Source organism: Pteropus medius, unplaced genomic scaffold (genome assembly GCF_902729225.1).
Source record: "Pteropus medius unplaced genomic scaffold, Ma_sr-lr_union100, whole genome shotgun sequence".
NCBI lineage: Eukaryota > Metazoa > Chordata > Mammalia > Chiroptera > Pteropodidae > Pteropus > Pteropus medius.
In genome coordinates, this window is record NW_024342471.1 from 7789734 (window position 1) to 7906912 (window position 117179).

General features: G+C 42.7%; 3 protein-coding genes, 1 non-coding gene and 1 pseudogene across 8 annotated transcripts in view; 2 read left to right on the forward strand and 3 right to left on the reverse strand.

The window, feature by feature from the left end:
- The first annotated feature begins 20697 nt into the window (after positions 1-20697).
- Positions 20698-91206, forward strand: RALY (RALY heterogeneous nuclear ribonucleoprotein). 4 transcript variants are annotated; one of them, XM_039864111.1, is made up of 11 exons: positions 20698-20929; positions 21900-22142; positions 50153-50212; positions 83000-83264; positions 84425-84497; positions 84686-84733; positions 86955-87121; positions 87824-87937; positions 88146-88324; positions 89563-89611; positions 90845-91206. In XM_039864111.1, exons 4-10 carry the CDS (start codon positions 83009-83011, stop codon positions 89605-89607), a joined length of 882 nt encoding a protein of 293 aa, XP_039720045.1. In that variant the 5' UTR covers positions 20698-20929; positions 21900-22142; positions 50153-50212; positions 83000-83008; the 3' UTR covers positions 89608-89611; positions 90845-91206. The 4 variants fall into 4 exon arrangements, with proteins under 4 accessions (XP_039720045.1, XP_039720044.1, XP_039720047.1 ...); XM_039864110.1 differs by lacking the exon at positions 21900-22142; XM_039864113.1 differs by lacking the exons at positions 21900-22142; positions 84686-84733 and having other exon boundaries at positions 20700-20929.
- Positions 55027-55145, reverse strand: LOC120604069 (5S ribosomal RNA). Its single transcript, XR_005653253.1, has one exon. It is a non-coding gene; the product is annotated as a 5S ribosomal RNA (ribosomal RNA).
- LOC120604279 (uncharacterized) lies at positions 86269-86387 on the reverse strand (annotated as a pseudogene).
- Positions 91207-101019: 9813 nt separating the features above from the next.
- Positions 101020-116143, reverse strand: EIF2S2 (eukaryotic translation initiation factor 2 subunit beta). The gene is made up of 9 exons (XM_039864109.1): positions 115975-116143; positions 110835-111012; positions 109248-109351; positions 107575-107710; positions 106774-106874; positions 106002-106150; positions 103965-104021; positions 102097-102182; positions 101020-101496 (listed from the first exon to the last, which is right to left on the reverse strand). The coding sequence occupies exons 1-9, from the start codon at positions 115987-115989 to the stop codon at positions 101321-101323; spliced, it is 1002 nt and encodes a 333-aa protein (XP_039720043.1). The 5' UTR covers positions 115990-116143; the 3' UTR covers positions 101020-101320.
- Positions 116144-116307: 164 nt separating this feature from the next.
- The window catches only part of ASIP (agouti signaling protein), a 113563-nt gene continuing 112691 nt past the window's right edge, over positions 116308-117179 (forward strand). Inside the window, exon 1 of one of the 2 annotated variants that reach the window (XM_039864119.1) lies at positions 116308-117040. The gene's annotated coding sequence lies outside the window, so the exon portion shown is untranslated. The remainder of the gene's footprint in view (positions 117041-117179) is intronic. The other variant, XR_005653042.1, reaches the window with a different exon arrangement.

Genomic DNA, 117179 nt, shown 5'->3' on the forward strand with positions numbered 1-117179 from the left:
TACCCTTCTAAATTCCTGTCTCACAAGACCTGGGCTCTCACTGCACCAAGGAAAGAGAGCCACAGCTGAATGAGAACAGAAAACAAGTAAGTTAATTCCCAAAGATCCAGGTCCTGGTGATTAAAAGGTAATTTATGCAGAGTTTTCAAAGATAATTTTGATAATAAGTAATTTTCGCCTCACAGTGTTGAAGTTAGGACATAATCCCCACGTGAGATGGAAATCTACAGCTAAATAAGTGTTGATGGGCTTTCCTTAGAAGAAAGAATCAGGCTTTCTGTAGAGCAAGAGAATAAAAGTAAACATGAAATCTTTATACAATTATTTGAAAGAGAGAAGTCTGATTTTGGCAATGTGGTCTATATGGACCCTTGTTTCAGCTACAAGGATAGAGAAATGTTAGGTAAAAGTCTGAAAACATACCTTTCAAATATATAACTGAGTTTAGAAGAAGAAAAAAGAAATCCCCAAGTGCCTGAAAACCAGTGATCTTAAAGCAAGAACAGTAAACTCTCAGGTGATGTTGCAGCAGCCCTCAGGGTACGTCCACGGACTTCAGGGAGTAGGAACATAAGTTTTAATATCCATGCACATCAGGAGATATGGCCTTGGGATCCTGTGAAAGAATGATCTGGAACTAAGACCCGTTCAAATCAAAGCTGGAGCCTGGAAGGAACCATTCTGCCTGTGGAAAGGGGACAGGAAGTCCTCCAGCCCAGAGCCAGGCTCAACAGACTTGGGTACAGGGCAGGTGTCTAGGACAGGAATCCAAACACATGGGGCAGGGCATAACCTCATTTGTCAGTGTTTGAATTCAGATGAGGGCAAAATTGATGCTTTGTCTTAGAGTCCAGATTGAATAATAGTAATGAGAATGGTCACTTACTGTTCATCTACTATGTTCCGTACCCTGTGCCAAGCACCTCACATTAAATTCTCTCAACAACTTGAGGTATTACCTGATGTTACCCACAGGAATTCTGGTTTTGGACAATATTGGTGAGAGGCAGCTGCCTACTGGCTCCACTTTGGCAGGGGCGGGGGGCAGGGGTGGGGCTTTTGTGGGATAGTCAAGAAGGGCATCCTGGAGATAATTTCTCAACCCAGTGGTTTTTAAACTGTGCTTGGTGAAACTTCAGGGTCTGCATTAGGTAGCGAGGGGAAGGCTCATTCTGTGAGGTTTTATCTCATCCATCCTCCCTTCAACTAGTGCAGTTCCACTATCTCTTTTATACATCGTGCTTCTATTCTCCCTCGTGAAATTTATTTCACTGAAAGGGTTCTGTAGCAAAATATAATAATTAAAAAAAAACTAAAATAAAGTAAAGGAAAAAAGTAAAATAAGAATCCAAAAAAGTGACAATCAGATGAGGTGTCTAATTGCTATAACACAGCTGTCCCTTTCCCTCACAGCATCCTATGATGCTAATTATGCTGTTAGCCCTTGTCTTGTCGCTGCTGGACCATCCATAGGCTTGCAGGGAGTTCTCTGTGATTTCCCCAGCATCTGGCCCATAGGAGATCCACCAAAAATGTGGAAGGAGGTCTTATACCAAGATTTCCAGTCTCCTGCCCCTGCCTGATAGAGATTTGGAAGAGGGGCTCTGTCCTCAGGGTGTGGGCTGCTTCTCACCCCTGGTTACCTGCCACCCCCATAGCAAAAAAAAAAAAAAAAAGTGTTCCTGTTATTATATTTACCTAAAAGTAACAGGCTTCTACTCTGACCTGGTAGAAAGCTTTATAAAAGGAAGAGCTCCACATGCAGGGAAATTAGTGGTCTTCCAGGAGCAGCTGATTAAGGAAGCTGTGGTGAATTTCACAATGGATGTGCACTCCCTCTGGCTGGCCTGTGTGTGTGATCTGGAATGGATGTTGAGTTTTCTGCCCATGTAAATGGTTTGATCTCGGGGTTTACATTTTTAGTGACTACTCATTGCTCTTTGTAGATGAGAAATTATCATTTTACAAATTCTAAAATGGTAGAAGGAAAAAAAGGGATGGGGAACTGTCTTCGTTTTGAGATGCATTTGGCAAATCCTTTGCAAAGGTTAGAAGAGCTAATTCAGAGAATAAATTATTACTCAAATGCAGGCTGCCTCAGAGTGAAACCGCAGACCCTGCTGGTAGGTTCCAGAGCTTGGGGGCTTTGTTCCAAAACAAATGATGAAAGCAAGATCAAGGGCGACAAAGAACACACCAGGTCGTGATGATAATCGATATCTTGAACTTGTAGATACATACTGAAACACATACTGAGATGTCCACTGGTGATTTCACAAGGACAATGACCTGGTGAAGACTTAATTTGTGTGTTTTCTGTCCCAACAAGACAGTTACCAGCAAATCACCGTGCCTTTGGCAAGGGCATGCAGGCTAACCCCCGGCCATTGCCACCACTAGGGTGGGTATCAGATCTTTTGGGTGTCTAAAGTCTAGGTCAGCACTAGAACTAGAGAATATATTTTCAGAAATATGTAGAATGAATAGAAATATAATATGAGCCACAAATGCGAGCCACATATGTAATTTAAAATTTTCTAGTAGCCACATAAAAAAATACAAAGAAACAGGTGATATTAACTTCATAATATATTTTATTTAACCCAATATATCAAAAATATTTCAATATGTTATTAATAAATGTTATTAATGAGAAATGACTGCTAATGGGTATGGGGTTTCTTTTTGGCATGTTGTAAACATTCTAGAATTAGATAGTTGTGATGGTTGCAAAATTGTATGAATATACTAAAACCCACTAAATTGTACACTTTAAAATGGTAAATTTTATGGTATGTGGATTATAGCTCAATAAAAAAAATACAGTTATGGAAAGAAATCCATGAGACTCAGAATACAGTAAAATTAATAAAAACTTGTTAATTGTAAAATAACTTTGTAAAAAAATGTAAAAATGTGTTGTAAAAAATATAAAAATGATACTATAAATAAAAATTGGGGGTAAAAGAGTGCGAGTGTCATCGTTTTTCAAAGTGGGATGATAGAAAAACTGAAACATAATTTAAAATAAAAACATAACTTTAACGTTTTTGTAAACTCCTTTATAAATTTAGAGGGACATTTTAAGAAATTCTCTTTGAAGTAAGAAAGCTTCACTCTACTTCCAACAGTTCTTTTAGTTTCTCTTTCTTCTAGTAAATTAAAATAAGTGTATTTTTAATTAAAAATTGAACCTATAATATAATCCCGTTTTAATAAAATATTTCCATCTCATCCTCCTAATTTTACATTGGCATAGAAAGATGTTTCACATAATGTTCATCTCTTGTAATTCCTAGACCAGAATTTGGAGTGATATTTTTTTCTCTTTCGCTTTCACCCTTTTCCGCTTGTACAAATTCTTCAAATATGGTTATATTATTTTCTCAAAACAATAAAGTTAATTTTCTAAAAGAAAATATGCTAAGACAGATCATGGTGAAATATGAGTTATTGTTATTTTTTTCTTCACATTTTTCTATATCTTTAAGGCTCCTGCTTCCAGCCCCACCAGAGGGAATGGACTCAACCTTAAGGCTGGAAAGAGTTAAAAGATAATGATGGTTTTTATATGGGAAAGATGTCTAAATAGCTTTGGCACAAAGCTTCCTGGGCCTCTGTACTCTAGGGGAAAATGACTGCTTGGAGACAAGAGATACCACTTGGTACCTCCTGTAAAACATGGTCCCACAGCAGCGGAAAAACTTCCTTCCAAGCCACACAACAGTGCATACTAGGTGCTGAGACTAGAGAGATGTGACTGCTACCTGGACTGGTAGCTCTCAAAGACATAGCAGGGCCACGATACGATAGCGCTTTCTTCTGGAGGGAAGAGCAGCAGCAATAGTGATCCTGGACTCCCTGCCGATATTGTATGGGGGGTGGCACTCGTCACACTTGGATTTAATTTAAAGAAATGAAAGAGACTCTACAGCAGTTGCTCTCCAGAGTTGAGGAATCTTTTACAACTGTTTCAAATAAAGCCTTCCAGGTTGCAAGTCCACTGTTGCATCTATTATTCAATCTTGTAAAATAGTCCTGTAGTGAAGACAAGGATTACAATCTATATTTCATGGGTGAGAAAACTGAGATTCAGCAGAGTTCAATGACTTCTTCAAGATTACACAGCTAGTATGTTGGCTAGTAGCCAACTTTGTTTATGAAACTATTGTGCCCAGGACAGTAATCAAGGTGAGGCATTTAGAATTTTTAGAGAGAAAACTTAGCCAGTGGGACAGTTGGTGAGCATGAATTAGGCACCCTAAGTGGGCGTGAGTCAGGAGCCCAGTACAAGGGAGGTCAGTGAGCTCCCAGGAGCTCTCTTTTATGAGTCTTCTCTTCATTATTAACCACGGCTCCCCTGGTCAGTTCTGGTTTTTAGATCTGTATGTTTCATCATCCAATGGCCATAATTCAGTCATTTCCAGAAATTTTCCTTTAAAGGTGGGTGAGATTACACATAGAATCAGGGTAGCCATCTATATCTATCCTGATCATAGATACTGGAAAATTAGCAAAGCAAGTTTTTTCACTGCTCATTTAATTTATGAGACCAGCTTGCCATTGGTGTCAATGCCTGTAACAATTATACATGTAATCCAGATGTACCCTCGAGTCTCTCACCATGGGCGATCCCAGTAAGACTGACTCGGATTCCAGGTCCATGGTTAATAGGTCCACAGAGCTTTCTCCAAGAGTCTAGAGACTCCCAGGAGGCTCACATGCTCAGTAATATTCACCTCCAGGGGCCTGGTTCTGGCATGAATCTCTGTGACCCAGATGTGAAACTCAGCCACTCACACAGACAAATAACCACCCATCACAAAAAGCATTCATGGGTATAATTAGATTTTTTTCTCAGTTGGTAAAATTTTTAAATACAGAAAAGAACAGAGTGTAATCTAACAAACATCCATGCCTTCCAACTCTCAGAATTTAATCTTATCATTTTATAGTACTTAGTTCTGATTTTTTAAATCTAATGTTAAAAGCGAAATCTCCTATGTACACCTCCCTCCCCAAAGGAATCCATCAAGAATTTGGTGTTTGTCCTTTCAAATATTGTCTTTATACTTTCATTGCATATAATGTATCCATAAATGTTTATAATGCTGTTTTGCATGGTTTTAAAATGCACAAAAATGGTATTACATTTTATTTTCCACAACTCGCTTTTTTATGCAATAATGTGTTTTTGAGATCTATCTTTGATGAGATGTACATATATATATATATCTTTGATAGATATACAGCTAGGTCATTTATATTAACTGTTATATAGTGTTTCATCATATGAATATTTATAAATTAAGCTATCTAAAGCTCCACTATGTAGGCAATTAAGGTTTTTCCAAATGTCCTCTATTACAGACAATGCTGCAAAGAGCAAACATTCTTGTGTATGTTTCCTGGCGCATTTATGCAAGAGTTTCTGTAAAAACTTAGACATAGAGCTGTGGGGTCAAAGGGCATGCACATCTTGTACTTCACTAGGTAAATACTACCAAATTGCTCTCCAAAGTGATGTGCCAGTTTACACTTTCACCGGCAAAGTGGGAGGGTTCCTGTTTTGTAAGGAGATTTTAGAAGACTGAATGAACAACAGAGAGGTGGTTACATCAAAGAAACACAAAAAAGTTCAAAATAACTATTAGGCTCATCTGTACTTCAGTGTCCTTCTGCCACTCCATCTCCATGCATACAGATCCACACTCTTTGGGGGATTCCTCCTGCGACTTCAACCCACATTGTTCCCAGTCACATACCATCTTGCTGACAACTTTCTCCTTATTTACTTTTCACACCTCCACCATCAGAATCATCTCTCTCCTTCACAGGAGCAAAACATAAAGTCTTTCCATTTTCTCATGGAAAGCTGCTTAATCAATCATCCCTTGTGTTGTTTGGTGCCTGTTGCTCCAGCCTCCACAGTTTTACTTTCTGCTGATATGGTTCCCTCTCGTGTCATTTAGGAATTGCTATGTCACAAACCCATCCAAAACTTAACTGGCTTAACACAACACTATTTATTAGTTTGCGATTCTCTGGCTCAGCAATTTGGGCTGGCCTCAGCTAGATAGTACGTACGTCTGGTTTTGGCTAAATTAATTCGTTTATTGTGGTCAGCTAGGTGGCTCTGCTTTTGGGGGTTGGTTGGCTATCAGCTGGAGAACAGTGAGGACTTAGCCACATGTCTTTCATGCTCCAGCAGGCTAGTTCGAGCTTGTTCTCGTGATGGTAGTAGGGCTCCAGAGAGTGAAAGCAGAAGCATGCAAGAATTTTGGAGGCTTAAGCTCAGAACTGGTACAATATCTGCCTCATTCTATTAACCAAAGAAAGTCATAAAGTCCAGCCTAGATTCAAGGTGTGGAGAAAAAAATCTTTTGATTGGAGAAACTGCAAAGTCACATTCCAATGGGCATGGATATAGAAGGGATGGGTGGAGGATAGCAGGTTGGGTTCTTTGGAAAGTGGAGTCTAAGGTAGAGATTAGCATGCAGGAAGTTATTTAGGGAGTACTCTTGGGAATCAACGTCCGTGGAAGAGAGAGGAAGGACCAGGAGGGAGCAGAAGGAGAAGTCTGAACTACGATGTCAAAACAAATGCTTCTACTGACTCCGTGGGGAACTCTGAAGCTTGTCTTCAAAGTTTCTCCGAGTTGGAGCCAGAGGACAAGGCCTCTATGCTCCCAAGTTGATCAATCACTGTACACAGGCTGTCTCAAGAAGGCAGCAGTCAAAGAAATTCCCAAAGAAGGCTTACATCTAGGAGTCATCTGCCAACTGTACTCCCAGCAACTGGTGGAGTGAGTCTTTCATTCCTCAAGGGTGGTGGTGGTGGTGATGGTGGTGGTGGTATGTCTGTGTGAAATATGAGAGTTCACAAACTCTTACATCTCCCTAAAAATTGTGATCTGACTTTTTTGGTAACACGATTGTCACTTGTTACATATGTATACATTAATCATTTGTGATCACTTATTAAATGTATTGCCTAAACTATGCACAGATTTTATATGATCACAATGCTAGATGTCGCTTCTTTAAACTCGGTCTTCATAGTTTCGTTGCTCATTTATTTACATCATCTACTCAAAATTAAAGAATGAGGAGAAACTTAGCTTTTCCCATTAGAAATTTAGGCAAGAACAATTTCAAACCATGCTGGCAGTGGAGTCACCAATATGCAGTTAAGGTAGAGATGTGATGTTGTTCTTTGCAGTAGGAGAGAGAGGCTGAGATCTGGGTCATGGAGAGATGATCACTCAAAAGGGAACTGGGAAGCCAGGATGGAAATTTGGCTGGAGGATCAGGTTGTGAGAGGATGAAGAAATAGCCCCATCAAGGCAGCTCTCGAGATCTGGGCAGCCATTTTATGCCTCAAAAAGGCAAGTTACTGCTGGTATGGCAGACTTCCAGAGGAGGCACCAAATCAGAATTTGGGGAGCTGGATGGAGATTTGTTTCTACCTACAGCAAAGGAGAATCCCTGTGACTATACAGAAAAGACTGTTTTTTGGAAAACAAAAACTTTGACCTTTATGTAAAGGCTGACATAGGGATGAGCTTATGGGGCAGCCAGAAAGGAGGAGAAACAGCTGAAGTGGTCAGGAGGAAGGCCTGAGAGAATCATAAAATGTCAGGGCCCCTCAATTTAAAGTGGAGAAACCAGTTCAGAGTGATTAAGTCACAGAACTGAGATCACATCACGATTGTAAGCTATTCTGTTGATCTACTCTTCACCCTCCTCCACTTCGGGATGCTGTTTCCCAGAGGCTTACCAACCTTTACTCTCTGGTTCCAGTTGGGTTTGCCCAATGGGAGGCTTCTGCAAGAGACTGGAAGATAGAAGGAAAGAGAAATGAGGGTATTTATTCCCCCAGCTCCTTCCACTCTGTAGCCATAGACTGGAGCCATTCTAAAAGATCCTCTATTATAACTCCAGCTCTTTCCACATTCCCATAAGCACCTCTCCTCCTTGTCCCTTCAGGCCTGGGGTCATAATGTCCCTCCAACTGTTGCAATCTCTGGGGGTGCTTCCCTATCCCATACTGATTTCTCTTAACCTTTCTTGCACCTCTGCAAATTCTTTATTAAACTCTCCTTGATTACCTCATTCGAGTGGGCCATCCCTTTCCTAATATAACCCTGAATGATATATTACTTGAGCTAGCTAGCTTAAGAGTTTTCATGAATAGTTGCTCCTTTTGGCTACCTAGACTAAGAAACCCATACTTATGTCTGGAAAATTTCCCACCATGTGAGTCTTCATAGGAAGTAGAACTCATTTCCCAATGTAGAATGTTGACAGGCTAGCTACTTGCTTTCCCAGCCTCTCTTGCAGCTAGGATTTGGGCATGTGACCTATGCTCAATCTGTTAAAGGTACACGCTAGACTCTAAATGAGCATCCACTGACAGGAATACACAGGGACTATGGAGAGGCCCAATCTGAGAGCAGTGGCCATAAAAACAGCAATATCCTGTCTCTGGGGTGCTCCAGGCGGTCCTTAACATCCAGATATGGTGTGTTAGCAGAGTCAGAGAGGTGAACTGAAGAGTCTGGTACTCTGTGGTGGGGGCATCAAGGTCTTCACCAAGACAAGCCCTGTGCTTCTGCCACTGAGGCAGCCAGGTCTGGTTCTCCAGCCTTTCCAGCAATGCTGAAAACTCCCTAGTATCTTTTTCACTGATTCCTCTGCTACTTAAATCTACTAGAGTCAGTTTCTGTTGCTTGCATTTATGAATCCCAATTGGTAAAGGTTTCCTTGGAACCCAAGTGTGGAGTGCAGCCAGGCCTCACAAGGAAACAGAAAACAAGGACCAAGACAGCACTCCCTGCCTCCCATTCTGGTGCCTCAGTTTCTTTTACTCTCTCACTGTGCTTCTGCCATGTCCTTCTCCACCTGTGGCTTTGTCTGAATTCACAGGAAAGCAGTACAGCCTGTTAGTTAAAAAGCCCCCACTTAGACATCAGAATGCTTGGAATTGAATCCCAGAGGTAAAGCTTACAGAGTGTGAGGCTTTGGTCAGGTTACCACACCTCTTTCCTCACCTGTACGCTGATCACATAGTAGGGTCTTCTTGTTTTGAAGTATAATATAATGCATGTAAAGCCATCATTATGATACTTGGATCATCGTAACCATCAGTAATTATTGCTATTGTAATCTTCATCAGCAGCATTATTTTCATCATTACAATTCAAGGGCCTATGGAGACTAATATAGCAGATATCTTAAACTCAGATGTCTACAGGAGCCAAGCAGGCAACAGGAATAAGTGAAGTGGAGCCATGTGGAAGAATACATCGGGGCATGGTGGAGACTATAGAATATGGAAGAGTGTGTGCCTGTCGAGAGGGAGCAGCCACTTCTCAGCAGCAGCCATTTATTATGAGCCTGGTGATGCCAGACTTTCCACTACTTCAAGGAAAGCCAGAAATCCAGATTTTTATGGGAAGTCCGATTTTTTCTAATATCAATAACCTAAAAAACACCATACAGGACAAACAAAACCTTCCCAGGGCCATGTCAGGCTGCAGATGTCAGTTTGTGTGTTCTGAACACAAATCTCTAGGTCCAGTTGAAATCTCAGGGAGAGAATCTGGTTGAGTCAGGTATATTCCACTGACTCAGCTATGGCTGTGTCCCACTGCCCACTCAGCGGGGAATGTGGTGAAAACTCTCTGAGAAGCAGGTGTGAGCAAGAATGGGGTGATGGGCACAATTCAGAGAAGAAAGGCAAAGACCCTGGAGGTTTACCAAGAGTTGCTTCTCTGTGGATGCCAGCGGCACTGAAAGCAAATGTATCAGGATTGTGATAAGCCCCAATAACTACAAATTTAAGATGGGGACTTATTTTTCTTATATAACAACATGTCTGGAGGTAGGTAGAACAGAGATGGTACCAAAGCTCAGATATATCCACGTGATTCCAGATTCCTTCCATCTTTTCATCCTTCTATCTTAATATGCCAGTTTTTGTTTTTATGCTCATCACCTCATGGTTGCAGGATGGTTGCAGCTGTGATCACCATGACTATATTCTAGGCAGGGAGAAAAGGAATCGAGAAGTTAAGGGATGGTCCCAGAAATCCCCAGCATATTTCTTCTTCCATCTCATTGTCTGGAGCTGGTTCATATACTTATACCTAGCCACAAGGAAATTGGGAAGGTGAGTATTTTTAGCTTGGTTCATTGCAGCCCCAAACAATATCAGAGTTCTGTTCAATGGAAACAAGGAGAAAATAGACCTAGGGTAGGCAATCGGCAGCCTCTACCACTTCTGGTACTGTGCCAGATCCTGGCAAAGCACTAGGAACACCAGGCTGAAGACTACCGCTTGTACAGCAGAAAGATACAGAAGTGGTTGTGAAAACCCAGTGCAGCTGGGCCTGGTTCCAAAGTGAGAAAATCAGCTTCTGGTTCCTTACAGCTCCGCTAGGCCTCCCATTTTTTCCTGATCCAATGGCCCAAGAATGATGGGAAGAATGTGTAATTAACATCAGTAGCAGTTTCAGGAGGCACCAAAGAGATGTTCCAGAGAGTAATATGTAACTGGCACATCTGTTTTATAATGTATATTAATCCCTGACATGTAATTTGAGTAATATATGTAAAGCAAAAGTCCAAGTGCTGATTTAAGAGCCTTATTATTACCCTGTCAGCAGAATTCATGTTCTATTTGCACGATGTTCCGGGCCCAGCATCTCAACTAGGGAAGCAGGAAGGAGAAGGCTTTCTGATGGATGCCAGTAGATGGTGGAGGCCTACGTTGATGTGGATGGGGCATCCATCAAGTGCTTGGAACCCCTAGTAGGGTTGGCAGGAACTCATCTTGGCAAAGAAGACTGTGAAACTAGACCAAGTTCTAGTGGGGGCTGGGACAGATCCACCCTCACCCCTTTAAGGAAGAAAACTACAGGCTTTGGGATTCAAGACCGGCTCTGCCACTTTTTCACCATGTGACTTTGGACAAGTTGCTTCAGGTCTCTGAGCCTCAATTTCCCCATCTATAAATGGGAATCATAATAGCGCCTACCTAATAGAACTGATGTGAGATTTAAATAAAAACAAATAATAACAACTAACCAGGTACTGAGTGCTTACTGTGGGTCAGTAGTATTCTAAGTGTTTTACATGTATGATCTCATTGAATCTTCACTCAACCTCATGAGGTAGATATTATTATGACCCCTAATTTATAGTTGAAGAAAATGAGGCACAGAGAGGTGAAGTAACTCACACAGGTAGTAACTGGCAGAGCTGGGGTCTGAACCCAGTCTAGCCTCAGAGCACATCCTCTGAGATGCTTCAACAGACTGCTATATTTTACAGGAAGCCCTCAGTAAGGAGTATTTCTCTAGGTGGTCAATATCCAGTAGAAATTCCAATGATGATGGAAATGTTTTATAATTCTGTGCTGTCCAATACAGTAGACAACTAGCCAGAGTGGCTATTGAGCATTTGAAATGTGGATAGCTCGACTAAGGATCTGAATTTTAAATTAAATATATTTTAAATATAAATAGTCATGTGACTAGTGGCTACTGTAGTGGACACACAGTTCTAGGCCCTCTATGCTAGAAGGGTTTAACCCCTTTACATCTGTTGGACTAGACCCATGGGGACATTGGTGGCTTGCCAGATAGGGCTTCAGTAATAGGGTTGTATGAGCTGAACAGGAAGGTTCAACTCTTTCTGGTGCCAGTTAGAACATGTTCTAGCATTCAGGATGCTACTCCCTTAAGACGAATCAGGGCTCGCGATCCCAAGCCTTTGGCAGTGGGCTCTAGGATCCTAGACACTGTCTCAGGCAAGGTGATTATATGGCAGACATGATTCCTACCCTCCTGGAAGTCTAGTGGGGGAGAAGGATATTAAACAAATATCCTTCTACTCAATTAATTATTTAATAACAATTAATTAAAGTCACACTTGAGTGTATGTCAGTGTCACAAGTGATAAAATGGCTGTTAGAGAAAGTGCCTTGGGAGCCCTCAACAGAGAGCAATTCGTTGTGTATGGGGCTGTAGGAGATGAATTGGTCAGAAAAGCATCTATAAAGGAGGAGAACCTTGACTTGGTCTTAAGGAGTTGGAGACTGTAAGGGTAATGTGTGTAGGAAGGGCATTCCAGGCAGCAGGAGCAGCATAAGCAAAAGCACAGAGGAGTGAAAATACTTCAAGAGTTCACACAAAAGAGAGCACCATGATTCAGGGATTGATGAGAGCAGGATGAGCCTGGAAAGATCAGCTGGGGACCACACTGTGAAATGCCTTGCATGCCATGCTGAGCTGCTGACCTTTATCCTAAGGGTAAAACAGGGTTTGTTTTGTTTGTTTATTTGATGGCTTAGGAGCATTTTATTGGTTTTCTTGAAACAGATTTTTAAGCAGAGAGCAGTTAGATTTGTTTTAAAAAAGTAGATTAGGCTACATTGAAGAATGAATGCTGTTCTTTATCTGGGTGGTCTCCTTTTGGTTTCTCTGGTTCCACTCTTGGCCCATCCAATCGATTCTTCACACTGCAGCTAGAAGAATCTTTTTTTTTTTTTTTAAGTTTTTTGTATTGTTCAAAAGCCAAGCATTGTATATAACTCTCCTACCTGCCTCCTTCCCCAACCACCTCTTCCTGTCCTCAGGGAGTCACTTTAAGGAGTTTCCTGTATATCCTTTCAGATTTCTGTATGCACGCACATACTCAGAGTCTTCTGACCCCTTTTTCTTTTTCTTAACAGTGAGATCTTTCCACATCAGTGTAGAGAACATTCATTTCCCCTCTTTCTCTTTTACATAAAATTTATAGATTCATATGCAGTTACTATAAATAATAGAGATCCTGTGTACCATTTATCCAGCTTCCCCCAATGGCAACATCTTGCAAAAATATAGTACAATATCACATCCAGCATATTGACATTGATAGAGTCACATACAGAACAGTTTCTGTGTTGCCCTTTTATAGCCACATCCACCTCGCTCTCCACTGCTTCCTCCTCTTGATCTTCCCTTACCCCTGGCAACCACTAATCTGTTCTGTACTTCTAAAATTTTATACAAATGGAATGATACAGTATGTACCCTGTTGGGATTGACTTTTTAACTCAGCACAATTCCCTAGAGATTCATCCTGGTTGTTGCATGTGTCAACAGTCTGATCCTTTTTATTACTGACTAGTATGCCATGGTATGGACATACCACAGCTTGTTTAACCATTCACATCATTTGGCTAACCAGAACATATTTCTCTCCTGGTGATGGTTGAATCACAAGAGAGCATGCCCAACTGCACAAGCATATTTCAAGCCGATTGGCCAAAGCAAGTCTCATGGCCAAGCCAAAGTCAAAGGGTAAGGAAGTATGCTCCATCCACACAGGTGGAAGGGAAAGGAGGTGATATTCACTGATCTATCATCTGTCATCTATGGTTCCTCTTCTCAGCATTTTTTACTACCACAAGACCTCCCTCTTTTCAAAGTCTCCCCCATGTTCTCCCTTCAATCCCAAAGTATCAAAGTACAATTAACCTTCAAATGATGAATATTCACATGATGGGGTCCTCCTCCATTTCCTAGAACAGGCCTTTAGAAAAACTTATACTTGTTGTTCTCAATTAAACAACATTTATGCCAATAATAAAAAATAAATAAAACATTGATTCCAAGTTCATGCCTCTAAGCTTCTTCCTCTGCCCACCAGGCTGGGCCCTGCTCTTGGAGGAACTGACAAATAAACTCAGTGCTTTATGTTAAGCTTTTACATGCACATGAGGCCTTCTGTTTGAAAAGAGATGTACCGTGCAATTCCTCATAAAGAATAGATCTATTCTAGTTTATAAAAAGCTAATAAATTAATTTAGAAATGATTCAGAAAAGAGAGAGAGAATAAGAGTCAGAACAATAGCTAAAGTAAGTGTCTTTTTTTTTTTTTGCTGTCTTGTGTAGTGAGAGAGATCATACTTAGGGCCTGGGCTTTGCAAGGGGGTTAAATAATAAGTAATTGACTCAGTATTGTGTTATGGCAATACCTTTTCCTCAAAGCTTTTTTTTGCCTTTAACCCTGGAGAGGGAGAGATACAGAGAGAGAGAGAGAGAGAGGGGAAGAAGAAGGAGGGAGGGAGGAGGGAGGAAGGGGAGATAGAGAGAGGAAGTGAAGAGAGAGAGATAAGAGAGATAGAGAGAGAGAGAGAGAGAGAGAGAGAGAGAGAGAGATGAGAGAATAAAGAAAAGCAAGGGATATGTATATCCCTAGGAGTCCCAGAAGGTATTTTTTTATATGCTCGGGATCAGCTATGCTCATCCCTATGTGGCCCCTCCTCTTTTGTATCACCCCCTGCCTGAGAACATCTGTTGCCTGGAAGGCCACTTGAAGGCTTTTCATCTTTTCCATTGCTGGGGATATCTGTTTTAGTTAAGAATTCTTTTGTTGGAAGTGATAGAAACCCAATTCTCACTAGTTAGAAAGAAAAGGGGATTAATTGGCTCACCTAACCTAACCATAAACAGCACAAGGTAAAGCTGATCCCAGTGATGACTGGATTCACATATCCAAATGCCATCAGGCTCCTCTCCCCCATGCCCTCTCTCCCCCTCCCTCTCTCTCTCTCTCTCTCACTCTCTTGCTCTCTGCTGCTCTTTTCTTATTGGAACCATTCTTGCCTATCACAGATGGACTTTCTCCACAAGGAGGGGAATGAGGTCTCTGGCAACTCCAGAATCACAGCCTTCCAGCTTTAGTAGCTCCTGGAAGATAGAGAACATCTCTCCCTTAGCTCTGGTGTAAAAAATTCCAGGATATGTCTCTAATTGGCCTGGCTTGAATTACATGTTCATGTCTTAGACCAACCACTATGACTCCATTTCTGAAATAAAGGTAGGGAGTACTGGCATGGCTACTGGGGAAATCATTGGGAGCTACGAAACTACTTTAATTTATATGAACTACAGTGCTCTTTATGAGAACTCGAAGTTGGCACCAAGTCTTTATCTCAATGTGTGTCTTAGGAGGCCCATTTATACAATGGTAGGGGTGAGGGTGATCTGGAAAACCTTCCTAGATGAATGTCTTGTGACCCTGCCATAAAATAACACACTATTTCAAGAGGCAGCTTCTTCTCACATTCTCTTTGGGAGCCTTCTGGACTTGGTGGAACAGTGGAAGGGTCAGGTTTAACACCACCAAGGTAGCTGGCCTGGGATGTAAAACTGGACAGCTGTTGCTCACCTCTTTGGAGCACCGTTACTGAAAAACATGGTCACTCACTGTCCCTGGGCCACTGGACAGGCTGGTTACTAGCCATAATTGTGACCCTGTTTAATGTTTGGGCATTCCAACCTTGACATGAGAATTGGAACTCAGCCTTGTGTTCGAGAGCTGGTTCTGCCATGCCACTGATCAATTATTCCCTTCTGTGTCATACCCTTGCCTCTTCAAGCTTTCCCCAAGCATATCTCCACTCACCAAGAAGCCTTAGTGAGCAATGTGGAATTTTCTGAAGATTGGCCTCTGTCAAAAGATTAGTACCTTACTGTACATTTATTTAAACTAAAATGTTTAAGGTACATATGCATCATATATTGATTAATCCACATTCAAACTGATATTTTAGATGCATTGATCAAATATATGTCTTGATAAAATGAGATATAGGGCATCTTCCATATTTGTTTATTGTCTATCATCCCCCAAAAGAATATATAATGGATATAACATTTAAAGAATATTAAATGTATGGTGTCTTAGGGTTCCCTGAGATGCAGATCTTGGGATCTGATTTTAAAATCAAAGTTTATTTGGGGGGTGATCCCAGAAAACACCATTAATAGAGTGGAGAGTGAGGCAGGGAAGAAAAGGCTGTCAATAAATTGTGTGATCGGGTGACTTACCATGGTGGGCAAGTGGAACCTAATCTCATTGAGGAACTCTGGGAGTTCCAACTGCTAACCATCATCAACTGAGCCTGAGGCAATTAAGAACACCCCCAGAGTTATCCCATATGATGGGTGAGGACACTGGAGTCACCATCAACTCCCCATCAGTCACTCGTTGAAGGCTATTTCTGTGGGCATTACATTGACAGTACTTCTGCCTTGTCCAGTGCATAAGCCAAGTGTGCTCCTGTGGCAAGGTCTTTTGAGTCATAGTTGCAGTAATCAGCCTTCGGTTGAGCATGGGTTGAGTGCTGAGGAGTATTGATCTTAAACAGCCAGCCAGATATATCTCTAGTAAAATGGGTTTATTGCAGAACAACAAAGAATTGCAATTCAGGACATGCAAACTAATGGCGAACTATAAGGCGGTCCAGAGAAACAAAGAAAACCTCTTTTATAGACTTGGGAGGGGCTGTTGTAAATGAAGAGTCCATTGGTGGAAATTCAAAGTTCAGGGTATAGTGGCTTCTCATTGGCTTAGTCATAGTAGTCTCCCATTGGCTGAGTTGTTACTGGGCTAAGAGGAATGTAAAGTACTATTTATCACTTCTTGTTGGAGATGGCTGGTACAGTCCCTTTCCGTTGTGGTCAGTAGTGTGTGTTGAGTGACAAATGCATTAGAATTCTTTCTTCTAGCCTCCAGATTCCATTTTAAATGAGGTTCTTGTTTATTAATTTTCATAAGAAGTATGGGTAGGGCTCTGATAGTTGGATACAGATGGGCTTTCCTTCTTCTAAATCATCTCTTGAGGTTTCCCCACCCTGCTATCAACTCAGTGGGGTAGGGAGCATGATCCACATATGGGTACACATGCTGCCCCAGCCTTGTAGGTAACAGTCACAGAGGACAGCGCAAGGATTCGTGTATGGACTGGCTGACACCCAAACACCATTTCGAGTAAAGGGAGGGTTGGGGCACAGAAAGATGAACCTATTACTTAGAAGATAGTGCAGGCATACCTCTGAGATACTGATTTGGTTCCAGACCACCGCAATATAGCTAATATTGCAATAAAGTAAGTCACATGGATTTTTTGGTTTCCAGTGCATATAAAAGTTATTTTTACACTATACTGTAGTTTACCAACTGTGCAATAGCATGTGTAAAAAAAAAAATCACATATCTTAATTTAAAAATACTTTATTGCTAAAAAGTGCTAACCGTCATCAACTGAGCCTTCAGTGAGTTGTAATCTTTTTGCTGCTAAAAGATCTTGCCTCAATGTTGATGAAAACAGTATCTGTGAAGTGCAATAAAATGAGGTATGCCTATACTTACCTAAGTGAGACTGTTATAAACTGGAAGAGACTAAGTCACTGTTAATAATTAGGTTTATATTTTTCTCTCTCAATAATGGATAAGTACAAAAAGGAAAATTAAGTCACATAGAAAATAAAGGACCTATACTTTTTTGTGTGCCTATGAGTTGTAGAGGGTAGATTTTGATTCTATCACAAATCTACTCTCCTTGAGGACAGTTTTACCTGCTTTGATCATTGCTATATTTGTAGCTGACAGCACTGTGCTGGGCACAGAAAAAGATGCTGAATAAATATTTGTTGAATGAATGTATGCTCTGTATTTTCCTTCCAGTGGTCCCTTCTCTTCTGAGCTACAAACCATTTAATTTCGATTAGTTTATTGCAGCTTCACCTAAAGCTAGGCTGGAGTGCTATTATTTTCTCAGACAATGAAGTGCTTTAGTAGAGAGCCAGGGTGTGCGGGGCTGCTCTCTCTGCTCCATGCAAGCCTGGCTAGATTCGTAGAGAATGGTAAGGCTGTCAGAACACTGGCTGGTAACTGAAGGGCTGCATGTGTCCCTTCAATTTAATGCCCTCTTAATTAGTATAAATAATGGCTGGGTTGTCCTTCACTGCCACTTGACTCGTTGCTGTCTCCAAGGCTCATTATGATCAGGGATGAACAGCGCTCCTCTGACCTCTTATGTCTCCACAGCCACGGAGTAGAGCTGGATCCCAGGTCCGGGACTGCCCCTTTCTAGTTGGGCGACCTTGGGTGAGTTGTGTTCCCTCTCTGAGCCTCAGATTCTTCATCTGGATGGCAGAGAAGGCTTGAAGATGGCTCTGGGTTTTTCTCTCTGCATAGCCTCCTCATGGTACAAACACATGTGATTCTTCAACATTGCAGGCCAAACATTTCTTCACCCACAGGGATTCCCTTAATGATGTGGGTCTGAAGTCAGCGAGACCTGGGTCCCAATTCTGGGTTCAGATTCACTAACAATTCCTGGTTGTGAGGCTTTAGATAACAATTACGAGCTGCACTTTTTTTTCTAATTAAAAAGAAGATATACACACACATCCCCGGATGCCAGGCACTATCCTAAGACTGCTGAGTTTGAATCCTGGATCTGTCGCTTGCTAGCTGTATGACCTTGGGCAAGTCACTTAACTTCTGTAACTCTCAGTTTCCTCACCTGTTAAATGGGCGTAATAGCGTTTTCTTCCAGGGTTGCTGTAAGGAGTAAGTAAATTAATATACGTGAAACACTTAGAACGGTGCTAGGAACACCACAAGTGCCAATAATGTTTGCTGTTATTACGGCTACCATCTCATTGAAACTTTACAACCTATTCTGGGAAGAAGTATGACTCTCCCCACTTTTAAACTTAGGGTAATAATCTCAACAGCATTATGAGGTGATTATGACAAGTAACAGGTAAACTAATATTAGCTAATATTTATTGAGTACTACCATGAACCAGATATTATGCTGTATAAGTCAGAAATGTGCTCGACAGCAAGAATCAAAAATCAAAAGTAACAAGATATATGAGGCATTATTTATCCCACATAAGAAATCCAGAGGAATCCAGGCTCTTTCTTTTTTTATGCTTTACCATTCTTATCAAGTCAGTCTTTGTTCTCAAGATTTCAAGATGGCTGCTGTGCCTCCATGCATCACATCTCTGTTCCAGACAGAACACAGGGGAAGGACAAAAGGCTGAAGAATGCCAGTTGAGTCTGTCTCTTTAAAAAACTTTTTCTGGTAAGTAACTAAGGAACTATTTGCATAGCATTGGCCAGAACTCTGTCACCTAGGTTGTATGGGTAACCCTACCTGCTAGGGAGCCTGGGACATCAAGCCAGACTTCATGGCAAGGAGAGCTGTACACAATTTGAGGGTAGCCAAGCAAGACACATAAACTAGTAAGTGACAAGACTAAGAAATACCACAAAGGAAATGAACGAGAGGCCAAACTAGAGAAGATCTTTAGATGGGTTGTTCAGGGAAAGCCTCTTAGAGGAGGTGATATTTAGGCAGAGACCTGAAGCATAAGGAGGAACCAGAAAGTTAGAAGAGGTGGGGGAAGAATGTTCCTCGCTTTGGTCAGTGTCACCATTTCTGTAATTTGGTTTCTCTTCGTTTTGAAGTGAGACACAGAGGTCATAAACAACACAAGTGGAGCTATAACTGCTGGTCTGGTCACTTCAAATTCTGTTCCGCTCTCGGGAATCCAGTCTCTTAGACAGGTACTGGGGGAAGCGGTGTGAAAAATACAATCACGAAATCACACGTTGGCCGATGCATGGAGAATTTGTTTTGGACAGTTCCCAGTCTTTAGGGAAATCTATAGCTGAAGACTTAAGGGCAGTGGTCCTCGTGTGCTTTCGGAAGACCTCTCCGGCTGTGCCACGGAGGCTGGAACACTGATTTAGGTGAGGGTTTCTGACAGAGCTATTCAGGAGAGGGGACCAACACCCAGATCAATTTATAAAACGTTTCCTGCACCCCAGAAAGGTAAAGGTACTTGAATCTAACCTTTGGGGGGGGGGTTGTGGGAGTGGCTCTTCTTCCCCAGACTCACCCTCACGGCTGCCCGTCAGCCCATTCCCAGCCGAGGCAGCGAAGAGCAAACCTCGCTCAGACCACGCACCTGGGTCCTTTAAAGTGAAAAGACCTGGGGCTTCTTCCTACTTGGTCTCTTCCGCATCCCTTGGGCACCGCCCCCCACGGATTTGTTTGGGCCCCATCTCTAGGCCCCGCCCACCTCCAGCACCACCCCGCGGTCTTCTTTTGGGTCACGCCTCCTTCCGGCTCCTCCCCAGAGTGGCCACCTTTGGGCCCCTCCAGCCTTCTTGGTTTCCGGGCCCTCCTCCTCCTGTCTCTTTTCAATCTTTCCTCCCTTTTGGCCTTTTCTTCAGCCCCGCCTCCCCCAGCCTCGCCCAAGCCTCGCTCCATCCTCGACTCCTCCTCTGGGCAGACCTCCCTTTAGCCTCAAACACAGCCCCTCCTTTCAAGCACTGACCTGCTTCCCGGCTCTGCGAGGCCTGTACTGTCTTCAGTACCTTTCTCTCACTCTTCTCTGGCAACATCACCCTCTCGGTTGCCACCTACCTTAGGCTCCATACTGGTGTAAGCGAGTCTCTATTCTCGCCCTTAGCCCCGCCTTTCCAGGGGTCCCATCTCAGTCCCTCCTTCCAGTCAGGCCCCGCCCCGGCCCCTCCTATCTCCTCTCCCCGCCCAAACTCTGGACCTTTCCAAGCTGGGGGCGGGGGGAGCCTGCGTTCCTGGGAAACCGGTCTGTGTCAGGGCGGGGTTGGAGACGACTCTGCGCTGGTGTTACCGTGTCCTTCTTCGGAGACGGAGGCGGGGTAGAGGGAGGGCCTGGGGTCAGGGCCGGAGTGGCGGGCGGGGCCGAGCTGAGGGAAGCTCCGGGCGCTATCACCTCCGCCTGCCTCAGTGGTACCGGCCGAGGGAAGGACTCCCGGCTGCGGAGCTCGCGCCGCTGTCAGTGCGGCTGGGCGCGCGAGCGGCGCGGGTGTAGGGCGGGTAGAGCTGAGAAGCTGAGGGGGCGGTAGCGGCGGCGGGGGCGACTCCGGCGCGTGTGCTCAGCTCCTCACGCCGCGGCCGGTTCCGCCTTCTTCCTTTCTTCCTTTCTTCCTCCGTTCCTCCCTCCCTCTCTCCCACCCCCGAGTGCGGCGGCACCGCCTTCTTCTGCGCCGCGCGGCTTCCTCCAGACCTCTTGGCGTGGGTGAGTGGGGGCCGCGGGCGTCTCCTTAGGGTTGTATGTGTAGGGTGTTCCTTGTTCCTTTTTGGTCGCCCACTTCTTCGCGCGGGCTACTGCCTATTTTTAGCAACTCTTTTTTTCGGCCATTCTGGGAGTCCCGGGAGCCCGAATAAGTCCCAGCTCCCTCCCCCCGAACCTCATCCCACCCACCGCCCTGGGTCGCCGGCCCGGCCCATCGGCGCCAGCTCCCGGCCACCTTGGCGTTTCCTGCCCGCTTCCTTCCCGCGGACCCGGCCTGGGCCAGGAGTTGGCGGGGTGGGCCCGCGCCCGCTCGGAAGTTGGAGTCTTTTGTGCTCGCGCCCCGCCCCGCCCGGCGAGGGGAGGAGGGTGGGGAGCGGAGGCCGCGCGGGAGAGGCCTGGAGCAGGCGGGCCTCCGGCTCTGGCCGGGTCTCGGAGTTTCTTCCGGCTTTCTCTCCCTTGCTGGGTCTGCGGGCACCGGAGGCGCGCAAAACTGGTCTTGCTTCGCACCTCATGGGCCTGAACGCCTCCTTGGCCCCCGCTTCTGCGGGTCCTGAGCTCTTTGCACACCTTGGGCTTGGAGAGGATCACCAACAGGCCCTGGAGCTGGGGCGGTGGTTTGCTCTTCAGGCAGCCCCTTTTGCCGCCGAGCCTCAGTTTTCCTCTCTGTGAAACGGGGGAACGTCGCCTTGAAGGGTGTTTGTGGATTCAGGGAGGGAAACTAATATGTGAGAGAGTATTTAATACCAGAAGGTAACATTTAATGGATTTGACTCAGGAACTTTATAATTATAAGTCTTAATTTCATTTAGTGCCCACGGCGACCTTCTGGACTTATCCTAATTTATAAAAGCAGAAATCAAGGCGCAGAGAGGTTAAATAATTAGCTTCAAATCACAGTAGCCACAGAAGTGTAAAGCCGTGGTTGCTAGCACGTGTTATTTACTTAGTGTGAGCTTGTATAATCCCTGTGCAGAGGGAATTTGACTTAACTTTGGGTCACGCCGTTGGAGACATAACTACGTTCTTCCTGATTCCTGGGCTACTGTCCATTGTATTATGGATGAAATCCTGTTCTAAGGCTACTGGGGGTCCAAGGGAAAGGAATTTCTTGCAAGCATTGCCCATTATAAGTTGATGGGTGGAGAAGACTCCAGACCTCAAGCACAACTCAAGTTCCTTTGACTCAAGGAAAGCTTTAATCATTATAAACAGTCAGGTCCGTCCTTTATTTTGTTTATGGCATGTTCCTCCCCCGACAAACCTGACATATTCTCTATAGTGTTTAGATTTATAGCTCCTAGTTGGCAGAGGGGGAGCAGCAAATGGCTCAAGTCAACTGCTTCAGCTCTCTACCTTCAAATAGGATTTTATTTCTCCTATTTTCAGATAAGGCCCAGGGGGGTAAAAGTGAACTAAAATTAACTTTGGCAAGTGTTCTACTTTTCCATTGTGTTTGATCTCCGGTGTGGGGAGTGTCTGAAAATCAGGCAGGGGAGTTCTTAGGCCAGGTGTTGGGGTGTCTCCTGATGTTTGCATTAGTTTTTTGGAGTCTGGAGGTCTGCTGTGTTTTCCCTTTTCCAAGATTCTGGGTTTAGGAGTTGTATATAGGAGCTGGAAGGAGTCTTACAGATCATCTGGCCTAACTTTTTTATCTGCTAACCTTGGAAAGGGGAAGTAAGTTGTGTGAATTCACTGACTGCATTAGTGGCAGAATCAAAACTAGGATTCCCAGTCTTCTGCCTTCGGCCCAGTAATATTTTTCTTTCTATCTTACCTTGCCACCTTTTGAAAGAGTACTAAACTGCTTATGCAGGCCTTAAGACCAGGAATCCTGAGTAAATTGAAATCACAAGGAAGTTTTGTAATCCCAGCCACTCTCCGTGCTTCACATGTAGCATTAAAAGGTGGCCAAGCTTTGCTCTAAGTCACCACTTTTATTGTATAATACTTTATTAATGGCTTGTAGTACTCTTCTGCAACGATTTTCTGATTGCATTTCTAACCCAGTCCTGTGAGGGAGTTCGAGAGCTTGGTTTATATCTCCTTTTTGTAGCTATAATTGACAAATTGAGACACAGCAAGGATAGGGTACTTGCCTTATTAAGATCACCAAATTAATAAGTGCTGAGGAGAAGACACCTCATGCGCAGAGAATTTGATGTGATATCATGAACTAAGCCCTTCATTGTGGATCTCTGAACTTCAGTTTCCTTATCTGTAAACTCTCACACAGTTGTGTGGGGACTATGAGAAATGTGAAAGTTTATTACAGTAGCTGTGAATAGGAACAGTAGCTAACATTAAGTAATTACCATGTACCAGTCACTGGACTAAGGACTTTATGTGGAGCATCTCATTTAATTTTCAGAGTAACTGTATAAATGAGAGAGGTTACATGACTTGCTCAGGGTCATGTAATTGACTCCTGCAGACAATATAACTTTACAGCTAGTGTGCTTTATTTTATAAAAATATACATAATATAAAAGTTACCATTTTAACCATTTTTAATTGTACCGTGTTATTAAGTACATTCACATTGTGGTACAATCATTGCCACCATTTATGTCTAACGTTTTTTCGTCTTTCTCCATTGAGACTCTACCCATTAAACACTAACTCCCTGTTCCCCTCACTTCCCAGCCTTTGGCAGCCACTGTTCTGTTTTCTGTGTTTATGAATTTGACTACTCTAGGTACCTTATAATCATATATTTCTTCTTTCGTAATTGGCAGTGCTGGCACTCTTAGTGCCTCCCTTAACCTCTATGTACTCTATAAATGCAAAATGATTATTAGTCCGAATCTGCAGTAGGGTGCGGCATGCAGCCCTAGAGCAAGAACCCAGGCTAGTTATACCTCTGGTTAAGCTTTCTCCTCCTTTCCCCCAACTCTATGGAAGTTCCTCATCACTGAAGCCTTTTTAGAAATCTCTACTTCTCTGTATCTTCCAAAGAGACTTCCTACCCTTGAAATAGAACCCAGAGGACTCTCCATCCTTGTCTTGTTTGTACCTACCTTTCTGACTATCCAGGGTTTGGGCATATGGGGCAGCAGTGATCAAGAATAGCAGTGCTGTGACAGCAGCTCAGATCAGAACTACTCAGAGGACGATTAAATGGATTACCTTTATGAAATGCTCCCTCTTTGTGCCCTCCTCTTTCCATAAAGACACACAAGAGAGATTAGCTTTTGTGTTCCTAGAGGGTGTTTATGGCTGCTCATTGCTTCCAGGTGGTTAAGATGGAGTTTAATGCTGTATTTAGCTTCTCAAATTTCCCTTTGTTTTGACTTTTGTGTCCGTATATTTGAGAGGTGTGGAGTGATGGTATGTATGATGTTTATGTCTGGGAAAGGTAGTTAGAATTTTGTCCTGATACCAACAGGAGGGTGAGATGGGGGTGGGTTCTGGAGATGGGTAATAAGAGAACAAACATCTGAATGTGTTGTGCTTTCCTTAAAAAATCCAATGGTCTATATTAAAGTCCAAATCCCTGAGTGATAATGAGGTCAGAGTGTGTTGAATTATTTATTGGATAGACTCTTTTAGTTGAGGGGTATTAAAGTCATATTGACCAGCCAACCACCTGGCTAACATTTGAAATGCTACCTGTTGAGATTCTGTTTCATTGGGCACCTCATTATTGGCAAATTTCCATTCACTGAATAATTATTAAGCATGCCAGGAACGGTATTAAACTTGAGGACTTGGGTTTATACAGCCTAGTGGAGAAGACGTGCAAGGCAACAGGTAGTGTGAGAAGTATTGTGACAGGGACAAGAACCATGAGAGCACAGAGGAATGGTAAGTAACTCAGCCTTGGAGGTGACGTCAGGGAAAACTTCTTCAGAGGAGTTGGCTAAGCCTAGACCTCAAGGAAGAAAATAGACATAAGCCAGGAAAAGAAGAGTTATGGGGAGTCAAAGAGGAGACTGATAAGACCGTTCTAAATAGAAGAAATAGCAAGTCTAGAGATGGTGGGAGTGATAACTGAAACTTTTGGCCCTTTTTACTCTATCTACCAGGTACTATCCTAAGCATTTAACCTGTGTTAGCTCATTTCTTCCCATAACCTCCTTGAGAGGTACCTGCTGTTCTCATTCTGCAGGTGAGGAAATAGGGCCAGGGGTTTAAATGAGTATCTCAAGATTTCTTGAGTATAAAGCATGAAATGAGTGGGTGTAGCAAAAGATGAGACTGCCAAGATAGGCAGAGCAGAGGCCAAGTCATGAAGGGGGCCTTGTTGCCCAGGTTGAGGATTTTGGACTTCATCAAGGTGAGGGGACCATGATCCCGTGTGCATTTTAGAAAGCTATCTTTGGCTACCTGCTTAGGGAATGTATTTGAGGGCTAGAACACCAAAGGCAAAGCGACCAGTCAGGAGGCTTTGCAGTAATGCCGGCAAGAGATGATGGTGTTTTAAATGAAGTGTGTGTGTGTGTGTGTGTGTGTGTGTAGAAGATGGAATTGAACGATACGACAAAAAGATTGTTGGAATGGAGAGTAAGGAAGAAATCAAGGATGACTTCTAGATTTCTACTTGGCGTAGTCATAATATAGATGGGGATGCCATGTTTATTGAGGTGAGGACACAGGAGAAAGAGGACATAAGAGAGCGGGGAGGATTTCTCATGCAGGGTCTTACATTTGCTTTCATTTATCTTCTAGTTATTCCCGTTCTTCGTGGGGAAGGCCAGGGTAGGAGGGAGCAGTAGTGAGGGAGAATATGGCACAGAAATGTAGCTATGCCTGGCTAAACTGGATGATGTAAACACCAGTTTTGGAAAAGAGAATCTATTAGCTCCTAGACATCCAGGCCTTGCACAGCTCTGAATACTGCTTATGTTAAGCTAAGGAAACCTTACTTTTTCTCTAAATAGTGTCCTTTCGCACTGCTCTCTCCATGTGCTAGTGTGTTCCTAAGTCACCTCTGCTTACTCTCTGCTAGATGCTGGGAAAACAAAGATGAGTAAAACAGCTTGAGTAGCTCACATCGAGAACAGCAGCAAATCTCAGTAACTTAGATACAGTGGTGGAGGGAGAGAGTGGGAGCAGGTCAGGGTGGGACAGGATGGAGAAAGAGACAAGAAGGGATTTTTATTACGGACAGGAGTCAGGAGACCCTGCTCTGTGCTTCAGTCTTTTTGTCAGGTGGCAAAGGTCCAGGCTTATTCATCTGAATAACGATGGAAAGTAACGTAATGACTCCCAGGGTCCCTTCCAGCAATAACATTTTATGATCTAGATGATGATTTAGATAAAATATCTCTTGGAGAGGTATTTTCTTTCTCTCTGCCTCTTCCTTCTTTCCCTTCCTCCCTTCTCCCCCTTTTCCTTTAGGCAGTGGTAGAGGGGTAGGAGTGGCAATAGCGTTTTCACATGAGTTCTATAAAAAAAACCCCTAGTTTTATTCAATTTTAGATTCATGTGTAAAATTTACAACTAGAAGGGAGAAGATGACAGCAGTAATGTTAGCCTGCTGTCCTACAGCTGCCCCCCGGGTACTGTAAGGAAGTTTCAGATCCATGATGGTGAGTAGACTCTCAGGACTAGAGAGAGAGGGGGCAGTGGGATAAATTGTGAACCTAGTATGGGCCTGAGGATCATTTGTTCTGGTCCCTGTTACTAACTCAGTATGTGGGCTTAGCCACATACTCTGGCTTGTTTCCTTATAAAATAATGTGGGAAGTTGCTGGAATTCTGCAAAGGTCCAAAGGTGGGGGCTGAGGACAGTAAGGAATTAGAGGTTCCTCTGGTCACCTTCCCCTCCCCTCTTAAGTGAATAACTATAGAGTCAGGCAGCAGCCAAGTGTCATTATTACCTTCTCTGTTTTCTACAGCCTTTCCTTTTTCCTCAGAGTTTTAGTGTCTTTCTGTCACTTCACAGTGGCCTTCATGTGTGTAAATGTGTTGTCCCTGCTGAGAGAAGGAGAGGAAGGATGAGTTATTATCCCTAGGTTCTAGCCTTCACCGCCAAGGAGCCATGTAGGCTGTCCACTGCCCCCTGCCCTCTGCTGGTATAGGAGCGGAGGATTTGTGGTTGAATATTCAGGTTTTCTGAGGCTGAGACACGTTTTTGGAGTGCTTCACTGAGTAAAGTGCAAATCTGGCCATCCTCCCAACATACCCAGTGCACTTCTACTGGGGGAAATAGCATTCAGTGGGCTTTTGATGCTTGCCAAACTCACATTAATTATAATTACCTAATACTCTCTGGGATCTCAGTCTTCCTGTCTGTAAAGCAAGGGTATTGGACTAGATAATCTTGAATAGTATTTTTACCTCTCAACGATCTGAATTTCTGGTTTTATGGAAGTGGCTTAAGAATTCCTCTCTGGAAGGAGAAGAGGCTTTGCTGGAGCATCGAGAGTATCTCCGAGGGTTAAATTCAGGGTTCATAGATACTTTCCAGTATAGAAACAGATGGATATTACTTTTTAGAGTGGACATATTGCTGAAAAATTGCTTGTGAGATGAATTTATCATATTGTTTGCTGAGTTCCATTATAAATTTGGAGCTGTTGTCCCATGGGACGAACTTGGAATCCAAGACTATAAAAAATTGTATTTACATATGTAGCAAACTGTTTAAAACCATATAAAGGGAAAATAAAAACTATAAGATTCCCAAACAGTATTAGGACTGGAAAAACACTAGGCCAGAAATTTGCATTTCCTTAGTGATTTAGCTTTATGAGATAGTAGAGGACCTGTACTGAGGTTACCTGACCCTTGAAATGCCATCCATAGGGACTGAATACTAGTTTCGTTTGTCAAGGTAAGAATCATTGCTTTATTCTAAGTAAGTATTCTCTTTTAGAAGGCCAGGTTTTCTTCATTCCAGAGGCATTTGTCTGGTATTTAGCTGTCTCTTGTTTGTTTTATTAAGGATTTAACTAAGCCTAGTTAAAGGTACTATTTGCATGGTGTCTGTTGATCTGTTTGTCTACTTTCCTTTGTAATTCGTTGCTAGTGAAAGCAAGCTTAGCAGTAAATTTAAAAGAAGAATTTTCATAACTCCTTATTTCTCTAGGTCTGAGTCTCCTTTCTGGAATGTAGAATCATGCTGCACTGAGAAGTCCAATGTTGTTCCTTGCTTACATAGACCATTTTAAAACTCTGGGACTTTGGGCAGATAGCTGTAAGCTTGCACTGAGAAATGCAGCTGCTGTCAATATATTAATGATAGCTGTGCCTGAATCAGTTGAACACAAGCATAACTTTTGTTTAGACCTTACCCTAAATTGATTTTCACATCAATTAAAATCAGGTCTTACTAAAATTAAGGTTTTAGGTAGAGTTACCATACTAAGTAGGTTACCTAGTTGTAACATGATTATGCTTGGAAGTCCACTACCTTCCATCCCTAAGCTCAACCATTCATGCTAGGATTTTGGAGTACCTACTATCTATGGAGAACATTAAAACCAAGCAAGACATCATTCATGCCCTCAAATTATTTTCAGTCTTAGAGGGAGATAGAAAAGTATGACAAATTTTCGCTGCTTCTTAACCTTGCTGACCTGGCCCAAATATTGAGTTGAGGGTTTAGACTAGATAGCAGAATTGATGGATGTATCACTAGGCAAGGAGGCCCTTTTGAATATCTGACTTCCAGTGTTTAGATTTATTTTTGGCTTTCCCTTCCTCTCTCCCTTTATTCTGTGTGTTATCCAGATGTTTATCCTCTATTGCTGAGGCGGCCAGCACCCAGTGTGTAAATTCAAGAACGTTAGGGTAGGAGACAGCATTGTCCTTCAAGTTTGGATGTCCAGATATCTGCCTAGTGCTTTCACTATTCTCCTCACATCAGTTCTCTGGCTGACTTCCAGAAAGATTTGATATTGTCTGGCTTCTTATTTAGGAATGAAGAAAATTAAGTTTCATATCGAATCATTTTAAGTTTTATTATGCTCAGTTTTGAAATAAAATAGCTCTCAGTTTGCTTATAAGTGATATTATTTGAGGTGTGGTTTCTGGCATTTGATCAATTTGTGACTTATTAATTATAATTAAATTGTGGTTCTTGAAGCCCATTGCCACTATCTCTGCCAGCCTTCTTTGAACACTTTGTAGGATGGAACTTTAGGAAATTGAGGGAACCTTGAGCTTACTCTGATCTTGAAAGGCTCTTCCTTTTCCCTCGCCCCTACCATCAAAAAAGAAATGTTATTTGGGGTGCTGTGTTGTGTTCATGATTTCTTCCAACAATTTAGCATTGCCCGTGAGATCTAGAAGAAGAGGACATATGCTTGTGTTTGGCTCAGAGGTTAGGAACAATATTGAAATCAATTGGCCAAACTATGTAGGCCACTGAGTGCCTTCCTTGGTGCTGTGAGGGGTGTAAAATGTCTCTTGCCTTCAGGGAACCTGGTATGGTCTTCTTTGGGGAGATAAGATAATCACGAAGATGTGGCTGATAATAAGGCAGTTCGGTGTAGAGAGCTTGGTTCAGAAGACTACTGTCTGCTCTTGCATAAATTTGGCCAGATAAATTGGAATAAGTCCCTGCATAAATTTGGCCAGATAAATTGGAATAAGTCATTTTTCCTCTCTGAACCTCTATTTTCTCACCTATAAAGTGGGGTTAATATCCTATATTTTGCCTTCTTTACAATGTTATTGTGAGGAACAAGTTAGATAATGTTACCAAAAGTACATTATAAAACCAGAAGACATAATTTATGTGTGAAGAATCCACGATTCATTTGTCAGAGGTAATAGATAAATGGCAGAGTTTTCTATAGAAGAGGAGGTGTCTCTGGGCTGGAGTGATCAGGAAAAGTGGTCTGAACTAGCCTGTAGGGCTGGGAGAAAAAATGATGGAAGTATTTAGACAGGACAATGATGGAGCACAAGACTATAGGCAAAACTGTTTAGAGGCAACAGTGAGTGAGTGTTCTCCAACCTCATAGTCAAGTCATAGGATAGGTGCGTATGTTTAGCTTTGGTATTTATTGCCAGACAATTTTCAGAAGTGGACCAGATCACAGTCTCATCATTGGTGTATAAGAGAATTCTTGTTGCTCCATATCTTTGTCAACAGTTAGCATTGTCTATCATTTTCATTTTAAGCCATTTTGATTGATGTGTAGTTATAGAAGTGATATTAAGAACTGTAATATGAACTCTCAAGTAGTAATACCACAAAGGGGTACAGCTATTGGAAAGTTCAAAGGAGGGAGAGATTGCTTCATTAGTGGGGGTGTGGTGCCCAGGGGACATTTATGGAGGAGTGAATATTTGAGCTGAGCCTTGTAGAATAAAGATAGCATATATTACCTAGCACCGTCCCAATTTCTAATATTCTGCCTGGGCTTGTGCTTATAAATTATGAAGTACCAATATTTCTGTGCCTAGACCGTATGTTTCAGACTACCCAGAGGCAACACCCAGATATCTTCTCTCAGTTGCTGTCCTTCTCTCCCTTTTTCTGGAAAGTATGTTCACAGGAGATTTAGACTGCAGAGATGGAGAGAAGAGGACATTCTGTGCAATGGGAACAACTTGAGCAGAAACACAGATGAGTGACTAGGTGGAGTGCATCCATATTCCTGCTAATGAGCAGAGGGAGAGGACGTGTCCCATACTTTGAGGGTGGATGATACCTTCTCAGAGTCTCCTGGAGCAGATGGAAAAGGTCATACTATTCCTAAACCAATTTGTATTTAAACTGGATAGAAGGATGAGAATGACTTTGCCTATAATTACATCATTTCAGCAGTCACTTGAAGTATGTTGAGAGTTTGTCTTCTCTTAAAATGGAAGGGGAGGGAGGCAAATGCCAAAACCTAAAGAGCTTAGTCTTTCAGAGCTCATCTATTACTTGTATATTTGCTCAGGGAAAAATTGCCATTTTTTTTGTCAGCTTTTATCCTGCCAGGTGGACCCTAGCTGGCGTTTATTTTCTGTAGTTTTACCAAAATCGCTTTGAAAGGCTGGCATGAACATTGATCATGTCGTGGAGCCTTGCTTCTTTGTTCTGTCAGCAAATATTAGAAAATGTACCTTAAATTACCTGGTTGGGGAAAATAAGGTGGCCCTGCCTGCTTCCAGAGAGCAGCACTTTGATGTTAAACATCAGTCAGCTTTTGATCCTGTGTCAGACCTGGGGTATTTGTCAGGAGAGACTGGGGGGTGTTAGAGCTGCCACTGGGGACAGTCACCAGAGGGTATCTAGGCCTTCTGTCGAGGAGACTAGTTGAGTACTTCATTAAAAACCTGGTCTAGGTTTTACACCTAATTCCATTTTTCATATTAATAATAGCTACCATCAATTGGGTGTCCACTGTGTTGAGATACCATATTTGGTACCTTACCTTCATACTAATAGAACTGATATTTCCTGAAGGTTAATATATACTAAGCCCTTTGTGTGTGTATAGAAATCTGTATAATACATATTTATATAAATCTTATAAATATATTGTATGAAACATATGAATGTATTATGTATAAATCTATATATATATTTAAAAATCAGGTTTATTCTTACCTCAACCCTAAATAGTAGATTCTCTTGATCCTCACCATAAAGATAGGAAACTGAGACATAGAAGGTTAAGAAATATGCCCATAGTCACATCGTTAGTAAATGGAGTACTAGGATTTTAACCTAACCAATTCTTCTTTATTTTTCATAGGGAAAATTTCAAATATATACAAAGTGGCAGAATAGGTTAATGAAGCATGGTACATTCAGCTTCAACAGTTATCAATTCGCGGTCAGTCTTATTTCATTTTTACGCCTACCTACTTCTCATCCTGTGCTTTGAAGAAAATCTCAGCTGTCGTATTTTGTCCTTAAATATTTCATAGTGTATTTCTAAAAGATGACTAAAAAACCCACAAAGCCGTGATCACACCTTATAAAATTTAACAATTCCTTAATACCATCAAAATCCAGATTATATTCAAATTTCCAATTGTTTCATAAATGTCACAATTTTATTTTTATAGTTTGTTTGATTTAGGATTCATAAAGGTTCACACATTGTAATTGGTTATATCTTTTAAGTCTCTTCATTTATAAGTTCATTTCTAGTTTTTGCTTTATTTGTTGAAGAAACTGGTTGTTTTTCCTGTAGAGTTTTCCATGTTCTGAATTTTGCTCATCGTTATATCTGTGGTGTGTTTAATGTTTCTCTATCTTTTGTATTTCCTGTAAATTGGTGGTTGTATCTAGAGGGCAATATCTCTTAATCCCCATGGCAACCCTGCAAAAATAGTTATTATTTTGCAGATGAGAAAACAGACTAAGAAAGGTTGGGCGACTTGCTCAAGGCCTCACAGCAACCTTGGATTTCACACAGACCTTGCCTTCAAAGCCTTTTGTTCTTTTCACTACTCATTCATTTGTGAGTTTGGGCAAAGCATTTAGTTTTCTGGCCTTTAGTTTCTTTGATGTATAAACTGAGAGCTCTTACAGGAGTAGTATTCGATGTGTCCCTGGGTGGGGGACTGCTCTAGATCAGCGGTCCCCAACCTTTTTGGCACCAGGGACCAGTGCTCCTATGAGAATCTAATGCCTGATGATCTGAGGTGGAGTTGAGGCGATGATGCTAGTGCTGGGGAGGGCCTGCAAATACAGATGAAGCTTCACTCGCTCACCTCCTGCTGTGTGGCCCAGTTCCTAACAGGCCACGGACCAGTACTGGTCCATGGCCTAGGGGTTGGGAACCCCTGCTGTAGATGGAATGCTCTAATATTGAAGGGACTTTACCCCTTTACCCAGTTATAGTGCTCTTAGTCCTCTGGGACTAGATGAATTATCTTAATTTTACTATGACATTTTGGTGCCCCATTGGCTGGTATGTCTGTCTCCTGGCTTGTTTTAGGACTTCCCAAGGACAGCAGACTAAGTCAAGGATCAGTGAACCTTGTCCTTGTAAAATTGCCTTTTTTTTGTGTGTCAGTCTCTAACACTCACAAGCTGGAGGAAGTGGGTCTGATGCCTCATGAAACCATGACATCTAATAGAAATTAAAACTGTTTTACTTCTGAGTTACTACCTGGTCTTTTTAACACTCTAGTTGTAATGAACAGCAGCTCCTATGTGTTGAAAGTAGGTGACTTTATGAGTAAGTGACTCTTCTTGCTGCCTGTTTTCTTTGGCTTTTTGTAATTACTGTAATATCATCATCCAGTATGTGGAGCACCATAGTAATTTCCATGACAACTGATCATGATTTCCCATATAAAAGGAGGAAGCTAATACGTGTTAGGAACTCTAAAACGATATTGGGCTAAGTTTTTGTGATGCTAGAAGAATTTTGAGCTGGGAAGGACTTTTCAGAAGCAACTGCCTAATTGAAACTTTTCCTTTTGCGGACAAGGAAACAGAGGTCCAGAGAGGTTAACAAGTTGCTGAAGGGGGTCACTAGTTGTGGAGTACACTCTAGATCCTTAGCTTAGTGTTTGTGCCTCCTATTCTGTGTGGCTTCTTTCCATTATATCCCACTGGACCATAAGCTCCACAAAGGCAGGAACCATGTTTGTCTTGTTAATGTTTTCCCAGTGCCTACCCTAGGATCTAAGTGTTTTTTGAGTGAATGGATAAACTGTGCTGGAGTTTCTAAAGCTGGGATACATGGCTGCATATTAGATGATACATGAAATCACAGGATAAAACATAAAAGTGTCTACTACTCGTATTTTGAAGTTGGATTGGTTTGAATATTGTAACTGGTAATTTAAAAGTTTACTCTTACATTTTCATGTTATGGAATAAATGATCAGTTAGCATGAATTTTTTAGATAAAATGAGAAAGCATCAAATAAATTACAGGACTGTAGTAGGCCTTTTGACCTTTTTACTCCAGAGAGTCTAGTGTTGCCAGATCTCTGATATTTTTAAGAGAAGCTAGAAATCTAAGTTTTAAAAAAATGAGATCTGATTTTTAAAGTTGGCAGTTAATTTAGAGGTTTTTAAATAACTTGTGTGGGTCAGACAAGACACGTCTTTGGGCCTGAGCATCTGTTTGTAACCTGTGAGATAAACAGGTCTGGGCAGGAGCTAGTCTTTGGATAGGGCCAAGTAGATGATGGTGTCAGGGATGACTGGCATTCTGGGTCTGGCTACTTCTTGGCTTCAGACTGGCCATAGCTCAGAATGAAAAGAATGAAGTTAAGACTTGACAGATTAGGAAAATCCCCACATTAAACATCACCCTGTTTAATGGCAGCTTCTGTAAACTCGCCGATGTCTCAGCACTTAGCATCATGTTTTGCAGATGAAACTATGGTCCAGAGAAGCAGAGCTTTCCTCTAGGGGACCCTAAGCAGCAGCCATAGGTCCTAGGCAGGCCCTGTTTTAAGTCCCAGAACTTCGTTTGATACCTCTGCTTCACACATTCTTAGTGTATTGAGCAGGCGTCTTCTTTGGCATACTTTGGGATGGTTAGTAGAGCCAGGTGAACTCCACCTGTTGGTACAGCCATATTATCCTGAGCAAAGGGAGGGTTGAGGTGGCAGTTATAACGTGCTCAGCCTCCTTTTGGTGCAAAGGATCTTTTTCTGTCACTAGCTTCAGACTGACCTTATTTTTTCTATCTAGAAGATGTAGAGGACAGCTCAGCAACAAGGAGTTTTAGTGCCAAGCGAAATCCTTCCCTCCTTCTGCCTTTTTGATTCTTCTCTTCCTCTTTAGTTTCCTCCCCTCCAGCTCGTTCCTCCTTGAGCACTCCTACCCTCCCTTCTGCATCACAATCCACTCCCCCAACCTTTTATACCTTGTTTTTCTCTCACTGTTGCCATCTTCTCTGCCACTGCTATAGGCACAGCCTGGAGTTGGACCTGTTTTCCTGGGTTTTTGAGAGGATTTGCTTTAAAGTAGGGCAACTCAATAAGGCGATTAGACATTTTTAAACTGTCCCCTCTTCTTTACTCCCACCCCAGGTTGGAAAGGATAAAAATCTCAGCTTGTCTTGGCTACAAGGCTCATACAGTCTGGTGCTACCTCACTGCTGTCTTGGGTTGGGCAGCAGCATGGTGCTTAATACCCACTGTTTCTCTGTGCTCCTACTCAGTAGAATAACTTTGTTTTGACCATTCCATTTAAGTAGAAGTCTCTCTCAGCTTCCTTGCCCCTTTACCTGACAAACTCCTACTCATCTTTTCATACCAGTTCAAATGCCACCTCTTCAATAAAGCTTTCCCTGATCACTCCATAAGCAGAATTAATTTTGATCTCTATATTTTGCTTCTACTTCTATAGCTGTACTTTGGTCCTGTATCACACCTGAATCTGCTCTCCTTTATGGAGTAGAGAGACCTTATGGGCCAGGGGATTTTGTGCTACTTATCCCTGTTTTCCTGTTCTCTGTAATAGACCTGGCACAAAAAGTACTTTTAGAATGAATGACAGAAATGTATGTGTACCAATAACCATGATATAAATTTGAATGTTAATTGCTACAAGTGAAATATGAGAGAATGATCTGGTAGTTTATGGGAGTTTTTGATAGATAATTTCTAATTAGAAGAAACGTTGGAAGCTTCTAGAAGCTGGGAGCATTTGAATATGCCCTTGAGGATTCAGAATTTTATTTTGGTAAAGATGATAGGAAGGTTGGTGTAAAAGCAATAAGGAAGTACAAAGATCAGGCCCCACCTACTAATTCATCCACCCCTTCAGCCAGATTTCTGCTAGAATGTGTGCTAAATTTTTCTGGCTAAAGGAGATTCTCTTTCTTCTGTCTTTCCTACCTTTTTTCCTTCTGTTCTTTCCTTCTCTCTCTTTTATGACCCACTTCCCTTTTATTTTTGGTTTCTTCTCAGCCCTTGCCTTTCTTTCATCTTCTCCAGTCCTTTTTAAAAATTTTATTGTTTACTTTCTCTATCTACTTTCTTCTTTCTTCCCTTCTTCCCTAATACAGGAAATCTAGGCCTTTGGGTTAAGATATGAATCAGTTGTATAATATTTAACTTCAAATAACACCTCCCCTTGTGAAATTGAGAAAGTAATCATGGTGTAATTGTTTCTTGTCTGTCTCCTGTTTTATTGGCATTGACTTTTTTAACCACTCCAACCCTAGGGGTGTCATTATTGTTATTATTTTTTTAAATAGTTGTCAAAGTGTCAATTTTAATGAGAAATTTCTGCAGACAGGCCTGCCCTTTAGTGGTATGAGCCTTCAGGCAAAGCCAGGGCTGGATGAGTCAGAAGTGCTCATGGATCTGTTTTCTCATGCATATAGGTGTCTAGGCCACTGAGATACACACTCCCTTCTACAGGTCGGTATGCTTTGCATCACATACACAGTTGAGTCACAAAGGTACACACATCTCTTTCATAATCCATACTATCTCCCTTACACCTTCAAGTTATCTACCCCCTTCTGCCATGTACCCACACATCTTCCTATACCCCTGTCCCACTGTTTTCTACCCAGAGACCTAGAATTGTGTGTGCTGCAAAAGAATCTGTGAGCCTGTCTCCCCACCCTGTTAACTCCCTTACATATCCACACAGGTCGTCCTCTACACAGACATGTCTCACCCAGATCCCTCACACTTAATACCACACTATCTCCCATTATTCCTTACACCTCTTCCTTAAGTATTTCTAATCATGAGAGACATTTTAGTGTCAGACTAGTTTTGAAAGGAAATGTCTTTGCTGACAGCCAAGCTGCTGAACCATTCGGAAGTCTGAACCATTTATGACAGGTCCTTTGACTAAGGCCCCTAGAATAACCCTGTTATGGTGGGGGTAGGGGAGGGCTGGATCAGACAATAGTGGGTTTCTTCTAAATGGCACTTTTATGACCCAAGATGGATTTGATCCTAGGTCCAAACTTAATCCTATGATTTCAGGGTCATTTCTATTAGAAAATGATCATATACTTAGCATAAGAGCCAGAGCATATGTTCCAAATCAGACTCTCTGGGGGTGGGGCCTAGAAAACTGTATTTTTAACAAGTTCCCTGAATCCTCCTATTGTGTAGCCAGGTTGAAAACATTTAATTGAAAGAGCTAGAAGTAAAAAGATAGGCATTATTTTCCTGTACCACCTTGGACAAGTTATCTTTTCTGGACCTCAGCTTTTTCAATTATAAGAAAACTCAGGCTCATAAAGGACCTTTTCAGCTCTAAAATTTCAGGCTGCTTTATGATGAGATCAAGCTAGGATCACTTTCTACCACAAAAGAGTTTGTTCTCTGGGTCTGCCCTGAGTAGGGCATTTCAGTCTGGCCAGAGGCCAGCAGAGGCAGCCTAGGCCCTGACCTTCTGTCAGAAGCACTGACACAGCTCCTAATTAGAATGGATCGATATGGGCCTGCATCCAGGCCTGGGGAGCCTGGGAGGAGGTCCGAGGAGTGCTCCTAGCTGGGGAAGATATGATTACCATGAAATGGATCTAGTTACACTTGTCAACACAACAATTCTGCTGGGATAGCCTTCCTCCAGTGGGACCAGCAGGCAAGGTTGCCTTGAGCAAATGGGGAATGGTTAACTTGTATCACCCTTTGATATATTTTTCTCACCTTTATAAACTCCTATACAATATGTTGCTAGGTACATAGTACAGCAACCCCCACCCTACCTCACCCCTCGCCCCAAGATGGAAAAATCACTCACTGAATATCTACTAAGTGTTAAATATTGAGTTAAGCCCCTTTGTGTGCCTATTTCTCCTAACAATTTACTGGGATACCTTGGAAAAGGAAACAAGCTCAGTGAAGTGACTTGGCTGCTCTGTGTCACATATTATGTTCTGTGTTGTAATATACTACAACATTTCTGAGTATTTGCAGCACTGATTCCAAGCTGATGAACTATTTTCTACCATGGCCATCCCTTATCCTTCTACAGAATGAACTGGAGTTCAGGCCCTCTCCCTGGAGCCCTCGACTGGAGGAAATTCTTTAAAACTAGTGGTGAGGAGGATGGGAGGAGATGTTCTGCTTGCTTTTGCTTTCTCATCTTCTTTCCAAGGTCCCTAAGGAATGAGCAGGCTCTAATGGGAGAGATCAATCATCATTTGGGATCAATGGGAAGGTTTCCTCCTGCATGGAGTGCAGAATCAGGTTTCTGAACTGGCCCTGTGCAAGGAGGGGGAAGGGACTCATGGCTGGATATTTCTAGGCATTGTAAAACCTGCAGGCTTAACATGCTCAGCTATCAATGTGGTCAGACCAAATTCGCTATACGGTTATGTCATTCAGCAGATATTTGTTAATTATCTCCTATGTGTCAAGGCTTGTGCTAGTGCTAAAGATTCCCAGATGAAGATTCAGTCCCTGCCCTGAAAGACCTCACAATCTAGCATCAGAATCAAACAAGGAAACAAACCACAGTATTGTGTATGCCTTTATAGAGGCACATGCAAGGGACTTTGGGATTACAGAGGCATGAAGGTGAGATTTCCTGGAGGAGATACTTGATCTGTGCTTTGTAGGAAGAGTAAGAGTTGAAGCAGGCAAGGAAGGAGGGCACTACAGACCAGAGAGCTGTAGCATATCAGATTAACAGCCATTAGCCCTTGCCCCTTGTCAGACTTAGGGCAATTATAACCATTGAATAGCAGTGACACAAGAGCAGTAGGTGGGGAGAAGGAGGTGAGTTTATTAGCAGGTGCTGACTGAAACTTAGTTTCAGGGAGGAAACGAAGGAAAGCTGATGAGCAGCAGGCCTCTGTTCCTCTGGGCCAGTCCTGCAGAGGTGCTGGGGGTTCTTGGTAGTGGTTTGAATGCTTGTGTAGCCCAGGCACTCAGCTTTGCTTCTCTGCTTCACTCAGCCTGCCCCTCCTTTCTGTGTTCTTTTTAAAAAAGAAATTAATGGAATCTGTTCAGAATACCCCTGAAATGAAATTACATTTTTAACTCTAATTACCCTAATTAAAACTTGACAGCCGTAATCCTGGAATGGCAGATATGCTAAGTACCCCATGCCTGTGACAAGCTCACTTACCCAGAAGGAATGTTTTTCTGTTCTGGGCTTAGGAGAAAAATTCTTTTGTGTGTTCGTTTTGTTTTTCCCTATCAGCATTTTAGTCTTTGGCTTCCCCAAGCTAGGATAACCATACTTGTGGGCTACAGACTTGCCCAGGACCCCTAATTTCAATAGAGGTTCCTATGTATCCAGAGGTGATGCTCCCGATGATTCTTACCACATACCTTTGAGTTCTCTCTTCAGCTGTGTGCCGTGAGCCTTTCTCTGCCTTTGGAGACCAAGGGTTTGCACTTACCAGATGGCTGTCTGCTGATCTGGGCTAAATCTGGATCTGGGTTCAGTTTATGGATGATAGTAAAGGATACAGTTTGAGGTCAGGGATAAGGCATTCTGAAAAGGGGATCCTTCTTTAAACATCTCAGCACAGGCTAGAACCACCATAGTGAAATTCCTGGTCTTGGCTCTTACCTTAACTAGTTACCTGGCCAGACCCAAGGAACATGAGGAGGAGGGAGAGGTGCCAGCTCTTGAAGCAGACCAAAGGGTCCGTTGATTCTGTGAGTCATGCTTCTGTTAAAACCATATATCCCTAGGTTCTAGTGACCTCTGCTCAGCCTAGAAGTCTGAACTGTCAGACACTGGGTGCTATGTTAGGTACTGTAAGAGTTGAGTAAGACATAGTCCCTGTTCTTGAGAATCTTAGAATTGTGGAGAGGCAGTGATGGGTGAGGGACAGCTATAGATATATATATATATATATATAAATGTGTATATATATATATAACTATATATATATATATATAACTATATAGTCAAAGCTATATATATGTAGTTATATAGTTATATAAGGCACAACAAGCAAAGGCTTCTCACAGATGTTGACATTTGAGTTTGTCACTGAATAGGCAGTATTATCAGAGGAATGGAGAAGGGCATTGCATGTGTTAGGGAACAGCATGGGGAAAGGTAAGAAGTTGATAGGTGACACCCTGCTGTAATTGGAGTACAGTGTGCAGGGAAGGATATGGTAGAGGATAAGGATGGAGTTTAAACTTTATCCTGTAGCAGAGGTGATCCATTGAGGGTACAGGGCTATGGTATGAGTGTGTATGAGAGATTGGGAGATAGGGAGATTGGAGACAGTAGATTAGAACAGGTGTCAGCAAACTGAGCTCTTGGCTCAGTCCAGTCCGCTACCTCTTTCCATAAAGTTGTGCTGGAATACATCCACACTCATTTGTTTTCATCTTTGACTGCTTTCATACTACAGTGGTAGAGTTGAATACTACAGAGACTGCTATAGCCCACAAAGCCTGAAGTACTTATATGTCCCTGTGCAGAAAATTTTGCTGACCTCTGAATTAGAAGAGAACTGTGAAAGTTCTGTAAGAGAAGATAAATGTCAAGACTAGGCCTAAAATGGATTGGAGGTGTCAAATGAGACTTTTCAGAAGAAGGGACAGCATGATTTACCAGAGAACACTTACTCTACCTCTCAAAACTTTGTAAAGGTCAAATATACCAGAAGTCACCATTGTCATAAAAGGACACAGGTATCCTTAGAGCTTTGACCCCTCTGTTTATTTGTCTGTCTCTTCTACCACTCTCCCCTACTTGGGAACAGGGAATATTTAGTTGTTTCCCTGCATCCTCAATGAGTCAGTCACTGTCTATTGAATGATCCTCTAAAACTAAGTTCCCACATCTGTGAAAAGGTCTGGATTTGCCCTTATTAGCTATGTGACCTTGGGCAAATCACTTCCTGGGAGTTCATAAGAATGTGAATAGAACAAAAAAGAATCAGATTCTTTTCATGGTGCAGGGCTCTTAGTCTGCCACTTCTCTATGCTTCACCCCCAGTTTGTAAATCTGAGGGCCCTTTAATGGGAAAGGCAGATATCCTAGAAAAGCTTTCTGCACTCAAACATAGTTTGAGTTGAGACGTTGGGGATGGATGAGCAGAGGGATTTGAACACTCAGAGCAGTTGGTGTTGTGGGAGAGGGGCTGATGGTACTTCGAGAACACCCTGTACCCTTCCCTTTCCCTAACTGCTGGCACTTGTTCTGGCCAAATTGAATTTATTTCTACTCTTCAACTCTGGAGTATATTAGGTCCCTGCAAAACTAAAGGCTGGATTTATTTCTCAGTCTTCTCTCCCAGCCAGAAACTGTTTACGTACCCCTTGATATCTCTTGATGCCTCTTCCTGCCACTGCACTGTATCCCCCATGCCTTCCTTTTCTCTAGAACATTGTGTACCTGTCTGTCCTGTAGGACAGAAAAAAACACTTGATGAGGATACCAGTGATGGGGATACCAGTGATGGGTTCCAAACTCATTTCTCCCTTTAGCTTACTGTGCGACCTTAGCCAATTTGTTTCATGTCTCTGGCCCCTCTGTAGGATCCAGTACAAATGACTTTAGCCACTCCTTAGAATTTGGGATGTTTTCTTTAAGACTCCAACTTCAGAGCACAGCGTTTCTCCTTTTTTCTTTTTACCCATGTTGTCCCCTCTCCTTTCGATCTAGAATATTTAATATAAGCCCATACCTCATTTGCTTGGAATTCACTACCTTTAACTGTGAGGAGAGTAGTCATATCTCTAGCTGTTTTTACTGGTGGCTTCCAGAAACTGGTGCTTAGTCTAATTACTAGAGTGAAACAGACCCTGGGGGTCAGGTCCAGCTGACCCTAGAGATGTTCAACAAGGTACACAGTCTTTAAGATGGGCAGTTTAGTTCAATACAAACATTTGGCTCTGGGCATTCCTAATACAGTAGAGGAAAAAGGGCATGGCAATTTACATACTTTTTTTTTCTTCATTTATCTCAAAACTCTGAGATAGGTGATACCCCTATTTCACAGATGTGGGAACTTAGTTTTAGAGGATCATTCAGTAGACAGTGACTGACTCATTGAGGATGCAGGGAAACAACTAAATCCCTGTTCCCAAGTAAGGGAGAGTAGTAGAAGAAACAGACAAGTAAACAGAGTGGTCAAAGCTCTGAGAGGATACCCAAGAGCAGTTAAGTAACAGTTCCTAAGGATATCCAGAACCAAGGCTCAAACTTACATTTGTCTGCATGATATTTCTACTATACCATGCTGCCTTCCCTGCAAAAGGGTAAGATGAGTTGGCAAACTCAAGTTCAAGTCCACGCAGTCTCTAGAGTATGGCCACTGGTGGGGAGGCCTAGCCTTGGGATTCAGAGCTGGACTTTAGTCCTAGGAGGGCCTGAGGTGTTGAGTGACTAAGGCAAGGCCTCTCACATGGACCTGGGTCCATTTAGAGAATAGAGCACATGATTTTGTGCCCTCTAAAAGGTAAAACCTGATGGTCAGCACTGATAATATCCTGAAATACCACAAGGAGCCCCACAGTCAACTCTGGGGTATAGGAGAACAGGGAAGAATGGTTAATATCCAGGGTCTCTGAGTAGGGGATGGGAATTAGGGCTAAAACGATATTAAATATTTTCTACCTGGAGTCAGAATTAGTTTGAGGACTGGATTTGAGTTACTGAATCCTACCCAAAGTGATAGTGATAGAAAATGAGAGGGAAGGGAAGAGATTTTAGAGGCTGAAAGGAACCAGTCTTCAGGTTAAAAATGTAAGCCTATTAGATTCTACAGATTATTCCACCTTACAAACTTGAACCATTTTCTTCTGAACACAGTCTGCAAATGCTGGCTCCTTGTCTTAGAGACCCTGTCTTTCTTTTTGTCTGACTGTGGCTAGGCATGCAGTCCATGGCTAGCACTGGGTCATAGCATCCTTCAGTCCTGCTGTTTCACCTCGAATCCTCTCCTGTGAAGCCCCTGATGGTGTTAGATTCAGTTTCTTCATCTGTGGTATACAAGGATTGGGCTGCAAACTGAGGTCCTAGTGTTCTGTACTCAGGAGCTCCTTTACCCACCAGATCTGAAGTTCATTCTTAAAGCTAACTCCAGCCCCGACCCTTGGTATCTATAGTTTTCACATAACAGCTGAATCCCTACTAAGATTCACAGATTTTTTTATTTGTCCATCTACTTGTGATTTTAATTTTGGGGTAAAATAGTCACTATTCCTCAAATCCTGGCCTTCTAACTGGAACTGAGGTTCTTGGCCTGAGTCTACAAATGCAGAGCATTGTCATTGCTTTTTAAATACCTATTCAGAAACTGATATGTGAACTTGAAACTTGGAGTTCTAGGCTCCTCATTGAAGATAACCTCTAATGTCATTCTCTACTGTAGGAAGTCTGGGTGATGGGGGAAATGCCCTGACTGGGAGTAAGCAGACTGATTCTGGCCCTGCCACTGACTTCCTCCTGTGACTCTAGACAGATCCTCTCCCTACTCTAGTCATACTGCCCCTTCTGTAAAATGGTGGGGCCTCTTCCAGCTTTGGTCTCATCAGGGAAAGAAAGCCATCTTCTACACAGTTAGTTGTAGAGCACTGTCTGGCCTAAGCTTTGCTGTGTTGGTTACAGACTATAAAGCCCTAGATTCTTGCTTCCAACTCTGGAGGGGGAAGGGGAACCATCCAACTGTCTCATTAGCATGGAGAAAAGAAAACAGTAATTACTTGTGCCTCCCTTGATGATTCCTGTGGGTTGGTTCTTCTAGGGAAGGAGGAGGGGGAAAACGAGACAGCTTCAGTTGAGGAGGGAGAAATGCTCTTAGCTGCCCAGAAAATGCAGAGGCAAGAATGATTGTCTTGCACATCTGTTATATTCTCTGGACATTCCTCCAGGCAGCCTGCAGACTGCCTGGATTGAGTTTCATCTATTTATGGCATGCTTAGTGTTCTCATATGTGGACATGGGTTGGGTTCAAGAGCCCTAATGTTACTTGTCATTAAGAAATCAGCTGCCCTCCAGGGCCTCCTTTTGTGATGTGCTGGGCATCCTGACACCTGTCTTTGTTGGGAAGTAGAGGAGAGTTTTACTGAGCCATTTTGTGACCTGGCTACATTTTTATTGTGAAGGTCATCTTTTTAACTCCCAGGCAACACAACCACTTGGTTTATTATGCCAGGACAGAGGCAACCACACAATAAGGCCACTCACAAGAGTCAAGGTCAGATAGCCTTGCGAATGGGAGGAGACCAGTAGAAATGCAGGACCATGGGGTATAGTTAAGGCTGGGAAAAGCATGCCTCCAGAGGGTTGAGGGAGAATTTTGAGGTTGCGGGGTGGATAGCTGGAACAGAACTAACAAATAGATTGGCAAGCGTGGCTTCTGAGATGAGTATTTTACTTTGTGGCCAGTCTTGTACTCCTTGAGGGGTGTGGGCAGTTGTGCACCCTCAAGTGCTGATTGTAACAAAAGTGTATCTGAGGCCACCTGCAGGTGAGCCCCGCTTGATTGAGACTGGTGCTGTTATGCTATGATTATCTCCTGCAGCTAGCTCTTCACTCCTGCCGTGGTTGCCACTCTAGAGGCTTAGAGAACACAGCTTCTACCTTCCTTCCCCTCTCCTGAGGAAGATACACTTCAGCAACACTTCTTTCAATCAGTCTTTCTGCAGACCCTGGAGATTGCTCTACTCTAAACAGCATTGGTTCTAGAGGCACATGCTATTTTTTAAAAATGTGTTTTACAAATATAGGAGATAATTTCTTCTGTCAAAATCTCTCCTTAACCACCTGAAGCACTCTGTTTCTCTTGTCTCAGGCCTTTTGCTACCAAAAGTCTTTGATGTCCAGGCCGCAGTTCTTCCTAAAATTTTCTCAATTCACTTCCTAACTCTTTTCTTCTAGTCATCAGTTGTGGATTCCTGGTTTCCATAAACTCCTGTAGAACATGCTCCCTATTTATTCATTTTTTTTTTTTTTTGAATTATCTCCATCTCACAGAAGGAAACTGGGTCTCAGAGAGATAAAGTAACTTGTCTAAAATCGCAAAGCTAAGAACTAGAACTTACTGGAAACCAGGTCTGACTCCAGAGAGTTTTCTACTATATACATTGCACTTTCCTGTGCTCAAAAACAAGGGGCCTCCAGAATGATGCAACATAATAGCCTGGCCCAAGGGAAGGAAAGCTGCTTTTCAGAGTAATTTATAGTCATCTGGGCCATAGTAAAGTGCTTCCTAGAAATAGGGATTATATACATACTCAAGGACACAGTGCATGCTGATTCTTGCAAAGGTGTTCATAGCGTCATATTCCCTCCCAGCATAAGGGGCTTTTGATCGGGTATTTGTGTTTAGCCCAAGCACTTATGGTTTCTTGCCTATTTGTTACAGCCTTAGAACATTTTGTCGTTTAGGACGTGATATCCAGTTTGGCAAAAGCCAGCTCCTGTCTCAGCAGCTCCCCTATTGCAGCGGTAGGCAGAGAGCCCCTTGGGAGGGCCTGGTTAGTGAAGTCTTGCAAGTGTGGAACTTGATGGTGCGCTTACATTCCACCCTAGTCCATTTTTTCCCCAGGCATGCAAAACCAACAGTTGCTTCATCGAGTACAAAATGGGGGAATTTGGTTCATTTCCTAAAACTTTATTATTGGTGCCTACTTTGATATGCCGGAGGCCCCTTGTTTTTGAGCACAGGAAAGTGCAATGTGTATAGTAGAAAACTCTTTGGAGTCAGACCTGGTTTCCAGTAAGTTCTAGTTCTTAGCTGTGCGATTTTAGACAAGTTACTTTACCTCTCTGAGACCCAGTTTCCTTCTGTGAGATGGAGATAATTCAACTGACTTCAAAGGGTTATTAGGAACAAATGAGTATAATTAAGGCTTTGTGCATAGGGCATGATACATAAAAGGTAATAGCAAATGTGCATTTCTTTCCTTTCTCTTGGACTTTTTTTTTTTTTTTTTCTTATTTATCCTTTTGTGGTACTTAAAGGAATAATAATACCTATTATTGAGTCACATATGCCAGGCAGGCCCTGAGCCAAGGGCTTTCCTATGCTATGTCATTTATTTCTCCCAGTAACACATTTGTGAAGCAGGAACCATTTTAAACAAGTAAAGGAAACTGAGGCATTGAAGGTAAGTGCCTAAGGTCACAAAGCTGGTAAGAGACAGAGCTGAGATTCAAACCCAGGTATCTGATTCTAGAGCCTGAGCTCTTCATCACTAAATTGGACATTACTCTGTTTCTGTTAACTTTCCCTGAGCAATATGTGACTTCTGGTGGTTTTTATTTTCTCTCTAGTTGGACATGTTGGAATTCATGCGCATGTAGTTCTTTAGCTTTTTTAGTCACGATTAGTGCCTGGCTGTCTTGATGGTGGTATAAACAGTGATATTGTGTCTGCCATAGCTCTTCGTAAGTCTTCCACTCAGAGCAGATCCCCTCAGCTGAAATGTGGTATATCTCCCCTCTTTTAAAGAGACCATCCCCTCATTCCTTCTTTACTGTTCATATCAAACCGAATAGATTTTTTTAAAATTATACCATTCTTATCAATCTTATTCTGTCTTTCAGCAGATACTTCAGAAGAGTAGACACTATCACGCTCATTTTACAGATTTGGAAACTAAAGGCCAGGAAGGTGAAATGACTTGTTCAAAGTCACACGATGTATTAGAGGTAAAGCTGCAACTAGCCTTTAGGTTTCCTGACTCTCAGCCCTGTGCTCTCTCTCTTAACTTAGTAAAAAGCGGGGTACAGGCATGTAATATGCAAATCAGACCTAAAGAGGTTTGAGCTGTGTTAGGACACAGGATCTAGAGAATTCTGAAGGGAAGATGCCTGCTTCACCCACATCTTCACTCCAGTTCATTCACACACATGCGGAATTCGTCAGAAAGGGAGAAACTTTCCCCTTAGGGTTCAACACAGCTTTCATGACAGGAAACCATGGAGAAGGGTCCAGAGGATGTCAGTATCCCCTTATCCAAAAGAAAAATTAGCCGTACCTTGCCCCCGCCCCCTGCCACCAGGGCTTATTAGCCTGGAGTGACATTTGTAGAAAGAGCAGAGGAATAGTGAAAGAATCTTCTGACCTCTGCAAGCTTCAGCCTAAACCAGGTGAGGGTTGAGCTATGGCAGGGCAGAGGTGAGAACTGAGGATTGGAACTCTGAGGAACTTCAGTTTACCTTCTGCCAACAGATTTAGTTTGGGGTTTAGACAAACAAGTTCCCTTTATTTAAAATTTATAAAGAGGAATTCCTACTGCTGCTCTTGAAAAACAAAACAAATCAATCCTTTGTTCTTGGAACCAGAAGGAAAAAGAAACCTTCCCCAAATACTAGACCTCAGGCATTTCAGTCCTGCCCAGGCATCCTTGTCCTTTTTATCTCTTTCCTTACCTCTCTCCTTTCACCCTTTTCTTCTCCCTCTTTTCTCTATTAACTGCCCATCTTCCCTTCTTATCCTTCTCCTTCTCTTTCCCATAACTCTTAAAACAAGAATGAGAAAAGGGAACCTTTAACCAATAGATTAGTAGATAGTTGATATTACAAATACTGGGCTGAGAGTCAGAATATGGAGCTTAAGATTTTGGACCTTCTAGACCTCAGAGCACAGGTTGGCAGGCAGTTGTTTATTCATTCCATTTATTTACTTACATGTTTCCCAAATACTTATGTCTCATACCTGTCAGGCTCTGTGCCATATACTTGGACTATCCCAGCTAATAAGACCCTAAACTTGCCATAAGATCACAGTCTTATGGAGAAGGCATATCAGCAGTAAACGTCATTCCCCCTCCCATCCCCTATTCAAATTACTAGATTTTAAGGTACAAAGAACCTTAGAGTTTATCTGGTTCTCCTAGCATGTTGCTACATAATGAAGCAAGGCAGATCATGAAGTAAGCAAACGCATAAGACTTTCCAGTAAAGTAAAGCAGACCTAGGTTCAAATCCTAGCTCTGCTACTTACTAGCTATTTTACCTTGAATGGAAGAGCTGTTAAAGACCTGGCTGGGAGTCTCCCATCCTAACTCTTCCCCTTTCCTCTCCTGTTATCACATCGATTCTCACAAAATCCCTCTATTATAGGCAGGATGGGAATCGTATTCTCATTTTGTAGCCAAGGAATCTGAGGCTCAGATTAGAACCCAGGTCTCTTTTTAGGAGATAGATACAGTCAAGTGTAAGGTAAGAGTAGCAGGCATGAGAGCAAAAATCCTAACTGACCAGGTCTCCATTCTCTGGAAGCCGTATGAATCTTTATAAAAAAGAAGGAACAGCGGGACTGTAGTTTTGAGGCCTTAGCTAATGGTGAGGCCAGAGCTGGATGTAGTCACAGCCAGAGATGTCTCAAGAACATGACAGAGTAGTAAGAAAGGGTTCAGGATAACTTCATTGATTTGCTAGGCTTTGAAGAAGGATTTAATATGTACAAAGTACGTAGTACATATATAGAGTAGATAAAAAATGCCTGAAGGGAATCGTTACAGGTGAGACAATAGCATGGACAAGAGTATGGGCGTCCATGGTAGATATAAGGCAAATTATGACCAGATTGTGGCATACCCAGAGAGTGAGGCTGAGGCGATTGGGAGCTATGACTTGTTTTGTTTTGTTTTTTTGGTAGGGGATTGGCATTAGGAACATTAGTGTGCCAATGTGGGCCCAATGTATTAGAGCAGGAGGGGTGGGGGATACTAGTGAAAGAAAGACCAAGGAAGAGGCTACTATAGCAGTCTGTCCTTGTAATGTTAGTAAATTTTCAGAAATATTCTAGCAGTGCAGGCAAGAGATAAATGAGATCCTGAACCAAGAGGAAGTTGACACAGTAGGGAATAATGAACAGTTTGGATGTAGAGCTCTTACATCAAAAAAACCCACGAGGACTTGTCAATTGTGGGAATGGGGAATGAGGGAAGGAGGGGTTGGAGAGCATGAACATTTGGAGTCTAAATACTTAGGAGAATAGTTATACCATTTGCTGAACTGTGGAGGCTGGGAGATAGGAGATGAGTTCAGTTTATTGACATGTCGAATAGTGCTGATAGTCCATTCTTTTTACCACCTACCCGCTAGTGACTCTGCCTTTGTTTTTTGACCCAGGCTTACAGAGAACCCTCAGTTCCATGTTGTTTGCTGATTTGTCCCAGGCCTGGAGCCCCCCACAGATCCTTCCACCCATGTCTTATAACAACTCTCATTCCCTCTCTGAAATAAGGTAGTGCATGTAAGGTGCTTAGCCTTGTACCTAGTCTGTTTCAAAGTGTGCATTAAATGTTAGTGGCTATGAAATGGCTGTTATTGTGGTTATAGCTTTGTGATTATAGTAGCTAGAGAATTAGAGAAGCCTCTGGAACCACCTGGCTGAAGGACTCAGGAATCATTCAACTAGTATTCACTAAAAATTCTGGACTGCAAGTAAATGGAGAGGATCTCAGGCTTGGGTGTAAATGGGAGCTCTGAGCCATGTCAGCTAGGACTGGAGAACATGTTTCCTGACTTTTTTCTTCTGTTTTTGGGAGTTGGCATACTATGTGGTTAGAAGGACAAGCCCTGGAAGTTGGACTTCCTGGGTTCGTGTCCCAGCTCTGCCATCAATTAACTGTGTGACTTGGGCACATTCACCTTTCCATGTCTCAGTTTCTCCATTAGTAAAATGGGGACTATAATAACACACCAAAATTGTCAAGATTAAATGAGTTAATACAAATAAAGAGTTTACAACAATCTCTGGCATGTGCTACTGTTCTCCTTACCCCAAAATCACCTCTACCCCACATTCCAGGTAATATATAGGGGTTTCTCTATTCTTCAGCCATCCTCATCCAACAAAGGGAATGAAGAAAGAAACCTGAAACCAATCTCAGTGCTTAAAAGATTGTCTCAGCTGGGTTGCAGATTATCTAAGCCTGGAGGAACCTGGTCCAGGATTGAGATAGAGTTGTCCTGAAGGCCTCAGTTCCATTCCCAGTTTTGCCTTTGACTTACTTTGATCTTGGGCATGTCACCTAACCTCTGAGCTTCAGTTTTCCATATGTAAAATAGGGAGAATGTATTTTTAGTATCTCATTCTTCTCAATGCTACATACTAGCTATATTGACTTTCTTGCTCCTTAAGCATAATAAGTATATTTTTGCTTTTTACCTCAGGGCCTTTGCACTTGTTCCTCCTTTCTAAAACACTCTTTCCGCAGATCTTACCCCTGATCTTCACTGAGGTCTCTATCCAGTCATTACCCCTTAGAGAAGCCTTCTGTGACCACTTTATCTAAAGTAGACCTCATTCTTACTCCTTGCCATTCTTTCTTCCCTTACTCTGCTTCATTTTCCTTTATAGCACTTAGCACAACCTGAAATTATATATTTAATTATTAACCTATTTTTTACTAGGACACAAGACATGTGAAGACAGGAACTTTGAATGCCTGCACCTACCTAAGTTCTGAGCAAGACCCTGACTGACTTCTTCTCTTTTATAGGTGAGCCCTTTTCCCAGAGGAAATCGCTGAAGAGGAAATCACTGACTGAGCTCAACCTTGGTGAGTGAGGGTGCCTGGGCAAACTCTGGGCAAGCTTGGGCCAAGATACAGAGTAACTGGTTTGGGACTTATTTTTACCCTTAGTACAGATAACTTACAGGTGATTAGTCTCCTATTCCATGTCTAAGAGATTGGCATAGGTAGCCTCCTGTACGGAGAGAACTGAACTTGGTTTATTAGGGCTGCCACAAGACAGTCTGGGATCATTCTCTATGAATAAGGCAAACAGGCTCAATTCTTTCTGGCTTCTGCCAGCTGCTTTTTGCTGGGCTGGGAGATGGTGATATCCTGAACCTGGCAGCTAAAATCATCCCTTCCACAAGCTCTCAATATGACCTCATAGCCCTTAGAGACTTCCCTGATTTCAGTCTTGACTGTAACCCACCAAGCCCATAGGTCAGCTTCAGAAAATTCTGTAGTTTTATCACTCCTGAAAAATACGATCATGAGCAGTGTGGTGAGGGTGGAGTGATAGAGTGGGACCATGTGGAGGGGAAGTCAGGGGAAGCTTTAGAGGGAAAACTGCAGACAGTGAGATGGGAAGGGGAAAAGGAAATCAGTACATTAAGGACCAATTATGTTATGGCTCTTATTTACTTGAGACAAAACACCATTCTATAAATGAAGGAATTGAGACTCAAGAGGCTTAATAATTTGCCTAGGGTTCACACCCAGGAATCTATAAAGCTGCTGTTAGAACCCAGGTCAGTCTAACTGTAAATACCACTGTTCTCCCTGACTTGGCAGGCTTTCCTTGGACTGCTAATCTTCCTAGAATTCTGATTTTTCTTGTTAAGTTCAAGAAGACAGATTTCCTTAGGGATTCGGGAAAGAGGTCTAGTTATTTGAGGGGCCTAGCAGGTCAGGCAGGAGTTGGGGTTCTCTAATGAGCAATGGAGTTTCTAGTGAGGGAGCCAAGAGGCTCAAAGATAGGAAGAATCTTCAAGCAGGCAGAGGCCCAGGCTAAACACCTATAACATATGAGATCCTTTAAACACTTGGGCCAGCACAGACGGACCTGGAGAGCTGGATTGGATTTGGGAAATAGGGGTTTTTATTTTCTCTTTCAACATTTGCCCTTGGACAATGTCCATTTTCCTCTTTATAAAATCGGAGTGCCTCCTTGCACCCCCACATGTCTTATTGTGTGTATGCCAACCAAGCAGGATGTTGTAGAGAATCAAATGAGAGATGCAAGTCAGAAAGCTTTGTAAATTGTAATGCAGCATGTCCAAAATGAGAGAAAGTGAGAAGAAAGCATTCCAAGTATCCCTGATATCTCAGTCCCTGACCTATTTGCCACTCCAATCCCCAAAGGTAAAAGAGAAGTTTTTCTTTGGAAATTTGTGCTGCAAATCTTCTCCCATGCCCTTCTCCTCTCCTTCTTCTGCAGGCTCTACCCAAAGCTCAATCTTTCCACAAGGGTAAGGATTCCAGGGCACAGAGACAAAGCCAAGCAGCACCAGCAGCCATGATTTGCAGCATGTGAGCTGCACAGTGCAGGTTTAAATGCACTCACGTAGCCTGGCTCCAAGGCCACTGCCAGCACAGATATTAAAGCAGTTTTCAAGAGCCCATCTCAGCATGTGTCTGCACTCACTGACTAGTTCCGCTGAGATGTTGCCTTGTTCCCTGCCGTCATCTTAGAAGAGGAAGGCTATTCCTATTCTCCCTAGGTTCCCTGCCCACCCCAACCTCCCACCCTCCAACTGCTAGTGAAAAAGGCACTTATTCTGTAGCCTTATATCCTATCAGAGGCCATGTTTTTCCACTATCTCTCTCTTGTCCTTGGCCAGTGATATAGGCCACTCTTTTCACACTCTAATAATGGACGTTCTGTTCTTCCCTGTCTTCTTGAAGATGTACAGAGGAGTCTGTCTCCTTCCTGGTGCTCTTGGTTCACCAACCTTCTCTCCTACTCTGAATCTCCAGACTCTTGCTGCTACCTCTTTTTGTCTGGTTAATCAAAAATTTTATAGCTTCTGGATTTTCCATGTCCTGGGTGCCAAGTTTGGACCTTCTTATTCATGTAACAATTGCCATGTGAAGAAGTTCCACTATTGACTATATTTTAAAATATGAATGATTCTGTGTAAAAAAAAAAGTATGTAATATACTGATATCTATATATAGTATCTTATTTACCTAACATCCTAAATTTTCTAGAGCCTAACTAAAAAACAAGAAAGAAGCAAGTCATTTTTATCCTTAAGCCTTTGCACAGCACTAATTTATCCTTACTTTTACATGTTGTTGTAACAGGCTTAGCAATCTAGATTCTAAACCCCCCATAAGATTAAAAGCAACATATAAAAAAGTGGGGAGGAGCTGCTATATCAACAGCAGATAGAGGTGAGAGCTGAGAGCTAACAGTAGGGAGGGGTGAAAGGAATGATAAGAAGTTAAAATGAGTATGGAGGCCATTTAAGTTAGGAGTAACAGCCCTACAGACATGTCTGTGCTTTAGAAAGGTGGGGCTAGGTCATTTTTAAGGTAGTTCCAGGATTCTATTAAAGGCCAAAGGTATCAGAAAATGTTAAATTAATTATAGTGTCTACTATTTATGTGCTACTGAATGCTTTACATAAATCGATTTCATTTTCATAGCAACTTAGGAGTTAGGTGGTGATATTCTTATTTTAGAAATTACTGAGACTTAGAGAAGGGGCACACTGGGAGTGATTGGAAGAGCTAAGCTTAGGACCCAGAAGAGTCTTGCTCTAGAAAACTAAGTTTTTCTATTGTCCTACGCTGGCTCTTTCCTGTGATCTAAAACGCTGGTCTTTTTCAGACTCTTGGGTTAGTGGTCCTCGCCCCCTACTCCCCTTTATTCATTCTCCTATATAAAATTTTCCTTTTAAAGACATTCATTCATTTGTGACTACTGAGTGTCTATCATGTGCCAGGCAGTTTTAAGTGTTTGAAATGTAGCAGTGAAGAAAGTAGTTTTCTCTCTTGTAATTTGCATTCCAGTGGTGAAAAATAGATTTAACATTCCTGGTTTTGGCAATTTATACCTTCTCTTTTTTTTCTTGGCCAGTCTTGCTAAAGGTTTGTCAGTTTTGTTGATCTTTTCAAAGAACAAAGTTTTGGTTTCATTTTTTTCTATTCCATTGATTCCTTTAATCTTTATTATTTCCTAACTTCAGTTTGCTTTCTGTTTAGTTTTCCCTTCTTTCTCTAGTTTCTTAAGGATTAATTTTTTTTTTTTTAAAGCTCTGTGCAGCCCAAACAAAATTCTCCTTCAGGCTCGACTGACATGTGGCTATCAGTTTTCTCTTAATGTAGTAGTCGCTGGAGAAGTATCTGGAGCCTCAAAGAGGGCTAACTCAGAAACAGTGAGGGAGACAGTGGTCTCTAGTATATTCCTTACCAACAAGGAGGAGACTAGGGCTAGATCCTTAGTACTGGGTAGCCTGGACCCTGCCTGCCTGTCAGCACTGGGCAGGCGTGAGCTTCATGTAGGTGATGGAAGCAGTGCAGCAGGAAGTCAGGGCATACATGGAATGCCAGAGCTTCCCTAGGCTTCTGAGTAGATTTTGCCTGATAGAGAGCTCGAGATAGCTGCCCACTTCACAGACTTCAGAGATAAAGATGGCTTTGGAAGCCTTGTAGAATACCTGTGTTGCCTGTTAATGACTGACATTCTAAGCATTGATTAAAGAAATAGGCTTAAATATAAATCTCATTGAAGTGGCAAGAGCTCTGAGCAGTGCTTGGGCTTGCTGAGTACTTATTTGTGGTCTTTAGTTGCCTTATCTATAAACAAGGAACAGTTCTACCCAGCCTACTGTGTAAGTCACATTTCAGATAAATGCTGTTTAAAACTGTTAGATACTTATCATGATAGGGACCTGGAACAGAGTCTGAGAAGGTCTCAGAGCAGTAGCAGTGCATCAGCACCCTTCAAAGTGAGGGGATGATATCTGACCAAAGTAGACTTTGTAGCTGAGTAAGGCAGGAGGTTGTCATTGTCTGCCAGTATAATCATACGATGGCCCCTAGAGAACTCTGTTGAGACAATCTGAGGGAGGCTATTAGAGCAGCTCACATAAGAAGCAGCTGTCCTTGTTCTCTCCCCACCCAGGAATTTTCCCCACATTTTTTATTTTGGTTCCAGAAACAGCTGGCTTTTCTTGAGGGTTGCTGTCACAGAAAAACAATAAGGCCCAGCATACTTGTCAGGAAGGAATAGTGTGCAAAGGGCTCTGGGTCCCCTTGGGCCCTGTGTCCCCTCCTTTCTTCGTCAGTTTTCATTGAAACTAAGGAGGATCTTTTTGTCCCACTGGACCAGCAGGCCAGACATAAGAGAGGCTGATAGGTCCTGTAGGTCATCAGATCAACTAGAGGGCAGTTCTGAGGATATTGGCTATGGCTGAGAAGTAGGGTCCTGAGCCTAAGGTTAAAGCCAAGAGATCAAAAATCTAAGCTGAGAAACTGGGAAATAATAGATCAGGAAACCAAGGTCTGTCAGCAACTGGTGCTAGAACCCTGAGATGAGTAGTACATGAATGAATAAAGGGGACTTATGATCTTACGATGGGGCAGATGCAGAAAAACAAAACAAAACAATTCTGCAAAAGACCACATTAACACAAAAGCAGAAATTGCTTATTTTGAATTATCCGTCATTTTGGATCATGTAATTTTAGTTCTTTAGTCTGTTACTGTGGTAAATAACATTGCTAGATAAACCCTTCTAAGGCAAGGTATGTTTTTCTTTATTTTAAGTGCATTTTTACTTTTTATTCTTATCAAATATACACATTCATATAGTTTGTTTGTTTGTTTGTTTGTTTGTTTGTTTGTTTTTACACCTACAGCACCCAGTCTTCCTAGGTGGTCTCCCATCCAAGTACTAACCAGGCCCGACCCTGCTTAGCTTTCGAGATCAGACGGGATCGGGCGTGTTCAGGGTGGCATGGCCATAGACTTGAATTATCTGTCATTTTATATTATCTGTCTCTACTCTTCCCATACCTTCATACCATTCTCCATCTCCCCAATTAGCATAATCAGTTAAGAGTTACTGGTCTAAGTGCATAGGGCAAGAGACAGAAGTCACTTATAGTATAAATGATCTTTGGAAATATTAATTAACTGCATCTTTTCCACTGTCGTATATAGTCTTTAATCTCTTAGGCCATGATACTAGGGAAAGAGAGGAGGCTTTAAAGCCAGAGGTTTGAGTCCTTGCTCTGGCATTTATTTCCTATATGACTAATCTCTCTGAGCTGTGGTTGTCTCATCTGCAAAATGGGAATAATAATGCTTACATGGTTATTGTGATACTAATAGGAGATGATGAAAAAAATACCTGGCCTGGATTGGTGTTCAGCCATTGGTAATTGAAATGAGTTCTGATACCATGTGTTTCAGTGTCAGATTGTAATAGAAGGTGAGTATTGCGACCTAGGCTCTTAACCCTGTTCTACTAACTCAACCTTGGGAAAGCATTTAATATCTCTGGGCCTCAGTTTCCCTCAGATCTAAAAAATAAAAGAATGAGATCAAAGGTTGATTTATAATTGCTGATGTCCCTTCCAGTTCTTTGCCTCCAAAGGCACATTGGTCTGTGGTTCAAGGGCATCAAAGAGTCAGGAGGGGGAAGAAAGTAAGGAGGGGGCCAAAGAAGAAGCCTCATCCTCAGTCCTGCTTAAGGCTACACCAGGGACAGTTGTAAAGAAAGAGTCATTATCTACAAAGAGAAGATGTCGACAGTGTCTGGGAGTTTGCTACAGGGGCAGTGACTTGCTTGTCATCCAGCATTTGGAAAATAAATATCAAAGAGAAGATCAGAATGTCCTGGAAGGTTGGAGACTGAGTAGATAGCAGGTATGAGAGAGACCATGAGACATAGAATCTAGTTTGTGCTCCATTACCAACTTTCTGGGTATTCCTATCTAAGCTATTTCTCATTCTGAGCCTCCATAGTCCCACCTGTAAAATGAATTAGTCCAAGGCCTCTTCAGGGCTTTCTAAAATTTTATTGTCTACTCTCTTTTGGTTCTCAAGTTGTGTTTGTACCCCAGCTTTTGCCCTTGGTATTGAGGATTTGATTTATATGAGAAGACTACTTAACCAATCAGCCTTTGTTTAGCCCTAGAGAATTTAAAATGCTCTTGAAACCACAATTTCAGGCCACTAAGAATCATAAATTTTCAAGTTGAGAAATGCCTTGGTTCACCTGGTCCAGCTCCCTTATTTAACACCAAGAGGTAATGCAGCAGAGTTAAAAGACTACAGGATTTGACAGCAGACCTTGAATTTAGATTCCTGCCAGTACTAATTTAATCTCTCTGAGATATAGTATCATCATCTGAAAATTAGGATGTTGATAATAGGCACATAGAAAATTATTATTTGGAGGAGGAAAAAAAAAAACAAGCGAGAGAGGTGAAGTCACCTGCTTAGAGTTTTGTGTCTTAAATCTAGGGTTTTCTTCTCCTCTAGAGCCAAGGTCAGTTGTAGCCACATGTATGTACTAGAAAAATTGGAACTGAAAGCATGTCAGCTTTCTTAACATCTCTGCCAACAGCCTTCTCAATTCCCCTGTGGCGTGTGTCAATAACACAGCCTGTACTTGTTTTAGAAACAAGCGCTCCATAAGCACTCCTGTTTGATTTACTTTGGCTGGAACAGGATCCAGATGCTCTTAGAATAGCACAACAGACTCTCCAAATCAGCCCATTCCCATTCTGAGCCACTCGAAGCTCTGATCTGCTGCTGGCTAGGGTTCGTCCCCAAGTCCTCCCTACCTGTTACGTGAATCACATTCAGTTGTCTTTTGCTATTTCTCTTTTCCCTCTTGGTGGAAGTAACAGTAATTGAGTGCCTACCTGCTATGTGCCAGGTATCATGATATGTGCTTTAAATTGAGTATCTCCCTTAATCTTTTTAATTCATTAAGTTTATTAATAGTTCCAGAGGGAAAAGGTCATACTCAGTGAAGTAAATGATTTGCCTGAGGTCACATATGTAGTATTGAAAGAGCTGAGGTTTGAATTCAGGTCCTTCTGATCCCATAGACCCCATACACTTAGTATAGTAAACTCTTTCCTGAGTACTAGACTGCCTCTCTGGCCTCATGCCTTCCAGGAGGGTAGAGTGTTCAAGAGTGCCTGGGAAGGGGTGGGGTAGCTTTAGTATAATGGGAATATCTTCCATGCCTTCAGTGCATTTTCTCATGAGTTTTTGCTCAGCCCTGCCTCAAACCGACTTCCGTAGGACTCAGGCGTTAGGTCCAGAGATCTAAGCACTGAGTGAGAGGTCACATGTCCATCTTCATCATGGAACACTGAGTCCCTAGTAAAAAGTGTACCTGTTATTTTCAAAGTTGAATGAGGGAACTATTTCAAGGAATAAACCCCTACTTGTATCCCCAGTTCTTGAGGTGCAGGGAAGGAGAGAGAAAAGGTCTATACATCTCAAGCTTGATGAACTTCCTTCAGGGAGCTGGCAAGAGAGAAGACATACACACGTAAAAGATTTAGAAAAAGGCTTGTTCTAATAAGTCCTCAAATTTGTACTCACCTTTCAATTTATAAAGTGCTTTACTTGCAGAGATTTTACTGTGAGGAATCTGAAGGTACTACTTGCTTTTATGTGGCAGATCCAGGGGCTAGAGTCCAAATCCTTAGTCATGATAAGGTCAGTGAGTGTAAGCCCTCTCTGAGAGGGCTCTGCCCTTGGCATGGGTCTACCCAGTCCTAAATTGCAGAAGGGATAGGCCCTTAGTCTCTGCCCTTTCTGAGCCCTCCTCTGCCCGTTTGTCTCCTTCCTCACCCATTCCTACTCAACTCCTAGGGCTTTCTTAATGAGACCCTCTTCTAATGGTATATTTTTAGGCATAGAGTAAGAAGAGATATTCTTAGCTCTGCATTTTCCCCAGGATCATTTGCCATAAAATGACAGAATTTAAGAATGTCAGAGTGGGAGGGGTCCTTAACTAATGTCATCAAGTTTACAGAGGAACCCTTTATTTAAACATAAGTCAACATCTAAAACAGCTGCTCTGTTTGAAGTGAAGGTGGGGGTAGGAAGAAGAGGCCAGAGCCCACCATTCCAACCTCCCCCTTATCGGCACTAAGTCACTGAATGCCCCTAAGGCATCTACCTTAAACCTGCAAGGTTCCCAGGAACACAGTTTGTGAAATGACACTGACCTAGACCTACTCCCGTTTTATAATTATGAAATTTGAGACCCAGCAAGGGGCAGAAAGTAATATGCCTCTAAGTTTGTACAGTGAATTAATGGTAGGTCTCCTGACTCTTAGCCTGGTGCCCTGTCTACTGCACTGAGCTTTATGTCATTATGTCATTTCATAAGTGATCACCTGTTTCACTTCACTAACACCCTGTGTCTGAATATTAGGCTTCTCTTGATTCCTAGCAGTAGGTTCCTCTGAGGTAGACAGGCCTGTGGATGTACATACTGTGTCGGCATAATTCTCAAACATATGATGAGCATGTGTCAAATTTTGTTTTTAACTCCTTAGTGTGGAAATCAGCAGAAAGGAAATAACTGAGAAAGGAGATTTATGTTGTTAGTGGAAAAAGGATAGCTGAAATTAGATTGCTAATTTAGATCCAAAATTAATGTCCTAATGAAAATGTAACCTTTGGCATTATCCCCTCTGCTTAAAAAAAATTGTACCTTCTCAGTTTTCTGCACATTAACCTCTAACTTTGTAGAGTTTTAAAATATTTGGGCTCTAACCATTTGTTAACAGTAAGTCAAACAAACTTTCATACTCCAGGAGTATCAGATGACTCTTAGATGCATATTAAAAAATGTTCTAACATGCCTTTAAAAGGTTACACAATTATCTTTTTGCTTTACTTCCAAGTTTTGGATAATTTTCTTTAACACGTCATTACTGAAAATGGTCAGAGGCCTCTTATATTAAAGCCAGCTAGAGCTGTCCCAACCCTGGAAAGCACCTTTCGCTCAAGATACAGACTTAGCTTCTTTGCTGAAGCTTCTGCAGGTAGCAGACATCAACAAGATCTTGTGCTTTCTCCTTTGTCTCTACTCACTGGCCCGGAGCTTGTTTATTTTGCTAATCATAGACTTGCTTCTTCCCTGGTTGAAGAGGTTTTTTCCCTTGCTTCTGGTTACCCTCAGGGTCACCTTGGATGCAAAGAGGTTACAGAGTTCCATTTGGAGAAAGTGTGTTTTGAGTACAGAGTTCTACTCAGGTAAAAAGGTAACTGCTTTTCGTTATGTGGTTTTGTCTCCGAACATGTTTTGCCCATCTCTCATCCTCATTGCTACCACCCAAGGCCAGATCTTAATCATTTCTCACTGAGACTGTTTTAATTGTCAACTAACTCATCTCCCCACCTCTAGTCTTTGCCCCTGAAATATAACCTCCCGTCTCTGTGAGTTTTAAGATATAGATCTTATTCCTATCACTCCCTGCTCATAAAACCTCTAGAATAAATCCAGTCTCCTTAGCATGACATTTAAGGCTCTACAAAGACTATTTCTCTCTTTTTTTCCCCTAGCTTCTTCTCCAGCCCACTCTTCCCTGAGGTTCTCTGTTCCATAGGAGTTCATATTAGTGGGTAGAAATATTACGGAAACCAACTTTTGGATAAGTATGAAGGGTGAACCTCCTGATCAAGTCTGCCAGTGAAGATTAGGAAGCATTCTTAGTTGATAAACATTCCAGTTTGATAAACATTTGTTCCAGGCACCAGGGATAGATTTTTAGAAGTAAGGAAAAGGCAAACACATGGTCAGGGCCTCTGGAGCCCATAGTTGATCGAGGAAGACAGGCAGATAAAGTAAGTAAAGAGACTACAGTGATGATGAATATAATGGAAGCATGTGGAGCATTTTGAGAACATGCAGGAGGGAGACACTAACTACCTGAGAGATCAAGGAAGGCTTCACAGAAGAGATGCTATTTGAGTTGAACTTCAAAGATGGGATATTTGACAGTTGTGAAAGGTCAGGTGTTTATTTGGCAACTGCAGCTTCCAAGCAAAGAGACGGGTGAGGACAAAGACATAGCTTCCATGTGTGTATCAGAGAAACAGAAACAGTCCAATATAGCCAGAGTGTAGAATTTCAGGAATGGAGTGTGGTTAGGGTTAAAGTTATCAGAGTAAGTTGGGCTAAACTGTGTTAGGCCTAATATGCCAGGCTAAGGAAATATTGTGTGTGTGTTATGTTTCACACATAGCATATAATAGCAGTTCTTGAATTAAGTGATATATATTGGTCTATTTGTGTATGTGTATAGCTATGTTTTAGGATGTGTGCACATTTGGAGATGGGTTTTGAAAATCCACCAAGGCAAAGCAAATATCAAAAATTAGAGCAAAAAGGACATGTTAGACCTGTGGTCACCCAGGCTTGAACTTCTGAGATGTTTATTAGCTCTACAGGCCCACAAATTATAGAATGCCAGAAATGAAAGTGACCTTAGGGATCAGTAGTTCACCTATCCATGCAGTTAACAAATGCCTGATTACTACTATAGGAGTTGGGATATGGTAGTGAACAAAACAGATTGCCTTCATGAAACTCATTTTAGTGGGGGTGATATAAAATGAGTTATTTTATCTGTCATTTCATAGGTGTTAGAAAGATAAGCAGGGTAAAGGATTAAAAAGTGGTCAAGGACTGGCCTTTCTGAGGAGGAAGATCATTTTCAGCTGAGAGAAAAGCGGGATGTTTGGGAGAAAAAGAAAAAAAGAAGGCAGTGTGGCTGGAGCAGCACCCTGAGAGAGGAAGAAGCAGGAGATAAGGTTGGAGAGGGGACAGCTGAGGCCAGAACATACAGGGCTCTGAGGTATATTCTGCCAGTGAGAAAACGAGGCTGATGAATAGCCAGGCTGCTACACAATAAGTTAGTACCATGTCCAGGATTGGTACCATCCTGCTCCAGGCTCCCTTCCTTTGCCTCCCTGATGTCTTGTAGCTTTACCCAAGATTAATGTGAACCCCATTTAATTTCTTCATTCTCCTCTTCTCTCAGCTATATTTCCCACCTCTGTTTCCAGGGCTCCTGTCACCCCATTGTTCTGTTTCATTCCAGGCTGCTTTGCTTAATCACAGCATTAGCATTTCCCACACTCACATTTTCACACATGCCCTGGTAATAGAGTGATTCCTGGAAGGTCAAAGCTAGAGAGGTCCTTGGAATCTTTTAGTTCAACCTTATGGTATTAGAACCCAGAGAGGACAAGTCACTTGCCCAAGGCCACTTATGTAGTTAGTGACAGAACTTGATTTCCTTTGCTTCCCAGTCTCTCTGATTCTTCATTTTCTGCATGCTACCTCTCTCTTTAGTATCCAGCAAAAGGGAGTCAAGTTGTGAATACCATAACTGAGCTAGTTTTCAATGGCCTTCTGCCATCTGTCTTTATTTTAGCTTATTATTTGGTCTCTATCACGTGAATTTACTGTTTTATTCTGTCCAGTGTCTTTGAACTAGCACCTTTTACAAAGACACCATGTTGATAACTGTACACACTCTTGTTCATGCTACTCTCACACTTAAACCGGCAGCCTGCTCTTAATCTCCAGCCATATCTAGTCTTTGAACCCCAGTCTTATCCCTGGAGAAGCAGTGTAGAAAGAGCAATGTAAAGAGGCTATATCTGGATTTGAATCCCACTTTTGGCACATACTGGGACAAAGTTATCTTGGACAAGTGACTTGACCTCTGAGCAATTTTCTCATCTGTAAAATGGAATGTTAATACTGCTTGATGGATCATTGGAAAGATTATTTAAGATATTACACATGTACACCTCAAGCATTCTGTAAAGAGAAATTTACTCTTCCTCAAAGGCCCATCCTGAATGCCCTCTTCCTATTTCCTAATAATAGCTGACGCTTCTTGGGTGGGTTTCTATGTGCTAGGCACTGTGTAAAGTACTTTGAAAGATATATTGCAAGCGAATCTGTAATTATCTCAAAAAGTTTTAAAAAAAAAGCACTGGTCTCATGTTTTCTAGATTTGTATTATCTTTGCCGTAAGTAGGTAAACGCCATAGATACCTATGTTCCAGTTGTTGCTGTTTTTTAGCTATGTAAATTTGGATAAAGCTCTTAACCTCACCAGAGCCCTAAATTTCCATTCCATAACCATTTGGCAACCTGACTCGCTCACCTTGGAAAATGTTCCTCTGTTGATGACAGAGTAGTAGCAACCAGGCTGGCCTTGTGTGACTTGGAGAGAACAGGATGGGAGGCAGAGAACTGGGTGCCTGGGAGCTTTTAGATCAAGAATTGACAACACCTCACAAATCAAATCAAAAGATTTCTGGGCTAGGAGCTTAGGGGTAGTGTTTATGGTGATTCTGCTTGGATTATGTTCTGGGGATAAGGGGGAATTGCAAATTCCATTGAATGGGAGGACCAGCAATGCACAGCCACCCTTGCTGTGCTCGGGCTAAAAACTAGTGTGTTGGCGGCAGGCGTGCAACATGGCTGTGGCTGCCCATATAGGCTGTGGTGTTCAGGACATCAGCTTCTGTCACCATGTCAAGCCCCTGGACAAGTCTGCTATGGTTTGATAGTAAGGGCCCAGTCTCTGGAATTTCACAGACATGTTCAAATCCCTACTTGCCAATTATTAATTGTGTTCCTTAGTCTAATTTTTATTTTACCTCTCAGAGCCTCACTTTTCCTGTCCGTAAAATAGTGCTGTTGATACCTGCTTTGGGAGTTGTTGTGAAGATTTGAAATACCTTCAGTAAATAGGCATTTCACAATACCTGATTCTTAGTTGGGTGAATGGCAAGTTGATTTGTTGCTATTATCTCTTCGAACACCAGTATCCTTAGGAGGTGGCATTAAAGTCTGGGCTGCTCTGATTCTCTGACCACCTCCCATTGCCCTCCTCCCTGAAATGCCCTGGACCCCCTCCTATTCAAGTTCAGGCCCCAGAAATGTTGGGCAAGAAGGAGCCTCCTAGGCCAGTCTCTATCTCACCAGGTGGCATATCTGAGTAAGCAGGATTTTTACATAGCAGACATACAGGGCTAGGGCAGGTAGCTCAGGCAGCAACTGATGAACAAAAAGCTTCTCTCTGTTCCCAATAAATTGGTCCTTAGGGATCCTAGCTTTGAAATTCTAATTGACACAGGAAGGAAAAGATTCATTAGGCTCTGGACTCATTAAAATGCTCTGCTGCTCATCTACGATTTATTCTTGGCACTTCATCAGGAGGAATTAAGTAAACCAATGGGCTGAGAGGCTGATGACAGCAGAGTCCGATGTGCCTGGTGCTGCTTGTGGGGCAGGGATGTTGGCTCTCTCATACTGAGGAGCACACAGCTGACTTCAGAAGTTCCTCATCCCTAGGATTTAGCATGAGTCTAAGTCTCATATACTGTCAGTGATGAAAGGAGCTTTTGAGATCATTTATATGTAATAACTCATTTATGGATGGTACAAAGTACTGGGGCTTGCCTAAGATCACCAAGCACAGTAGTGGTGGAGAATCATTAGAATCAATCAGGCCTCCTGACTTCAAAGCCAGGAATCTTTTCCTCTGCATCGTCTTTGGATTTCTAGATCCGGTATTTCATTTAACCTTCAACAGATACTTTTGACACATTCCGTGTGCTAGGATTCTGTGATAAACATAACAGGCATGTGGGGAGAGAGAATACCTGATCCAGTATTAGGGGAGATTAGAAAGGCCTCCATTTCTGAGGAGTGAATAGGAATTAGCTTGCAAAGAAGCTGATAAGGAATGTTCAGGGCTGAGGCACCAGTGCCTACAAAAGCCCAGAGACTCTTTACAGGAATGGAAAGTTGAATCTTGCTGGTGTGGAGGAATTGAGGAAGAGATGAGAAGTTAAGACAAGTCGGATCTATGAGGTTTGGTCCACTTTCTTTGTGGTTATAAGAACCCCAGACCTGAGATTAGGAGTCCTGCGTTCTAGTTTGTTTCTGCTATGTTAGTCATCGCTCAGGTAACATGTATTTAACATCTTATAGGTATGCTATACTGGGCATCAAGGTATAAAAATGCATGAGTTACGTAATCTCCTTCCTCAGAGTCAGTTTAACGAGGCAAACAAACTGATAAATGACTCCTATAATAAATCAAAGGAATAATTACTCCGCTGGAGGAAGTCAAGAGCTGAGTTGTATTTTACTCTTAGTATTTTCTCTGGGCTTTGGTGATCTCACCTGTCAAGTGGTAATAACCACTGTCCTGTGTAGCTCATGAGCTGATGGGAAGACAGTTTTGTAATGACTGGTATTTATGGGGCAAAACACTTTTCTATCATTAATTAATTGAATCTTAATTACAGTCTTACGACTTAGGAAATTTCCTTTGAATATACAGGTGAGGAAACTAAGATTCAGAGAGTTTGAGGCTTTATTCATGGTTTTGCAGCTTTTGAGTAACAAAAGCTAGGATTGTAAATCCAAATCCTGTGCTCTTTTGCAGTACAGTGGATCCAAACAAAATTTTGAGTAGAAAGATAGCATCTTACTTAAGTGGCAGATTTCCCTCTCCCTTTCTTAGAAATATATAGAAAAGCAGACCTAAGTTGGTTGGGGAGAAAGAAGAGCTTATTTCAAGTCTTCCCCAGACTGGGCTCTGAACTTTTAAGACCATGTGCCTCAGTGCTCCATCAGCTCCTGCTATTCCATCTCATGCCGTTTAAAGAGTGCTGTCTCAACCATTATCTCATCAGCCACACATAGCAACTTGTGGGATAGACAGAGCCGCTTCACAGATGGGTAAACTGAGGTCCACAGAAATTAAGTAATTTGCCTAGAATCACTGAATTATTCATGCCAGAACGAGGACTGGAATCCAGGGCTCCTGACACCAAACAGGTGCTAAGTCATAGAATGTAGGCTCTTCTGATTCAGTTCACTTCACATGATTCTTGAGGCAGAGACTTTGCTGTACAAGATAGGTCTTGATTAGCCTCAAACCATCTTAGTGCAGTACCTTCCTTTAAGAGCAGGGGCTTTTGTTATTCATTTCTCTGTCCCCAGCTAGGGCTTGGTTCCAAGAATGTTTTGCTGTTGTTTTTGGCCTTGGTTTGCGAGAAGCTGTAGGGAGCTGATGGTTACAGCAATGTGGATCGTGAGGGTGTGATCCCAGGCAGGTCTAGAGGATGAGTTGGGAGCTCTACACCTATCTACTGATGTTTCTGTACCTAGGCCCCTGCCAGGGTATTTTCTATCCCAGAACAAAGCGAAACTGGTCAACCTGTTCCCATCTCCCATCACCTCCCTCTGCCTCCACCACAATACACACGTATATTTGTTGATCTCCTGGATAGATTTCATACAAAGGCTTCTAGGACCTTCTGTCCCAAGGCAAGTTCCAAGATGAGGTTAAGGAGTCTTGCCCCACAGCCAATTCAGCATCTCCTCTATTTACAGGCCTTCCACCAGGCTCTGTTTTTATTCTTCACTCCTTTAGCAGATTGGCTGCTTAGCGTGACTCAGACAAACAACTGAAAGGTCAATCAATACTGAGAAATTGACATGTTTCCTGTTATCCAAAATCCTAACTGGAAAATTTTAGGGAGCACTATTTGGTTGCGGAGGTGGGGATGGGGATAAAGACAGTTGACTTCAGTGATGGGAAGCCTTTAAGAAAAGTACCTTACAACTATAAAGAAATATCAACATTTATTCACAGTGTTTATATCCTCTCATATTTACATCTTTATACATTACAGAGCTCTTTCATACTGTTAGTACCTTTGAATTTTAGAGCAACTTTGTGAGAGATGCAGTACTAGGATTAGTATTCCTGCTTGACAGTTGAGACCATGGAAGGTTAGTGACCATCTGATAATCATGGTAGCAGAGCCCCAAGCAGAACCAAGATTTGAGAGATGAGTAGTACTGGGTTTGAAATTCGGTGCTTACCACTTTGTAGCTGTGTAATCTTGGGCAAATGATGTAGCCTCTCCAAGTCACAGTTTCCTTCTCTATAATAAGAGGATAACGATATTCTTGTGATTATCTAAGGATTAAATGATACAATGTAGGTAAAATGCCAGCACAATAGAACAAGTATTAGGAGCTCAGTAACTATAGGTTTTCCTCTTGGTGTCTTAAATGTCTTGTATTCTGAAAATTAGTACCCTCACTACAGTGAAATGAACTACATGTAATAAATGCCTGTTAGCCAGAATATCATTTAAGTTCCTCACTAAGTTAAGTGAACTGGATTAGTGGGAAACACGGGTGCTAAGTACTTCTGATACAAACCACAGTAGGTTAGAGCTGATAGGGACCCTAGAGATCTGTTCTGGTGTGTCTCCCTCAGAGGAGATGTTAGTAATCTGGGAAAAGAAAGGTTGAATAATGCAAAGTACATTTCTTTAGTGCTGACTTCTTAGAGCCTTTAATGTGTATGAGTAAGGGAGGGGGTGGGGGAATGCAGTATGCCAAGTTTCTTATTTTCATTTGACCTTGGAGTTCCTTTTCTGAGGAACTCTCATTAATATTTTGAGAAGCACTGGTCTTCTTTGGAAGAGTTTATCCAACACTGATCTCGTCCAGTTTCTCCAGTTTCTGGATGAGGCAACTAAGGTCTATAACCAAATTTATAGAGCCAGTCTATGGTAAAACCAAGTCTGAAATTCAGGATACCTGACCTCCTCTAGGGCCACACCACCATTTGCATTCCAGTCTTCTTCCTTTTCTAGCCAGCAAATCATAAAATTACAGAGGATTTAGCAAACCACTAATCAGAGAGCATTGTCAGAGTGTCAAGCTTTCTGTTTTGATGTGTTTATCCCAGTAAACAGGGAAAATGGGCTTAATGGCACCCAATGTTTCCAAACAGGCGAAGGCTACGGGTTAGGTATTTAGCTCAGTGTCTGGAAAGGTGCCTCTAATCCACACAGTTTTAAATCTATTCTTGCTTTTAAGAAGTTTTCAGTTACATCCAGAGGTTCATTCAAGAGGCCTACAGTGCAGTCCCCAATGATAAACACTCTCTGACACCAGTAACTATGAGAAAGGTCCTGAGAAGGATCTAAAGAGAATGTGTCAAATTTATGCTCCGCCATCGCCATCTCTACCACGTAATTTAGTGGATAGGAATGTGCTCCTGGATGTCTGTCCAGACCCTGGCAGATGGGGCCATCCTTGCATTTTACTAAGCCTTCTAGTTCGGATTAGTAAAAATATCACCTTTACATTTGCAGAGTTGTACAGTAGACTTTTTAAAATATATCTGATACTCAAAACAATCCTGTGACATAGAGATTATCTTCCATGTGTCACATGAGGACACTAAACCTCAGAGAAGGGGTGGTGACTTGTCTAAGTTCTGACAGCAAATTAGTGATAAGTTCATTGTTTTACAGGTGCCTAGGGCAATCCTGACACAGTAGATCCTGGGATTCTCAGGAATGAACTTCAGATCTTTGAATTGTTCGTCCAAGTTTTTTTCCATTAAGCCAGCATGGTGGGGTCCAGTGGTTGGGCTCATCTCAGGGTCACCAGATAATTCAGAGAAGGAGGACTGGTCTCTCTTGCTGTATTGATTACTGACAAGGGTGGTAGTTGCTAGCCTTTGCTGCTCTTTGCTTGGTAGGGACGTTAGCTGTTTTCCCCACCACAGAAAGCCCAGACTCAGCAGTTTCTCGGCTGCACATTCAACCTCTCTTTTGAGCCTCTGCTTTCTGTAGTTTACTGAACAAAGACACCAGTGGTCCCCAGCTTCTTGCCCTGTCCTTCCTTTTTCTCTCATCACTGTCTTGCCTGTCTTTCAGTCCTACTGATGGGTGAGGAACGTGGGCTCATCTCATAAGCACTAACTATAAAGTTCACTTTTAAGGAGTTGCCATGTCAGGAACACTGAGAAACCATTTATTAAAATGGGATTCTTTCCCTTATGTGTTAGCAGAAATTCACTGAATATCTACTGGTTGCCAGGGCAGTGCTAGAGGCTGGGATTGCAAAGACTGATAAAAGCATCTCTGCCTTCAAGAAGTCCAGAGTCTAATGTAGAGGGACAGACGTGTGACTACAAAAGTACAACAAATGTTGAGGCAGAGGTCTGTAGAGGATTTCGGGATCCAGAGGAGGGAGTGACTGGACTGCCTGAGGGATGGGAAACAAAGGTTTTCCTTGAAGAGTTTTCATCAGAATACCACGTCAGTGGATTTGTGCTCAGATAACTTATGGCCTCAGCATTCATCACTAAATCAGAATTTGTTCCAATCCTGCTTTATTGATGTAGCAATGTTTGTCTTAACCTTACTCAATGGTAAGAGTGTGATATTCGGAGCCATCAAATAAACAAGGCCATTAGTAATAATATTTTCATTTAGGAAATTTCTGAATGCTTAACTTGCTTGGTATATTATCTCATTGAATTCTCAACAACTGTGTGGAGAAGGTATTGTAATATTATTCCCATTTTACAAATGAGAAAACTAAGGCACATATATGTTAAGTCATTTAACCAGGATCTTACAGCTGATACATGGCAGAGCTGGGATTTGAACCTAGGTAGTCTGATTCCAGAGTCATTCTCTCAAAAGAGCCTCAGAAAGAGCTATTGTGACCTTGATATAATTCTTAGCTCAAAGAGTTGTTTTAGGAATGAGAAGTAAAATACTTAGCAATGCATCTACTGTATAATCAATAAATCATAATGATCATTTATTATATTACAAAACATGCTTTCCTAAAATCTGGGATAAATTTGGCTCTTGCAAATATGCCTCCTTTCTTTCTCTCCCAAGTCTCTCCTGGCTTTATCTGTAGAACCTGCTTCTTTTTTTCTTAAAAAGCATGAATAGGGAAGGGGACAGGGGCAGTGGTACATGGTTTTCAGTTCAGCAGATACTCCCTGAGCATTTACTCTGGGCCAGGATCTATCCTGAAAGGTGTGGGGCGGGTGTAGGGGGAAGGTGTGCCAAGATGAAATAGATTGTGGTCCCTGCCACCCAAGAATTCACGCTCAGTCTAGGAGGGGAGATGACACAGAAACAGATCATTTTAATACTGTCTCAGATGGCTCTTAGGCAGCACATCAGACCCCACTTCCCATGGCTTATGCCACAACTAGCAAGGCAAGAATGACTTGCTATTACATTAATTGTTGAAATTATCCAGTTAATATCTTTATTATCATTAAAGCTGCTGTTATTAATGTAGAAAATAATAATACCTTAGAGAAGGTCAGCAGCTACTCAAAGGAGACTTTTAATGTGCTCAGTTAGAAAAACCTATTTTATTTTTATGTGGGGGAGGTAGCGGCATTCCTAAACTGCTGGTAGGGCTGTGTAAGTCCTTGGCTTGAGGAACGTACACTATGGGGAAGGATTTATGTCTCTCAGGTCTCTCCCCTGGCCATCCAATGTGTTCCTTAGTTATAATATACTTTATAGCTTGTTTTACCCAGGCACATTTTTTATTTGGCAGAATGATCAAGAAGAGGGAGGTAGTTTTCTGAGGCAGGACATCTGCCAGAGAGGGGCAGTGACTGAGCATCTGCTGAGATTGGCAGGGGCTATGCCAGGGCAGCAAAGGCTTTGTGAGTATGTGTATTATTGCATAAGGTACCTTCAATTAATCGATCCATGAGCATTTTTGGAACTCCTGCCATGTACCTAGCAGTGTACTAGGTAATGTAAAAAATACCCCAGAAGTTCTGTGTTGCTTGGCGAGAGAAGTCTCACACATGAGATAAAAAGAAGTCAACACAGACAGGATGCTCTGTCAGGGGCTGACTTGTATGATTCATATTCTCAAGAGCTACGAGGACTTATGAGTGCTTTCTCACTGAGCACTTACCTGCACATGACATAGGGGTGGGTCATGGCTCCCATGAAGTCCAGACTCTTCAGTGGCCCACAAGGCCCTTTCTGATTTGGCTTCTCTAACAGGTTCTCTTCAGTTTTTTCCTGTGTCATCCAGTCTTAAACCTATACTCCAGCCGAAACCACACACAATACATATTATTCCCTAAATATGGAAGCTCTGTCCAGCTTCCACAACTTTACTTATGTTCTTTCCTCTTTCCTAAATGTTCTCTCTCTCATCTGTGTGCGCGGGCTAACTTTAGCTCATCCCTCTGGACAAGATCAGAGTTTGTTGACCGTTCTCTGACTCCCTTCTCTCTTGTCCCTTTGGTAAGTGACATGACTCTTGAGTTCCCAAGTCTTCCTGTGATAGCCCTTATGATGAAACACAGGTTCTGGTCTTCCTGAGATCTCCACCACTGGACTGTGAACTTCTCCAGGGCAGAGATTGAGCTTTGTTCACTTTCTATACATTGTATAGTGTCTGGCAGTAATAAGTGCTCAATAAATATTTTTTGATACTTAATTTTTCAGCATTTAATTCTTCTTAGGAACCTGTAAGAACTTCTTTGTGGCATTCAAAACTCTGTAGACTCAAAAACTAGTAAACACAGGAGACTATTATCTTTACATATATATGAAAACGATAATGAGGATTTGCTTTTCCCTTACTAATTAACATCCCTACCCTCACACAGTATGATAATACATAATTCTGGTGAGGTTGCCATGAAAATGGCATTCATTGGTGATAGCAGTGTAAATTGGTACAGCACTTTAAAAAAGCAATTAGGCAGTATATTTCAAGAGCTGTAAAAATGTTCATACATTTGACACAGTAATTCCACTTCTGGGAATGCGTCCTAAGGAAATAATCTGATATAGAAAATAAACTTTCCCTCGGATGCTATTATTTGTAATAGTGATGAATTGGAAAAAAGCCTAAATGACCACTTAAACTTAAGACCAGTATCTAAGCAACCCCCTGAAAGGAAGGGTTTGCCTGAGCCATACAAAGCCCTATCCTCATACCTGCCATATATAGACTAGTCCAAGAAAAGATGGTTTTGAACTTGAGTCTGTACTTTGGAATCTGATACCCAGCCCTTCAAGAAGAATCCCGTTGATACTCACTTGCTCACTGTGTGACTTTGGGCAACTGACTTTGCCTCTCTGCACTAGGCTTAACTCATCTGTAAAATGTGTATGGCTTAGAACCCCTCAGGATTGTTGTGCATGGATTTGGTAGCCTTAACTCATGAAGGGGTTTGTAAACCACATTAAGGAAGTTGGATTTGATTCTTGGTGGTGGGAAGCCGCCGAAGGGTCTTAAACAGGAGGTGGCAGGACACACTTGCTCAGTCACTGAAGAGGCTTAGTAATGTTTGTGGAGTTATCGTTACCAGAGGGACCAAGACAGAATGGCTATGACTCTGATGTCATTCTCAGTGGTCCCCTTTGGGCCAAACATATTGCACTATGGGGTGATGTTTAGAGCTTTAAAGTATGTTTAAATCAGAAACCTGGAGAGAGGTCAGCTTTCTTCCCTTCTGTCTGAATGTGGGAAATTAAATATATATATATACACATATATATGCCAGTGTGTATGCTCTCTGCAGGATCAAGGCTTTGTGGGGCTGTGAGAGGTGGCATTTGGTGTTTTCAAGGAGAAAGATTGTTGTAATGAGGAAAATATTGATTCCACATGAAAGGATTTTAATCAACTGCCCTTATACCTGAGGGACACAGTGATTGGCTATAGTGCTAAGTTGTGCACCATTTACGCCCTGGTTCCAGGTGCTTGGCTTCCTCCCAGGTGCCTCTATCTAGGTAGACCTACAGCAGCTGTCCGTCCTGGGGAATATTCCTGTCCACATTTCTGTAGCACATCCCAGTAACAGTACACTCCCATACATTATCTCCTTTGACCCTCAGTAGCCTACACTGCAAGTGGTCAGAGCAAGGATTTTTATGTCCATTTCACAGATAGGGAGCCTGGAACCTCAGAGAAGTGAAGTGACTTCCTAAGTTCACACAGCTAGTAGAAGTGAGATTTAGGACCCAGGGCTCCATAGGCAAGTAGGAATCCAAAGCTAATAGTACCTTATTACTATTTTAACTCATGGTGAGGCCTGCCGTGGAAGGTTTAGGGCTCCCTCTCCGTGTCCTCACAGTCCCTTACTTCCTCTAATATAGTCTGGGAAATGGGAACACACACACTACCATGGCACAGCCTTCTTTAGCCTTATTCAAGATAGAGTACCCACAGAATGTGGAGGTTCCATCAGACACAGAACACTGGCAAGAAGAAGTATCTTGGTATATCAGCCCCTGGGACCCTGTTCCCCAAAAACGGAGTCTAACGTGCCTTCCTCAAGGCACAAAGAGGCCTTTCTGGGAACCTTCACTTAAGGGATTCTTCCTGCCCACTTCTCAAGTTTTATTATCTGGGGGCTGCTTTACTCTAGATACTCATTTATATATCCAACATTTAATGAGTGCCTACTCCTGTGATTCATTTTATGTTCAAGGCAAATTTCTAAATACTAGAAGTTTGGTGACACTTGAAGAGACTTTATTGCATCCACAGTGATAGTATTCTTTCCTGGACTATAATTCAGCTCTGTTGAACTCACAACCTTCTCTTTCATACTCACAAGAAAAAGTTCTTGCAGGTTCCAACAGTAATAATAGTAGCTGCAGTAGCTAATATTTGCATATTTTCTAATATGCCAGACATTGTTCTAAACATTTACATGAATTAAATTATTTTATTCTCCAGCAACCCTAGAGATGTGTACTGCTATCCCCATTTTACATATGAGACAATTGAAACAGAGAGAACTTAAGATAAGGTCATATCACACAGCTAGTTCAGTGGCAGAATGAAGGCATTCTGGCTTCAGAGGTTATTCTCTTGACTATATTATATGGTCTCTCATATGGAAGTAAACGTTCAGGCTTTGGCTACTGCTTGATGACAGGCCCCTGTTAATAGCAGCAGATTGTACCCTTCTCTATACCATGTCATATGACCCGCTCAGCTCGGGTTGTGTTGAAAGGTAGCACCACATAAGCTCAATTAGAACAAAAAAGTTTTGCACACTGATGTATTTGGCCTTGCACCTGGAAGATTCAAATTCAAGATCGACTATTGTGTCTTGGCACACTGGTTAAGAGCTACTCATCTGCCCTAGCCAGTCACATTCTTGGGCGTACAGTGGCATTCAGGAATGAGTCTGATGTCCATCTTGCTCTCAAGAAACTCCCTAGAAGACTGCTATGTAAATAGAAATGATACAAAACTGAAAATGAGAAATACCAAAAAGAAAAGTTCTAACATGCTTCCCCTTCCTGGCTGGTTTCCTCACATCTTCTAGTATGAAGAGAGTGGGTCCAGGAGTAACAAGCCTCTTCAGGAATATACCTTCCTCTGAGATCCCCAGGTCCCAGGAAGGTTCAGTCCCTGTTAAGCCTAAATCATCACCCCTTGCAGGATATAGCATGACCCAGAGCAGATAACCAAGATAAATCACCTCCTGAAGTCTGTGGTGGCAAATCCTTGAACTTATCTTGACCTGTTTACCTTCTTTTTTCTTGGGAGGTGAAAAGGAAAAAGATCATGTTAGGTTTTGTAAATTAGTCTAACATCAAAGATTAAAATCAGGCTAAAGGACTTGAAAGAAATGAAATAAATTATTCTTTTTTGCTTTGGTTTTTATAAAGTTTAATGGAATGGGTTGAATAGCTTAGAGTTATGCTACTCAAAGTGTAGCCCATTTGATGATGCCAGTTCACAAAATGTTGCTAGTTTGTGATAAGTATGTAAATTGACAGTAAGTGCTTAGAAACTTTTAGAGTAATTTGACATTTTGCTATATTTTACAAATGTATTTGTCCATAATGGATTATAAGTTTAAAAAGAAAAACAAAACAAACAAAAAACTTGTCCTGCAACACAAATAGTTTTAAGTACTGGCTTATTTAGTGTGACAAAGTGAAAAAGAGCTTCAGTCTTGCCTGTAAAATGAGATTACTATCTCAAATTATTTTTGGAATTACTTGATGATAAATGTTTTGGAATACTTAATATGGGCCTGCCACTGTGCATTGTACATGTATTATTTAATCTTCACTACAACTCTGGAGTAAGTTTTGTTATCTCCATTTTTCTGAGACTTGGATAGGTTAAGGGACTTGCCAGAAGTTGAGCCTGTAGTCAAGTGTGTAGGTAGAATTTGAATGGGAGCTGGAATCCTTAACTGTTATGTCATATTTCGTATAAAGAGCTGGGCATACTAGAGAGCTCCCTGTTACTCCACTTTCTCTACTAGAGGTCTGGAGACCTGCTTTCTCATTCCATCTCTGACCCTAACTTATTTTGTGATCTTGGCAAGTCACTTCTTTAGACCTTAATTATCACATCTACCCTCAGTGGTAGGGACTGTGCTTTATTCATCTTTGTTTCTGCAGCATTTAGATGGACAGGTCTTGGCATATAATGGGTACTGAGTACTGATGTAACTGATTACATTAGATGATCTCTAAGGGTCCTTTCAGTCTCTACTTTGTCTGAGCGTCCTGTATACTTTATCCTCTATCCTCCCTCCCTCCTGAGCATCATATTTCCACCTATTCCACCTGGAAGCATGATCTTATTTCTTCATGTCTTTTTGTTTTAGGCAGTCTTGATCCTGGGTACTTGGAGACAGCCCACATGGGGCTTGGAGACAGCCCACATGGGGCCCGTGGTTTTACTCATTTGTGAAATGTGTCTAGGCTAAGCCTACCAGGGATAACTTAAGTAGGGGGTGGAAGGAACTGGCTCAGAAACATGCTCTTACTCCATTCTTACCTAATGGGGCCTGGGCCTAGGGCAGCTCTGCTGGCAGCCCTGCCAGGCCTGAGTAATGGCTGCAGCCTGGAGCAGGATTTTCCATGAGCTCCTTCAGAGTCTCCAGTAATTGGAACATGGCACCTTCTGACTGGTAATGGATGGCAGAACAAGAGGGACATTTGTCACTGCCCGACTTCCCTGCGGGAAAGAGGCTCATAAGTCACAGCTGACAAACCCTTTGATGACTTTTAAACTTCATTTACAGAAAAGAATAGCTATAATCAACTAACAGCAAGTAGTGACTAATCTTGCCACATTATCACTATGAGGGAGCCGGCCCCTTAAGGCATAGGAAAGGGGAGGGGGCCATCCCCCAACTCACAGCAAGCTCTTGGAGGTGAGAGTATGCCATCAGCAAGGCCACATAAGTTTATGCCCAAGGAATCAAAGTGTAAAAACTGACCTCCTGGAAGACATGCCCCTAGCACAAAGTCACTCTGGACCACAGTTAAGAGCACCAGCTCTGGTCTCATACAGACTTGTCCCAGCTCTGCCATTTCCTGGCTTGTATAGGACTAAGCTCCAACCCTTAGTTTCCTCATACGTGAAAGGGGCACAGTACATGCCATCACCTACCTAATAGTAGAAAACTTAGCGCAGTTCCTGCCACGTAAGTAAATGTTAGTAATGAGTATTACAGTTAACCCTGGAAGGGCCCTTTGTGGTCACGTGCTCTAAAACCCAAGGTCATTTGACACATCAGCAAAGCCAGGACCTGTTGTGGGGGTGGTGGGGTGGTCAGTGAGAGAAATCTAGTGAAGTAGGAAGAACACAGGCTTTAGAACCAGATAAGCTTGAGCTCCTTTTATCCTAATTGTGTTCCTTAATGTAACTGTGGGCAAATCTCTGAGCCTCAGTTTCTTCATCTGTAGACTGAAGATGATACTACTTATTTGTCATTCGGTTGTGATCAGGATTATGTGAGATTATGCCTGTAAAGTTTCCAGCACAATGCCTGGCATAAAGTTGCCCTATATTAAGTTGCACATTCCTTTTTTGTTTTCCCTCAAGACAAAAATTAGTATGCAGCTGTCAAGGGAAGAGGCGACAGCACTGAAGAAATGCTCCTATTTCAATCAACTTTTATTTACAGCCCTACCCTGCATATACTTGCAAGAGGAAGGTCAGACAAGGGAGAGCAAAGAGGAGAAAGGGGCATATTTTGTACATTGTTCCTTTAGTTCCTCCTGCCCTGACAGTTCATCTTATTAAACATGCTTTTTGAAAAGCCTTCTGAGAAGCCTTTGAGATGCTTCTATCCCTTCTCTGGTATCCCAGGTTGTTTTGCTTTGGGCTATTTTGGGGGCAGTGTACTCCATTCCAGGGTACATGTGCTTTGTGGTCATGTTGAATGTCCCTTGCTGGATGGGAAGTTCTTGAGATCAGGTACCAGACCAATTGCTGAATGAATGAATGATTCATTTGTTAATTAACACCTGGCCGACAGTTGGCCCAATGAGTATTTGGATATCTATAATTATGATTGAATTGGTAGGTAGGTACTTGACTTCTTTGGCAAAAATAAAGAGACCGATAATCATTCGTAGGTCCCTAACTCTAACTCAGTATTGGGGATTGTAGGCCCAAAGTTGCACCCATTCCTTGTTGCCTTTCCTCCCCATATCTTTAAGAGCCACTTGTCACAGATGCTAAGCCTCAGCCTAAGGCAACGATAGAGTTAGGGCGCAAGGTGCAGGGAACGTCTGTTATATAACCAGACCATAGTGGGGAGGAGTGAGTGAGGCCCTAGCTCTGCCTCTGTTTCCATTGTGTGTTCTCCCCTCTGGGCCTACCAGATGCTAATACCAATGTTAAAGTATAGTACTAGAGACCTCATGATATAGCTGAGGGTTGAGTCTCTGGTATAGCAAGGCCTGGAACTCCTCTCAGTATTCTTTCCTCTCCCAGTCCCATACATGACTGATTTGACAGACATGGGGAAGAGGGCACCTTTACGAAGTTTCTAGGTTTGGCTCCATTTACTGGGACAAGGGAGAGAGCATGCATAGGCTCCATACCCCTGACTTCCTTATTCTCAGGTAAAGTGTGGAACATTGGGAGACGATGGGTAAAGAAAATTAGGGCTGGAATATGGAGGATTTAGAGCATGGGTCCCCCACCCCCGGGCCATGGACCGGTACCAGTCCATGGCATGTTAGGAACCAGGATACACAGCAAAAGGGGAGCAGCGGGTGAGTGAATGAAGCTTCATCTGTATTTGCAGCCGCTCCCCAGCACTAGCATCACCGCCTCAGCTCCACCTCAGATCATCAGGCATTAGATTCTCAGAGGAGCACCGGTCCCTTGTGCCAAAAAGGTTGGGGACCGCTGAAGAGTGCCAGGCTAGATTAATCTGTTTTCAAAGGGCATAGGGCATTTGAGTTTCTTATATAAACACCTACTAGTCATAACTATTTATACTTTACACACATTATCTCTAACCCTACCCTAATCCTGGGGGGTTAGTATAATTCCCATTTTGCACTTGAGGCATCCGAGCCCTGGTGAGGTTAAAGGACATGTCCAAAGTTATATCCTATAGGTCAGGGGTCCCCAGCACTCAGGCCATGGACTGGTACCAGTCAGTCTGTGTTGTGTTACAAACCGGGCCTCACAGCAGGAGGTGAACGGCAAGTGAACCAGCAAAGCTTCATCTGTATTCGCAGCCGCTCCCTAGCACTAGCATCACTGCCTCAGCTCTACCTCAGATCATCAGGCATTAGATTCTCAGAGGAGCACCGGTCCCTTGTGCCAAAAAGGTTGGGGACCGCTGAAGAGTGCCAGGCTAGATTAATCTGTTTTCAAAGGGCATACGGCATTTGAGTTTCTTATATAAACACCTACTAGTCATAACTATTTATACTTTACACACATTATCTCTAATCCTTACCCTAATCTTGGGGGGTTGGTATAATTCCCATTTTGCACTTGAGGCATCCGAGCCCTGGTGAGGTTACAGGACATGTCCAAAGTTATATCCTATAGGTCAGGGATCCCCAGCGCTCGGGCCATGGACTGGTACCAGTCAGTCTGTGTTGTGTTAGAAATTAGGCCTCACAGCAGGAGGTGAGCGGCAGGTGAACAAGCAAAGCTTCATCTGTATTTGCAGCCACTCCCCAGCACTAGCATCACTGCCTCAGCTCCATCTCAGTTCATCAGGCATTAGATTCTCATAGGAGCACTGGTCCCTGGTTACAAAAAGTTTGAGGACCGCTGCTATAAGTGGTAGGGCTGGAATTGGAACTAATTCCTATCCATAGCCTGTGCTATTTATGCCATTTCATGTGCATTTTTCCTTCATTGTTAGGAAACAGGTTCCTGGAGAGAGGACTTTCTTGAAAAGCAAGTAGAGGACAAGGCCATGAGCACTGTTTCCAGCATCTCCACAGTACCCGCACAGAGGAGAATACTCTAGTAATGTTTGTTGAATGAGTGAAGAGAATAGGAGTTGGGTAATAATAGAAATAGGTATAATCCCCTGTTCTTTTATAGCATGTTACAGATGCAACAGAACACTTTCACATTGATTAGCTTTTTTGATTTTTATATCACGAAAAAGATTATTTCTGTTTTCAGAATAAGTATGATAAGATTCAGGGAAATTACATGACTTGTTGCAGGTTACATGATAACGGCAGAGCAAGGGCCAAGCTTCCTGGACCTGGAGCTTGTACTCCTTATACTCCCACCCACATCAGGAGCCCTCAGTGTTCGGAATGCTGGGAGCTGGGGTTTCTCAAGGGAGTGGGAATGGTCAGGAACTAAAGAGCACTCCTTGGGACATTAGTCCTTCTGGCCAGTAATGATCACTTGGGCAATGCTAATGAGCTGGGGCCTGGAGAGTTTAATGAGATTAATAGATGTTCTGTCATCCTTGGCTGCCTGGTAACCAGGAGCTGCTGGACCAAGGACCTGGGCACTGATCAGTCTGGAATTGCTTGTCTTTCTTCGGAAATAGCTTCCTCATCAGATAGCTATTTTCATTTAAACTACCTAAAGGATTACCTAAGTGCAGAGGTGTGGCCAGAGGCTGGTGTCATCAGCATCCTCAGGCTAGAAAATGAGGTCAGAGGTATCCAGCAGGACTGACCCAGACAGAGGCTCTAACATGGGTGGTGGGGACATCAGGACCAAGAGAAGCAGCTCCTCTTTTGAAATGAGCATTTCAAGAAGAGATCAGTTCTGGGGAGGATTTACAGATCTGGGGGAGTGGGCATCTGATTGCTGAGTGCCTCAGGTCAGGCTATGAATACGACTTGATCCTGATAGGATGGGGAAGGCATGAGGGATGACATAGCAGAGTCAGAGGCTTAGGACAGTTCTTGAGACATGTAGAGTGTTGAACAAGAAGCCTGGATTCAAGCCCCTTAGTTACTTTTATCACTAGCTGGGTTACTTTAAGTATGTCACGCATCTTTGCTGATCCTCAGCTTTTCCGTCTATAAAATAGAACTAACAATGTCAGGACCAAGGATATAAATTGGCTTTGTTCATTAAAATCCTGTGCAAGTGTGAGGCTTTGTAGTAGAAAAGGGGAAAGAATTAGGACCAAGGGTTAGGTACAACTGGCTCAGGGTAATACATTCTCTCCATGGGAATCAGTACCCAAGGCATCTCTCTATACGTAGGTTTTTGGAGTCAAACAAACCTGGGTTCTGGTTCTGGCTTTGCTCTTTTAATCAGTTACTTTGACTCTGTGTCCCTATCTAAAATACCTCCTCACAGGGCTGTTGTGAAGATTAAATAAGATGGGGTATGTAAAGTATCTGACTCATTGCTGGCACTCAGTAACTAGAGGCTCTTCTTACCAGGATGGTCCTCTGGAGGTCTCCTTTACCTAAAATTCCTCATATTCAGGCACCACATGTTCAAGCTTGGCTCTTGTCCAAAAAAGCTTCCATCTGAAAAGTTTCAAATGGGAAAAATGATTTGTTTTTGCCAAATTTCTCTATTCTTATTAGCCTGGAGAAGTGAGCCCACTTGCTTTTCAATGCCTTTATCCCATGTGGGTTTTAATTAGCTTAAGGGCCTAGCTTTTATGCAGCAGTTGTTTCTCCAGCAGGTAAAGATGAAGACACTTGGGAGCCAGTCTCTGATTTTCTCAAACAGCATATCTAGGTTGCCCCATTCTGGTTCCTCATCATCTGGGGGCTTGTCTCTTAACTAGCCCAAAAGGACCCTGACTTAGAGTCAGAGGGACATGTGGGGTTCTTGGCCCTGCTGCTCACTGGCTCTGGCATCCTGGCCAAGTCCAGGATGGGGTCATATAAGCTCCATGCTCACTAAAGTCCCTGCTAATCTGACCTTGCAGAAGTTTCTGAGAACAAGTCTGGTTCTCTTTTCCCTTCCCTTCCCCTTCACCACCACCAAGAACAATCCCTCTACCTGCTTCCTATAGCACATTGCTAAGCATGAGGCCTCTGGGGGCTGCAGGCACCTTGCTCTCAATTACACAGCTAATCTTCAAGGCAGAGCTTACTTAGCCCAGGGAGGGAAATAGCTTATCAAGTAAAGAAGCTCCATCCCTCCCTTTGAGGAGCTTCATGGACATGATGTAGACATGCAAGCTTTTCCATATCCCTATAGATACCAATCCCCTTGGGTTTAGGGAGCACAACAGCAGCACAGCCTGCCTCTAAGGAGTGTACAGGCCTTCAAAGCAGGTTAGAGGCTGTTTAGATGAGGAAGTTCAGGAGTTAAGTGCCTGGAGCATACTTCATGTGGACATTTCTCCTCACCTTTGTAGATTCCTCACCTACAGTGGCCACATACATATACTTCTCAGGTCTCTTTTTCTACAGATCAGAAAACTGACCTTTGTGTGACAAGGCTTTTGGCTGCCTCTCCTAAGTATCATTCAGAATGTGTTCTAGTCTGACGTTGACCCTCATCTAGAGTTGGCCCATAAGTAGCAGTGTTAGTAGAACAGAGGTTTCAACTAGTCCGAGTAATTATTAGGTCTTGTAAAGCGCTTTGCAGTTTGTAAAGTCTTTTATGTACATGGTCCAAAGCCAAAGGTGTGCTCACCAGCCAGGGACAGTCCTGATCCTGCCGTAGTGCCATAGTACCAAGCACAGGGGCTCAGCAGATGCTTCCTGCTCAGTGGTGTTAGAGGCTCCTGGAAGAGGTCTGAAGGAACCCAGCAACCGTCATGTCTCTCTACCAGATGAGTGGCAAAGCCAGTAATTGTCCACAGATCTCTGAACTGTAATCTCTCCTCTCCTCTTTCTGTCTCAGTCCACACCCCAGGCCTGGTTCCCTTTGGCCAAAGCAGGTGGCATCTCTCTGGGCCAAAACGTCATGGCTTTGAGCTGAACCAGCCAGGAGAAAGAGAGTTATCTGATGCCCACAGAGGAGCCCCACAAACTTCTTGTATACCCATGGGTAGACAAGGAATTAACCTTTGAGTGGCAGGTAGGAGAGGGATTATCAGAGAGGAACGTAAGGGATGGGGAGCCCAAAGAAACCCACAAATACTGAGCATTTCCTGCTGCATATGGACAGCGTATTAGGTCTTTTCATGGGTAATCTCTTTTGTGTCTCTCAGTGCTTAAGAAATGTTGATTGGATGCAAAGGCAAACCGAGTAGCAAAAAGTCTGTCCTTTCTAGGCCATTTCCAAAGCTGGCACCAGCCCTCTTCATCAGTAGCAGTGTCCTCTTTGCCACCTTTTTTTACCTTGGATGATGCACACTTGACCTCACATCTGTGGAGTCTACTGCAAGCCTACCCTAGGATCAAGTTCTTCCCCAGAATCATGCTCAGGTCCAGCCTACTTTCCCTTGCAGACAGTGCCATCTACTGGTCAGAACATGTCAGCTTCCAGGCTGGGAGAATTGTAGAGAAGAGTCTTAATGCTAGTGGGACGAAAGACAGATTTCCCAGCTTATACTTAGCTCTTCTCTTTTTCACTAAAAAGAAGCTTCCTCTGCACCCAAAATATTAGGTAAATAGGTATATATGGTTAGCTGAGGCTGATGAGAGTTTTATACATGTTGCTTGGGGTCTTTAGCACCTTATAGCTACAGAGTAGGGGTATTGAGATAGTGTTTCAAAAGGGAGTTGCACCAATCCATGACAATGAGCAGAAGACTGGGCTAGGAGGTATAAGTGGTAGGCTTTTCCTACTGAAGTTGAACCACCTTTTCCCTTTCCCTCTGGATCCTGTGCCCAAATGTAACCTATCCAGGGAGAGGGGTAGGAGAGGTTTATACAGCCCTTTGGGGTAAAAGACATTACCAGAGTGTAGAGAGCAAAGAGTAGGCACAATATCATCTCCAAGCAAAGAGAACAAAATTTGAGTACAAAAATAAGTAACTAAAAAATTTATTTAAAAGTAATTCTCAAATAAATATGCTGACTTACTGTAGTATTTATTTATTTATTTCACTGTAATATTTAAATTGGCTCTAGCTCTGGGAAGGAGAGTGGTAAAATTGAGTGAAATGAGCTTTAGGGACTAGCTGACCTGGGTTTGAATGCCCATCACTGGTAAATTAATGAACTTATTGAAGTCTTTTTCTAGTAAAATATGAACGATAATACTCATGAGGTCTTGGGATTATTCAACATTGCCTGCCACCCTTAGTGTTCAGTGAAGCTTATTTTTAAAATGGCAGATACCAATAAAGATAGCCATAACTAAGTTCATGCCCAGCTCAGACTGAGCGACTTTCATAATATGGTATTATTTTAGCACAAACGTTACTTGTAATTATCATGTGATGTTTTTGCCATGGTTCTACATTGAAAAAAAAGAAGAGCTTTGGAAGGTCTTCATATTTAGATGCTGCATGGAGTAACATTTGAGATGAGCATTAAAGATAGAGTCAGTTTAAAATAATTGGAGCCAGGCAGACAAGTGTTCAAATCCCAGCTTTGCCATGCCATCCACTAGCATTGCGACCTCTGAATGTGCATTCTCTCTCTTGTAAAATCTCCTAGGTCTGCTTGTAATGTCAATACCAAATGAGAGAACATGTGTAAAGTACCTGGCATGAGCTCAGCAGCCAGTGAGATGAGCAAAAAGCAATCCAGGTTAGCTAGGATGTGGGCCATGGGCAGCTCTTGAGCCCAACCTGGAGACCCAGCCTCACAGTGGCTTTCTCTCTTCAGGTGGCCACCATGTCCTTGAAGATCCAGACAAGCAATGTAACCAACAAGAATGATCCCAAGTCCATCAATTCTCGGGTCTTCATCGGAAACCTCAACACAGCTGTAGTGAAGAAATCAGATGTGGAGACCATCTTCTCCAAGTATGGCCGTGTGGCCGGCTGTTCTGTGCACAAGGGCTATGCTTTTGTTCAGTATGCCAACGAGCGCCATGCCCGGGCAGCTGTGCTGGGAGAGAATGGGCGAGTGCTGGCTGGGCAGACCCTGGGTAAGCATATTTCCACAGCCCTACTCTTGGTACTCTCCTGAGCAGGTGCTGTCCTTCACTTTCCAGCTCCCCTCATATTTCCTTTTCTCTTTTCCCCGTTGCTACCTACTACCCCTGTCTGAGATGTTTTAACTTAATTTATAACTTAAATATAATAAGTAGTTGTAAGTCATTGCTTGTGTGGGAGAATTTTAGAAGCTTCTGGAAAACACTTCTTTCCTGTGTCTGCTTTCACAGAAATGATAAGCCTTATGGTTCCAGTTAAAATGCAGATTCCCCAGAGAAAGGAAACAAAGTGGACTAGCACAGCCAATTACATTGGGCTACAGATAGCTTAGGTTAGAACCCTTTCTGAGAGCCAGGAGGAGGGGATGGGAGTACAAAGTGAAGCAAGCAGGTGCCCTTGGTCTTGGTGTTACATACATGTGACGTGGTCATGCTGGCGGTTTGCCTTGGAGCGTGTACAATGTTTGTGTATGTACATATACTTCTGTGTATATGTGTATGTTTGAGAAGGGATATCTATATGTACGTTCCTGAGTATGTGGTATGTGGGTATAACTGAACTTGTGGAGAATGTGTACATATACCTTAGTATGTATATATTTTGGTATGTGTCATAATATATTTGAGTGTATAAGTAGATATGCATATATTCCTTTACCAAATATTTGTTGAGATCCTGTCATGTGCTAAGCACTGCTCTAAGGCATAAAGATGTTTGGTAGAATGTTTGCATGAATGTGCATTGGCTTATTTGCATATAGACAGTTATGTATATAATGTTGGAACCAAGTCTGAGTGTTCTTGAGAGTATATGTATTATGCTAACAAGTGTGAGAGTGTATTGTCTGTGTTTATATGAGTGTGCTTAAGAATGCATGTATATGTGACGTGGCGTGCATGGTGTATGAGTGAGTGATATGTTTATGAGCATGCATGCATGTGTTTGAATGTATATGAAGTGTAAGCAGGCATATCCATGTGATGTGTGTATATAAATCTAATGTGTGAATACCTCTGTCGTCCATATTAGTGAGTAAAGTCCATGTGTACATCATATAAGCATATAAATAGCTGCACATATGCATGAGGGCGATATGTGTATGGGCACCCTACTGTCCTGCCAGCATCTGACTCTACCTCCTTCCTCCACACAGACATCAACATGGCTGGTGAGCCCAAACCCAACAGACCCAAGGGGCTAAAGAGAGCAGCATCTGCCATTTACAGGTGGGGCACTCTGTCTTCTCTGTCTCTGTCTGGGTGGAATTGGTCCCTCTTTGCACAGAGGGAGTAAACACTGGTGGTGACAGTGTGCTGAGCCTAGAATTTGGGGAGGCGTTTGGAGATGAGGGCCTGTGGAGAGTGGGCTGAGCGGCTGTCCCTAAGCCCTGGCCCTCTCCCCTTTGTTTCCCCAGTGGCTACAGCTTTGACTATGATTACTACCGGGACGACTTCTACGACAGGTGAGCAGGGGAGGGGCGTGCCCAGGCATGAAACAGCCAAGCTGGAAGGGTCCTGAGAGATTGCTGGTGCAGCCCACTCAGTCATCGAACTGGTAACCTAAGCCCAGAGCTATAGACTGACCTCTGTTCAAGGCTGCTTCACAAGTTGGTGTCAGAGCTGGGACTAGGGTTCAGTTCTGCAGGTGCCCAGGCAAGAGCTGCCCCGTACTCCATGCTGTCTCCCACTCTCTGACCTAATCCTGGGGTGGGACTCAAATGGGACTGGACCGAAGGGACACATAAATGTAGCAAGTTGGAATACAAATCAGGGTACAGGACTGGGCACAGGGAGTTTGAGCCCTCATGGGTCTACTGTTCCATCTCCTTATCTCCCCGAGGTGCCTACCCAACTGGAAGGAACTTCAGAGCTCAGTCTGAATCGCGTGGCCTTGTATTTATAACCAGGAGGCCAGCAGCACTTTAGAGGTCTGAATTAGTCCCTGGTAGGCCCACCCTCTGACCCCAAGGCTACCCAGATCCCAGCCTTGAGGCTGGCCTCCACTTCATGGCCCCAGCCATTCTTGAGTGGAAATAATGGGCAGGCTGGCCCAAAGTTCTCCCTGCTTCCCTCCCTTCTGCTTGGCCTGCCACAGGCTATCCAAGAAGAATAGAACGTAGAACCTCTCTGATCCTTGGTTTTCTCATTTGTGAATGGTTTCAGGAGAAGGTGCAGTGTAGTCGAAGTGCCATAGCCTGGGAGTCAGAAGACCTGGGTGCTAATCTCAGCTCTGCCACTGAATGGATTGTGTGACTTTGGGCAATTTCCTTCCCAGTCTGTGAAATGGGCTTGCACCAAATAATCCCTCAGGGCTCCTCCAGCTCTGGGATTCTGTGGTTCAGTGATTCTGACCAAGGCCAGAGCCGCCCCCTCCCCTTGGGGGCAGAAACGCAGTGTCTGGGACTGGATCCATTTCCAGAGACTCTGCATCTTCAGCCATCACCATCACAGGGCAGGGGCTCCCTGAACAAAGGAGTGCCAAGGCATGGGGCATTGAATTAATTTCCCAGTGATGTCATGCTTCCTGGTTGTCATCAGGAAAGCAATCCCAGTGTACCTTGAGGCTGCTGTTCCCTGCAGAAAGGTGGGACAGACCCCTACTCAGCCTACTAAGCTTCTGTTTGATCAGAAAGGAAAAGAAGCCCTCCTGGAGCAGGGGCTGGGTGATGGCATTGGGGGCCAGCATAGAGTGTGGGAGCCCAGGGGTCTTATAGTTCTCTGGGTCTCCTGCCCTCCATCTCTGAAGTGGAGTAAGAAGGATGGGATGACTGAGGGGACCCAGAATGAGGAAAGAGCCTTGGACTCCAGCCTTGTGCCTCCGAGGTCATAGGCCCCTGAGTTGAGGGTCTCAGTACCCTCGCCTTTCACCAATCATAGCTTCTAACATGTGCATTTTTATTTTATTTATTTATTTATTTTTTTAGGTGAGGCAACCCTTGGTTGACCTCACAGATTGCAAGGAACTTGTCAGCTTACAATCCTTATTTTTTATTGTTTACGTCTACAGTACCTGGTCTTCCTAGGTGGTCTCCCATCCAAGTACTAACCAGGCCCGACCTGGCTTAATTTCCGAGATCAGACGGGATCAGGCTTGTTCAGGGTGGTATCGCTGTAGACACATGTGCATTTTTAATCGAGTTCTCCCATGCTCTATCCTCATAGCAGTCTTGGTGGAAAAGGTAGGGCACAGAATTTGGGATACCCATCCTCATTAGGCAGATGGGAAAAGCAGGCTTAGGGATTGGTCCTCCATTCCCACACCTCTCTGTTCTCAGCTAGGAATTTATGCTGCTTTAGGGAGATTTGCAAATTCTGACCAAAGGTTGGGGTAGTAGTTGACTGAGCAGAAGTAAGGTCAGGTAGTAGAGCAAGCCTGGGTGTCAGGGTGATCTAGGGAAGGCTCCTTTCTGGGGCTGGCCTCAGTTTACTTCTCTGTTGAATGGGGCTATAATCATTACCACTTGCCACCTCACCTGGCCGGTAGGAAAGGTAAATGTAGTGAGGATCCCAGCAGCTCTTAGGGTCCGGAAAGGCCCTCCTCTTCACCTCTGGGGCTTTTTGGGAGCAAACACGTCGATAATGCCTGCCGGGCCTTCACCAGCCATATACATATTGGTCTAGAGTAGCAGTGACCCCTGGTGGCCACAGGCCATGCTGCAGCCTCTGGCCCATTTGCCCTCACAGGCTCTTCGACTATCGGGGCCGCCTGTCACCAGTACCAGTGCCCAGGGCTGTCCCGGTGAAGCGACCCCGGGTCACAGTTCCCTTGGTCCGGCGTGTCAAAACCACCATACCTGTCAAGCTCTTTGCCCGCTCTACAGCCATCACCACCAGCTCAGCCAAGATCAAGTGTGAGTTACTTATCTTCTTCCTAGATAATTTTTTTTTGTCATTAGCAAAGTAATAGAATTACATTTTTTTACATTGGAAAATAGATAAAGGAACAAATCTCCCACAGTTCTGCAGCTCTAATACAACCAAGTGAGTATTTTCATGCATTTCTAAGAGGAAAAGGCTAACATTTGAAGAGGAGGGGCTTGGGCTGGGCATAGAGTTCAGTGCTGTGAAGTGGAGCCCAGTGAGGAGATGGTGTCATCTTTCCTTTAGAAAGGATAGATCCACTAGTCCACATGCACTCTGGTGTGTACACGTTGTGGTCAGGATCCCAGGAAGTCTGATTGTAAAACACCCACATTTATGCATCTTAAAAGGCAGACACCACCCTATATTACAGGCAAAGACACATGCTTGCTCAGGTGCACAAAAAGGTGCACACCACACACATGCATTCTTAGCCAGCCCCAGTCCCTTTCAGAGTTGAGAGGTTGGGGGAAAGATCCATGTTCAGAAGAGCAGGCTGGTCACTGTAGGAATGGCCTTCAGAAAGTCTCAGGGGAAGCTGTAGGCAGCTCTGGCCTTTTCCCTGGCCAGAAAAAGCCATGGACAAGGATAGTTCCTGCCACTGGCCTCTCTTCCTACTTGACAGAATGGGGCTAGGGCCTTGTGTTAGTATCGAGCTCCCAGGTGACAGCTTTGTACTCCCTCTACTCCAGTAAAGAGCAGTGAGCTGCAGACCATCAAGACAGAGCTGACGCAGATCAAGTCCAACATCGATGCCCTGCTGGGCCGCTTGGAACAGATTGCTGAGGAGCAGAAGGCCAACCCAGGTCAGCTTCCAAGGGTCCTTGCCCAGTTCAAGTGACCAGGGGCCCAAAGCAGAGTGTTGGGAGGACAGTGCACAGGGCAGAGGGCCTGTGGACTCCAGTCCTACCTGGACCCACCATGCTGAGGCCTAGTTTCTGCTAAGGTGTTGCCCTAGGGTAGCTTCCTCGGACTGAATTTTATTCCCCTCTTCCTCACCCTTTTCCCCTCAAGATGGCAAGAAGAAGAGTGACAGTGGCAGTGGCAGCGGCAGCGGCAATAGTGGTGGCAGCAGCCGGCCACCAGCCCCTCAAGAGGACACAGCTTCTGAGGCAGGCACGCCCCAAGGAGAAGCACAGGCTCGAGATGATGGTGATGAGGAGGGGCTGCTGACACACAGCGAGGAAGAGCTGGTGAGGGCATGGCTAGAGGGGCTGGGACCGGGCTTTGTACTCCTAGTTGTAGGAAGGTAGCAGGGGAAAGAGGAACCTCTGAGCTGATTGGTTCCTCCTTCCCAGGAGTTCTGTTCCTGAAGGAACAAGGGGGAATGAACAAGGAGTAGCCTGTTTCAGCCACTGGTCAGAAGTTCCAGTGAGAGCTGGGACAGACCTCTTTAGGGCCCAGAACGCATTTTAGACTCAGTCTCAATTTTCCACATGGGTTGGAGAAGGGAAGAGTCGGTGGCTCAGGGAGCATACATGGTATGCAGAGTTCCAGGGAACAGGATTGGAATTGCCTGGAGAAGCCACAGGGAAGTAGGTGTTCATTCCACTTAACAATTTTTTAAAAGCCATTGTTGCCTGAGCATGTCTCATGAGGGAGCAAGCTCCCTGATTGTTATTGGAATTCTTCACAGTGAGGCTGGGAAGCCATTTGTTAAAGAGCTTGTATTAAGTGGGAAGGTAGACCAGATTCTGAGTCTATAAGATATAGACTTATATATCTTATGTGCTTAATACTCATTTACCTAACAAATACTGAGCACTAGGCCCTGTCGTCCACACTTCATAATTTCAGTTAAACCTTAACAACAGCCTTACACTGTGCAAAGCATTACTCTTCCCACATTTTACCCCATGAGGAAATAGGCTCAGAGGAGTTGAGTAGCTTGCTCAAGGCTTTATAGCTAATAAGAGTCATGCCAGGTTTCTTCACTGGGTCTGGAACTTTCTCCTTTTCGTCACTGTTGGGTTCTGGTATGAGGACAGATGAGCTCATAGCCATGACACTTAAGAGGTCCTCCTCATGCCTAGCTCCTCTCTTCTTTGAACCCAGCCTGATACTTCATCTTACTCTTTTGGGCATAGTAGTCTTCATAAAGCCTATAACAAAGGCTTAGATACCCCAAAGGTTGGGAGCTCACCATGCTCCTGGGCTTTTAGCCTGCTTCAGTCTGAGAAGTCCTTTCTATGCAGAAACATGCTCCTGCCACACCCAGAAGTTCTTCGACTGGTCCCTTCTCTCTCTTAAGGGGCCCTCAGACCACCCTTTTGGAATCTCAAGCCAGCCTTGTTTCGACTTATCTCATAATCATTCCTCTTGACTGGCCCTCCTGCTCTTTGAATGTGGTCTCCAAATATGCTCTGGTCCTCAGGGCAGGATTCAGCTTGCAGTGGGTAATGTGTGGTCTCTTGTTGCCTCCCCCAATCAGGAGCACAGCCAGGACACAGACGTGGAGGATGGGGCCTTGCAGTAAGCAGGTACGGGGGTCCTGGTGGGCAGTGGGTGAAGTGGAGGGCATGCCACGAAGCAGACTTGGCAGGGTAGCACTGTGCCCATCAGTGAAGACTCCTTCATCCCCAGTCGTCTTGCCATGCCAGTGGTGTAGGCTTGGTGGGCTGCGGGTGCATTACCCCTGGATGGACTAGCCAGGCCCACCCAGCCAGGAGTTCCCTCAGCATACTGAGCCATGAGACCTGTCTCCACCCTTGAGGAGCTCTGAGTCTGGTGGAGGAAGACATAAACCATTACTACCTAGTGTGAGCCAGGCTCATGGGCTAGAGAGCCAAGGGGTTAAAGGGGAGTGTAGTTGAAGAGGTGATATGTAGCTGAGCCTGTTCAAGATCGAAGGAGGAGCATCTGAGGGAACACCCTTAGCAGAGGCACAGGGCTTTGGCAGACCTCGGTGTGTGGGGAATGGCCAGAAACCTGTGGCTGCTGTAGTCCTAGCTCTTCATAGTAGGGAGAGGGAGCTGCTCATCATCAAAGAATGAGATTCAGCCAGGCTTGGGGGCTGAGTCTTGACCCTGTTGGGAGAAAATGCCCTGTGTGCCAGGAGCTACCCCACGGATTGTGATTGGGCCAATGTAACAGATGTGGAAACTGTGGCTCTGAAGGGGGCCGGGAGATACCACCTACCTCACAGGATCCCAAGGCGGTATTGGTGGAGCTTAGATTTGTTGTTTGTGGCCTCAAAGCCCCCTCTCTGGTCAGTGTTCACCACCCTGCTCTGCCCTCTCTAGAAGGAAGCCAGGCCACTCCAGCTCTGCCTATTTTCTGCCCCGTTCCTTTGGGGCCCATGTTCAGAGTAAGACAGGGAAGGCTTGGGTAGAGGAAGGTCTGAAACAGGTGTCTTTACACATGACACATTCATTCCTGAGTATGCTCTACCAGCAAGAGCTTCCCATACAGTTAAGTTTAGGAAATTCCATGAATGCAGTCTTTCCTCTTGAAGCTTCAGGGAGACCAAGTTTTACTTTGTTAAGCCAGTTTGCAGGTAAAGTACAGGGGCTCAGGTGAGAACATGAAGGCTCAAGGCGGGAGTGGGACTTAGCCAACATTGCAGGGCCAGAAAAATAATGAGGCCAGAGCCAGAGCTCAGGCATATCTGTTTGCAGATAGCAAACACCATTCTGCTCTTCATCCCAACCCATTATCAAGAGCAAAAGAGACTTTTCCTCTCAGTCTTAGTCTCTCCTTTGTCTCTTTCTCAGCCTGACAGGAGCGATGGCCACCAGCAGAAGGGCATGCACTGTACCAGGCCTCAAGCTGGGCACCCACCCCCGGATGCCACCCCAGCGGGTCCCAGAGGAGAGTTGGCAACAGGCACTTCATCCTCCATGCATCCCAGCCAGTGCCACATCCTCTGCAGGTGGAGTTATCAGCCTCCCCTCCCCATGTACCCTCCCTGTTGGCACTGCCCGGGCCAGAGGGCAGAACACAGAGGTTTCCCTACACTCTGCCTCCCCTCCCCAGGACACTCCCAAGTTTGGGGTTTTTCTGTAGGTGTGGAGAGGGGAGGCCATAGGGAGGGGACCCTGACAATAAAGAGATTGGATTACAGCTTGCTCAGAAATGGGATGGTCTGTTTTCTCATGAAGGTACCCGGCCCCACTGCCCAACCAGAAAGATCTTCTATACTCACTTCTGTTCTCTCCTTCACTTTGATCTTCCTGGGACCATTGTCTAGGGTGCCTAATACTTATCCACCTGGGCCTTAATTTCCATAGCTAAAATGGGGATAAGGATGGCCATTAGAGTTGTTGAGGAGGGTCAGATGTGTCAGTGCCCATGAGAGTACCTTGGTAGCTGAAGTGCCAAGTAATTGTGATCTACTTGGTCAGGCAGTAGTTGGTCTAGGACTCAGCTCCTCACTAAATCTGGTGTTTCCCAGTTCTAAAATGATTCTAGAACCCGTTGTTTCTTCCCTTTCTCTGGTTCTTGTTTAGGACACACTTTTTTTCAATCAAGCTTTGTCTTTTAACCAGCCTCCAAATCTCCAGCTTCTCCCTGCCCCATTTCCCACCAGCCACCACAGTGTTGTTTCTGAATCGTGTTCCTTTCCTGCATAAAACCCTTTCCTGACTGATTTCTCATTGTCAGGACAAAAATCCCAGCTCCTGAACTTGGGGTACATGATCTTGTGTGCTCTGGCCTCTTCTTTTGCCACTACCTCTCTTTCCTATCCCCCGACACAAACCTCATACCACAGCCATACAAAACAAGTCCTTCACACTTGTAGGCAGCAAGGAATAGAGCCCCACTCCAGTTACCTCATTTAGTAGGAGGTTGGCATCAGGGTACATGTGGCCTGTCTGCACTTGTATTGGGCCACCTGTCTAGACATTTGCTCTGTTCTCTAACTGACCAGGTTCCTTCAGTCTTCCATTTCTGTCCTACCTTCATCCCCGCCCCCTTTCCCTTTAATCCCAACCACAAATTGACTTATTACCTTACATGCAGGTTCCCAAGCAAGAATCAACTGCCACAGCAGATTTTTTGTCACTCATAGGCTACAAGTACTTTCCCTGGTCCAGTGTACTGAGTGATACAAACATGGCCACTTAGGCTGGTTTCATTCGTATGGAGCTTGGGTAGGCTCCAAGCCTAGCACAATACTCTTGCTCCTATTTTCTCCACCTGAGAAGTATCCACTCATCATTAAGCTGCTGTTGTAATGTCACCACCTCTGAGAAGTTTCCCCAACCAGCCTGCAGTTCTTCAAGAGTTGTTCATTCTTTCCTCTGGGCAGCCTTCCACAACATAAGGATATTCAGTTCCATCATCAGGAAGGGGTTTGGGGTCTTTCCCTCCATCTGTACATGTTCCTTGAAGTCTTCAGGCATGTTGGAATCCTGACTGAAAATCCTGTTTCAAACCAACAGTTCTACAACATAGCCTCTACCAAACCTCCCCCTGGGCTTTTGGCTATAGCTTTTAGTGGAGGATGGAGGCTATGCTTGGGATGATGCTCAGGCTCCCCTGAGTATGGTGACCTCCAGGGATGTCTTTGTTGTCTCATGTCTCCCTTCCTGGGCAGTCCTCCTGTCTGTCATTGGCAGGCCAGCATTCTAAAGCCTGAGTATGGCTCTGCATTCCCAAACTATGTAAGGGGCCTGACTAGCCAGCCCAAAGGCAACAGAGTTATGGACCCACAGCCAAGCCCAATGCCCCGTCCCTACTTGGCCATTGCCTCTTAGTGTGATTTAAAGCAATATTTCTGCCTCTTCAGAGCTTTAGCTGCCTAGTGGGATCACAGCTCCCATATGTCTGCATGCCAGGGAACCTGGGCAGCAAGGGGAGAGGGTGAAGCCCGAGGCCTTCAAGTCTAAGAGATCCAGACCTGGGGTGAAAAATAGCCCCTTGGAACTGGGCTGGGCTCTTGCCCAGCTTGATCAAAACAAAAGACTTCATCCTAGAGAGATGAGGGTGTCCTGAGGAAGGTACTAGGTCCATAGGAAGTGTCCTATACCCCGCTGAAGAGCCCTCAGTTGAAGAGCCCTCAGTTGAATATACCCCTTCAACCTTTGAACCCACAATCTTTCCTTGCTTCCCAGAAGGACAGAGCCCAGCTCTAGCACACCTGTAGAAGGTGGAGAACAACTACTCTGGACTGGACTTGGGCAAAGGCTAAAGAAGGGGTCTTGGAGCCTGTTGAACCTCACACTGTAGGCTGGCACTGTGTTCCTGTATCTTCAGAGCCTAGTGCCATTTGCCTTTTGCACTCTAATAACATTTCCAGACTCCATAAGGTACTTCAGTCAAGTGGTACTTGACTGAAGCACTTTTCAGAGCTTGGGGGTCAGGTGCAACAATAGGGACTATGGACTTCCATTGTATGGTATGCAAGAGGGCCTTGAGAAGATCAAGGAAGACCCCTTCCAGTGCAGGAAGCATCTACCCTACCCAGAGACTCTGCCTAATCACCCTGGTACCAGAACATACCCTGGACTGTGAGAAAGGAATCCTCATCTTAGCACCCCAGAAAATCCCCTGAACCACTTAAGCCCCTGAGAAAGCTCACAGTTGAACCCTTGAATGGGAGGTTCATATCCACAAAACCTTATGTATATATGCCTGCTCTCCCCATGTCTGCGGCCTGGAAAGTCATCTTCCATTCCGTTGATCAACAGTTTTCATTTTCCTGTCCAACCTCTGAAAACCAAAAGGAGATGGTGAAGAAGTGTGATACCAGATTGTGCCCAGAGGACCAATATTCTCTAGATGTTGTCAAGATCTGAAACCTCATTTGTGATCCTAGCAGCCATCTTGAAGGACTCTCACAGCCAGTGAATGGGTTTACTGCATTGTGAGCTCTAAAGCTTTCCTGCCAATAAGGTTTGTGACCCTGGGCAAGTCTTTCCTTTCCAGGTCTCAGTTTCCTCATCTATATGAGGGGTTGGCCTAGATCAGGGATAGAATGGGCTTTATATCAGTTATTAACTGTTGTATAACAACCACCCTGAAATTTAGTACCTTTCATGAACATTCATTAGCTTCTGATTCTGTGGCCTGGCAATTTGGGCTGTGCTGAGCTGGGCAGTTCTAACTGGGCACTCGTATGGCTGAACTGAGCTGGCAGATCGGCTGGGGGCTGGTTGGTCCCAGATGAAACCTCACCTGTCAAGTGGTTGGGCAACAGGGGCAACTGGGCCACATGTTCCTAGCATCTAGCAAGCAAGACAGAAGCCCTGATATGCCAGTGCTCTTCAAGCTCCTGCTTTTGTTATGTTTGTAAGTTTCCATTGGCCAAAGCAAGTCACATGGCTAAGCCCAAATTTCACTTTGAAGAGCTTCAAAGTATGGCCATAATTTGTTTTTAATCTATCTCAGGCCTCATTTCACTTGCTGCGTCAGAACATTTGGTAGCAGCTGCTAGAGTGCTTTTTAAGGATTTGGAGCAGTTTTTAGACTTAGGAAATAGTGACATGATAATTTGGACTTTATTTTATTGGCAAGGAACTGAAATGTGGATATGTGTCAGGTATTAGCCAACCCTGGCTAGGTCACATTCTGTGCCATAAGGACATTAGATGTTACACTGATGAAACCACAGAAATAAGAGCAGGGCCAAAGCTTCTGAGCCAGGTGTCCTGGGTTTGAATTCCAGTGGGGCCATTGATTAACTTTGGGTAAATCAAAATCTCTCCACCTGTGGCCACATTCTTCATAATAAAATTATTCCATAATAACAGTAAACCATTTTCTGAATACATGCCAAACGGCATGTTTTACACTTATTTAATCTCCACAATCACCCTTTAGGTGGATGTAGTGTGAACTTGTGGTTATTAGTTATAGATACTGAACTCAAACCTTAAGGAGGAGGAAATTTAGTTTCACAAATGGAAAAGTCCAGGGTCTGTGAGGGTGGAGGAAGAGAGTGGAAAATCTCCAAAAGGAAAATATGAGTTCTGTTGCTGAAAGAAAGGAGGCGTGGACTGATAGAAACATGTCCTAATTGTGTGATTATGCCCATTTTATAAGTTTATAAATATGGAGGTTCTAAAACATATCCCCATTGACAAATATCTATATCCTCTCTCTTTTATCCGGCTTTGTGACTGATCAATAGAGTACAGTGATGATGATGATATCCCACCCTCTCAGTCCTGTTCGTAAGAACTAGCAGTATCCACTTCTTGTGCCTTGGGACCCAGCCACCATGCTGTGAAGAAGCCCAGGCCACATGGAGAGGCCATGTGTACGTGTTCCAGCTGACAGCAAGTATCAGCTGTCAGACATGAATGAAGAAGCTTTCAAGATGACTCCAGCTTAGCCACTGACAGAACCAAGTTAAAACTGCCTTACTGAATCCAAAGCCTAGCACGATGAGGGGTGCTAAATGATTGTTGTCAGCCATTAAGTTTTAGAGTGATTTTAAGACTCAAAAGAGTTTATGCAGCTTGCTCTACTTTAGGGGGACTGGATTGAACTGAGTTCCTACCCAGACTACTTGTTGTGTGACCACACAAGTCACTTAACCTCTCTGAGCCTCATCTTTCTTACCTGAAAAAAAAAAGTACATCTTTATATAACAATACTTAATAAATGAGAGCACTTATCATCTAATTCAGATTCAGGTAATTTTTCTCTTAAAAAAATAACACCATAATTTCCTTTTTTTTTTTTTTCCTATTTATTTTTATCTTCACCTTGTTCCAAAATGTATTTCAGGCAGCTTACAAACAAAAAGTCTTATAAAAATGAGGCAAAGGAAGATAACAAGAAGGCCTTTTGTTGGCATTCTGATGTGTATGAGTTACTGGAGTCAAAAGCAGTGTGTTGGTCCAGTCATTAGGCCCATGGAGCAAGCCCAGCTGGCCCTCCTGCTTGTATGAATGAACAAGACGCCTCTCTCCTCTGACTGGTGAGTGGGCTCCTAGTTCACACATACCCCACTCCCTGCACCCCTGCCTCAGAATACCTCCTGTGGGAACCCAGATGATCAGGGAGTCCTTCCAGAAAGGTGTAGTAGCTAGGTCTTGATGGGTTTGGCTTTTCTGGGTATAAGGATAAGGTTACCCAATTTCACTTTCTGACCTGGACTCCATTTCTTACCTACCCTCCAGTCCTTTCTAATAATAAGCCCCCTTTTCCCCTTCAAACTCCACCTTCAGCATCTGTATCACCCTAATGTCCAGCTCCCTTACCACCAGGGAGCTGCCTAAGGCCAGGGACTCTGATTTATCCTTGCCTAGAAAGGTTTTCAAAAGAATTGGTCATGGTCAACTAAATAATTATGGAGCAAATGCAAACAATCCAATCCAGCACCTACCTTTGTGTTCTTAATTATACTCCACCCCTGCAGCATTAGACTCTAGAAAGAGGGTATAACATATGTATAATGTTCCATTTCCTGGGTGCTCTGCCAAGTTCTTCAACACAGATTGCATTATCTTATTTAACCTTCACAACAGTTCCACAGAATTGGAGAAACTCATTTAATGTTATAGATTGAGAAATAGAGACTATGGGTTGAATAATTTGCCCAAGATCACGTCACCTGGAAGAAGGTAGAGGCAGGATGAAAACCTGGGTAGTCCCTCCCCATGTGCCCATCATAAACAACTCCCTGAAATTCCTCTTCTGCTTCTTGTGACCAGCAGTCTTCTTGGCTCTCCTCCTCCTCTGCACACTCACTTTGCTGACTTCCTATTATGCCAGCACCTCTCCACCTTTAGTTTTTCTGTACAGCTACCTGGCTGATCAAACCATGGCTTCAGACGCCAGACTCATATGCCTCCAATGATATCCACCTCTAACTTAGTACTCCCCAGAAGTATCAGGATATATATACAGATGCCCATCTGATAGCTGCATTTGGATGTCCACAAGGAACTCAGCTGAGCCTTGCCTTTTCTATTTTTCTTCCTTAATCTCCCATCTTAGGGAATGGCACCACTGTCCACCCTGTCGCTTAAGTCAGCATCTTCTGCTCTTCCCTAATTGTAAGTCATGTTAATTTTTCCATGGTATATCTTGGCTCTAACCCATTTTTCATCCCACTGCCTTAGGTTAGGCCCTTTTTACCTCTGAGACTTTCACAATAACCTCCTAACTAGTCTCCCTTCTGCCTACCACCCATCAGCCTCTCCTCTTTAATACCATCAGTTTATTCACTGCCCAGTAAGTAAATTCCAGACCCCTTAGCATGGCATATAAGCTCTCTAGGATCTGACCCCTTCCTTTCTCTCTTAACTCAACACCTCCCCTTCCCCAGTCTGCCCTATTCTGAAGCCACATGGAACTAATTGTGGAAAGAACTATCTGGCTTCTGAGCGTTAGTCTGCGCTGTTGCCTCTGCCTGGAATGCTCTTTATCTTCTCCCACTACTTAACTTACATTATCAGCTCGGAAGTCACCTTTGCAGACACTTTCCTGGCCTGTGTTAACACTGGCCCCTCCTGTGTGCCCTTCAGAGCTCTTACCAGATTATATTTTGCTCATCTGTCATTTTCACTAGACTCTAGCTCCTGCCTTTTGCTGTAGGCATTTAGGTAATACTTTTGAATATATGATACTGTCAAGTGAGGCAGCATTGCAGAGGCAGAGCACAGGCTCTGGAGCCCAGATGCTTGGGACTGCATCCATGTTCCCCACTTAGCTATGTGACCTCTTGAGCAAATTGCTTATCCTGAGTCTCATCTGTAAAATGGGAGTAATAGTATACTTGCCTCAAAGGGTTGTTGTGCTGATTAAATGAGTAAATCTATGTATAAGCATCTAGAGCAGGGCCTAGCACCTAGAGCAGGGGCTTTGGTATTGCTAGCCACTCATGTAAATGATAATTCATAGTGCACTGGTATACTTGGGACTGAAAAAATGAAGCAATCAATTCTGTGAAGCCAAAATAGTTATGATACTGAAGCTGTTGGCCCACTATATGATTAGGTTTGGCCAACTTCCCATGAAGTAGTTTAGCTTTGATTTGGTTTCTGGCTCATTTAAAAGCTCATGAAAATCTACAGCTGAATATAATTTTAAAAGATGCCCATTAAAATGGTGGTGTTTAACATGAAGAATATCCGTTAATACTTACTTCTTAGAACAGCTAGTCCTCCAATGGCTTCAAATGTATTAATAAAACAGAAGTCAAGCTTAAATCAAGGTGGCAGTGATTAAAGTTTCAGGAATATCTCAGCATCAGGAAAGGTAAGAAACGACAAGAGCCATGGCAGCCACAGGGTACCCAGCAGGTGCTTGATCCTTTCTTCTCTCGAGTACCACCATTCAATGTGACAGAACTCCAAGCACTATTTCTCTGTTGCAGATCCTTGGGAGAGTTTGATTGCCAAGAGTGGCAGGGTTAATCAGAACTGCTGAGAGGCAGGCAACTTTCCCAAGAGCAATAGGAAGTCAGTAAACCCATAAAAATGGTAAGACAGTGTATGTTGTGTTTAACTCAGGCCTACCTGGCACATGGAACTACTTTCCTTCTGTTGCATACTCCCCTTAGTCTGAGCTTTCAGAGTGAGAGGGCCAGAGTCTCTATGGCTGATAATACTTGTAAGCATATCCCTTTTCCCAAAAGGTGGCCCTGCCAAATGTACGGATCCTAAAAACTACAGGCATTGTTTCCATTTTTATGGTGATGGTGAGGATGAGAACATAGGATATAAATGGCAGAGGAAGACTGTCACTCCAGACTGTTAATGTTCTCAATGAAAAAAAGAACACCTCATGCTACAAAACCCAACTTTTAAAATATACATTGCAAAATCTATTATTTTGTTCAAACGTGGAACCCTAGCATTGCCAGGGCCAACAATCTGGTTGGGGCAGCCCAGGTTAGAGCTGGTACCTCACACACCACAGCAGAACTTCTAGGCTGTACAGCACAGCATTATTTCTGCATTTATCCTGCAGGATGTTTGGGGTGGGGTAGAGGTTGGGGGCTACAAAATCCTGCATATTCTATGCTTTTAAAGAAACTCATTCAAATATTGGAACACCTACAACTTGCCAATTACACTGCTTGCTCTTAGACTGGGGGACACACGAGTGAACAAAACTCTACTCTCAGCGCTGACTTGGTAGGCTTTGGGAGAAACAATACTTTACTTACAGTGGCTGGGACCTCTGAAGTATGGGTGAGCCAGGAAGATACCCTAGGACAAGCTAAATTTTACTATAGGTGGGGTTAGGTATGGGTATGGAATCAGGATGGTTTTCCAAAGACTAGAGATCACTGCATGTTCACATGCTCATGTAAATGCACATCACAAACTAAATTAGGCAGTCATGGAAGCTGTCTAGTCTCAAACTTTTCTTTACCATGGAACACTTCTTTTCCCTTTTGCATAATTAGGAGTATTCCTCAACACTTTCCTGACGCTGAAAACAGTAGACTGGTTCGCTTCACACAAGAAAGTGATCAGAAACCCTCAAATAAATGCCTTTGCTTTATCACTCCACAGAAGGTTCCTTCCAGCTGAGCTGTGGTTGGTGTGAGGTAGAGACAGAAAGGAAGCTGATTCTAGTGTGAATGGGTAACCCAGGGTAACCCACCATTTTGAATGGGTTTGATATATTTGATCCACTTTAACCAAACAATACCTCAACTGGACTTATCTTAGAGTTAGAATCAGTTCAGAGAATGTTTTGTGAAGTTAAAAATGGGTAAATTGCCAACAACTTGTGCCAACCTGTCGTCAAACTGTAAACTCCTGTCTTCCCCTAAGGGGTCCCCCTAAAGTAATAAAACACACAAACATACAAAAGTAATGGAGCACTAATTACACAAGAGGCACTGATCCTCGCTTTATTCACGCAGTAACATCCGACATTGGGAATTGTGTGGACGTTGATACAAAAGAAGGAAGATGGCATTATAAACAGCAGTTGAGTTCATCAGGGCAGTGGTGGCAGCTCAGCCAGTGTGTGGTCCCCTTAGGACCTACTAGGTTGAAGGAATGCTCTGCTCCCTCCATCACTTCATGGCCAAGATGTTTTGTAACATTTGGCTTTTACTTTAAAATTAAGGGTCACAGTGATTAAAAACAATATGGTCAAGACATTCAGGGCTGAGTGAGTGACTGCTCCTGGGCCACTTAGGATTAGTCTTGCAACAAGAAAGTGAGGAGCAGCATTACGCCCTTATCCTCCTCGGCAGGTGCGTGCAAGGCAGATCACAACAGACACATATGATGATCTTTCCCCCATGTTCAATGGAGAAATACCCTTTCAGCCAAATCCTCAGAAGGCAAAACTAGAGGCACCAGAAGCACTACATAGGCATTACCTCTTGGTTTCTCATGGTCACATTCAAGACACTTTAATACAGAAAAAAAGAAAAAGCATTTGTGGTGGGCCTTTTCAAACCCAGAATACAAGTTGGGGAGGAAAAACTTCCTCTAGTATCATGGTTTAGACTCGCAGAAGAGTTCTCTGCACTGCACATGCCACATCTCTTACTTGCCAACAGATGTACAACTTGGGCTTTTCTTAGTGTGCCAATTATAAGACAAACTTTGAGGCTATGTTTCTAAGATTCTCTTAGTGGCCAATAAGGAAAAAAATTCTGAGGGAGGGTACCTAGCACCTTATATTCCCTCATGTGGTGATTGATAGCCAGAGGACTTGGCAGTGAGGTAGTAGCAACAATCCTCACATAATGAAAAGAATTCAAACCTCTGTTAATCATTCCCTGGACAATGAAAACAGGACGTCCTCCCAGATCTCATGCTCCAACTACGTTCTCATGTGAAGCTGTGTCTACTTATTGTATCTCAAGAGAAGCTGAGAGGAAAACGGCTGCCCAGCTGAAGGCCCTGCCAGTGTCCAGTTTCTCAGGACAAGGATACAGAAACCTCGCCAGAGCCCAGGCACAAACTGTTTTTGCTGAATTCACAATTTTTATAGAAAAGAAACTGAAGGACAAACCAAATTGAAAGAATCACTGTTATAATAACTTTAATTTATCTTGCATTTTACAGAAGTCTATGAACGATTTTAAAAAAGCACCGCCTTACCCATCATGTTTCTCTGACAGTTGTTAAAGTAGGCAATGAGTATGTCAACAGCTTGAGCATTGGCATCTTGCAAGGATTTCAGACCAACCAGCCACACGCCAGAGCTTGGCAGCTTTTTTATCTTGTTTTTAATACAATGGTATATCCACTCTGATGGTAAACCTGTCCAGCCAAATCTCCACAACACACTTTGCAAAATCAGTGGTGATTAGCAAATTAGTTAGCTTTGGCACGGAGCTGTGCTCGCTTGCCCGTGACAGCCTGGAAGCCGGTTTTGATGCTGGCAACTGAGCATCGAGAATGACAAGTTTCACACTGTAAGAAATAGAGTCGGGTGTCCTTTTGCAGGATTGTGTCGGGTGATCGGCATGTGTGACAGGTGACGTATTCCTCTGCAGGGAAAGCAACATGCAGAATTACCTGGTAGCCACACTGAGCCAGAGGTTTCTTCCCTCTGAAACACTTTTACACTGATCTCTACAAGCCCAGGGTGCACCCAGACCAAGGAAGTTAAACTTATTAGTAAGTTTATAACTAAACTATTCTAGGGTATGGAAACATAAGCTGTCTGCTGCGGTGCTTCAGGTACTAAACCATGGGTTGAAAAGACTCCAAATGTCCAAGGAAGCAGGAACACTTGCCAGATGCATACTCCTAGTTTTTCCACAGGAGAGCCACTCAGAAAACTTACGAGCTTTCCTAGGTGAGAAGTGATCTGCCAATTTTAAGTGATTAGGAAGATAAAGGCAGGTCAGGCCTGGATGCAGACAGATTTCTCTGACTTGGCCTGAAACCAACCAGCAGCCTTGATTGGCTGGGCCTTCTTAGGAAATACAAACCCCTCGGCTGCCTGCCCCACCTCCCCAACACTATCATTTTCCCCTCATCTTTTAAGGCCAGCCTTTCCAGCTCCATTATAAACCAGTGGCTCTCCCCAAAATACTACTGCCTGATGAGAGCATTTCAAAGTGATGTATTAAAATTATACTTACTGATATATCTTCTCAAAACATTTTCTATCTGTTTCTGTTGAAATCTTCCTTTGATTACAAGTTGGTTATTACCATCTATAGAACCACTATGAAAGAAAACAAAGATATCCTCATTACTACTGTTTTTACCTGTAAGGGACCAAATTCCAGGACCTTTACATTTAAGGAATTTAAAATATATTCAATGGCATAAGGATAGTTCTAGAAGCAGTGCTATACTACCTGGTTTCTCGAAAAATTTATTTTAATTAAATAGTACCTATCCATATTTCCTAACATTAAACCCAAATTTCAACTAAGTGTCCAGCAACAAATCAGATTTATAAATGATTTTTAAATCTAAAATCAATTCCTTAAATGTGTGTGACAGCCTATTCATCCAACAAAGAAAAACACACTTTTACTGAATGTATACCATGTAAAGTAATAAGGGGGCTATAAATATAAAAATATGAAAGGAGCTATAGATATCTTTGAAAATTCTAAACATCAAATATTTGATTCAGTCATATAAACTGACTGAAACAACAAAATTCAGCTGGGTAGATTAAATTTATATTTGTTCGATATCTCACTGTAAAACTGACTTTTATAAGAACCTCTCTTGTGATTCTCCTTTAACTATAAGGGTTTATTATCCTCCATGGACTGTAACCTTAATCTCCAGGCTATAGTTATTCCAAGGCTTAATGTAGGATTTTTTTTTTCATTCACTATCAAAAGAAATTGAATTTTCTCAACAACCCTATATTTAGCCCATTGATCTTAAGTTCACTGGTCTCAACTTGTTATAATTTACCCCAACTCTATAAAAAGTTATTCTGAGAAGTAGGAAAAACACTGCTAGCTTTTACTCCATTAGTTTATGTAAGTTAAAAACAATGATTATAACAAATTTACATGTAAAACAATTCTACAACAGAGCCTAATTATGTACCACTGGTCAAGTAAATTACTCCTTAATGCCACAGCAGGGATAGCCAATTCCAACAAACTGAGTTTAACAGTAGGAAGAGAATAGAACACCTTACTTATCTCTGTACTTACTGCCAGCGAGACACAGTTAAGAGCTCCTGAGATAGGCAGGCCCAAGTTTGCATACTGACTGTCATTAACTAGCTATATATGACCAACAACTTCACTTCATTGAACCTGTTTCCAAATCTTTTTAGATAGATAATATTAGTTTCTACTAACAGTTTGTAGAACTGTTGTAAAGACTGAGATGGTACCCAAAAAAGTACCGGACACAGTGCCTGGAACACAATACTCAGTATGTTGTCAGTCATCATTGTGTCCCGAGTCTACATTATTTATTTTTAAAGGGACATTTGGCTTCCTAGCACTTACGGTCAAACTCCGAGATCCTGGCCTCCCTGAATGGGGATGGACTAGGTCGGTGCCTCCAACAGGTGAGCCCTGAAGACAGGGAAGTAACCAATTATGGATCCCTGTTTCAATGTTTCTCCTGTGCCATTCATCAACTTATAAGCTGCATTTCATCAACAGCCTATTAACAAATTTAGAAAAGAAATTCTGACCTAAGAAAATGGCTTCCTCTGAAATTTAGTATTTGCTCCATAAAAGGACCCAAGAATTCCAATTAATGACAGGGAACTCTAAAATATGGCAGTGCCATGGTACTCATTTTGATACGCCAGCAGGCCTGTTAGGATGAGCCACTGTTAATTCTGTTCCCTATTCCCAAACAGCCAAGCTCTCCCATAGAAATGAACTGATTTCCCTCCTTCACTGGCCTAAAAATTCCTGATAATCAGGTTACATATCTTTTGAGTTAAGAGAAGTTCTTATGAAATGTCCAGTAATACTGTATATAATTATACATAAATGTAAATATAGTTTCTTACCTTGTACCCAACTCAGCCAATAAAAATGCAAGGAGATGTTTGGGCTGACGATGTAATCTAAAAATAAAGTGGAATATATAAACCTTATCTTTCATGGAAATCTAACCAAACTTCTAAAAAACCATCCTGTTCAGTTTCAATCTGTAATTACTCAGCTATTAGGTGAATTTTAGCACACAGTTCATCAAACTCTGAAATAAAGATATATAATGATACCATCTATTTACATTTTAAGGTCCATAAAACTATTACATGTTATTTATAAATACATACATATGAGTGAATGTCTAGAAATATGGACAGGAAAGGTAAACACCAACTTTAGAGGATAACATCTTTTTCTGGGAAGGTAGAAGAGATAAAAAGATGGCTTTAATTGTAACTGTAAAACCCTCTTTTTAAAGACCAGAAGCAAATGTGTCAAAAGGTCAAAATACACCAAACCTAAGCAATAAGATACTTGGGTTTTTGTTATGCTAATTCCAATATATTTCCTGGTGGAAATTTTTAAAAAATAGAATATATATATAGAAGAATTTCATAGCAGCATAACAGCAGGAAAATTGGAAACTGCTTAAATATTCAACTAGGAAGTGGTTATGGTACATCCATTCTATCCTGCTTTTAGAACATGACAGGCCTTGATATACCAAAAAAAAAAAGAGAGATGCACGTATATAAAATGAAAAAAAGCAAACCCAGAGCAATGCCATTCAATATTTTCACTTTTTAATTGTTTGAATTTGTTCCAATAACCAGACACTACTATTACAATTTTCAAAAGTTACTTTTTTCCCAAAATGTAATGAGTGAAGGTTGGTAAAAGTATAATGAAACAGGTAAGCTCTTACAACATTGCTAAAGGGGTACAAATTGGTACAAGCCTGCTGGAAAGTAATTTGCCAAAGTTTGCCATAGAAATATCCATTCCTTGACTCAGCAATTCCATTTTGGGAACTTTTGCCCTAAGGCTCTACTCTGAGTTACAGCCAAGATACATGTATAATGATATACCCTGAAGCTTTGCCTCTGATAATGAAAACCTGGGAGCAACCATGCCTAACTAAAAAACTGTTAGAATGTTATATAGCTACTAAAGACTAATGACATAAAAGCTTCACAATACATTAAGAGAAAAATAAGTTAAAAACCAGTATGATACCTTATTTTAAAATATTTATATGCATAAAACTAGCTAAACATAAAAATATTCAACTGATTACCTATCTCTTAATGGTGGACTTAGAGATGACTTTTTCTTTAGCATGTCTATATTTTCTATAATAGGCACATACTGTTGCCATCTGCAAAAAATCTAAAATCTTTTAAGTAGTGCCTTTAAGCAATGGAAATAAGTGGTTCTCTCTAGATGGTGGAATTTTTAGTGATTATTCTCTTTTTTGTTTACCGTTTTTCCTTTTATCTGAAACAAGCATGTATCACTTATGAAATTGAAGAACGATAGATAAGGTCAGTGGCTCTAAGGAACCTGCTAGAAAAGGTACAGCTGAGGAGCTGAGAAGAGCCAGGCCCAGACAGTGACCTTGGGGTGGGACAGACAGGTATGGAATGTTATAGTAATTGAGAAAGCTGAAATCTCTTCGAGTAGGTCTTAGCAATGACTGACCATCAAAGAAGCAGCATACCAAATTTAGCTGCTTTCTCAGAGTTCACTGTTTGCACTTGCTTGGCAGGCCCACTCCAGCCTAAAGAGCTTTTCCACTTCCCTGGGCTCCCCAGGTTCCTGGTCTGAAGACTACAACTAGCCTCATCACTCTTTACTCCATCTGATTAGGATATACTCTCATGTACTAGCACGAGTTGGCTTCTCTCACCTCTGGATGCCTGATAAAAGCAGCCCTGAGACCTGTGAGTTGAAAGAACTGATGGACTTTAACTGTGACCTCCTTCAACCCAATCCCAACGATTATGCTTTCTCTCTTTCTACCTGCAATAAAGTCCACAATAAGGACTTTTAACATAAATTCCACTACCAATCTGATATTTGAGGTGGAGACTCTCCATTAACCAACTTACAGTTTACAGATATCTGTAAAGTTGACAAAAGAAGTTTTCTTGGTTCCTACTCGGACGACCTGTGGAGGTTTCATGACAAATTTCCTTTTCTCTCCAGCAACCATATCTGGATTTTTTTCCCTCATGATGTTGAATACTCGATTCAGTAGCTATAGAGATAAAGTGGTATTCATGTACATTTTTATTAATAGCAGAAGTTCCCACTTGAGTCACTTTGCTTTACCTTTAAGCTAGTACAAACTTCACTTTTTACTATATTAACACACATATCATTGCATGTTCTGGGAGCTCCTTGACAGCAAGATTCAATTCTCAACAAGGATCGGTCCATTATGGAAGCTCAGCAATTCCTTTTTCAAAGTTAAACGAATGAATGAGCCCTTACTAATTCTGCTGTTTCTATGGGAAAGTATAGGATACAATGAAAAGTTAAAATTCAGGAAAGTTCAAATAAGCAAACTCCAGACTATCCTGGCCCCGAATTAGCCACTTCCTCTGCCCACTTCCCACCCTCCCCATTCCAGGGAGCTCTACATCCTTAGAAATTATGGATTCAGATGAAACAGTGAGCACTATGACTGCTACACTCTGGGCAGGCTGCCCCATACGCAGGCACCATGCAATATTGTACACTGGCTGTGTGACCTCTCTGGGTCTGTTTCACTATCAACCTATATAGTTCAATGGCCCTTCCAATTCAGGGTACATTTATCTTGCTTTCTTTGAGTTCTAGTGAACAGCTTAGCCCCTTTCATAACACAATTTGTCTTACCTCCTCATAGGTGTAGTCTCTTTCTGAGCCTGCCCAAGCAGGGCCTGTCTGGTTACTGAATGAGATACCATCATCTTTTTTGCTGTCCTCATCTTCTAAAGCTACGGATAATAAAGACTGTAAGAATGAGGGGTACAGGCAGAGCTAGAGAAATGAAAGCTTCAGAGATATTTGTCTTCCTTCCCAGAAATGCATTCACGACAGCCTCAAGCATAAGGCATCAAGGTTCACAATCTCTTATTCCTTAAAGACAGGGATGTTATAACTTTCATTAACAACCCTTAATGGAGACCTCTCTCATTAGGAATCTGTGCTAACAGATACACACTGAACTGTTTTTTGATTTGACAAACACAAGGTAAAATAATGCACTGAGATAATCAGAGGAAAAAACATCCAACTGTTTTGAAGAACTTAAGAAATATCCACATCCATAAAAATCCATCTGCTGACTACAGTAAAGTTCTCTTAAGACTCTATAGCACTTAGGAACTAATAAAAGAACATTTTAACAAAATAGTAAAAAAAAATTTAACACTATTTAAAATTCAGTTACAGTAATTTTCCCAATCACCCATATCCTTGATTTAATGGAATCACGACTGCAAAATTCTTCCCCAATGAAATCTTTAACTGTTAGATACAGTTAAGATCTTTATCAAGTTAGATACTATTTTCTTTTAGCTTCCCTTATTGGTGGAAATATAGAGCAAGAAAAAATAAAAAAGAGTCTGCTTATCAAAGAGACCTAGGCCAAAGGCTTGAGTAACCTACAAACCAGATGCTGAGCCCCAATATTACCTTCATCTTTTTCTAGAATTTCATCCTCATCTGGGAACTTGACATTCTTCTTTTTCTTCTTTTTATTGCCAAGCATAATGTCAAGGTCATCCTCTGGTTCAGCCAGTTCTTGAACATCACTTTCAATCTTCATATCCTAAGAAATTGAGATAAGAGTTACAATATCTTGATACTAGGACTTTTTTTTTTTTTAAATTACATGGGCTGACATCCTTTTAGAGGGAAAAAATTAAATATTCAAAACTGAAATTACGGAAGAAATGTCTCTCACAGGTAACCCAAAATGGCTCAGAGTCTGCCATTTAAACTAGAAATTCTTCAAAACAGTTTTGTGGGATCTTTTCCTTTCTTTTATCTATCAGTCTTGAAATCTTAAAAATTATTGTCTGTTTCTAAACGAGGCCACTGTCAGAAATGCCTGGGAAACTTTTTAAAGAGTCTCAAATCTTCTGAATGGCAATCTTTAAAAGGAACAGGGGTCAGGAGTATTTTAAAGAAGTTTCTAAATATTCTGATGCAGTCATTAGGAGGGTTTTTTTCCTTCTAATACCAAATACATGGTGTTTTTCCACACCACTTCTTCAACTTTCCAACACTAACTAGGTGACCTACAATTCAATTCAATTTTGATACTACCAGAAGTCAATGACTGACTCCACAAGTTTAAGGGCTCAGTCCCATTAGACTGTCCCTCACTTCAGAGGCTAGTCATTAGCAGTGTCCTCAGGTTACCCACACTTATGTCTGACTCACTGTAATCAGCAATACATATGTGCTGAATTAATCAAGTCATCAAAATTGTGACATTGTTCCTAAAACTCAATGTATTACTGTATACATCTCCTGCTACATGTGGGATACACCTTGTTTTCTTGAGTTTGAGCAAATAAACTATTCACCAAAGAAAAATTTGGGTAGAGGACACAAAATAGGACACTTAGTGCATGTATAGTCTCAACTCTTGCTCTTTCTCTGTGTATCCATAAAATTACTATCATCCTGGATTTTATAAAGTGATGTGTGAGCTCTGCTCAAGATTCCTGGACAGGTTCTTTAAAATAAGGGAAGAACAGACTTTCAGCTCCTTCCTCCATCTATCCTCCTATTTATCTACCTATCTACCACTCTTCTATCTACTTGTTCAAAAGAATTTTGAGATCTCTGTCTTGGAAATCAATTCAGTAATAAGACAACCTACAAGATCAGAGAACTCCATAAAACCATCCTGAGTGTTCTGGTTCTACTACAGGCCATTAAGATCATTAGCCACCAATTACCACAGGCTGGGGGTTCATTCTTTGCTGCTCAGGGGTACCCATAAATTTGTGTATCGTCAACATGCTACCAAAAGTTTAACAGAAAAAACCATTAGAATATTTACTTCACAGGATTTATCACAGAAATACCTCTCCCTCAGCCAATCTCCATATGGTTGATGACAAGCAGTTTATAATGATTTGGAATCATAAAGACACACAGTACAATGTATAAAACCTATATTTACATTCCTTTGAACCATTATGCCTTTAAAGTACCTAGTCAGACACAATACCAAGAAAATGACCTTAACAGTTGTGATCAAGTACTTAACAAAAGCAAAGAGGGAGAAACATAAGCCATTTAGCAACCTATCAAGAGGTCAAATTTTACCTTCAACAAGAAAGCAATACTACCTTTACACCTTCTTCAGCTTCATCAATATCAAATATCTTTTTTGTTTTTTTCTTCTTTTTCTTTTGATTAAAGAAGTTCAAGTCATCTAGGTCGTCAGAAGCATCTAAAAAGACAGATAATTGAGATTATCAATTATTAACAACAAAGAGCAGAAGGCAAAGCATCAAATTATGAGTTAAACCAACATTTCACTATTAATTAATCAAGTCACCAACAGAGAGATCGGATATTTATTAGTAAAGTGGGTTCCACAACAACAACGTTATGGTTCTGAAAAACACAATGGCAGGCCAACTCAAAGGTATGTAGGAAAAATCTAGTTAGGGGACCATGTTAAGAATATTTATTTAGTAATTCAACCATATTGTGCCTCATTGTACCCAACATAAAGTCAGGGTTCTAACACAATTTCCAAGGCTCTTCAGCTTTCTCTCTCCACTTCCACCTACCATCTCAGGTCTCATACCTTAATCCCTGGTTCCAGCCCATCTGAACAACTTCACTTAGTGCAGTGTGTGTGGTCTCTCACCTCCAAGCCTTCCCATGACCTCTCCTACATAGCACTTACTTTCAATTCATCTCACAGGATCTTGGTGAGAAGTTACTTCCACCAAGTTTTCTCTAAGCCTATCCCTCCTTGTCCCCAGTTGGATTAGGTGTCTCCTAGGTGCTTCAGTAGTACCTCCTGTTACCCCAACAGAGGTTAGTTATTTACTGGCTTGCTTATCTATCTCTGTACAAGATACTGAGAAGCCATCCTTTTCCCCCTAAATCCTAATGTCTAGCTCAACATGTTATTGAACCAATCACAAGACCTTATAAAGTATTTCACATCCATTAAAGTTACAACAGGAATAAAATTAAATTTTGTCCTCCATTAGTGACTAATAATGGGTTCTGTTCAATAAGTTTTCCATTTGTTCTGCTCTACTGTAAACTATGAATATTTTAGGATCCCTCTGCTACAGTTTTTCGAGGAGCTATTTATGAATTCATTTTGTCTTATTACAAAAATGACTTACTTTCCAAGTTCGTTTTAAACATATAAAAGAAGCTTAGCACATGGTAGATGCTCAATGAATGTCAGTTCTATCTCCAGCAAAACGTCAAAAGACATTATGTTTACAGAATCATTTATTTCTAATAGTGAAATGGTATCTGTTAGAGCACAAGAGTGAATAACCAATGTTGGTGTCTAAACTAAAACATTTTAGGCTGTAATTTTAATCTTTTCTATACATCTTCAGACTTGCTAAGACACAAACTGACTATCTTGGTCCTACTTCTTTCTGCCTACACTTAAATACAACCACCATTAAAACTGGAGAAGAGACCTGACAGGTTAGACTGGAAAACCAGCCCTGGAATAAAAAGGTTTTGTGACACTTGTAGATTCTGTGAGAATTTCCCTAGAACAAGTCTATCAGAAATCCAACAAGGTCCAGCGCACACAGACTACTGATGGCCTCAACTTCACTGGAACAGCCTTATCAGGCTGAGAGATCACTGTATGCACAAAATCCAAACACCAATGGAAGAGAACCAGGTATCCCAGGAAAACAGGGACTCTCACTTCTACCACTCACCTTTTTTCCTACTGTCCTCTTCATCGGCTTCTAAATCTTTGTCCTCAGTTGGCTCTGGCTCCACTTCTTTTGTTTCTGAGGGCTGGGTTTCTTCTGTTTGGGCATCACCTTCCTCATCTAACATAAAAGGCTTCTTCTTCTTCTTTTTCTTCTTGCTCATAGTAGGATCAAAAATCATCTGTTTAAAAGACAGTGAAAAAAGGACCATGTTATTATTTTTAATGATGCTCACATTCCAAATATGCTGTATTCTCAAAAGGCACTTTTTAAAAATTAAGTTTATTGGGGCAACATTGGTTAATACAATTATATAATTTTCAGGAGTCAAAAGGCACTCTTAAAAGTAAGAGTATTTGATGCATGAAAGCGCTCCTTACGAAGACCTGCTCCTCCCTTTGAGGCCTACTGTCTTATGTCTTTACCTTCAAAATTCCACGGGGCTACAGCCTTCCTTAGCATGGCCCATCTCCTTCTAAAATGTACTTTCAATAAATCTTACTTTTTCTTTAAAAAAAAAAAAGTCTATCCATTCTTCCTTATACTATTAAACATGGTGGGGGGGGGGAGGGAGGTGATCCTTAAACATGTGTACCTGCCTTTCAATTTGTAAATTATCACAAGATACAGCAACTTTATGAGCAAATCTGGAGACTTTATGATGAATAATAATGGAATTCATTGGAAGAGACCTTAGCAATAACCCATGTCACGCCGCTCACTTTATGGATGAGAAAACCAATACCTAGGCAGGTTAAACATGTTTTATTTAAGGTTGGCAACCTGGGGTTGCTATACCAGGAGACTTGACCTAAAAAAAAAAAAATTGTATCCCGAACTTCAGACAAACCCTTACAGAAATCCATCAGTAACCCGTCACATAGCAAATCTCTATTTGAGTAAGAGAAACTTCTAGACAGTCTTTACTCTGCTTTTTTGTTTCTGGAACATTAAAAGTTTTCTTAGGTTACTTTTATCTAATGTCCACTACAGAATAAGTGAAAAACTAATTTATAACTTCCTATAAACTATCTGTACTGATCACTTAGGAAAAAATGCAGATGAAGTTATTTTAGACGTTTAAACAACATATTGGGCAGATGACGATAATGTTGAAAGAATGAGGTCTTTGGAGTTAAACACAATTGGATTCAAATCCCAAGCCCCTCTAAGCACTTTACCCAATGATCTGCTGTGACAGTGAAGCGTTTAAAAGCACAGGTCTGGAGTGCAACTGCTTGAATTCAAATCCTGACTCTGGCTCTTATTTATATTACTCCCAAGTAAATTCTTGCCCTCTCCATGCCACACTGTAAAATAGAGATCAGTAGCAGAACCAAAACTAAAGCTCACAAGGTTACTGGAAGTATTAAATGAGTAAATATATATAAAAGTTAACACAGTGCCTGGCACAAAAGTACTCAATAATGCCAGCAATTATTATCATAATTTATATAATTCTTTACAGTTCACAAAGCATGGTATCTCTCATTCCTATTAGTGAAATTCCATCAACTCAGGGTGATTTAATATCCAAGATGTGTCATAAAACTGTCAAAAAAATTCCCAAAATTGATTCTAGTTAGCTTAAATTTCTTTAGTACATTAAAGAAACTGAGATACACTGAAACCAAACAATGGTCTGTAAGGAGGTAGAGTGGTTATCACCCTCACCCAACAGAGAAGGATCCATAAGACATTCTGGAAATTGATACAGCCTCATTTCAAAGTTACCCCTTCCTACCTTAATAAAGATCTGTATAAATGAATGATTCTGAAATGCAGCCAGTCTGAAGAACATAATTAGGCAAACTTTACCAAAATAGAAGAGCCAAGAGGAAGGAGTTCCCCACTGCTAACCTACTGGACCATGGGGTCACCCTACATGGAGTGTTACCATCTGTTCCAGGGAGGTAAGCTACAGAGTTCACCCGCACTTCTAAAATATGGAGTTAAAAGAACAGACAGTACTCCAGGCACTATAAATTTGGTTGTCTGGCAGGGCTTACAATTCATTTATTGCATTTTTCCAAGTATCAAATGCCTTAGAATATTAATTCTTTTAACTGGTATTCAGCAAGACAGACCAAAGATGGGAGGGATCCTGAAATCAGAAGACAGCCTCGCAACTGCCTTCTTATCCTGAAAAAAATCATATTTAGTTCTACCGGGTAAGTTTGGTTGTAGCCTTGTGAAGGGTATTAAACACACAGGAGTTATACACTGAAATAATTAACATCCTTCTTAATTATTGTCTCTGGATACTTAAGACATACACTGATCGCCTCCTTTTATTCACACCACTCATCAGGGTTAAAAAAATAAGGAAACCAGGGATCCCAAAGCAGTGCCCAAGGTAGACCTCCCTCAAACCACAGGCCATGTCAGTCTTGACTAAAAAAACAGTTTAAGACTTTCATATATGACAACAAATTATCATATTCCAAATGTTTTATGAGGCTAATTTTTGGGAAGCAAATAGTTGATGACAGTGCACTTATGGAAAAACCACAGACTCTCTTGAATTATTTTTTAAAAAGTCCACAACAAAACCTTCAAAAGCAGTTTTCCATTTCCAACTTCCCATATTGAGTTGGGTTGGAAGAGGTGAGAAAAAGAAAAGGGAGCAAAAAATTATCCTGACAATGGTGTAAAGTGCTTCATCAAACTGGAAGCCTACTCCCATCCATCATACCTTATCCTAACTTTATGGATATATCACACCAGGAAGGCAGGTATGAGTTACAAAAGAACTCAGAGAAACAAGGTGAACAGAACAAATGACAAGTGTTGTCATCTCTGGAAGACATCTCTTTGTATTCATCTGTTTTGTAAACTTCGTGCAACACACATTCCATTTTTAATCAGAAATTTTTTTTAGTTTAAAGCTTCTTTTGTAAAATGCCTTACCGTGTTGTGTGAAAACCTGATGTTCTACACTTGTGAATGGGCTTAGTAATAAGCAATAATCTTAACTACTGACAGCACATTAAAAACATAGTCTGAAAAATAATGAATGCCTACAGATTAGGAAATTTTTCCTTACTAGATATCACCCTAATTGCTAGAACACTGCTTTTTAAACATCTTGGTTCCTCTGGGTTAAAGCAGGTTATGTTTTGGTGAGTTTTGTCTTAATTACTAAGTTTAAAAAGAAATGTGTGCAGTTTAACCATTTTCAAGTACAGATTTTCACTCGATCCTTAGAAGTCTGTAAAGTAATCAGAAGTTAAGGACTGGCCTAAGAATACTTATCTAGCCAACAAAATTGGAGGAATCAGAACCTTCACATACCTACAGAGTGGAAACCAAAAGCTGGGTTCTAGTCCCACTAAACTGCTGTTATGATCTTGGGCAATTTAACCTCTCTGGGCCTTAGTTTCTTGTCTATAAAATGAAGTCGGACTAGTAGACCTAAAAAGTGCCAAGCTGCTTAATACTTTATTGGCTTCTAAAAGTCCTCTGCTGGAATGCTGGTACTGCCATCTCTGCTTGATGAAATTATGTTCATATTTCCATTTCCTTAAAAACCTGATCCCACTACTAAAACAATCCTCCAGCCCCCCGAATCTCTAAGTTGATGGCTCTATTTCTACTTCCAACTAGATCTCCCTTACCTCCCCTACCACATGCACAGAATAGCACCCCACAGTACCTTGCACTACATAAGTACTTTACTTGTTAAAGGTTATGAGAAGCTTAGAAAATAGGTAGAAACAAAACGTGAAACACTGCCCTCTCAGAACTTCTGAAATACAGCAGCATAGAGCAACATTACCATGACCCCCAAGCAAGAACCACCTACCTCCTTTAGACTCTCAGTTTCTCTCCTAAGAGAGCAAGAGCTCCCTAGTCACTTAGATGGAGGAAATATTACATAGATGTGGAATTCTACGACTGGCTCAGCCACTTACTATTTAATCATGGACATTATACAACACTCTAAGCCTTAATTTTCTCATCCCTAAAATGGTTTATACCTATCTTATAAGGTTGTTGGAGATGACAGATCAGCATCCCTTTCAGAGTAAATCCAAATTCTTTAATTTTGTCTTTAAAACCTTTTATGAACTGGCCAATACCTGCGTTTCAAGGGATTAACTCCAACCAAACTGGAGAATATTCTACTTTCTGTGAGCACACTTACTTGGCTTCTTAACCCACTCCCTTGCTGGGATCTTGCCTTTCCACTACTTGAGGAAATTCTAAGGTTCGTTCAGGGACTACCTCAAAAAGCCAACACTCAAGAAAGCCTCAGATTTTCCCCCTTCCTTCTTTCCAAGGCCCTACGAGCCAAGCACTCGAATATACAGAAGTGAATTATAAATTCAAGATCTTTTATTTGCTGGGGAGAGCTGGCCGGTAAGCGGTAGCTCCCCGCCACCCTCCAGTGTTACTCAATACCTACCTGACTACTTAAAATCAGATTTCATTTTACATGAATTGAGATAAATATGGCCAAAAGGAACTTGAGGAAAATGTGCTGAATTACAAGCAGGACAGTAGGAAAAGATCCCAGCTAGCATCGCAGCCTGGACTTCCCGCTACCGTCGCTGTGAGCTGCTGAGGAAAACAGCGACTCCCGCTCTAAAACTTTCCAAGTGTAGTCCCTTTTTGAACCTGCAGGATCTTTGCCTCTCGTTCTATCTCCCTCACCCTCCTGGTCTTTTTAAGAAATAATGCAGATGAGAATAAGAGCAGACACTGGCCGGAACGAGCCGGCCTGCAAAGTTTTTAACGAGGGCACTCCACCGGAGCCGAGGGAAGCTCCTATCGGCACCCTCCGCACCCGATGAGGAGAGGTACAGTTGCAGTGTCAAATCGAAAGGAATGGAGGATTCGCCAGCTCCAATCTCGTTCAGGTGGGACATTAACCGGAATTCAAGCCCCCTTCTCGGAGGGCGACTTAACTTGCTCTCTATTCCGGAAACGCCTGCCTCAGCGCCGCCGCCCTGGAGAACGGAGCGCCGCCAAATTCGCGGCTCCGGAGTCCTCCTCGCTGACTCTACCTCTCCAGGCCGCCTAGGCCCGGCTGCCCCACATGGCGGCCGGCCGCTAGGCCGCAGGCCCGGTCTCCCACATTAGGAATGGGTTCGGCTCCCCGCCTCAATCCCTAGCCCTAGCTCCAGGCTCAGCCCCTCACCTCGTCCCCGGACATGGCTGCGGTTCGAGTGGGCTCGGCAAAGACGGGAAGTCGGACGGGTCAGCCCCAGGTCCTGGCGGCAGCGCTGCTCCTGCCGACACCGCTCCCACCACCGCACTAGGTTCTTGCATCAGCGAAAGGGAACGACACCCCGCCCTCAACTCCCAAGCGTTGGAAATGCGCCTGCGCAGAGCCCGGCAGGGCGCAGGCGCACAGAGGAGCTGACCTAGCGCGCTCCGTCTGGCGCGAGTTACCCGGCGACGCTGCGGCGCCTGGCAAAGCGGGACTTGTAGTCCTCCTAGAAGAGGCGGGCAATTGCGCGGCGTCCGCCCAGCGACGCGTGCGCGTGCGTAGTGTCTGAGGTAGCTTGCCGGGAAGGTTCAACTTTGCAGATGGCGAGTTTTTACCTTAGCCTTTCGCCGCATGGTGAATCCGCGCTGTTCCACATTGCTTGTGCGGAAATATGGCCTCATTTCTCCCCATTAGGGTGGTGGGTAAGACAGTCTAGTAATATGAACCTATTGGGGCATTAGTGTTCTTGCTACTACCCCACCATACCCTCTTGGAGTACTCAAATTTGGAACGAGAGGCGCGAACCTCAATAAGGGGTTTTACTTCGTGGGAAATTTAATCTAACATGTTGCATTTCAGCTTGGGAGGTCGGAAACCGAAAGCCTCCTCCCTGTAGACGGAGGAGAGCCGTCCCCTGAGGAGAAACGGTCTGGCAAGAGGCAGTCTATTGGGAAGCCTAAAAACAGTTTATGAAGTCCCTGCGCGGACGCTATGGGTGCATCATGCAGTTCCTCTTGAGGCATAATAATAGCAGCTACTCTTTAGGGGGCTCTCACTATTGTCAGTGATCTCCCGCCAAAGACCACCGAGAACGCCCCTATACTTGAACAAAGTTGGGCTTACTGTCTCCTTGCAATGAGAGGAGGCACGGCCTGGGGAACAGCAGGCATCTCGTGAAAAGGGTGCTGGAAAGAATTTACAGGATTTGGGTTTGTGTGAGGGAATTTGGAGAAGGGTTCGTTGAAGGAGGCCTCTCTGGATTGAATGCTATTAGGTAGGTGGAGTATTTTAATAATTCTTAATCTATAAAGGGAGAAGAACCAAGAGAGGCTAAAGCTATGACTGGTTAAGAAGCAGTAGTCCCTCATGTTAGCCAGGGTAGGGGGATATTTGTTTTCGTGTGTGTGTGTGTG

Coding starts and splice junctions, on each gene's coding strand:
- RALY (XM_039864111.1), top strand. CDS start 83,009: ATGTCCTTGAAGATCCAGACAAGCAATGTAACCAACAAGAATGATCCC. Junction 83,265..84,424: donor GCTGGCTGGGCAGACCCTGG/GTAAGCATATTT, acceptor TCCTCCACACAG/ACATCAACATGGCTGGTGAG. Junction 87,122..87,823: donor CAGCTCAGCCAAGATCAAGT/GTGAGTTACTTA, acceptor CCTCTACTCCAG/TAAAGAGCAGTGAGCTGCAG.
- EIF2S2 (XM_039864109.1), bottom strand. Junction 109,352..110,834: donor AGAGGACAGTAGGAAAAAAG/GTGAGTGGTAGA, acceptor CTGTCTTTTTAG/ATGCTTCTGACGACCTAGAT. Junction 104,022..106,001: donor TTTACAGATATCTGTAAACT/GTAAGTTGGTTA, acceptor CTTTATTTTTAG/ATTACATCGTCAGCCCAAAC.